The sequence below is a fragment of the Strix uralensis genome, chromosome 1, assembly GCF_047716275.1.
Source record: "Strix uralensis isolate ZFMK-TIS-50842 chromosome 1, bStrUra1, whole genome shotgun sequence".
Classification (NCBI taxonomy): Eukaryota; Metazoa; Chordata; class Aves; order Strigiformes; family Strigidae; genus Strix; species Strix uralensis.
In genome coordinates this window covers 13,931,190-14,040,017 of record NC_133972.1, presented here as the reverse complement: position 1 = coordinate 14,040,017, position 108,828 = coordinate 13,931,190, and the positions used below count along the sequence as shown (strand labels likewise).

General features: G+C 44.5%; 2 protein-coding genes across 2 annotated transcripts; one reads left to right on the top strand and one right to left on the bottom strand.

Moving 5' to 3' along the window:
- The first annotated feature begins 1,975 nt into the window (after positions 1–1,975).
- Positions 1,976–31,853, top strand: LANCL2 (LanC like glutathione S-transferase 2). Its single transcript, XM_074891675.1, has 9 exons — positions 1,976–2,307; positions 13,635–13,752; positions 16,468–16,675; positions 18,879–19,026; positions 19,652–19,798; positions 23,239–23,421; positions 25,525–25,701; positions 28,976–29,048; positions 31,395–31,853. The coding sequence occupies exons 1-9, from the start codon at positions 2,107–2,109 to the stop codon at positions 31,508–31,510; spliced, it is 1,371 nt and encodes a 456-aa protein (XP_074747776.1). The 5' UTR covers positions 1,976–2,106; the 3' UTR covers positions 31,511–31,853.
- A 7,074-nt stretch (positions 31,854–38,927) lies between these two features.
- Positions 38,928–108,626, bottom strand: VOPP1 (VOPP1 WW domain binding protein). The gene is made up of 5 exons (XM_074891541.1): positions 108,227–108,626; positions 63,545–63,603; positions 48,090–48,167; positions 45,890–46,026; positions 38,928–42,010 (listed from the first exon to the last, which is right to left on the bottom strand). Exons 1-5 carry the CDS (start codon positions 108,275–108,277, stop codon positions 41,829–41,831), a joined length of 507 nt encoding a protein of 168 aa, XP_074747642.1. The 5' UTR covers positions 108,278–108,626; the 3' UTR covers positions 38,928–41,828.
- Between the last annotated feature and the right edge of the window lie 202 nt (positions 108,627–108,828).

Sequence of the window (108,828 nt, the reverse complement as noted above, 5' to 3'; positions counted from 1 at the left end):
TATTTTGATAGCAATAAAATTACTCAGCACAGACAAATGAAGATCAATAAGACTGCATGGTGTCCAGAACTTGAATTAATAGTTTACAGTCTGGCCGACTTACAATTACTAACAAAAAGCGATGGCATAGTCGGGAGTAAATATTTAATGGGATAATGAGGTCTCGCGTGTCCGTATTTTTACACAATACCGTGCGCTGTGTTTGGCTGGATTGCAAGCTTTTTGCGGCCTGTTTCTACACAGGGGTGTTTCAGTACGCAGCATGAATCACAGAATCATCCAGGTTGGAAGGGACCTTGAAGATCATCTAGTCCAACCATTAACCTAGCACTGACCGTTCTCAACTCCACCAGATCCCTCAGCGCTGGGTCAACCCGACTCTTAAACCCCTCCAGGGATGGGGACTCCACCCCTGCTCTGGGCAGCCCATTCCAACACCCAACAACCCCTTCTGGAAAGAAATACTTCCTAATATCTAGTCTAACCCTTCCCTGACGCAACTTGAGGCCATCCCCTCTTGTCCTATCGCTTGTTACTTGGTTCAAGAGACTCATCCCCAGCTCTCTGCACCCTCCTTTCAGGTAGTTGTAGAGGGTGATGAGGTCTCCCCTCAGCCTCCTCTTCTCCAGACTAAACAACCCCAAACTCCTGACAGCTCCAATATCGACAGCATCTACCGTTTATTTGTGAACAGGAAGGATTTATCCTTGATTCTTGTACAGTGCCCCTTCACCTGGAGCTCTTCACCGAGCTTTAGATGGAGGCGTCCATAAAATAAAGGGCTAAAGGTCTGTCGGCACGGCGTTCAGCCCCGCCCCAGGCGCGGATCCCAAACAGAAACGCTGGATCCGTGCGGGATGGAGCCCCCGCTCCCCTCGGGCCGGGTTGGGCTGCGATTCCCCCTCACACCCAGCCGCCACCACCGGGCCCTTCCCCACCGCCCGGCCCCGCGCAGGAGCGGGGGCTCAGGCAGGGGACGACGAGCTGCCGCCGCCCGCCCCCGCCAGTGGTTTGTTTTTTTTTTTTTTAACATGTTTCGGCTTTTGGGAGGGGGCTCACCGCCGGCAGAGCGGCGCGGCCACGCTGCAGGCGACACTGTAACCCGAGGGGAGGGATGCAGGCCACCACCGCCTTCCCGGGGAACTGCCTCCCCTCGCCGGCTGAGGGGCGGCCGCCGCCGCCTCCCCCCTCCCCGCCGGGCGGCAGCCGAGGGCCGCCTCCCTCCCCTCAGGGCGGGCGCTGGGGCCGCGGCCGCCGCCTCTCTCCTTCCCTCCCTCCCTCCCTCCCGCCGGGGCTGGCCGAGGGTGGGCGCGCAGGGCCCGGGGGCTGCCGGCGGATGAGCGCGGCCCGGCGGCGGCGGATGACCCGGGCGAAGGAGCTGGTGGCGTTCTGCCTGCTCCTGGGGCTGTCCGTCCCGCTCCTGCTGCTGCTGCCGCTGCTCTGAGATGCGCCGGGCCACGGCTCGTCTCCGCCGCGGGGGGACGGGCGGGAGGAGCCGGCGGCAGCCCCGCTCCGCCGCCCGGCGTGCGGCCGCCGGCAGCCCGCGGGAGTGAGGCCCCGGCGGCGGGGGACGATGAGGAGCTGCTCGGGCGGGCTCTGCAGCGGTGCCGCCCAGCCTGCGCGGGCGGGCGGGCTGCCTCTCCCCGCGGGGGGGCCCGGCCGCGGCCCCGGCCGCCCTCTGCCCCTGCGGGTGTGATGCCACCGCCGCGCTCGCCGCCTCCCCGCCCCGGCTGACGGGGACGCCTGGCAGAGCCGCCAGCGTCGCCGCTCCCCTTCCGCCTCCTTCCCCAGCCGGGCTTCGGCGGCTCGGGGCCGGCGGCGCCTCCGCCCTGAGGCGGCCCCGATGGGCCAGCGGCCGCGGGCGCTGCCACCGCAGCCCCCTCCGCGCGGGGCCGGCGAGCCGCGCCTCGCCGCCGTCCCAGCCCCTGCCCCGGCGCCGCGGGGCCGCCGCGGGGCCCCCGCCTCCGCGCCCGCCGGGCGGCGGCTGTAGCCGCCGTCAGCTGCCGGGCCGCGGCGCTCGCGGGGCCGCCGCTGTGCGGGGCGGAGTGTGCTGTGTGTGTCCCCGGCGGGCTGCCGTGCGGGGAGGCGGGCCGGGGGCCGGCTGAGATGGGAGAGAGCATGTCCAAGAGGCTGAAGCTGCAGCTGGGCGGCGAGGCGGAGATGGAGGAGCGGGCTTTCGCCAATCCCTACCCCGACTACCAGCCCCACGCCGCCGGGGCCGCGGCCGCCCCCAGCGCGGCGGATGCCCAGCGGGACAAGGCGCCGCTCCCGGCGGAGGAGTCCCTCCCCTTCGGCGCCGACGGGAAGGTGAGTGCCGGGCGGGCGCCGCGCCCCGGCCCCCCGGGCCCTGCCTCAGCCGCCGGGCGCTGCCTCCTTCCCCGCGGCCGTGGGCTCTGCCCCGGGGCGGGCTCTGCCGCGGGGCGGCCCCCGGCGGGGCCCCGCAGCCCGGCCGCGGCCTCCGGTGGGGCGGCCCGCGGCCTGTCCGCGCCGCTGCGGCGGAGGCGGGGCGGAGGCAGCGGCCCCCGGGGCTGCTGAGAGGAGAGGCGGGCGGGGGAAGCCGAGGGAAGGCGCGGCGTGGAGTCGGGACCGCGGCTGCCCTGGGGTGTTTTATTTCCCCCCCCGAATGCGAATGAACGCGGCGCCGGATCTGGGGGTAGCGCTGCCCGCGGTGCGGTGACTGTGGTGGTTCTTCACAGCGCTTGGAAGTTGCCCGAGTTTCGAGGGGAAAGGATGAGGGCGCATCTAGAAAAGACGAGTTTCTCCTCAGGTGACGGCAACACTCAGGCTTTAGGTGATGCCGGACTGTGCTCTCCAAGGCATGTCCTTGCTGTCGTACGCACATTCATGGGCTCGGTGCACCACGGCGAGCCCCGGGCAGACACTTCGGGCCAGCGGAAGATCTGTCCGGTGGCGCTGGTCGCATGAGGTTTGCAATATTCCTGCTCCACTTACCTCCTCGACACCACACGCTGCTGGTTGGGGAGCTGTGTGCGTTTGAGGCTTTAAAGCACAGAAGTTGCTCTGGCCTGTTACCACACAAGCTGGCTTAAGCTGCAGAAGGAATACCAGAATTAGAAGGAATGCCATATTAAAATGACCTTCTGTCATTTTAGCCCCTGAGCAGCCTCATCTTTCAATACTGTGCTGCTTCGTCATCTTTTGGATGAAAAACACTGCCTGGTGACGATGCTAGAAGCCCCGATGCGCTGGGTGGGAAGCTAACTTTCCTAACTCACTCGCCTGCCTGCTGGGGTAAATAAAGGAGAGCCTTTAATCTCAGCCCTGTGTTTTTCTGCTTGTGGCAATAAGGAATTGCTTTGACTTACTGATAGGGTGGGACGAGGATGGTGATGCTCAGTGGTGAGAGAAGCGTTCTTCCTGCGCATCCTGAGAATGAGCGGGACAGCATCAGCTTGCCGTCAGTCCGAGGCGATGAAAGGTTTCACTGAGTTGTTGCAGCTGAGCTTTATGAAGTTGGTGTGTGGCTCAGCAGCGTGCACAAAATACTTTGGGGCATTGGTGTCTTACTGCTAATTGCAGCTGTCAGAAGCAGAACTTGGCACTTGAAAAGGGTTAAAAAGCAGGGGTAGGTTTGGAAGTGAAATCTGCTTTGCTTTTACAAAAATCCCTGATAGTATACTCAGTGCTAGTGAAGTGATTTTTTTTTTCTTTGTGAGAGGAACTGATTCCTTTGTATCTCGTTCAGTATATAAAAAACATCCAAGTATGATGAGTTGAAGTATGGAGGCAGAGAGGAGATGGCAGAACAGCTATAGCTTAAATTGGTAAAAAACATACCAAGAAATTTCTTCTAAGGCCTTCTGTAGGCCAGTCATCCTTACGAACCTGCTTTAGATCCCACACTTCATGGCCATCTTCTTAAAGAGAAAATAAGCCTTCATTTACTGCTGATCTAGGTTGAATACTAAAATATTTTTTTAGAGAATACTAGCTGTATTGCAGAATAGTTCAACACTAATTGACTTCAGATTTAATTCTTGAAGGAATCCAGAGACATTGTTCTGTGGCTGAGCTGAAATGAGTTAGTCAAGAATTTCTAGTCCTGTATTCACATTAGGAATGTCTGTTCTGCTCTGCTGTAGATGATTATGCTGTTTTACAGTGTTTTTTCCCAGCATCAGTGGTGGATGACATTCCTTGTTACAGTGTGGCAGTTGGCAGCTATCTCTGCAGCTTTGTTCAGAAAATATCTTTGAGACCTGAGTAGCTGGGTATTTGATAAAATGTGGTGTCTGGGTCTTGTTATGTTGGAAAGTATGAAGCCCCACAGGAAAACAATCACCTTCTGTACCGCATTAAAGTGAGGTAACTACAGCAACTTTCAGTGGTCTTTGAATTTTTTTCAACTCTGTGCATTTTATAGGAGAAGGCAGCTGTGAGTGTACATTTTCTTTTGTTTCTGCATCTGCAAAATCTGAGGAATTGTCCTACATATTTTTGAGCTAGAACATAGCTATGAGTATATTTATGTATTTACATGCATGATTTGCATATTGTCAATCCTAGTACTATCCTGACTTTTCTGAGACTTCATGAGGACTATTCTGGGGTGCTTTTGTTGTTGATGTTTGTGGTGGGGGGGGGGGGGGGGGGTGTTTGCATTTTACATGCCTCAGTCCAGTCAGAGAAATGTCTTTGCCTGCGTAAAGCCCTGGTGACGACAAAAGGACTTTACATAGGTTAGGAAGTCTGTTGTGTAAACCACTGTACGCAGTAGCACAAGTTTCCTAAAAATGAGAGCAGCTTTCAGAAGCCCTCAGTGCACTGCATAATTTCTTCCTTCCATCTGCTGCTGCACGGAGCAGTGAACAGAGTGACTCACATAATGACAGCTAGAGGTGTGCGGGGCTCTGCCGTTGTCATGGAAGGCAATGCATTATTAATCCCTCTATTTGATTTCATAAGCTGCCAGGATTGCCATCTAAGATTCATCCGGCTGATGAAAGGACAAGAAGCTCTTCAAGTCATTGTCCGAAATGTGAGACAGTTGGGGCAAAGTGCTGCATATGGAAGCGCGTGTTTGTATGTGTAAGGTACAGTTCAGGATGCTAGAAGGTATGGGAGCAGGAGAAAAGAAAAACAAAAGTTTGGGGCTGCTGATTTGCCTTCTCAAAAATAGTCACAGTAAATGCTGCAGTTGTCTAGGTGGGCTCTGCTCATGTAGTTGAAATTCACCTTTTCTTAACTAGATTTCTTCACTGTGAAAGTGTCGTGGACTTGAATTGCTTCTGTAACTTGTCTGAGAAAGCTGAAGGTAATAATTCATCAGACGGCATTAATTCTAGATTAATAAGAAACATCATTTTAAATGTCTTTGTTTAAAAAATGACAAATCTTTCAATTAAATATACATCCTGTAGCCTTTTGATGTGGATCCCATAGTGATACCTTAGCCTAAAGAAGTACCTACAGATGTTATCTCAAAGTGTTCCAGAAGTTTTCAAAATGGAAATGTAAATGGTCAGGGAGGAAGAGAAATTAATAGGCAGCAGTAGACTTAAGAACATACTCCCTGGTTCATGGGAAAATGAGTTTTTCTGTTAAGTTTCATTTAATTTTTAATTCACTGTAATTGTTTATTGGGGAAGGTGTTAATATTTGAAAAGAAGATGTGATAGTTTCCCCTGAATTGTAGGCAATTCTAGTTATAAACTCATCTATTATTAAATGTGGCGGTATCAGGCTATGGGCCTGTGCAGGTTGGGAACCAACGACTAACTTGTCTGAGCAGTACCGTGCTTTGCTTTCCCACCTGAACTGCAGCAGAGGCAACCTATAATTAATTTCCAGTTAATGTCCAGACCTGTTGGCGTTGCGTTGCCAGTTAGCTGTGGGACCGAGAATGGGCAGGTCTGCAGAGGCTTGCATAAAGTGGGGGCAGCCAGTTGTCCTGGCTCAGAAAGTGTTTTTCAAACATTCGTGTGGTAGAGAGCTACGAAGGTGTAATGGATTTCCTGGGAAAGGGAAGGGGGAGGAGAGCTTACTGGGAAGGAGTGACGATGGCTTGTTCAAGCACCCGGCTCTGTGGGTGACCCACCAATACCAACCCAGATTGCCACCGTCCTCAGAGCCACCGCTGTGGCTGCATCGGTAGCAAAGCTGGGTGTGATTTGGGAGCCACCTTCACACCATCTACGGGCCAGTGACTTGCGAACTAAAGGCAGGCTGATACTACCTGCCTGTCCAGGGGAAGGTGGAAGCAACACCGTGCCTAGGCAACCTGATGTGGATTTTGTGTGTGTGCAAGAAAAGCATCCTTGGCATCAAGACATTAACACAACTCAGCCCTCAATTTAAGATTGTCCGGATCTGTCCTGGAATCCCAGGGTAGTCTTTTGACCGCACCAAAATTGGATTCAAACTTTATGGATAGGTCACTAGGATGCCCAAACAGTAACTTCTTTTTCAAGCCAATTCTTTCTTGATAAGTTTTTTTCTGACTTGGCGTAATGTTTTAAGAATATTAGTAAAAGGCAGTGTGTTCTGACAAGTATTCAGTGTACTTAATTAGGCTTTGTAGGGGGCTTCTTACAGGGAACCTGTTTTAAAGCAAATTATGCTTATTGGCAAAGATTATCACTTAATGGGCATACAGAATAATTACTTAGATTATCTTTTGGGTGATGCAGCTGTGTTTAGTTATCTGGTGCTTTCTAAATCTCCTGATAATTCCTTTATGTGGCCTTTCATTCTTTCTCCTCCTTCAAAATAAATTTAAAAAAACATATATAACATTTTTTTGTCATTGCCTCACTCTTCATTCCCCTCCCTGTGGTATTTTTTATATTTGTCAGGTTGTCTCACTGATCATTTTAATTGTCTCACTGAGAGCAACAAGTTCTCTCTGTTCTGGGACTGATTCTGCAACCACTTAGACCAGTGGGAATCATACCACTCATTGCACTGGAGGCAAAATTGAACCCCCAGAGCCAGTACATATTTTTCCCCCCTTTTTTTTTTTCTGGAGGTGTGGGATGGTAGCTGCGTTTCTTGAGATTGGCACTTTTTTGGCCATTTCGTGGCACCCTCTATCTCAGGTGTGTGTTATTTTAATAGAGGATTCTGAGTACTGCAAATCATGTTTCTGTTGAAGGAAAGGTTGGTTTGCTTTTTATGAGTCTTGGTCAAAATTGGGTCTGAGAATCCGTTTCTTGTACTTCATTGTCCATTACTAACTCATGGCAGTTGGTGTACCCAGCCTGAGAGGAAGAACTGCTGCTTGTTTCCTACAGCGCAGATCAGCATCAAATGCCACTTAGCGCTTTTCTGATGCTTTTGTATTGAAAGCCTCTCCTTTTATTCAGGACAACACTTTAACCACATGGTTAAGCCTATTTGGTTTTAGTCAAACCAGTTCTGAATGAAGATTTTTTTTTTTTTTAACTCAAAACCCAAATTCTGATTAAATTGTCTCACATCCACGCACTCTTCACTGGTTTCTAGTTTCATCTTGCAGACCTGTGTGTTAGCGAGTTGTCACTCTGACTAGTTGTGTGGGCAAGTGCAATAACAGGTACTCATTTTCTGGTGAAAGTAAATTATATAGGGGTCTAACTGTGCAACACTGATATGCTGTCAAGTTCAATATGTGGAATATAGCCGCTGTGCATCAAAATAATTTAGACAGTATTGGTAGAGGTTTTAGCTTTTTTTACAACTTCTGGACCGCCTCAAAATGCCCCAGCTGGGGCAAAGACCTCTGTGTAGTGAGTGACTTTAAATCATGCTCACAACAGACCTCTATTTTCTTAGTTTTCAAGAAGTGGCATGCTGGTGTTAGGTTACCAGGAGGACCAGTGATTTTCAGCATTGCTCTTTTGCCTTATCGGCCTTCCTTTCCCAAAATACAGGATGATGTTCCTCGGTGTCTGTTAATCATGTTTATTTTTGTTACCAATAATTTGAAGCTTTTTGATGACTCTTTATGATGATCTAAATCTTTAGGCTTTGTTTTTTTGCAGCCTAATCACCAGTGAGACAAATAGCTTCGTTTACACACAAATGCATTAGAGGCAGTCTTATTATTTCTTACATGCTTCAAACAATTCTTTCTGTAGCTTGAATGGATTGCCTTTTAATTCTGTTTTTCACACCGTCATCTCCTTTGACTTAGGGTGATGCCTGCATTTAAAGCCTATTCTGAAGTTGGCATCTGTAGCAGTGTAGTAGTTTGCCTACAGCTATTGATTTTTCTCTCTCTTTCCCTCCAGTCTCCTTTTTTTCCTTTTTCTTTTTTTCTTTTTTTTCCCCACTATCACATGTACGGCATTAGGTGCCAGATCACTGAAAACCAGTGCAATGTGTTCTACAGACAGCAGTGTTTCAAATCATGTATTGAGTATGTGGTTTTGCAGAAGTGGTATTTGTATCTGGAAGGACCTAACTGAGTAGTAGTAGAGCACTGTGTTTAACTGTTCCAGAGGCTGGGTGATGAGGTTTCTTAGTATCTGCTATTTTCAAAGAAGAAAAAAAAGTTGCTCTTGGAGCTGTAACAGACTTTTGATTTAGGTAAAAACAAAGTAAAACTTGTTTTTCTGTAGAAAATGGCACATTCCTTCCCAGCTGACCTTGCTAGATTCTGCATGTGGGATCCTACTGCCTTTCCTTCTGGTCTGCTCTTGCAGGAGCTCTGTGGAGGTGAGCGTGAGACCTCATCCTGCTTCAGTAAACCTGTGCTCCAATGCACGGGTGTGAAACCTGGCTCCTTTACAGTCAGTGGCAAAGTTCCCAATGATTTCAGTACGGCCAGGATTTCTCGTTTCAGTAGAGCTGTGAGTTGGCCCCCACCCCGTTCTCCCTTACCAGCGTCTGTCATGTCCCTCGTGCAGTCTTCTATGCAAGTTTGGTTTTTAAATGAGTCCTTGCTGCAGTGCCAACTTGAGCTGTATTTTCTTCTCTGCAAAACACACTTTGGCTGAAAGAAAACCCAGCACCATGTTAGGTCTCCCATTCTACACATCACCAACAATAAAGTTACCTTTCTCTGAAATATCTCTTCTTAACCGGATTCAAACTGAGATGAGGTGAAATAAAAGTGTAGTTTGTTCAGTAGTTAGCACTGTGCGTTTAGGCCATCTCCATGCTGCTTCTGCAGAATCAATCGCTTCCTTCTTCAGTCTAGTTTTGCACCCTAGCAAAACTAGCATCAGTTCCCCAGAAGCTGATGAAGTAAAATAGGATCAATAGCAAAATAGGGTTAATAGCAAGACAGTTGTTCTGAGGGCTGGTGGTAGGAAGAAAGACTGGTAGGTTGGAAACTTGTGAAGAAGCTGAGCTCAGGTCTCCATTGCCCTGCCAAGTTACTTGGCATAGGTGTGTCATGATGCAAATAAATACTGAGAGGTGGTTTTGAAAAACACCTCGGTATCTAAATGTCTTTGACAAATGCAAATAAGATAACTCACCATGTGTCTGTCAAACCAGAGTATTACTTCTAACCACAAAAGGAGTACCATGAGGCCTCATGGATGCATTGTCAGACTTATGTAAGCACTATGATACCTGGTCCAAATATGCATGCAAGAGTTTTAAGTTACAGGCTTCTCTTACCTACCAGAAATCATGATATAAAACATACATAGCATCTGCTTGTTGCCTCATCTGCCCTTGGTGCACGGCTGTAAAGCTGAATATGGCTGTAATGCAGAGGTAGGTCAGTAAGAATCGGTACGTTGCTGTAATATCAACTGCAAGTGAAATCTGTGTTTCTTTTAGGAGAGTTTTATTTGCATCATGGTGTATTTTTTGTAATGTGTGTGTAGTTTTAGGGCTGGGTTTACAAAAGAAGATGATTTAAAGTCTTTTTAGGAACCCCAGAAATGAAAGAAGGCAGATAGGGGAAGCAGGTGTTGCTGACAAGGACAGCATAATTCGGACACCATGTCGTTAGTGCCAGAGGGGAGTGATAATTATATATACACTTACACTCTACATTTTTGTTAGCTTTAAAAGGCTTTGGATTGGGATGTAGCTTTGCATACCGCCTCACTGCAATGGAAAAAGTGATATGATTCAAATAAATCACAAAACAATTAATTTGCAAAACCAACATATTTGTATTTTTCTGCTCTACTTTTGTTTCATGCTGATAATGAGCCTTTCTTGTTACCATAATATGGTGCGGGGTTCTGTTGGGTGTAACGGGGAATGAGCTCTCATATTTTGTGTTTTGCTGATGTAAAACTTGAGCGGCGTTTGGGATGATAGTGGTTGTTCTTCCTGCAGCAGCAGAGGAGTAATGCAGCAGTTGAATTCCTGGAGAGAGCCTTTTCTAGTTAAAGGTACTCTTCAGCTCCTGTTATCAGCCAGACTGTTGTGAACCAGGAGTAAATGCGATACTGGATATCAGAGGTCAGGCCTCCCGTTTTTTGTTTGTCCCTACAGGAGTAACAAGAGTCACCTGCAGAAAAGGCTGAATGCCAGCTAGAATCATCCTCATGAAATGAATATGCTTCTCATGTGAAAATCAATCTGCACTCAACACGAATTGAGCTGTAATGCTGCCATAAGATTCATTGAAGGAGGTTTATAAATCTTCTAAAGCCACCTTTCAACATTCATTTCTTTATGTAATTAATTTATTCTAGTGCATGTAAGCATCTTTTATAAGCTTATAGTAGAATCTTACCAAATGAACAGTGACAGTGCTCAGTTGTTAAAGCTTCAGAGCAACCAAAAAAAAAAAGTAGTGGTGGAAGAGTAGGTAGCTGGGGAAAATTGTTGCCACTCACACTGGTATAAATTTGGGAGAAGCTTTGTTTGGGCTGATAAATAATGATAATAATAATAATTTTTAAATCCTTTCATCTGTGCTTTTCCAAACACTGAATCAAGAGAGGTAAGATACAATTCCCATTTTAGAGAGAGAGATGCCAACCTGAGCTAAATTATTTGTATGGGACCAAGGTTTCAAAGCAGAACCCAGGTGTCCTGATGTGTCCTAGTACTCCCCTCCTGCCTGTAAGTAATTTGATCTGGTGTTTGATAAAAAAATATCCTGATTTGGTAACAGCAGGTGTATTGTCAGAACAAAGAGATAACCATCCTGCTTGTGATGTGCAGTAGGTAAATAAACCGGGAGCCTGAAACCTTAGTTCACTCTTGTCAGATAAGCCGAGCTCTATGCCTGAATCATCCGCGTGAATATCCTCATGCTGTTTGACCATATGCCTTAGCACTGGCATTGCTGTCTTTTGAAGGGGAAGTCCTGCCCTTGGGAAAGGTTTTGCTTTGTGTTGAGACTTCACTGAACTAGTCAAAATGGTGGGGGGGATGTTGTATGTGCATGGTACAGTTTCCGAACAGAAAGATGCTTAATGTCATGTTAAGGCCAAAGAGTAATAGACATCAGATGCTTACTGTGTGTGGTTGCTATTTCTAGAGTTTACTGGAGAAGGTTAAGGGGGCTGTAGCTCCTTCCCAGAGTGGTATGTGTGCAATGTGAGATACAAAAGCACAATTTTCTTCTCCTTTCCTACCTCACCATCATAAAATGGATTTGAACCGTTGACCCTGGGGACTTTTGGTATGTCAGAGGACTCATGTAATTCCTATTATTTTTCTGATTTCTGAATCTGTTGAATGGATGTTTGAATTCACTGATCTTTATGTGAAGTTCTGTTATGAACAAGAGTACAAAGTGTGCTGTATTTTGAGTAATTAGTTGCATGGTGGCATCCAGGACCCATCATTGATCTGAACCCTTCCCTTTTGGGATATGTCATAATCAGACAAGAACTTAACTTCCTAATGAGCTAATTTCTCCTTCTCCAGTAAAAAAAAAAGATCATAAATACAGATATGTTTAATATCAAACTAAGCCTTCACTGATCTGATTCATTCCAGCTGCTATCTGGGAGCAGGCTGGGGAATCAAGAGGTGGAAGGAGATCAAGTACTGTTCAGAAAACAGTAGCTTACTGTCAGCGTAAGCTGACAAGTTCCCAGATTGTGTAGTGCCATTTTTCTGATGACCACTGCATTGTGGCTCTTGGTTTGGGAGGTGGGGAAACTCTTCTGGCTTCCATGTTTCTAGAGGGTTTCTCTTCTGGCTATTCCTGGATAACTAAGATAGGGGTGGCAAGTGATGTATGCCTGGGGCTTCCTGTAGATGATGGAAAACATATTCAGGAAATACTTTTGGGTGGATCAAAGTTTGTGTACATCACTATTTTGTCAGAATGATGTGATTATCTGATAATAATAAAGCTTTTCCTATAAGCCAGGAAGGGAAGAGTTTTTATGTTTCTTCTTCTCTAGTTCTGTAGTAGACCTGGCCCTGAAGTTCTATTTAAATGCATAAAATAGTTTTTAATAAATGTGTTAATAGGAAAAGCTGATTAATAACTGATACTCTTTAATTAAAAAATTAAAAAAAACCACATTTTTGATTGTTGTTCCTGATGTTCCCACTCAAATGTGGAATAGTCCTGTGAAGGGACTTCATGAATACTCTTTCTCATGGAAGTTAATGGGGCAATATTCTAGTTAATTGACTATTTCTGCTTTACATAGGCTTAAGCGAGTAATCAGTAATGTATCTTCCCATACAGTGTGCTTAATGAGAGAGAAATGTTGGCAAGAGTGAAGTATCCGCTTATATTTCATATATAGCGTCTATGTAAACTTTTCTTGGTCAAAAGTAAAAGCAAGCAACATGTAAAATCAAAGATTTGTTTCTTCACCTTCATGCATGAGCTGAAGCTACTGAGCTACTTTTACTCATCTTTGTGTCTGGCTCTTTCTTTTAGGTAGTTGTTCTTTTAATACATTACTGCGTTTAACAACTTCCTCTCATGATAAAGCATGTCAGTCCAAATAGTGTTTTGGGGAGAGGAGAGAGCAAGGAGCAGGAGGAAGGGCATTTAGGTGACCTCCATGTGGTGATCACAAACTGAGACATCAAAAAAAGTCTTGGATTTAAGAAGAAAATGTGAATGCATCATTGATGATGTGATTGAGCACATCATTAAAGATGGCTTGTCTTTGACTTGATTGTCTCAAATATTAGCATTTATTTTCCTTTAGCTATTTCCTGCTCCACAGTCCCAGGAAGGGTGTGCAGGGACCTTGTGATGAGAGCAAGCAGCTATAACATGGGGCTTGTAGGTTCACTCTGCTGTGTTCATCCATAACGTGGTCTTGGTACCAGGACCCTTGAGTGGAGTGAGTGGAGTACTTGCCCGTGGAGTGGCAGTGGGTGGTTGTCTTCCATTTGCTTCTGTTCACCTTCTACTCAGCTCAGAGAAGCTTTGCTTACTGTATTAAGAGCCTGAGATAAGAGGCAGCATATAATTACATACTGTCACAGTGTCCATAGCTACTCCTCATGTGACTTGAAAGCCTCCCCAGATAATTTTTGTCTAATGTAGATACTAGTAACTTACTCTAATATGTAATCAGAATGCGTTACATGGGACACACTTAAGGTGAACCAGCGTGACACTGATTGCTGCATGTAGTATTTATTCCCTGGTTATTTTTTGTTTGGTGTTTTTGTTGTTGTTGCTCTTTTGGTTTTTTTTTTTCCCAAACGAGAAAGTGGAGCAGACAGTTTGCGTTCTTGGATTTTTTCTTTTTCTGACTCACTCCCTTTCTCCTGTCTCCTGTTTTCAGGTCAGTGCTCGGTTCTCAAAACGGATCCAGGCAAAAATCAAGGACCTTCTGCAACAAATGGAGGAAGGGCTGAAGACAGCAGATCCACATGATTGCTCTGCTTATACTGGTTGGACTGGTGAGAAAGCTAGAATTTGAGTGGTTTTTGTCAAATAATGTAATTGAGTTTACTCACAGGAGGAGGTTCTGATATTCTCATAGGAGCAGCAGAAATACTCTGATACAGGCATTTGTGTGAGGTGGTTTCTTTTAACTCTGGACCCTTGGTCACTACTGTCTGGAATGACTTCCCTTGACTTCAGAGAGATAATTGGCTTTTGTATATGGAGATGTCTGTCTTGCAGAAGGAGTGAATTTTCTACATCTGCTTTTTCAGCTTACCTCTTGTTTCTTTAAGGTTTTCTTAAAACGAGTTGTTTTCACCTTCTTCTGTTCGACTGACTATTAGTTAGCAGTTGTCTAATGGTAACAACATCTTCTCATCCTTGGGGGGAGGTAGGCTGGGGAGAGGTGTTCTGTGCCCAGGAGCTTGGAGCCTTAAAATCTGGAATATGGATAGTTTGACTGTTCTTGTTCTGTCTGTACAAAAATGGTAAAATGAGCGTCTGAGGAGGGAGGAGTATGGAGGTGGGGTTGCAAGGCTGTGAAGTTCATGAAGATAAACAGGCATGTGCAAGCACTGGTTATTGCTAGGCACAGTCGTTCATTTAGCATCGCATCACTGATGCTGTCCAGATGTGAATGAGCCTTTCTCATCCTTTAGGCAGAGCCTGCAGTTGTCAAGTCTGATGCGGCCACTGCTCTTCAGGCTGCCAAAATGCTTTTCCGTCTAGACCTCTTAAGTGCCAGTTTGCTATTACAATGGCGCATTCTATTCCTGCTCTGTCTAGCTCACGCTTACGCTTCTAGCACAGCATGTTTGAAATGTGCCCTGAGGAGATTGGCTCTTTTATCTTTGTGTGGTGAGGGGGAGCAGCTTGGAAAAACTCTCCAGGTTTTGCCCATGTTCAGGCTTAATTATGGCAGTGAAAGGGTAAAATTTCTTTGCTTTCTTCTTGATGTTTCAGTACAGATGGTGCTGTGGGTGGATGGGTGGGGAAGTTTTAGACAACTCAGACTTAAATGGTAGATGTGTTTCAAGGTCTGAAGTGAGTGGCTGCTAAGTGAGTGCAGAAGATCTCCAGAGGTGGGGGGAGAGCTGCATTCTGACACTATGACTGACAACTGAAGTTACGGCTGATAAACCAGAGCTTGCTTAAAATGAGTCATAAGCTAAAAGTAACACAGCCATCATTAGCTGAAATGAGAAGATATATGAACAAGTAACTCAGTCTAATGAGAGTGGGGTTTTTCCGTTCTGTAGAAGGATTGCCAGCAGTGTCTATTCCAAGTTGTAAACTTCTTTCAAGGCTCCTATGGAAATGACCTTGGATAAAAATATTTAAATGATCTGGCTTTTAAAATAGTGCAGATACTTGCTCCTTGCAGCATTTTGCTAGTGTGCAAATCAGAAGGTAAAAGCAATGCTGAAAACAACTGCCCTGCTTGTTTTGTATCAAGTCTAGACAAATCCTACTGGCAGTACAGTCCTGAGCATTGGCTTGTACTTTGTGAAACATCTTAAAAATCTTGGAGCACGTACTGGTGGCACGTAACAGTCGCAGGACTCATGTTAGAGTCCATCTTGCTTATACAAGTACTCTTTGTATGTGCCAGACATCTTGAAGGAGCCATTTCAAGGGTATTGCACAAGGAAGGACTGGATGAACTGGACCTCATGGCTACTTTTCTGATCATCCTTTGATCAAGCCCAGATATCTGCACATTTGTTGCAACATAAAAAAGGTTACAGAAATCCCAGTAAATAGCCCAAGCTCTGCAGCTCTCCTCGTGGACTCATCTAGAAAGGCCTGTTCAAAGCCAGTCCGGAGAACATCTGAGGATGTACCAGCGCTCTTGTGGTGCTGTTGTTGTACTCCTCAGGTGGCCTCTCTGTGGAGCCAAGTGGGCCTTGTGTGCACTTGGCTTTAGCTGTGACTCGGGAGACTGCCCTCCCTGTTCAGAAATGAGTTTGATTTCCAGTACCATCTGGAGGTGAATGTTTTGCTTCTGCACAGGTATGCTTGCAATTGGCCAATAAACATCCACTTACATGGATTTGTTTCACTTTCTTCAGTCTACACTGTTGCTATTTTTAAGGTTTGGTTTGGTTTTGTTTTAATGTACAACTACCTGATGAGTTTAATGGAGTGAAGCTTTATATTGCCTTCCAGCATTCTCTGAGGACATGTTTGCTTTCTGGCTTTTACAAACCAGATTAATTTGTCAAAGCTCATAATCTTGTGAAATACATTTAAGGGTTATAAAGAACTTGGCAAGCTGAATCCAAAAAATCACAAAAAGATCCTTTTACAAATCAAATGAAAAATAAGTCACTTCTTGCATATAATAGGTGAGTACTGTACAGTCGATGTACTTGATCATATACATGCTTGTTAGCCCAAGCTTTTGAATCTTCAGTGATTTCTTCACCAAGCTGTGGTGCCGATGTCATGAATTTTCTTTGTTCTCTGCAAATTGTGAGTCTACCATTGGGCTTCAGTCTGATTTTTTTTTATTTATTTATTTTTGTCACAATCCAAATTGAAATGTAATCAAAATAGATGGCCTGATGCCTTGCCATTGCATAGGCTAGGGCCTTTGGCTGACGTGTTATAATTGCCCAAATACCCGTTCGCATTTGAGTTACTGGTTCAGAGTCTCTAAAGAGGGTAGTATGCTATACTTCAAGGGAAAAATAAGTGAAACTATCTCTATCATGTGGTTGTTCCAGGTATTGCCCTTTTATATCTGCAACTGTACCGTGTCACAAAAAACCAGAGCCATTTGCAGCGATCTCTTGATTATGTGAAGAGAATCCTTCGCAATCTGAATGGCAGAAGAGTTACTTTCCTCTGTGGTGATGCTGGGCCACTGGCAGTGGGTGCAGTGGTTTATCACAAGCTGAAAAACGACAGTGAATCTAAAGAATGTGTTGCCAAGTAAGTGGTTGATGGTGGAAAAAGTCATGCCTTTCATTTGTAGAGAGCACTGGTTCAGTAACATTATCAAGTGGAGTTTTGGAGGACAGGATTAAAAAAATGGAGACACTTTCTCCCCTGATACATTTTCAGTAGAAGAATACAAAATAGGCTTTATCTTTATTAGAGCTGGCTTATGCTTGATTTGTATTTAGTGGGTTATCTTGAGTCCTCTATCGCTGTAAAGACAGGATGTCCTGGGCATATCTGTAGTGCATGCACGTTTTGATTTTGTCACATTGAAGTGACATTTAACAAAAGCTGCACGCTTGTCATCAGCAATATGTAGTGCTTGTGCAGTATGTGATGCTTCCTGTAAAGAGTGGGTCTTAATTGTAGTTTCATTACAAAACACGTACACTGCAGGGATCTGGAAATATCCAGACAGAAACATGGTACATCGGATTGATCTGTAACAAAGAATTAATAAAAGAAAGAGGAGGTCTTTGCTGAACTGTCAAAGACAAGGGCTTTAATTAGGTCAGAGCATATGAAGGGTAGCCTGAAAAAATTCAAGCCCCTTTTCAAAGTAATCTAAAGGTAACAAATGTCTTGAGAAATCCCATCTGGATGTAGAGTTTCCTTGGAGAACTGACTGTCCCTTTGCTGGTATGGAGCTGATTGCTGTCCCAGTGAGGGCTGGAAGCACTGGAGCCCTGTGGGATTCACATTCAGCACCAGCAATCCACCCGCTAGTGGTCCAGCAGCATACCTTAGCCTGCCAGAATTTGAGGACTAGCCTTATTCCTTTCTGCTTTAAATTTGGGAATATAATTGGTCTCTTTCTAATCTAGAATCCTGGTGTGATTAAACTTTGCTGCTGTTGCTGAATGAATATTTCAGTTTTGAAATGTGTGGTAGGTTTGGGGTTTTTTTGCCTTTACCCATGACTTGGGCATGTCATTTTGGATGCAGCTAGGACAGTGGTGGTGCTTGGAAGGCATGAAGCATGAGTATAGCAAAATGAGATTAGCAATAAATCTTTTAGTCTCGCCTCTCCTTGCAAAGTAATTTCTAGGAGGCGGACTGAAGAGGAGGTTAGTTTGACTATTTGTTTCTTTCCTTCCTATTTTGTTTACAAATATATTCATGATACCAGCTGAATGGTATGTTATAGATATCCAAATGCAGTCTATGATTGCACTTTTAACTTTTTACCTTGAGCTGTCCAGCTGTAGGATTTGAATAAGAAAACTTAATAGTGGACAGTTTAAAAGAAAATAATTTAATTCTAAATCCAAACCATAGTTCCAAGAAAGGAACGATAATATAAAACTTGCTTTTGTGAGTGGCTTTTCCCTGGTATTAATAAGCAGTGACAGCATAAACAAGCGATTGGGGTCAGTGTTTTTGCTCCATCGTGATGTTAATGCTAACATTTCTGTCAAGTAATTGTGGCTGGGGGGATCTGGGAATTGAATTTAGTCTTAATCCAGATGGTCTTGCCCCCTCCCCCAGTTTAAAATGTCATCATCTCCACGATTTCATCTAATGGCCAATTTAATCACAAAAGATAGGAAGAGACAGGGAGGGAGTGGGCAGGAAAGCAGATCTTTGCTCCACCTCGGTGCTGATGCAGACTGGTGTAGTAATAGCAGGGAGTCTCTTTGGAGCAAATGAGAGTTGCGATGGCCAACCCATGGTGGTTTTTTAATTGCTAAAGGCAATATGTGCACGTAATAGCAGTCTGCTTTTCAAAATCGAGCTGCTAAACATTTGAGACAACATGTTATCCAGGGAGGGGGAGTGCTGTATGGTGGTATTGGGTCTTGGTTTTTCCCTCTTACACATCTACAATTAAGGGTCCTCACTTAGGTGAAATTCCCAGAGGCTCCAGGATGTTTCCCTATTTGTTGGAGTAGCTCTCCAGCCTCCTCCAGCCCCCGCCCTGCATCCATACAACATTTCTGTCTGCACGAAAACCTGATAGTTGCACTAATGCTCGCCTGGCTCCGGCTCAGAGTTGCCTGTCTGTGAGGGGTGGCAGGGACAGAGCTCCTGTGAGTAAACCTGGCAGTCAGCTGAACTGGGGATGGCTGAAGGGAAGCGGTGGGGCTTCGGCGCTCCTTCTGCTTCTGGTTTGATTGATGGCTTGTACAATACGTAGCCCAGTATGGTCTCTAGAGAAGATGCTCTCTCTCCCCACCTTCCTTGTCTGATGCAGGCTGTTACAGCTCCAAAGGACAGTTATAAGTGCAGATGCTGAACTTCCAGATGAGCTGCTTTATGGCAGAGCAGGTTACCTGTACGCCTTGCTGTACCTGAATACTGAAATTGGTCCTGACACTGTCCCACAGTCAGTTATCAAAGAGGTAAGATACTTTTCTCCCTCTAGTGCCACAGCATCAGTGAGGTTGAACTGGAATCACTCCTTTGTATAATTCAAGGGATTAAGAGAGAGATGCTGGAGAGGAGAAGGGACCTAGAACTGGAAACTCAGTCTTATCCATCCCTCCAATCTCTTCCCCCTTTCCCTGCTGCCCAGCTGGGACTGAGACAGGCCAGTGCGGGTGGGTCCAGGGCCTGCCATGGAAATCTATCTAATATGTAACTAGTTCTGGAGCATTTAAGGATGAGAAATTGTTATAAAAAACCTTAAGACAGAAGTGTGGAAGTGTTTAAGTGAAAAGAAGGAGAATTCAGTGTGGGGAAGATAGACGACTATTCTGTAGATACCAGAAGCAGAGAAGGCAGGCCTGGAGAAAGTGATTAGAAATATTTATATATTAAATTTCTGCTCCTAGAAATATAAGTGATTTCATCATGTAGGAAAAATTCCATTTCTACCTCAACTCTGAAATCCAAATGAATTCAATATTACTGCCCCCTCACTGTTTACTGTGGCTTATTCTTTACTGTGGTTTTAGTCATGACAAAACAAAACCCTCTGAATCAAAGCAAGCGAGACAGACGGAAGGGGTGTGTTCTCTTTCTTAGGTAATAGATGCTATTATTGAATCGGGGAAAAATTTTTCGAAGGAGGAGCGGAAAACAGAGCGTTGCCCTCTCTTGTACCAGTGGCACAGGAAGCAATATGTTGGAGCAGCCCACGGTGTGGCTGGGATCTATTACATGCTTATGCAGGTAAGAGTGTCTTCTGTGGGCTGGGTTGAAACACCAGTGATTTCTTGTTTTGCATCAGAAGATCTTACCTTCAGCTTTCATGAATGTGCAGTGCTGTGCTGGGGCAGGGTCTCAAAAATTGGAGTTAGACTCTGCGGCACAGAACTGTGCAGAGATGCCCTGGTAGCAGACTTGGGTATCCTCCCATTAGAGTGAATTAACCCTTGAGTTGTGGTTCAGAGCACTGGCGTTCCAGGAGCTGAAGTTTTCTATCATCAGTAGAGGCAGTGAGGTGCTTTCCCTCATCCTCATACTTGCTTCTTCTGGTGCCTACAGTTAGACCAGCTAATTATTCACTTACCATCCTTCACTCTTCAATTTTTTGCTATTTTTAAATGAGTGCACTGCTGGTGCCTCCTGTACTGCCCTTTATGCCCTTCCTCTCTTCTCCAGTGACTTTTTTTTCCACTCTCTTAAAGCTTTTGGAAGACTATCCTTAAAAGACACGTTAGTTTTCAGTATGCATTTATTCTTTAGATGTTCCTTCTCTTCATTATGCCTTCTATCTCTCCCCCAAACATCTGATGTTCCTTAGTGCATTATGACCCCTGCTCTCTTCTTTCTGTTGTCCTGAGTGAGATTCCTCTCTTTTGTATACCTCCTCTTTCCCACCCTTAAATCCATTCCCCCCTGCCCTGAGATTCTCCAAAAGGATTATGATGTTTTTCAAAACAGACCTGTATGTCTTATTTCTGTTGTAGAATCTGGAAAAAGAGCCTTAAGATTCATTACAGAAGATGGCCATAGAGCTGCAAAATTTGTATTTTATCTTTTTCTGGTTTTTAAGGGCTCTGCCAGTCTGTGCATCTTTGTAAATGTTAATTTTCTTACCAGCTCATGCAGAATGGCTTTCCTTCAGGCAAGTGGAAGGATTGTACATCCTCTAAGCCCTGAAACTGCGTACAAATGTTCACTGCAAAAGTGACTGAGCTGGTATTTGGTGTTGCCACTGCTCAGCTGTTCCTCATTTGCAAAAGATGCTGTGACTTCTCCCCATCTGTTTCAGATTAGCTCACACCACTTCCACCAGTAGCTCGGGCTAAAGCTGCTGACTTTGCTGTGGAAGTGGCTACTGCTCTGCTACCCTGGGGGCATGTCTTAACCTCACTACAACCATTTTCTACAGTGACCATCTCACTGGGGCCTCAGGCAGCTCTGATTTACTGTGCCCTTGTCTTCACTTCCTGCTTTCTTCAGCAAAGTTGTCCACCCCATTCTGGCTCCCTCATCTTTCTGGCTTCCATTTTTCTTTCCCTGCTAGATTTTCGGAGAAACATCCGGTCCTGTAAAGAAGCCTCTTTAAAGGCTCCATCCTTCATTTACTCTTCAAGGCTGATAGCAGAAATAATTGCACAGCGCTTTTTGGTTTAAGCAGAAGCTATTCTGTCTACATGTTAAAATCGTAACTATCTTTTTCTTTATGTATAATTACTGCTTTTAAGAATTGCCACAAAGTCATTGTTTATGCAGCATTAGATTACTGTCTTTTCACTGTACGTTAAATATTGTGAGTCATGCAGGGTTGAGTCATCCCCTGCAGAAGAAGATGGCATATCGAAGTCCATCCTTTCCCCATCCCTCCCACGCCAAATGAGGAGAATTTTTCTGTATTTTCAGCAAAGAATTCAGAAGATGGTTTGTTGAGTGGTTGGTTGCCCAACATAGCACCTAAGATGTGAAGGTCACTGATCTTCATTTCAGTACAACACCGTTATGAGGAAACATGTACCGCTGGATGTATTTACAGAAGGCTACTGGAAGAGTAAGAGCTCAGCGGTGTTAAATAACTCATCCAGGAGGTAGAGGGGGAATTCTGAAGTGCTAGCAAGGGATTGCTGTTGGAAGTTGGTGCTGGGAACCTCAGCAGCTTGAGCAAAGAGCTCACTTGTACTCGGATCTCAGAGGCACAAGGTGAGGAGGTTTGTAAAGAGCTCTGCTCTTCTTTGATTTATCTCCCAAGGACAGATGGGCTGGGCTTGCCTTGTGCAGCTCAAGACTGAAGGCATTTATTGCTGGTGCCCTTCCGCTTTGTCTTCTGCTGCAGGGGTGCAGCATGAAATCAGAGCCCCGAAAAAAAGCTTTCCCCAGAGCCTCCCTACCCCATAGGTCAGCATCTGAGTGAGGGATGATCAGCTCCAGGGTGTTCTTCGTGATAAGCTATATTCAGGTAAATCTGTATTCAGGTGTACTTCGTATTAGCAGCCTGAAGATTTCTGTTCCACTCAGAAAAGTGCAGAGGTGGAGTTTGCTTGAGGGACCTGGTAGGTAGAAGTCTGACAAAGCTTTCCTGGCTGAGGTGAAATAGAGGCTTTTGGGTTTTTTAGGTTACTGAAAATACAGCTATTGAAAGTCGTCTTTCATTTGGCTGTAAGACTGTCAGTTGTAGCAGTGTGCTCACCTATTGAATGCAGATGTGCTGGAGCTGCTGGGAAATGGTGAAATTGTATGACATCGAGTCAGCAACAAAGACAAGTTATTTAAAAAAATAAGCTCAGTTATTAGGCTCCTGTAGCCTCCATTTTTTGCAGTTATTCCCACAGCTTGCAAGAATTCCAGAAATCGGGTAGGCTGTGTAAAAATAGAGAGCTCTGTTATGCAAATACTGTAAAACGGGCTGGTAGAGGAGGGAATGCCAACAAAGGACAACTGCAGACCCTACAGATACTCAGCTTCTAAACCTTCACTTACAAAGAGCATTCAGGTTGATGGATATATTCTCCTTCTGACAAGGATGTAAACTAAATAGAAGAAATGAGAATGAAAATTCAGAAGAGCAGTCTAAAGATGGGTCTGTAGTACAAAGATGTTTAGCTACCTGGAGGAGTAGCTGTTGCTTCTGAAATTGGAAATGCAGATTTATAGCCCATAGCTCCAGGGAGTTTTATGATGGAGAACTTTAACCTTCATAAACCTGTGCCAGGTATGCCACTACATACACTCTTCTTCATTTATTAGGAAATAGGACAGGTTTGTCTACGTTAGTTATTTTTAAAACAAAATGCATAACCCTTTGTGTTTTGTTTACTGTGAGCAACGTAGCTATAAAACCATCTTTCTCCTGTAAGTGTTCTCTCCATTTTAAGGTATAAAGAGAGGCCTGGGAGCCTTGAAATCCATATTCTGTTCTGAATTCTTCCATAGTCTTTCTGTGTCACCTCCAGTAAGACAGGTAACAACTTGGTGCCCCAGTTTCTTTGTCTCTACAGTAGCTGTAAAAATGCTCTTCACGAGGGTATTGTAAGCAGACATTAATTAAATCTGTATGAAGTGATTCAGAGTATTTGGATCAAGGACACATATGTAGGATACTTCAAAATAGTCGTAGAATTAAGCGTTGATACCCAATTTGTTACTACCTCTGTCTATGGTTTTGGTGGTGGTTTTTTTAATGTTTTCTTTAGCCAATTGCAAATGTGGACCAGGAGACCCTGACAGAGCTGGTGAAGCCAAGCATTGACTATGTGCGTCATAAAAAATTCAGATCTGGGAATTACCCATCGTCGCTGAGCAATGAGACTGACAGACTGGTTCACTGGTGCCATGGTGCCCCTGGAGTCATCCACATGCTCATGCAAGCTTATAAGGTGAGTCGTTCTATGTTCATATAGAGCTCTGTTTTTACAGAGACACCTGTATGCAGGCCTGCATGTTGGACTGTAAGGCATTTTACGTCTTTCTAGATCCAGGTTTTCAAACCAGAACGCTAGGCTAGGCACCTAAAAATCTCAAAATACTCACATAGATATGTTTGTAAAGAGGAAGTAAGTGGGTAAAGTTACTTCTCAGGGTGCTAGTAGTTACTAGACTTCAGGCTTTCTTGGAAAAGGGCCATGTATTTAAACAATTTGATATCAGAGCCCTGGGTGTGAGAACATTGACCTAAATTCTTTGAATCTTCATCCCAAGAGTTTTAAGAATTATGTTGCTTTTCAAAAGCGTGGGTTCATGTGTCTTGCCGAAGAAAGTCTTCCATAAATTACTCCATTATTAAGATACAGCGCTTGAGGACCCAGTGTCAGAGCAAAGATCCCAGGCCCCTTCTAGGGCATAAGTACAACCGCTGAGCTACAACAAGCCTACTGTTTGCTCTTCTCCATCCTTAACTAGGTTTGCTATCTCTCTTGTGTTGTGTGCTTCTGATTTGCATGACATTTGAAAGTATGCCATTTAATTAAACTTATGCAAATTGATTCTTGCTTTTGACAGCCCTCCTTGGCAGATTCCCTGGTCGGTCTCTGGGTGGGCTGATGAAAAGCAGGCTTGGTTTATGGAATAATTACTCATGCTGCTACCTGAAATGCAAACTGTAAATCTCTTACAGCATTGCTGAATGTAGCAGCAATCGCAGTTGCTTTTTCTTTGCACTGTGGTAGGAGGTTGACTTAACACTGCAGAGACGACTTTTTTTTTTTTTTTTTATTCCCCCTCCCGCCCCTTCTTTGTCCATGCCATGCTTTCCCCAGCACAAAACGTTTTGCAGGAGATAAGAGGGATAGGACCATGTTCTGTTTAGCAGTCTCCTTTCTGACCTCTTTTTATGTTTAAGGTGATGTGGCATTTGATGCTTTTCTTTCATTCTTTATAGTCTGCTTTTAGAAGAAGCAATAAGAAAATCTGGAGTATGTTTTGGTGGCTGTGCTTTCATACCAAGCACAGGGACTTGTGATAAGACGGCAGTGCTTGTCCTGGAAGTCAAATGCTGTCGCCAGGCCTCAATTTGAAATGTTGCAGCTAAGTAGCTGACAAACCCTGTTCAGAGAGGGACTTCCTTTATCAAGTTTGTGGATTTAAGAATCTTGCATGTTAATTGCTTCTATTATATCATTAAATAGCCTGGCATCTCTAGAAGACTAAGTCTACAGTAGTGCATCAGTTACTGGGGTTTTTTGTTGTTGTTTTGTTGATCTGTAGAGTGACTTAGGCAAAAGGGAGCAAAAAAGTAGCCTTATAAAGGTGGAAGTCTGGTGGTCTTCAGCTAAATAACTCGCTTTTGTTTTCTGCTCTCTTGACGGGCTCTTCGGGACCAAAATGCACTTCAGTTGCAATAAACTTTGCAAAACTGATCCTTTGCCCAAACTGGTTAGTGCTTCTGAGTATTTCCAATACAAATACTAATCAAGGTGATTCGTACTTGTACTTGTGACAGAGAAAAGAGCCCTGTGCTATGCAAAGAGATATTCTTGTGCATTTTTGACATGGAATTGAAGGCAGATGATGAGTAGCCAGGAAGAATTACTCAGGATGACCAGGCCCTAGCCCTTCAGGAACAGATTTGATGGCCAGTATTCTGTGTTACATTTCTTGGAGGCAAGAATTACGTTTCTGTATTTCAAACCAAATGATGTTGTGGTTTTGGAATGGAGGGGAGAAGCAAAAAAGGACCATGTACCCTTTCAAATAGATTATGGGTTGTAGAACCAAGGGCCTTGAACTTGAGCTTTTCCTTTGGGGTCCTGATTTCAGAAACAAAATTTTGAGAAGTTCTTTGTTTTTCCATGCAGGGAAAGGAGAAACAACTTAGTAAGAAAAGAAAGGCAAGTTGATGATGAATGGATTATTAAAATTCAAAATAAATGGTACATGGAAGAACCCCACACCAACAGCAAAATGTCTCCCAGGTTCAGCTGCCTTTTGTTTTCATTAGTATTTCAATTTATGTGTGTTTATTCTCTGTTTTTATTTCACAGACTTTTAAAGAGGATAAATACTTGAAAGATGCTATGGATTGTAGCGATGTCATCTGGCAGAGAGGTTTACTGAGAAAAGGATACGGGATCTGCCATGGTACTGCTGGCAATGGCTACTCCTTCTTGTCTCTCTATAACCTAACTCAGGACAAAAAGTACCTCTACCGAGCTTGCAAGGTGAGCTCTGCAGCATCCCAACAAAATTACTATTCCATTTCACGTCGTAACACCCGTGCAAGAGTAAACTGTGATCGCAGTAGGCTGTTGTGTGCTAGAGCTGGAGCTGGCTGGGACAACGGGGTCCTGCCAGTTGTTCCCCTTTACTCACACTTCGACTGGGTGGCTTCAGCTGTGTACGTGGGGCACGCACCGTCTTAATACACAGAGTGAAACACCCAAATGTTCTGTAAGGGGGGAGGAACTAAACACATATTCAGAAGAAAATAGAGTTTGAAAATCAGCCTGCCTGAAAAATTACGGTCTAATGTTATGTGGTGCTAATTATTCCATTGAGACATCCGCTGTTGTCCTCAGCTCCTCAAGCAATACTGTTTTGTAGTCTTTTGTAATTATTTGTTTTCAGACTAGTGTCTGTTTGGGGCTTTTAGAGCTCTGAATTGCAGTTATTAAATCACTTAGATTTTTTTTTTTTTTTCATTAATACAAATTGCAGAGAAAGACACACTCAGAATTTTTCCACTGGAGTTGTCCAGGTTCTGCTATCAGCTCTGACTATCCTAGCAGTTACTGAAGGAGAAGGCTTTCTCTGCCTCTGTTTCCTCATCTCATAAGACCTTTGTTTTGTACGTGTTTGGTTTGTTTTGTTTTGTTGTTTTTCCCAGCTTAATTCACTGATACTAGGTCTCATATTGCATACATAGCTTTTCAAAAGTATTGCAATGGGAAACTTGATGAGTTGCTTCTTAGGTGCTTTCAGATGAGCGCTAGCCATATGTAAAGCTATTGTATTCATCTCCACTGTCAGCAGAGCTTTAAAAAGTTGCTGCTTGTCTCACAGTGACCAAAGCTTCACTCCATGAGGACATCTGTGGGCACACCTGCATCCTAGAGAACATAATTAACCTGCTAGCACTCCCACAGCAAATGTGTGACTTCATTTCTTGTGGGCTGACCCACTGCTGGCGCATGAGCCATGGCACCGAGCAGGCATTGTTGTTGGCACAGCTGTCGGGCTGTCGCTGCCATCCTCAGTGCTAGTACATCTTCCATGGCTCTGTGCAGCGTGGGCAACTCCTGTTGGTGCTGCATTTCTGGCCCAAGAGAGCCCCGACGTTCTTCCATACCAAGCTAGGGACAAGCATGCGTATCCGTTTCAAAGCCAAAGAAGGCAGAGGCTCGGTTATGTCCCTGAAACCCCTCTGAGAAGGAAGATGTGGCACAGTGGCCAAAGACCATTTGCTGGAGGTGCACAGTATAGTCAGGTATGGCAGCAGATTTGCAGCCATTCTGCCTTTTAAGCGTCTCCAGCATTCAGTCAGGCCCTTCGGGCTCTCACAGGGGAAATCTTGAAACAGGGAGAGGAATCAGCTTGTCTGACATTCTTGAAATCTTTCCTTTTTGAGCCAGAGCGTGCAGAGAAGCAAGTGTGCAAAGGCCTGAGCAGAACTAGATGGTTCCCCTCCCAGGGGTGTTTGTTCACACCAAAAACATGAGGCCCAGGGGAAGGAATGTGGCCAGGAATCCCTGGTTACCTCTTGGGAGCCATGGAACTATTTCACAAATAAGCTTGAAAGGCCATGGCTCACAGAGACCCTTGGTTTGTGCTTCTCACTTTGGGCTTTGCAGCTTTTCTCCAGCGTTATCAGATGGAGTCCCAGGAGGCTGAGCCGTTCCTTGCTGGCCTGCCTGTGAGAGGAGAGGGGCTGCGGCATCCTGGGCTCCAGGCAACAGAGAGCATCCGAGCCCTGTGCTGCTCAGCGTGGTGATTAAGCCACTGCTGATGGCAAGTGTGCCCAGTCTACGTGACAAATAATGGCAGATGTCTTCCTGCTTAGAAGGGATTTCTGGTTTTTTTCCCCTTGGTTTAACAAAGATATTAGTGTGGCTTACTGGGTCTGTGAGTTGTGCTGAAGCTATGAACTTGTAAATGATGGTTGTGCTTCAGTAGCCTGGGGTGCATTTTTTTAATTTCTGTTGCAGTTCCCAGGCTGGCAGTAATAATAAAGGCTAGTATGCATAAGATGTGGATGTTGCAAGAATTTATTGTAGTTTAGAAACATGCCATAAACATGTTCAATCCTCACATAGAAGAGATTACACACAGAATTAAACCTTGGTTTGAAGATTTATACCCACGGAGGGGGGCAGGGGGCAAAAATATTTCATCAGTTCTCAAAAACAGCATGGACCACAATGTTTGTGTTTGTGGGTTTTTTGCTGGGTTTCCTCAAGACATTCACACACATGTGCACATCCCTACCAGGAAAAGAAAAATCCATCCCCCAGTAAACATTTAAACAGAAGAGCGTGGGGGGAAGAAGGGAGGAGATACCACCCTTCATCCTCCTGTTGAACAGATTGATGGCTCTGGGGGCATACTCAAACCAACTATATATATATATGTATATATCTATATCTATATCTCCAACTCTAGAGCCAGGGCACCCTCTAGTTAGGAGGATGATCTGTGTGCTAGCACGTTGCCCAAATTGCAGGGGGAGCAGGGAGAGACCTCTCACTTCTTTGCTTTGCAGGAATCTTTGCACTGGGTTTTGAATAAGCAGTTGTTTGCTTCCAAGTACAGAAATGCCAGGGGAATTTGTGGCCCCCTCTATGCTCTGAGGAGTCATAAAGGAGAAATAGATGGTTGTTATTAAATTGATCCACATGCGGTTCATAAGTCATATATGTCTAATGGTAGCTACTGCAGCAGTGATGATCAAGCCCAAGAAAGGCACTGTTAACTCTTTTTAATGGTATTTCATCTTCTGCAACAAAATATTGATGACCATAATTGCCTAACTGTATTTATAATGATTTCTCATCAGGCTTGGAGAGAGCAAATAAATAAAACTAAATAATAGCATCTGGAGATTTAATGCTCTAAATTAGTACACAGAAGTGAAAGAAAACCAAAATGCAATTAACAACCTTAAATCATGGGCATGTGGATAAATTAAGCACCAAAGCAGCTAAGAAACTGATGTAGTATTAGAAAAATTTTGCCCTTGAAAATGGGTGTATCTGTTTTCACAGCATTTCTCAGTGATGTGTAGCAGGGTTGATTTGCAGAGAACGGAGTTAAGTACAGCCCACCTAATTACATTGTTATGAAACTCATGCTCTTGAGATACATATCCTAACGCCTCATGGCAGCCTTGTCATGGTTGGAGTGGGACAGATTGATCTTGGACAGCCATGTCTGAGTTGTGTCTCTGCTTACGCTATCTTAAATAAAAAATAATCTTTTTTTTTTTTAAATGTTTTCCAGTTTGCTGAATGGTGTTTGGAGTATGGTGCACATGGATGTCGTATTCCTGACCGACCTTATTCTCTCTTTGAAGGTACAGTGATGGTGTTGCAAATGGTACTGCATTATAGAGGAAAGAAGGGCAACCTTCCAGTTTTGGTGCATGCTTAGGAGTTGGGAAATCTATGGTGGGCTCCTCTGCCATTAAAAATAGACCCACCCACTACCAGCACATCTGCCTAAAAGAAGGCCAGGGCTGGGAGGAGAAAAACACAAAAGAAAATCATTCACTTTTGGTTGCACTTCAGCAGTTCCCAGTGTAAAGCCAGTGCCACTGTTATTCTTGAATAAAATTCTGCTGAGCTGATGCCTCTTGGCTTAAAGCAAAAGAGAAGTTGGGGCAACGTTTTTGTCTTAGGTGGTGTTGCAGAGGGACTGGGCAGAGCAGCAGCTGGCGTAGGGGGTCTCAGAGTAGTTGCTGGCATTTCAGAACTAGACCTTCTCTGCTGCAATGCTAAAGCAAGGAAAAGCTAGTTTTAATATGAACCCAAATCACTTGAACAGAAAAGAAACGCAGAGTTCTTAGGGACTTTTCTGTAAATTCAAAGATGTTCCTAAATTCTTCCCTAGAGCTTTGTATTTCTTTGTATTCGTCATTTATTTTCTATTCCCTATCGTTTTAGAAACACAGAAGCCAAGGAATCATAGACCCAAGTAGGATTTTAAGTAGCACTGCTGCTTCATGAACAATGAGCCTAGTGTGCCACCTATCACAAATATGTGAAATTACAGCAAACCTAATAAGATTATTTTACAAATAAGCCAATCCAAGGTGTGAACACAAGAGAGCAGTAGTTATATGCATCCCTTCTTAATACAGAATTATTGTCTTAATGTTTAAGGGAGAAAAGTATAAGTATTCTTATTCCTAGAGCTCCCTTGCATGCACTTGTAGAGGGGTGAAAAAGCAGGTATGCCATCTGTTGTATAAGAGCTTTGAAATTTGTTGAGAAGGTGAAGTAGTGCCAAGAATAGAATGATTTGTGCTTTAATGCTCACATAGAGGTTTTATTTTAGTTTTTCAATGTCAGTGATTTTTTTAGAAAAATCTAGAAGTCCCAAATTTGAGACAAAAAAGTCTTAATTTTGGGGGGATTTTTGTAGCCAAAATTGTGTGTGAAGTTGTCCAATTCTGCATGTATGAGCACACTTTCACTGGAAGTTGCATGTGCGTCTTAAGGGACTGTCTTAATTGTTTCATTTGCATCAGATGCTCTATTTAGGAAGGTTCCTTTGTTTTTATGTGCTTAGCTGTGGATAAAATAGGATTTTAGCTTGATCATAGAACTGTGCTTGCATTTGTATGCTCTCCTGCTGTTGGGTGTCTCTGTTGTCTGTCACCCTAAGAGTTTTATTAGGTGATGCTGGTGTTGGTGCTTCAAGCTCTGGGTGACCTCTTTATGAACAGAGAACAAATGAATCAGCACTAGCGTGGCCAGCAGGGACAGGGAAGGGATCTTACCCCTGTACTCGGCACTGGTGAGGCCACACCTCTATGACTGTGTTCAGTTTTGGGCCCCTCACTACAAAAAGGACATTGAATGACTCGAGCGTGTCCAGAGAAGGGCAACGAAGCTGGTGCAGGGTCTGGAGCACAGGTCTGATGGGGAGCGGCTGAGGGAACTGGGGGGGTTTAGTCTGGAGAAGAGGAGGCTGAGGGGAGACCTCATCGCCCTCTACAACTCCCTGAAAGGAGGGTGCAGAGAGGGGGGATGAGTCTCTTGAACCAAGTAACAAGCGATAGGACAAGAGGGAATGGCCTCAAATTGTGCCAGGGAAGGTTTAGACTGGATATTAGGAAGTATTTCTTTCCAGAAGGGGTTGTTGGATGTTGAAATGGGCTGCCCAGGGCAGGGGTGGAGTCCCCATCCCTGGAGGGGTTTCAGAGTCGGGTTGACCCAGCGCTGAGGGATCTGGTGGAGTTGAGAACGGTCAGTGTGAGGTTAATGGTTGGACTGGATGATCTCCAAGGTCTTTTCCAGCCAAGATCATTCTGTGATTCTGTGAATCTGTGCACCACAAGTATAATAAAGTTTTGCCTTTGTTTTTTAACCAGTGAAATGACAAGCAAGAGTTGCTCAATTTCTGAAGGACAGTCCAAACTGGGATTTACTTTTTCTTGATTGAAGTAGCATTGAGGTTGTGCAGCTGAAAAGATGGTAGCAGAGAGATTGTGGTTCTTGCCTTTGATCTCATGAAGTGCAACTCAGTTTCCTGGGCAAAGTACAGATGAACTTGCCTTTCTATAGGCCCTAAGTTCACCTCTTCAAAAAAAAAAATCTAGTGGGGAGGTTTTCAAGCATGTGCTTTTGCCTTTGCTGTCAACTATGCTATTTTAATGTCAAAGATGCACAAAGATCTCTTTCTCATTATGTTTTAGGCATGGCTGGAGCTATTCACTTCCTCTCAGATATTTCAGTACCGGAGACTTCCCAGTTTCCAGCGTTTGAACTCGGACCTCAAAGGAGGGAAAACAAAGTGGAACAGGACAGCTAAAAGATCATTTTGAAAGGAAACTGATGCCAAAAGAGATGAGACTGTCTAGTGCCTCTGATACTGAACCAACTCAACCCTGAACCGACGGACGGATGGATAAACCCCTTTTCTCACCTGCCCTGGCCCAAAGGACCATGAAGTTATTAGAGCATGAATGGGAGAAGCCACATTAAATTTGTTCAAGTGACACGTTCAGATGTAGGACAAGAGAAGTCAAGTCTTGAACTTTCTCTCTTCTGTTGTATTTGTCTTCTTCAAGTCTTTGACATGCTCTGCATGTTTATTGGTGTTGTGTGTTGATCCGAGTCTTTCGTTGTTAGCAAAAAGCTGGTCTCTGTGTGAATCTCCGTCCTGTACCTTCGTGCATGACTCACAACAGCAGTGTTGCTTTCTGCAGCGCGGTTACCCAGAGAGGTCCACCTGATGGCAGAGAGTTCGCTGCAGGATGGTGCCCAGCTCCACTGGTGAGCTGGCAACTTTAAAAAGAGATGAAAAACATTTTTATGTTCATGTTTTTCTGCATTTTTCTCCACAGTCCCTAGAAGCTAAGGTGGTGGAGATCAGCCTTTTTTGATGAAGAGATACCTCTCTTTTCAGAAGCTTAGCAGGTTGGAAGGGACCTTGACTTACCTTTCGTTGCCATTGTGGGAGGTTTTTTGAAAGCCTGAAAGAGAGGCATCCTTTGATACCTGCACCTGGTTAGTGTGTTAGGCACTTACAGCAGGGTGGAGACGCTCGTCCCCACCTCTGCGAAGCCCCATCCCATGGCATGAGCTTATGCTGCCGCTGGAGTCACCCCTACTAACCTCCTGCTGCCACCAGCAGCAGGGCAGGGACACCCTAACTGTGCTTCTCCTCTCCTCTACGTGGATTTGTAATAAACCTGTCCTGCAGCATCTAGTATCCAAATGAGTAAGGGAGGGCGTCGGGGCCGTTTCTCATGCTGGTAACTCAGGATGACTGTTGCTTCTGAACCAAGGCGGTGATTTGTTCTGGGCCCTTCCCTCCCTCTCCATGCAGTATGACAGGAGCGATAAATACCAGCTGCTTGTGGAGGCTGCAGAAGATTAATGAGCAATATGAAACCATTTCTGGGGGCTGTAACTGAAGTTTATTTCATCTTCAAATCCAAACAGAAAAGGCCCTTTGCCCTTAGTTTTAACTGTGCTGCTAATGCTTTGCTTCTCCTTGTAGCGTGGTGGGGTTGTGAAATACTAAACCTGCCTCCTGGTGCTCCTGAGTAGCAGGCTCTCGGTTTGGGAGGAGAAGTGGGGACACACTCTGAGTACACTTACAGCAGGCTTACGTGTTGGAGATAGTAAGTGTGCTTACTGCTTGGGGAAGGAAAGTTAAGCGCAGCACGCTCGCTCAGGCTCTGTTGTCATCCTGCCCCCAGGTCTCCCTGTGCTCTGTCGTCCAGTGTTTATTTTAATTGATATCTTAAGGCGGGTACGAGCGTGACAGGCAGCAGAGTTTGACCTTTTGGGCACACGCCAGGATATCTGTGACCTGTGGGCCATCTGCCGAGCGCCGCTGTTTGCGGGCAGGCTCGGGGATGCCTTGTGCTCCTGCATAAATCTCTGAGTGGTAGCAGGTGACTTCTGTGAACTTCGTGTCTGCTGCCGCCGAATCCACTGGGATGTTCATAATCCCCACGTTCAGTTCTGCTGGGCAACAGCAGCAGGGAGAGCATAATGGCACTGTGTAGCAGCTCCCCGCTGCTTCGTCAGGTCAGATTAAAACACGGGGGGCAGCGGGAGGGACTTTTCCACCCCTCTGGCAAAGGGCAGGAGGTGAGGTGGGGAGCACCAAACCCAGCTGCATCTCTACAGCCAGGGGTGGGGGGAAGATGCTGAGAGGCAGCGGGAGTGAGGGATGCTGCACAGTGGGGCGAAGCAAACCGGAGCAGAGGGATCGGTGAGGAGGGGGAGAGCTGATGACGGGGGGGGGGGGGGGGGGGGGGGGGGGGGGCAGTGCCCAGAGCACACCGGTAGAGGTCATCTCGAGTGAGCTGTTCTCCATCTAACTCCCTGTTCTCTCTCTTCAGCCTGTGGATCGCTGATCCTGCCCATAGATGAGCCAGGGAGGAAGCTTGCCCAGGGTGAACTCACAGAAATTCTAACACAGGAGCTCGATGGCAGCTCTGATCCTGTTGTATATCACCCCCACCCCTTCTTTTCCTTCCCCTCCGCTGTGACTGCAGAGCACGTGGGGTGGGTTAACAGGGGTGGCTTGCCAGGTTTGCAGGAACTGCCTGCAAACACAGAACAGAAGCCACAGGCCTTCCCGGCAAATTCCAAGCGTGTGTTGTGCTGACCGCTTAATTAGGGGGTCAACAGGCAGGTTTTTCCATTCAGTGGTTATATACATATATCCCTTCTTGGCTGCTGAGCTTTCAGTGGCACCTGTGGGAGGTGATTTTGGCTGGCTGGAGCCCAGGGAGAATTAAAACTTGCTGATTTAATAAAATATATAGGTATATACACACTTAGAACAGCTTAATACTGAGCAGATCTCCCAAGATCCATCGAAATAACAAGTGAGTCAGCTACCAGGTCTTTCTGTTCTGTAGCCAGCCTTCTGCTGTGATGGGGCCTGGATTCTCCACAGAATCCTCTTGGAATTGAGCAGGACTGGAAACGTATTAAGTTGGGAAGCATCTGACAGTGTGTCTGCCTCACCCTCCTGACGTGACTTTCCCCGTGGCTCCTCCTTTCTGTTCGTCACAGCGTTGTGATATTTAGGTGGCCCATTAGGAAAGGATATTGTGTGAAGGTGAAAAAATGCATTTCACCAAGGTGTTGTTTTCAGAAATCACATCAAACTAAAAACGTGGAAAATGTTTTAATATTCCCTGGTTTGCTTTGTCTGTGTGTAATAGTCCCATCTGTTGCAAAAAGCAGTAGTGTTAAAAATGGAGATGCTCTTTGGGCAGAAAAAAAGAGGAAAAAAAATGCTGATGTTTTGTTCTTTAGCTTTAGTAGTAAAGATCAAGCTATGTGGTGGTAATTTGTGTGATTCTTTTTTTGATTTTTCTTGTACTCCTTCCTTCCTTCCCTCCAGCACTGTGGCGAGAGCTGTCCCACTGATCTGACTGCTGAACTGCCTCCCGCTCTCGCAGTCCTGCGGGATGAAACACATGCCAGAGAGGGGGCAAATCGCTTTGATTTAACCTTCACCTTTTACTAGTATCGCAGGCCCCTCTACTGCTGCTTCTCCTGGGTGATTTTCAGCGTACATTGCTTGGTGCAAAGCCTTGCTTTCCTCTTTGGTCACACAGGTCCTGTCAGACAGCTTGCAGCTAAAGCCTGACTCGTGATTAGCTGGCTTTTAAGAACACATGTATAAAATCTCTCTGTCCAGCTGACTAACATCTGTTTTCCAGCTTTGAGAACGCTTGATGATTTTCTCTAGCTAGGCAGAAGGAAACTTCAAGTACGCTGCAAGGAAGGGGCAGCGTTTCTGTTTCACAGAGCCCCACGTGCCACTCATGGCCCCCTTTGTCATGCTTTTTTGAATTAACAGCATTATTTCTGGTCTGTTGGCAGGGACCTGAAGATAATCTGTATAAATTCACTGTAGCTAGATAAGTGTGTTGGGGCTTTTCTAGCACAACAGTTCTCTAGCATCAAACTAGGGTAGGACAGAGCAGTGGGAAGAAGCATGTGTGCTGTGTGTCAGTGTCAGGCAGCAGTCTTTCTCCTGGTGAAATTGTTCACTTTTCCCCCATTTGTTTTCATTGGTTTTGTGTCAATCACAGGCCCAGGAGCACAGTCTGCAGGGCAGAGCAACTGTGATTTGTACGCAGGGAGCAGCAGTGACCTCTCTTGAGCCACCGCTTCTCCTTGACGTCTGCAAGGGGGCTGCTGTAAATCCAGCTGTAGCTATTAGATAAGCTAGGGTTAGGTAGCAGGAGAAAAATATATAGAGAAAAAAACAGATAGGGATACATACACCTGTCCTTGTGACTTGTCTCACTACAGAAAGCCAAAATAATACATACGTGCAGCTAAGGCACTACCTTCATCTGCAGGGGCTGAGGTCAGAGGGCTGCTTGACTTGTCACTGTTCCTTCTGCCTTCTCTGCTGTCCCCTTCACCTTGCAGCACGTGGCAGCTTGGGACAGGGCTGCCAGTTGCTCCTCTCCTCTGGGACAGCATTATTATCTAGCAGTTGCTTTATCAAAACTGCCTCGTAGCTGACCTGCGTGCCAAAAAGTGGCTTCTTGGGTATATGTATATAAAACTAACCCCTCTGAGGGGGTTGGATTTTGTTTGTTTAAGTAGGGAAGAAAGAGCTTCCTTTGCCTGGAAAATGTAGTCCCAGCTGTTTGTTTTCACAGCAGTGTAAGCTGTCACAGGGCTCTAAAGAAAAGGAAAAAAAAAACCCACCCACAAAACAAAAAAGCTTGTCGCTACATTATCTGTTCCCAACACAGCCTGGCAGCCCCAAACAGAAATGGCAGGGTTGGTACCCTCCTTGTCAACCTGGGGCCTATTTGCAGCACAACTGATGAGTCACTCTGCTAATTACCAAGAGGCTCAGCAGGTGATGCTTGCCTGCTCCTATGAGCCATGGGGCACCAGGGAGAAGGTGGAGGGGAGAATTGAGAACAAAAATCCATGAATTAGGTTGTGCTACTTCAAGGGCTGCCTCGCCGGGCGCCCACGCCTTGGCAGGGCTGTTTCAGCTGCCCCGCGCCTGGCAGCGAGGTTTGCTGCAAGGCTGAGGAAAGTGGCAGCAAAACCTGGCAAACTCTTGGACTGCAGTGACCTTAAGTCACCAATTAATAGGGAACCGTACCTCAGCAGAAGGTGAGGCAGCAAGCACGTTGGACTGAAGGTGCTTTATGGGAAAAAAACCCCACACTTTCCTGGGGTGGGGGTGCGGGGGGGGGAGGAAAAAAAAAAAAAGCATCTCCTGAGGGTGGGAGATGCTCTGGCAACAGCCAGCCAGTGGCTGCAGTGTGAGCCTGAGGAGTTAGAGCTGTGTCACCAGTGGCTGAAGGGTGAACTTTAGCCTGAACTTCAGCCCTGCTGAAGGACAAAAAAGCAACCCCATGGCTGCTTTTCTTCTGAGGGGGGATCATCTTGAATGAGATACCACTCCCTCTCCTGCTGCAGGGCTGAAAGGAGGTGTGTGGAGCGTACAAGGTGGGGCGGGAACCAAAAGCTGAAGGCACATAATTCTAGTCTCCTGGGATAATCAGGACATGGAGCATCTGTGAGGCCAGTCCTGTGATCACGGAGTCGCTCTGCACCCCTGCTTACTCCTGCCAGGAGCTGCTTAGAAGGAGACAGCATTACAAGCAGATTCTTCCTCTCCCCACTCAAACCACAGCAACCCACCCACAACCCCAGGCGGATAACCAGTGCCTGCAGAACTCCGCCCCGAGCAGCATGCGGGATGCCAACCAGCCAGGTTTCAGGCTATGCCGCTTCACCCCTTTACTGATGGGATCATTTCTGTCCCTTTGTTGGTGCTGGGTCACACCCACCCATCTGCCACCCACCAGGTCAACCACATCCCACCTCCCCAAACCAGAAAATCTCCCCCGAGCAGCACCTACCCCACACTGCCGGCACTTTCTGCCCCAACCACCCTGCCAGCCCTCCAGTGCTGCAGGAGTCGAGGACAGCTGCCGTTCAGGGGCTGGGATTGATTTTCAGCTGAAACCCACCAAGTTGAGCGTTTATGCACCCCCCAGTCTGCAGGGCATTTGACAGACAGCTCACGACCAGCGCTTGGCGGTGCCTGTACCTACCCCCTGCTGCCAAGGGTTCTGTGGCTGCAGCCCGTGGTAGGGTGGTTGATACCCGTGATGGAGGCAAGGGGAGGCAGGTGGTGCCTGCCCGCCCTCCTCACCCTCAGCTTGCCCCCTAAACTAAGATTTAAGAAGGTCTGTTCCGCCAAAGAGGCGCATTTCTAGGGTGTGGAGGAATCTGGGTATGTCTGTCCCAAGCATTCACCCTTAGCACTCATCAGGCAGCCAATCTATTTAACATAATGCAAAACAAATCTCAAGGTGTTCTGGTATCTGAAGCCAGACTGGTCCAAGTCATGACCTAAAAAACTTGTGAGAAATAAACTATTCCCTCCACCTGGAGAGCAGAGTCTACACCCTGCACCGCCCTGGCCTGGGAACACACGGTGGGATGGAGGTAGGGCAGCGCTAGCTGAGGAGTTCCTCAGGAGCCAGGGTGGATGCTGTGTTGGTCACACATGGCTACCTGGAGGTGAGAACCCCCTGCCAGCTGAAAGGAAGGGAAGCAAGTGGGCCTCTTCAGTCTCACCAGTGATTCTGCAAGAACTAGCAGCTGGAACATGCTCAGAAACTCAGGGTCTGTGGCCCTGAAAACACCAGAGGTTGGGAAGGTTTGTTGCGTGAGGAGATGGCCGACTCCCCACTGAGAGCTACAGAGTCTCAGCAACACCACCTTTAATAGCCCTTCAGAGACAAATTTGATGACAGCGTACCTGGAGGCACAAGCTGCACACGAGGATCACAGTCTATAAAGACCTCTGCTCGTTCCCTCCCAGCATGATCCCCGAGGAGGAAAGAGAGCACAACCAGTCATCTATAACCTTTGCTCTTCTTCACTGAGGTGAGACTGACAGCAAAACCTCTGGCTGAAACCCAACTGCCTAGCCACAGAAAGGGCAGGTTCCCCGCCCCATCCCGCAGCGCAGCCTGGGCTTGTTGCACAGGTCTTGGCCGTACAAAGGACTGGTCACACCAGAGCTACGGGCAAGGGGTACCAAGAGTCCCTGGTAGTGCCTCTTCTCTCTAAGAGGCATAGTGGGAGATTTCACTGGGGCAGAAGAAGGGGACTGACCCCCTTCTCATGCCCATTTCTGCCAGGGTCACAGCAGCAGAGACCTCAAAGATTTCCTTGTCCACCTAGGCATGTTCTTCCTGACCACTGCTTCCTCACAGGTGCATCAGAAATGTTTCGAGGACACACAACTGAATAGAGAACCCTCAAAGGGTATCATTCATGTTCCTGGCTCCCCGCCCTGGGCTCAGTGGCTCGACTTAAGCATCTCCATTCTGCCCAAGCCCTGTTCAAGTCATTAAACCCCCTCTGCAAGAACCAGGAGACCGATCCTCACAACACATTAAATCAACTTCCTGATGCAGATGGTGAGATCTCAAAGGCAGGTGGAGAGTCAGCCCCGTCCCCTGGTCTGGTGCCCCCAGGAAGGGGCAGGGCAGTGCCCCACACATCCCCAGGATGCCCAGCCACCAGCACCAACCTTATTTTACAGTCAAAACAGCACCCTGCCTCGTCAGCATCTCTCAGTGGCATTAGCCCTGCCTTTTCTCCTCTGCACACAAGAGGTCACACTCTTAACTCGGTAATACAAAGAACTTTAAACATACAGCTCACGAAAGAGCAATGAAGAGAGCTAGAGGTACAGCAACATCCAATCTTACTTTAATAAAATGTAGTTCAAAACAAAGCCTGCACAAGTTTTATGAGCAATGGAAGCCCCCGAGACTGTCGAAAGACCTAATTCTTCTCCATCCCTCCTCCAACCCATGAACCCAACCTTGCCAAGCACGCAATGTACACTCCTGATCAACTTCATATTGTTGATACCACTCTACTGAGGGTTACAGGGTTTCTCCCTTCTTTCTCCCCACATCTTTTTTTTAAACTAAGAGGGGAAAAAAGGGAAAAAAAATGAAAGAAAACCTAAAAAACTTCCGAAAGCGAGGCAATGAGAGGAAATGCACGTAAACAGTTTGCAAGTAATTCGTACGGATGCCCACACAGGTGCTGTTTTCAAGAGACGACCAAACAAGTTTGCTAGCAGAGGAGTGCATGTGTTGTAAGAGGTAGCGTCATCCGTCAACACTAGCAAATAAACCAGCCAGAGTTCAGGAAAACTTCACCAGAAGTTCAGTTTCAATGTACAGAGTGAGAATTCACTATAAAAGGCTTCTATTCAATGTGTCCAGGAAAATGCCAGCTGTCACAGATACATTTTGCAATAGAAAAGGACTTAACATCCACCTACTAACATGAGGTCTGTTGTCATTTCTATTGACAGAAAAACAAAGGTTGAATTCGCTTTTAAAAAATTGTGTCGTGTATACACAACCATATACAGTGACATACGCAGCTTTACACTTCACGTGCACACTAATTTAGAAAATATATACACTTGTGGTGTGCAGATGGACCTAGTAATCATATATAAAATGTACTTTTTTGTTACCTTAAGTGTCCGCCAAGTCTATGCTGCACACACCAAAGCACTTTTCTTTGTTGCTTATTGTGGCACACAGCAAAAGAAAGCCTTAATTACAATTTCACCCAAATCTGGTCTGGAGGAATGAGCACCTCAGCAGCTAGCTCTGCTCCAGGTGACTACTAACTCCACCAGCGGCTCTTAGAAACAGTGACCCTTAGTGGTTTTTCTGTTAGAGACTCACGTTCATAATAAAAGGGGTGCTCTTTTCATAGAATCACAGAATCATTCAGGTTGGAAAAGACCCTTGGGATTATCGAGTCCAACCATCAGCCCTACTCTACAAAGTTCTCCCCTACACCATATCCCCCAACATCTCATCCAAACGACCCTTAAACACATCCAGGGATGGTGACTCCACCACCTCCCTGGGCAGCCTGTTTGACCACTCTTTCTGCCATTTCTGCAAATCCAGCTTGCCACCTAGGAACAAGTTCTCACAAGCCACTGGCATGCATTAACAGCACAATAAAGCTTCAGCTCTCTGGGCAACCCAGGTCTTCAGATGACTCCAAACCCCCTCGGTGACCTCTGTGCCCTGGCTGGAGTGACACAGGAGCAGTTGGTGTATTGGCAGTGAGTAAGCATTCACCCAGCATCCAAAGGACCACAGGGGACTCCTAACCCTCAGCTATGCTGTTTCTGCAGGTCTTACAGCAGTAGAAGGTGATGGCATCTTCTTTTTGTCACCCATTAGTGTCATGGCTCCGAACATGCACAAAGGGAGAAGGTCCCACTAGCATGTAGTCATGCCTCAGAGTAGCTGCACATTTTTGCTAGACACAGATGGGTGAGAGATGAGGCCCCTCACAGATAATGGGCTCTGTATTGATCTGAAGGTGTTGCCTTGGGGTCACTCGGAGTCAGCCACAAGCACCAGACGGTGAATTGGGAATCCTGGGGCAGCTCACAGCAAAACGCATGAGGAGTTAAGAGTCACTGAAAGCCAAACCATCTGCACATCAGGCCAAGGAAGAGCTCTTAAGCACCGCTCCCAAAAAGTTGTTTACTTGCCTGACCTGGAGAGGAGAGCAGTTTTACACATCTGTCACCTGGAGATGACAGCTCTACCTGGTACTCTTTGTGGCAGCAGTAAGACCATAATGAAACCTGCTATTTCTCAGGGACAAAACTCCCAACAATGTCAAAGGGAGCAAACCTGGAAGTTTTCCTTCTTACTGTAATTATTTTCCAGTTTAGGGAAGAAAACTCATGTATTTCAGTGTTCCTAACCGTTCTGTCGAGAGGCACAGGCACAAGTAGCTCTGAGGTTGTAACTCCTCCCTCTCACTACCAATATTTAGGCTGTTTCATACAATCTCACTGCTGCAAAGGGGAGCCAGGATGCCGATCACACAAGCAGAGTCCAGGTGCTGGCCAAGAAACATTCAAGTCCCAGTCCTTCACTTTTTAGAAGCATCATTTAAAGTAGTGACTCCCTCTTTTCTAGTGCACTTGGCAAAGTCCCTGCCATGACTCGGCCAACGCTGGTGCTCCAGTCACAGCGACTTCTATCACAGTGTCTTTCTGTTGTGCATCAGCACCAAATTGTACAAGAAAATTGTAAGTGAAAAAGATGGTGGTTACCATTTCTGGGAAAAGCATTGCCCTGCCTCTTCTACCCTCTTTCTCTGTCATTTCCCTTAGATGAGGGCGTTTCTGCTGTGGGGTCTCAGGGGAGTGCACATCACTCTGGGGTTGCATAAAGAACTGCTATCAGTAGCCTGCCACAACGCAATTAAACTCATGATTGAAATGAACAATAAATAAAGAGAAAGACATACAGGTTTTAAATATAGGTTTCCATTAAAAGCATTACAAAGACAACTTCTCTCATTTTGAAGACAAAGAAAAAATCCACTTCTACTAAAAAAAAAAAAAGAAAAAAATTTAAAAATTACCCCTTTGCAAGTAACTTTAATGAGGAAAGGTGCAGGGGAGGGAGGGAGAGAAGACTTGGAGAACTAGCAAGTGTTCAAAAGGGCAGATGCCCTCCATCTCGGTCATTTTGCGGTGGCACCTTCTTCTCACACAGTCAGGTCAGAGAGCCAGAGAGTCCTCACGTGGAGGATTTCACCACCTGCTCGTAAGGGGGAGGTGGTGTGTTGCAGTAGGAAGGTGGGGGTGGGTAAACCGGGTTTCCTTGTGGGGAGTTGGGCTGGACGTGGAAAGCCATAGCCATGGGATTCATCACAGGTCCACCTGGATCTGTGTAATACGGCACTCCAGGTTGTTGTGACCCTGAAAGAAAGAAAAGGAGAGAAAAGGTATCAACAACAGCAGCAGCATCAGGTTGTGCTCTTCCAGGGCCTCTGCTCTGCACACTTGGACAAGATTTCTCAAAGTGTTCATCAGAGCAAAGACAAGGAGTCGCCTTTCTCCCATTCCAGAGAAAACCCAGGCTTGCAGGACTATGTTCACTTCTTGAGATTTCGCCAAAAAGTTTCAATTTTGCATGGAATAGAAATCATTTAGTGAAACAAAGGGCACCACTGCCCCAAGCAACTACCAATTGAAAGGGAAAACAGCAAGCCCTGCTCAGTTCCCCGGACAGAAAAGCTGCAGTGCCTGTGGAGAGGAGAGGCATGGGATCCCAGATGGACTCAGGTGTCAAGTCTTATGAAAGGATTTCAGTGACTATTTTGTGGCATACTGGATCTGCCTGTAAACCAGAGTGTATCTCAAATAGATAATTTCCCTTCTAGGCGCAATGCAGGTAAGGAGTAAACATGTATGAAGCAAAAACCCAAGTTGAAGCCAATTACGGCTGGCTAGCACAATTGCTTTGCAGAGATTAAATTTAGGAAATTATGTTGGAGCCCACAGGGACAAGGAAAGGAAACATATGATCAAATGCAAAATTCCTTAGCTGTGACACACGAGGAGTAACAGAGACTGCTGCCATGAGGGAGAACCAAGGTGGCTGTAACCCTCCTCAGATATCACAGCGGGTGGTGGAAGACAATGCAATTCCAGTAATTAAAGTCACAGACTGTTTCTGTCTCAAGATGTAAATTAGTTTTCTTCTCTTTCTGTCTATTTAAATAAAGCTAGACTGAAAAATAAAAATCATGGCTGAGCCACAGGTTTTCTTCTTTTGGTGCTAGTCTGTTTTTCCTATGATGACAGCCTCACATGGATTTTCCCCTCAATCATTCCTTTCCATGACTTAGTGACACTAAGACTCAGTATTGCCACAGAAGGAATACAGGCTTCTTGAAGCTTTAAGCATCCTTTAGTACTTCAAGCATTCAGGAAGGAGCTACATACCCAACCCCAAAACGTGCCCTTTACAATATTACATCAGATGGGTCGAGCCGTAAGGCACAGAGATGCCAACTGTCCCAGAGCCTGGGTATCTGCTTAGGGAGCTTTGTTTGGACACTCAGGAGCAAAGAGGATGGAAAGCAGATCGGGAATGCAGCTATTTCCTTCTTAACACAATTAATTTTTAACACATCGCCACAATAATTTTTCCTTTTGCCTGTCTGCTCTGCAGCCTCTCTTCCTTCACCACAGTGACGAGAAGCCTTGTTCTGCTTCCGTGTACACCATCAGCACACGGCTGTGGGAGAGTCAGGCTGGGAACAGGAGCTGAGTCCTGCCTCCCCAAAGTCTGGGCTAATACCCTCTTCTGTAGCCTTTTCCTTAAACAATTTGTTTTAAAGTTAAATCCTGCCCAGCTCTGCATTTCTGCAGTTTCCATCCGCATGCGGGAACAGGAGAGGTTGCAGTGGCTCACTGCAGCTTGCTCTTCAGGAAAATAACTGCTTTCATTAAAACTTCCATGTATTATTACTGAATTGGGGAGGGGGGGCAAGCATGGATGCCAATCTTTTGAGTATTTTTTCAGTTCATTAAACCCAGCAGAAAACAACACCTGAATATTAACTTCCTCGTGGGATCAGCTCAGTAAGTATTTGTTAAGTGTCTACAAAGGGACGTAACCTTTCCTAGCACCTGAACTGCCAGTCTGGGGCTATGTAGGCCAGGGCTGAAGTGAAAGATACCACCAGGTCTGCGAACTGCTGCTTGTAGGTGAGGTGTTCAATCCATTTTCCCAGTCAGGCCCACAGAAAAAGCACTCCTGCTTCCAGGCTGCTGCTGGGATGGCAGAATATGCTGCCATTATCTCTGCAGGGAAGGAGGGAGATGGGCAAGGAGCCACGTTTCAGGGGCTCCACCTCAACAGTGAACTGGCTACTGCTACCAAATCTGGAAGAGGAGCTAGTGGAAAATGAGAACTTGGTTGACTACTAATTCCCATTGCTTCTGCTGTTGAATATTCCTAAAATAGTAGAAAAAGTAAAAAAAAAAAAAAATTTGGTGGGGTTAGCTCAAAGTCTAAAGCTTTTAAGTAACAGTAATAAGAGTCTGGAAGCAGGTGGCATAAGCAGGTCACCCAAGGGCTTGTGCTTATTTTATATTTACCCACAATTTGTGTTCCACGAAGTGTCATGAAAAAATAAAACTGCGCTCTAAAATTAAATCTGGTATTTGCCAATCCAGCCAAAGATGCTCCCTGTTCACATAATCTTGAGGTTATTTTTTAGGATTAAAAATATTAGTTTAGTTAGTTTGGCTCCCCCCCAACCCTCCACTGTTGAAAAATAAGCACTCTCTGTGGAAATGGCTGTTCAGTCAAGCAGAAAAACAGACGCAGAATGGAAGTCCTAAAAAATCCTCGTAGGATTTAAACCAAAAGAGGGTGAATAAAGTGTCAGTTTTGTCTGTAACATCCTTTCATCCATTTAGACCTGTGAGAGAGGGAGGGAAAAATGCATGTCTGTGCTTAAGGATGCAAGTAGGAGCATTTCCAAAGCCTACAAAAGGCACGTGGCTGTGCAATAGCTGACATGACGGCAGGGAGAGTCCAAATGCTGCATTCTCTGCACAACACTATCACAGCTAGCTAGAAGGGGTTTAGGACACTTTTCTAAGGAGGCTGTCTTGATGCAGCCACAATATTGCACAAAGATGTAATGTTCAGAAGATGATTTTTGATAGCGAGGCTTGAGGCACCAAATTTTCAGAGAGATCCTCCTTCTCATTACAAAATATGCAGTTGGATTTCCACTTCCAAGCCAGTATGAAATGAAAACAAATTGCCAATTCCAAAAGAAGTTGTCAGAAAAGATAATTATCTGCCGCCTTCAGCCCTCTCTAATATAACATGCAATAAAATGACAGTCCGGGAGGAAAAGTGTCAGTGTACCAAGCGTGCCTGCATATGTGCATGTGTACTTTTGCTGGCAAAAATTAGCACTGGCTTATGCAATCTGGAGAGTGGTTAAAAATGTCCCAGTTTGGCCTTGCTGAAGCAGGGAGAAAGCAAGCACCAGAGTGTGCACTCAGATAAAAATCTCAGCAAGAGTAGAAGGTCTTCCAACTAGAGACAGCTGGATTCAGAATGCTCCCGTAAGGCACAAACATCTTCTGCTTACAGGTGAGTCTTACTTTGCAGGATTCTCCAAACTGGGACTAACAGCCAGAGGGGAAGAAATAACAAACTTAGAAAGCAGTATTGCCAGAGGAGCCATCACTAGGTAGATCCTCCTGATGCTCACAGCTATTACTGACCAGAGAGACAGCAATCAGACTAACAAGGGGAGAAGGACCACACAGAAAAACTGTAGCACAGAGCATGGAAGGCAAATAAAAAAAGAGAAGATTTGCAAGATAGCCAGATCATGGAAGAAAAATGTTAGGCTTTCCTTCACCTCTGCCAGATGTTATGAACTGTATTTAAAACTCATGTCACTGTTTATTTTGCATACCTATCATTTTGTCTCTGCTGCAAAGTGAGAACTTGCTAGCCTCCCTCCATGCATGGACACACAGCTGTAAAGGTATTAGGAACCACAAGAGAAGGGAACGGAAAGTCCTGTCATCCTGGGTTTCAAAAGCACTTCTGTACACTGCAGCTGAATTATGCTGTTTGAAAGGCAGAAAACTTCACTCATCACAGGAGGTGGCTGCATGGTTTAGTGCAGTGCAATCCCTTGTCCAAATCCCCCCGTTTCCAAAAACCAAGCAAACAAAATCCCCAAACCCACTCTTTTAAAATGCCTTGGCAAATGGAAGAAATTAGTGAAACTTGTTTAATAAGCAGTCTCTGACCTGATGCAGTGTTGACTGGTTGTCTGGTGTAAGACACGTTAAAAGTAGGTTCTTCTACTAGTGGAGGAGGGTACATCCGCCTTCGGATAAAGAAACCAGCTCCGCAACAAAACAAAACTCCCATCATCAAAAGGAACCTAGGCAAAAAGAGAAGAGGGAAGTCAACACCCACCCACACTCAGGCAGCTCTCAAACCCGGACTGTTCATTGAGAGAAACAAGAGTATCATCCAGCAATCATCAGCCTACAGCTTTTATCAGGGATTCTTAAATAGGTTGTCTCTTGAGAGCAGGTCCATGTCATTTGTGATAGCACTCATGGGGCACTTATGGATATATTATGGACATCTTTAGCCATCAGTACTATTGCCTGATGTTTTCTGGCATGTAAAACACAAATCTGAAACTAAAACACCCTTGAACTTTTGGAAAGTTCATGTTCATACCTGACCTTTGCCACTGGGATGCTGAACTGAAATTCCAGGTCGGTACAGTTTCAAACTGCATATCTTGGACATAAGCCTCGCACTTACAGCAGCGAGGCTCCCCAGGAGGTTTGTGGGGGACAAAGAGGAACACTATTCTGCAGTTTCCCTTAAAAGAAGATTCTTAGATGTTCTTAAATTACTCAACACTCTAATTTTGTCTTCCATGGGAAATCTGGTAGCTGGCATTTAAACTCAAGCCAGAAGACCAAAGCATTCAGCACTGAAGATGACAAGCTTTGCTTTGTGCTTCCCAAACGGGATATACATTCTCAAGGAAAAGGACATAATTTTGCTTCAGTTCTTCTCTCAGCTCCTTTTCTGACCTGACTGAACTGTCCTCATCACTCCCTTGCCCTGGTGCTGTGGAAACAGGCACATGCAGGAAGGGCAAGTCAGAAGATTCTGTTCTTCAGACAGTGGCTTTCACTGTGTTTCCTTGATTAGGTATCAGACATGCTAATGACTGATGCAAGCTCACTTAAACCCAAATGGTTCTTCTGCCTGTAATTGCCACCTCATTTCAGGGCCCTTTACTGGAAGACAATGACAACTGTGCTCTTTTGGAAGAGAGGGAAGTTGGCCAGAGGCAAGCCTACACACCATGCTTATCTCCTCTGGGGCATTCCCAGGTGCCCAAGAGGAAGAGTGGGATGCTGCACAGCAACAAGAGGTATTTCATGCAAAGGGTCAAATTCTGTTCTTGTTTCTATGGTGGAAACGAGAGCAGGAGGAGGTCCTGTTTCCCCGAGTCAATATTAATACATTCCCTTTTGGCAGTGTTCCTGCAAAGGATTTGTTCTGAACAGAAAAGCAGAGATTTACGACGTCACTCCAGGGATTGAGATGCAGAGCTCTTCAGTTATATCAGTAAGGATTGTACACTGAAATCCCAGTCAGCTTCAGGAAATCTCTGTATTATAGCATATATCAGGCTTCTGGTTTTCAGTGTTTATTCATTTCAATTTTGAAGGCTTTTTTTTTTTTTTTTAAGCAGTCTTCAAATTCTACATAAAAACAGTGAAATCAGGTTTTCTAGGAGAGCTTTTGCTTTCTCTCTACTGTAATGAGAAGGTTTTATTCAGGTGCTTTCTTAAATTCCTCTCCAAAATGAATTTACCTTATTTTTTCATTATGCATATAACAGTGATTAGTTTAAGCTTTATCCAGATTACGGAGCTGCTGGTTTCACAAGCTCAAATCTTTCTGCCTTCTTTTCCCTTGCTGTCTTCTCCAGTGAAATCCTCATAGTCATAAATGTACTTCTCTTCCTTTTTAATTGAAGCCTCAATTCAGCTGGCAAGAATATCTTAAACCCTGACTAAATGCACCATCCTCCTTATACAATCCTCTTTTAAAACTGAGTGCCCAACAAAAACGGACAAATGCTGCTGCCTGGTAGTAGCTGAGACAGGCATAAGGAATTCAGCAATTTTGGATAAAAGTGGGACCACTGCCCGTACAGACCAGCAGGAGGCAGAAGCAGGAAAGGTGAACCTGACACGAGTAACCTCCTTTTTCAGTGTTTTCTCACTACATCAGGAGAGTTTTATAAGCAAAAAATCAAAGTCCTTGCATTTATATGTACACATATACATTACTGCATACTTGTACCTACTTTACTTTAAAATACTAGGGCTGGCAATACCCTGATTTAAGTCCTACAAACAAGACAAGAACATGACAAACAAAGAACTCCCAAATGCCCTGACCTACCAAAAATACCATAGTCGCTGGATAGAGAGAGCTCTTACACAGCATCTTGAACCACAGCAATCCTCATAGGAACGACATCTGCAGAGAAATAAAGAGAAAAAGGTGTTAGGGGAGTGGTTATCACTCAGATTAAAACAGCATCCCCAACTCTGACACTGTTCGCACCCCTGCCCAAGCCATGATTTACGAAGGCGCCATGAGGCAAAGCCTCCCAGAAGTGTTCAAGGTCAAGTTGAATAGGTCTTGGAGCATCCTGGTCTAGTGGAAGATGTCCCTGCCCATGGCAGGGGGGTTGGACAGGGTGATCTTTGAAGGACCTTCCCAACCCAGACCATTCTATAGGTCTGTGAATAAGAACAGACTACCCTTGGCCAGATAATGTTGTCAATCACATGTACACATCCGTGGCACAGCTCGATCACTATTCAGGAACTTTTTGCATGTTATTGAAACTACCTTCCTATATACTTCTTTTAAAGCCACCTCAAAAAGACTGAATGTAGTGTTTAATTTATAAAAAAGGACACATTATAAAGAAAAGACTATTACTGTGTTTTCTTTCACAGTAAATGAACACTGCAGACTTCAAACATGAGCCATTTGGGGTTTTATTCACTGCAACAGACAGTAATTGCAAGGTCAAAACTGCCAGATCACTCATTCTTTGCAAATCAGCAGCTTCCAAACAGAGAAACAACCGAGTGCAGAGAAAACTTGAAGCGTTCCGTTATTTACAAATTTAATGGCAGTTTTTGCTTCTCGGAAGTTGCATTGGACTGCAACTGCCAACAACTCCATTATTTAAGTAAGCTTTCCTCAAAAAAACCCCCACATTTCAAATTAATACTTCATATGGAATAGAAATGTATTATAGCACCAACCACTGTAAGCACTTCACTAAAAAGCCAGCACTTCACTAAAAGCCAGCACATACGTTAACAGAAACCTCTGAACAATTTCTATAGTAACTGCCATTTCCCACACAAATGAAACATATTTAGTAGGAAAAAGGACAAAGGTAACACAGAAACTATGGTATGTGACAGACTTGGATGAAAACATTCAGATTAGAATATCCGCATACCAAACGAAAAGAGGAGGTTAAAACTGGATTGATCTTTTTAAGGATGTTCGCATCTGTATGCTCAATGCACATATTTTAATTAAGCATCTGGTTTTGAAAAATTTACCCAACTGCATGACTGTGCTGCCATATTTGTATGCAAAGCTAAAAAAACCTCAATTGGATAATTGTACAGACAATTACACATTTACACACTCAGTTAACAAGCCTTCACTCACAAAATGCATCAAGTCACACAGGCTTCAGCCTCTAATCGGGGCCAGAGGAGGATGCTCAATGGATACACGATCAGTTTGTGTTGCAAGTGAGAACAGTTACACACTGTGTAACAAGACAAGGGCAGGATTTATTTAAGCAAGGCACAGGATCTGACATGATCAGCAAGGTCCGTTAACATACTCAGGCACCCCGTTTGAGACTCAAGGAGAGTAAACTGCTCATGCCAAAAGAGAAAACACCCACTTTGCCATCCCTGAAGCTGAAAGCGACCCACCTCAAACCTCTCTTCTTTAAAGCTTGCCAGGACCCTAACAACCACTCATACTCAATGCTATCACACCTCATAAAGCTACTAACAAGACTTAGAAAGTCAGCATTAACTTCAGTCCCACCGAGACCAAGAAATTAAGCATTCTTCCATGCTCCCCAAGTCAATCAACCCAACAGGAGCTTTCAAGACGTATGTTAAATGCATAGACAGGATGAGGCCCCTTACAAAATGGGGCAGCAGCACTGCCTTCTGCTAAATCAGTGGCCATGGTACCCCTTTTGCTCCTCAACACACTTTGGATTGGAGCACCTCATCTACGCTGATGGGCACTTGCCCCTTTTGCTGATGCTGCACAGCAAGGACTTTGTTGGGCCAGAAAAGCAGAGAGGAAACAGCCCATAAATCTAGAAGCCCTTCTTGAGGCAATTAAGGCCAAAAAAAGAAGGATTTTAGGGATGAGAGCAGTCTTTGTCTCTGCCTCCACACATTGGCTCTGTCAGCCCAGACACCTACACCTGACCACAAGCAGGATGGGGAGCGGATGCACCAGGCCGGCCTCTGGCCCCAAAGCCATTTCCCAGATCAAGCCCCAAGAGCTTAACTTGTATTAAAAGTCAAACTAAACCACAGGGCACAGGGAGGCTGCACATACGCCACCCCCATGCCCATCCTTACCTCGCTTATTTTGCATCTGTTTGCTCTAGAGCCAGAAGAGATGGGAAAAGGCTATTTTAAATTATATAATTATGGTCATTCAAACCACCAAAATTAAAACAGCATCTGTACAAGCAGCATAGTACCTGAATTCACTTTTTATTTTTAATCTCTAAATTGTCTAGGCTACAAGTCAGCACCATTTTTAAAGTCTCAGTGGCTTAGCTCTTCTTTCTGCAAAAAAGGGCTGAACTACCAGCTGGAGGACAGAAAGGCTCAACTGCTGAACGTTTATGAAGCTCCTGAGACCACTGAATGCCAAACAAACAGGCCATCAAAGAGAAGTTTCATGTCCTACACAGATGACTGCACTTTCAAATGGCTGAAAATGATGATGCAAAGGATGGAGGAGTCTCTCATTATGGCTGTGTTTAGAGAAGCTCTGTTTTCTAATAGCCAGTAAGCTTTCTGAGGCAACTCATCCAAGGCTAAGCACTGCATTCGCTGGGTGGATCTCTGAAGCTAAACCAGTATCACAACTTGGAGAAAAGTACCCTTTGAGATCCAACTCTAGTACCCCTTTCACTTTTTACCCATGAAAACAAAGGGGCACTTTATTTTGCATGCCTGTGAGTTTGGACACATGTACCCATATGTAGGAGCCTGGAATCAAGGATAATGCCATTATAATAACCTGCTGTTTGTGTTCCCCACCACTTCACAGCAGTTCCAAAAAAGACTGAAAGAACAAACGGCTCATTTGCTGATACTGCCGTCAGGGTACTACAGAAGCTCTGCTCATCTCTTGTGCTTGATTCAATGCGCTATGAAAAAACAACACAACTTCTGAAAACATGGATCCCAATTACAAGAAAATTAACTTACTTACAAAAGCCATATTTATCAGCAGACAAAAGATGACAATAAAATTAACGTATTAATGTAACATACAAGCTTAAGTATAATCAGTCTTTGACGTACTAACTCTTACTGCCTGAGAGCAAATCCCAGTAGAATTAAGACCCTGGTTCATAAAAAAACCCAATTAAGCACACATACATATATTTACTGAATTGGTATGCATGTTCTTTAGATTACACTGGTGCTTTGGCTCTGCTTTGTGGAGAAGGACCAGTTGTGCCCAATGCCAGTTGAAGGAGAATGAGCCTTACTATTGATCTGAACTGGACCGAGCCCATCTCCTACAGAAGACTTTTCTAAAGCCGATTTCCCTCTTTCACACATCAAGGATCACCTCTAGAACTGCATTTCTCTAAGGCAATGCTTGTTTCATTGATCAAAATTTAACCCGTTACTTAGGATAAGACATGATCCATTAGTTGCTTTGATAATCTGCAACTTGGCCAAGCATACGGTCTCTCTTTCGAAAACTGTCTGTAATACGATTTATGATTTAGAAAGTGCATCTTTTCATTCATAATTCAGTAGAGTGAAATGAATGCATCTGCGTGTCCAATGACCTGTAGTGCTAGCACCCCAAGGAACTGCTGTGTCAGAGATCAAAGTTACGCTGCGCGTCAGATCACAGTGATAAGCTTTTTGTACGGGTTTGCACTTAAATCATGAGGCTGAACTTCTTTCCTTAATGGACAAGCAAAGCATAAAGTTTCACATAAGGGTATATGGTATGACCCAAACCCCACAAACAAACCCTGTACTTGTCTGTGTTCTGCAGACAGTAACTGCTCAATGAAATGGTCCAGAAGCTCTTCTCCATTTATACCTGCATCTACACAGCTGAACGAGTCCCTTCTTAGCAGAGCTACCACAGCAAAGAACTGCATCTAAAAATAATTCCCTGATTGGCACTTGCTAAGAAGTGGAGAAATTAAAGAGGTAAAGCAAGGATTACAGCCTTCAGCAGACTGTATGGCCACAGTAGTCTGACAACGCTCCCTGTCCTCACTCAACATGGGTATTCCCCATCAACACCATCCCTCTGAAATGCAGGCTGCAGTGTTCTTAGGTTTCCTCTCTAGACTGTTTGAATCATATGTGCCAAAACCCGATTTAACATTTAAGATGTTTGATTAGCAATGTCTTTTGGAAGAGTAAAACAAAACATAAATTGTTAATCCACATGTAGTGGCAGAAACTCTACTGTAGACAGACACAGAGGATGGGAGGATGAAGGAGAACCACAAAACTGCCACAACAACCAGACACAGTAAACTGCATGATTTTTAACCAGTGTCCTGAAGACAAGCTTGGCTTTAATTCCAAAAAAGGTTTCATGCCAGTCGTAGGTTAAATGATTGCTGCATGGATGTGTAAGATCTATGAAGCAAACTGGGATTCACTGTAATACAAGAACCACTGGCAGTTTTTGAAGTGAGGGGAGGGAAAAACCAAAGGGAGCCAGGAAGTTAAGGAGGATATAGCAATAGACCAAAACTAAGCACAGAAAAGAAAGATTTTGGGGGGAATGGCTAGTAGCATTTGATGAAGCTAAGGAAGTCCCAGCTGTGGTCCTAATACTGGCATGGGCAAAAGACCAGAAGGAGAACCACAAGTGCTCACAAGAACTGGAAGGGATGGGCTGCTGAGACGGTCACCTCCAGGCAGACTCAGTGCTGGGCCCTCAAAGCCAGGTCTGCTGCCATTGAATGGATGAAGGCAGGCAGCTGAAGTGTGCATTTTAATCTGCTTGGAACTCAGCTGCCAGGATACAGTGATGCTGAACAGAGAAAAATCAAACGAGCCATGAAACAAAATGAAGAATAAAGCGGGCAACCACCACAAAGTGACTAGCAGAAACAATTCTGATGAAGTTCAGAGTCTTGCCTGGGCTATCAATGAGGAGCAATGCCACCGAGCTCAACAGGACTACACTGCCACAAGATTCAGAATTAGACCCGAAGGATGAGGAATGAGGAAGAGGATCAATACAAGGTGTACCATGTAACTGAAAGAGAGGGAGCTATTTTTCTACCAAGCTTATTTCACCAATGATTAATTCATTTCAGACCATTCTGTATGTGCATTTCCATCTTTCAATAAAAAGCAGTTTTCAAAGCAAAGCCATTGCCTGTACTGCTATGCAAGGAAACACCCAGATTATTGACTGCTTACACATGGAGGACCTTAACGCTACAAGCACAGCGGAGAGGTTATCCCAAGGAATTCATTTTGCCACAGCAGCCCACTGAACATGGAAATCGAAACACAGAGTCCAACTCAGGAGTCCCACCTAAGTAACTATTTCTGAGTCTCAAAATGGTTTAATCTCTCTCCAGAAAGGCGCTGCAACAAAGGCACACTGGCACACTGTGTCTCCTTAGCACATCTCTGCAACATGGCCTAACCTTCAGCAGGGACACAACTCCACTGCAGTTACCTGCAGTCACAGGTTCTCGGCACCCAAAAGCATTTATCTTCTTTTCTTATACATAGCAAAGGTGATCTCTCAGCACATACAAGAACAGTGCCTTGTAAAATGTAGGTCTGATACTGGCAAATACAAAAGTATATATGTAACATATATAACTGCTTCATAAATGAATGCAGCTGTGACCTCACTGGGACACCTGTACTTGAGAGTAAAACACTGCCACTGGTACCCAGGAAAGCACTAGAGACTTAGTTACCCAGGTACCTGATAAATCACCCAGCCCTTAGCTACATAAGAAAACATAAGGCAAAAAGGAGGAAAGGGGCTGTCAGGTAATCTTTTCTACAGAGTAGAAACAACAGAGACAGAAACAATATTTGCTCAGATTAGGTTTCTGTCTGCTTTGACACAACTAAAACCTCATACGAGACAAGATACTTGGCTCCTGTCCTTCACAGAGGCATGAAAAACAAGAGCAGGCAACAGCTGAAAAAGGGATCTCAATTATTCTTTACGTGAAGGGTCTATAAACACCATCTCTGTGCAAGAACTCAGCCGAATATGGTAATTCCTCCCCCACTTCTGATGGGATGAGAAGTATTTGCTCAGCTGCTCCTATCAAACCAGCCCTTCCACAAGCCTACCCAACGGCTTGCCATAACCCCAGCCCTCTCTTCTCAGACCCCAAGAGGAATGCCACCCTAACAGAGGCACTCTCCTTGTTGTCTTTAAAGGCAGCAAGTCTCACCACATGGCTTTCTGGCCAACACACATCCCTCTAGAAATTTTCTCTGATCCTCCTGTTGCAGAACCTAGCAAGAATTGCAGTGGTTTGGGCTCTGTCCAGTGGCAGTATACAGTACCTTCCATAGCCGCTTTTCAACATGGGCTGCAGGCCTTTCTTCCACAGAACAAAGCAGAGAAACAGCATAGCTTAACGCTCTGGCAGAAGTAAACCACAGATAATCTGTATGACAAGTTTTAATTTTCTGGAGGTGGAAGTGTAAATTTCTCATACAAACAGGAACTAGGACTTCTAGTTAATCATCAGGCCCCTTATTAAACAGGCAATTAGTTCTTCGTATCTCAAGCTGCTCCCAGTGGGCGAGCAGTCCTACTGCATCTAATCGCTGCTTTGGGAGATTATAAGCAGTCTGCTGCCAGGGGGCGATGGGTCTCCATGAATTTGCTACGTCCCTGAATTTAACATACTAATGATTAGTAAAACTTTTTCCTTCACCAAGCCACCACATGGTCAAACGAAGAGAAGGACACAGGTACTAATGGCCAACAGCTTGGTGTCACTAAGTCTGTCAAAATTTCAGTTCAAGGTCTCACTACCCAGAAAGGGTTAGAAGCTTCGATATGACTTTGGGGTCAAATGCTCCTCGATGCTGTTTACTGCAGCTCAAACCATGTACAAGCCTTCCTGTCCTACTGACAGGAAGCCAGAAGAAATTGATTCTCAGCCTCACATTAGGGTTCTTGCTTGCGAAATGGAAGAGTTAATGCTCTGCTGAGTATTTCAAGTCAAACAGCCTCAACAGGAAAAACTGAGGCTCACTCATGATAGCCACAAGTGTGGTTATTGCATGCTCTGGAAATGAAAGGGGGGTGGGACAGGGTTCCCTGCTCCACCTCAGCCAGAGATTTCAGAGGACTACTCCACTAGAAGACAGAGACTGCTTTCTGTGCTGGTTTTGGCTAGGACAGGATTAATTTTCTTCATCGTAGCTAGTATGGGCTATGTTTTGGATTTGTGCTGGAAACAGTGTTGGTAACTCAAGGAGGTTATAGTTACTGCTGAGCAGTGCCTACACAGAGACAAGGCCTTTTCTGCTTCTCACCCCACCAGTGAGCAGGCTGGGGGTGCACAAGAAGTTGGGAGGGGACACAGCCGGGACAGCTGACCCCAACTGACCCAAGGGATATCCCACACCATAGGACGTCATGCTCAGCATATAAAGATGGGGAAGAAGGAGGAAGCGGGGCACCTTCAGAGTGATGGTGTTATGTCTTCCCAAGTCACCATCACGTGTGATGAAGCCCAGCTTTCCTGGAGATGGCTGAACACCTGCCTGCCCATGGCAAGTGGTGAATGAATTCCTTGTTTTGCTTTGCTTGTGTGCGCGGCTTCTGCTTTACTTAAACTATCTCTATTTCAACCGACGAGTTTTCTCACCTTCTCCTTTCTGATTCTCTCCTTTCTGATTCTCTCCCCCATTCCACCCGGAGGAAGTGAATGAGCAGCTGGATGGTGCTTAGTTGCCAGCTGGGGTTAAACCACAACACCTTCTTTTCCTCTTACCTCACCTTTCTCAGAAGAAGCTGCCTACACCTAGTCAGCCTCCAACTCTGAAATCGTTCAGAGCTTCAACTCTCAAATTAGGTCAGGCACCTGCTTGACTGCCTATGAAGGCTGAGATATTAAATCCCTCTCCTCTCCTCAGGACTCACTCCTAGCAAGTTGAGGGGGTTGTTATGTTGGTAGCCTAGTTCTCCCCATCAGACAACCGATTCATCGAAGCAACTTCAAGTGCATGGTAAGGCAGCTAGTTGCTAGGCAATTACAGCAGTCGGGACTACAACCTTAACAGATCCATCAACATTAAGAGAATCTAGTTCCTTATTTGAAGCAAGGAATACACCACCTTAAGGACACAGACTATTGAAGCTAGTTGTACCCTTATTGTTTAAGGCCACCCAGGACTGAGCAACAGTGGTGGGTTTTTGTTGCCTGTATATACAGATGGTCTGATAATTACTGCTGTCTTCCTTCACAATACAAACTGTGCACTTACGTTCCGAGTTGAACTACATATGCAAACAGGCCCTTCCTGTGGCTGCTCGCTGCTAAATTGGTGGCCCTGGCCCAAATCCAGGTCTCCATTTCTGTACGGTGCCAGCCATACAAGATGCCCGAAAGCGTGCAAAACTATTAATCTGCCTCCCTTCTCCCTCCTCCATGCTGGCTTCAAATCAAATGGAAGAATAAATCAACAGCTAGATTACTGCCCTAAGCACACACCTGCTGACACTTCATGCAGCTGTAATTGCAGTGGGAAAGCTAAGTGTATCATCAGGAAAGCCAACTTAATTAAAAGCAGTAAACATAACAGGATGTGAAACACAGAAAGTAGCTCCCATCATGCAACATGCCCTGTGTCTAGACTGGGGGTTTTTCCCAACCTCTTGTACACAGGTTGATGGAAGAAGTGCTCTCTAAGCTGTCTGAATAACAGAGAAAAATCACTCTATTTTGTTTTCCTTGAACATTTTGCAGGCTCTTGATAATGGACAAAAGTATTATTATTATAGACTGACCACCAAGAACATAACGGCTTACACTGAAAACCCAGATGAATATCACTGTGTGATAAATACAACAAAATTTAGTCTGCAAAGGAAGAGAAGTGTGTGGAAATGTCCTGGAAATTAATTTCAAAAACCATGAAAAACCACAAAGAATACAACCAGCATTCTTCTCCACAATAAGAAAAACAATTGACTGTTCCCATGTAGGGCAGGAACATGTTTTAAACATGAAGAATATTAGCAAACATTCCTCTTTCAGGTTTACATTAATGTTCTTATACTAATTCTAAAAACAGATTTAATCAACATAAATCTGTACACGTGCAGCTGTCTGCTGTATGCCGTAAATTATTTTCTATGGCAGAAATATATTAGCCTAAAAATACAGCACTTCCACCGGCATATGCTGTTAACATTTATTTAGGTCCTGCTTCAGATAAGAATTAGAAGAAGTTCCAAGATGGCACTCCCCTATGTTTATTCTGTTCTTCACATATCTACCAGCAGCAATGGTTAACATTTTCTTCTAGAGAAAGTTTCTATGTTTCCTTCTGGATGTCTTTCACCTAGTAGCACACCAGTGAACAGTCAAAACACACTTAGACAAGGAACCCATGGCTGAGCTCCAATGCAAAAAGTCAGTATTCAGGAGGTGGAAGCAGGTACAGGCTACCAAGGCGGAGTTTAGAAATCATCACATACACAAGTAGGTGTGATGTTAGGAAAGCCAAACCACACCTACAACTGATAGTTGCAAGGGAAACCAAGTTACAGTCTGGACAGGCAGACAGCTAGATGGACAAAAAAACCCCTGGTTGGATAGTGGGGCTCAAAGGGCAGTGTAACAGGTCACACTCTCCCTAAAGAGTATGAAGTAATCACTGGTAACCACAGTAACTATGGTGGTGTGGACCTGTCCTGTTAACAAGTGTGTTGCTGGAATTGGTGAGAAACTACTCTCACCAAGTTTGGAGATGGCACCAAACTGGGGATCGGTCAGTGAGCTCAATGGCAGAGATGCCACTCAAAGATCTAGACTGGCAGGAGGAATGGCCTGACAGGAACCTCAGGAAATTGAACAAACCCAAACGCAAACTCTTGCCTGTGGGAAGGATGAACATCTTGCTGGCCATGGAGCATGATCATGAGCCAGCAGTGTGCCACGACAGCAATAAAGGCCAACAGCATCCTGGACTCTGTCAACAGAGGGCTAACCAGTGGATCAAGGGAAGCAACTATCACCTTTCACTGAGCACTTGTTGGACCACATCTAAAATACCGCATTTAGTTTTGGCATCCCTACTAAAAAGAATGGACTTGATAAACTGGAGCAAGCTCAGCAAAGGGCCACCAAGATAGTCAGGGGCTGAGGCATTTGCCCTGTGAAAGAAGGTTGAGGGACTTCGGCTTGTTCAGCCTAGGGAAGAAATGGCTTCAGAGGGACCCAAAAGCAGCCTTCCAGTACCCAGGAGGAGGTTACTAAGAAGATGCAGCCAGGATCTTCCCAGTGGTGCAGGGCGGGAGAATGGATGTAAACTGAAACAAAAAGAGGTTTTGACTTGGTACGTGGAAAAACTTATCCACCATGAGGACAGCCAGGCAGCAGAGCACGTTGCCCAGAGAGGTTGTGCCGTCTTCTTCGTTGGAGTTTTCCCAAGACCTAACTGGTTAAAGCCCTGAGCAACCTGGTCTGACCTCATGGCTCCGAGCAGGAGGTTGGACTGGGGGTCTCCTGAGAACCCTTCCCACCCGAGTTATTCTCTGATTCTCTAATCAGAGTTACTCTCTTTTCCTCACTAGTTCTCTCTTAGAATATCACATTATTAAAAAATTCAATACACAATAATCCAACAGGATGAACTGAAATAACATTAATTAATACTGGACAGCATCAAAACTCTTCTCCCTCTAAGTCAGCCAAGCCCTGCCCTGTGGGTGACTACTTCACTGTCCCAGTGACATCAGCCATGGTATTCTATTGCTGTGGCCACGTGCTTACCACTCATACCCAAAAACATTTGTGCTCCTTTATACACATGCCATGGAGCCTGGAAAGGAGAGGACTAGAAACATGCAGGTTCTAGCATCTGGAATTTATCACCTCATTAAAAGCTCCAGTGTGATGGTAGCTAACAACAGGAAGAAAAACAAACAGCAAAGACCTATGGGGTTGGTCAATCATACCGGGGAACATACTTCACCCTGCAATGAGGGGGACATTCACAACCATTCTAATCAAACTACTCCTAATCAGCAAAATGTGAGGCAGACTTCCCTCTACTATTCATTCCCAATTCAGAAGTAGAAAAACAACTGGAGTATCTTCAGTGCTGCTGGCATCTGCACAGAGAGGAGGCGGTTTCACAATCTAATACATTCACTATGTCATCATTCACATTACTACCAAGTAAGAGAATATCTTGACCATCTCTTCTGCCAACCATTAGCACTTGAGGTACATCTAGAATAAAACTGAGCTGTCTTATTTGAGTGAGAGTAGGATGAGGATCCTTGTGGAGATGAGAGTAAAGTCTGTTGAGACAGCTTTAATTCTAAATTGCTTTCTGTGCACCCACACAAGGAGATGTATGATCTAACTCTTTAAGCAAAGTCAGGGATAACTTGGCTCCCTGCTTTTCCAAAGGATAAGAATTAGACTCCAATGACTAATTCCTTTCTCTGCTTTATATTTGTTTACTTATTTTTCCAGGCCACATAAATAAATGATTTGCTGAAGCAGAAGAAAAGTATCTGACAATATCTTGTGAGTCAGGCAACTAGGACATGGAGAAATGGTTGGTTTGGTTAGTGAACTAAGTTAAGTTCAGTCTTGGAACTTCTCTTTATCAACAGTAGAAGATCAATGTATGTCTCAAATTCCTGGCAAGCTTCCCATGATGGCTTTCTGGTCTGAAATAAGCTATAACTTATTCACACAACAGAGGTAGAAAAGTTTGGAAAATGATCCTCAGTCTAGCCTTAAGAAATGGAATTATATTTGGAAGAAACACGTTTGAATTAAACTAAAGCTTACTGCTGATCTATGAAGGCTAGAACAATTATGTCCACTGGAAAAATAATTTTTAAAAGGTACTAATATCATTAATTAATTAATTTGAGAGAGAGATGTATCATTAGTTCTATAGCAGAGACCTCCAACCTTTGTCCTAGCCGTTAATACAGAAAGCATAACCGACAAGTTTTAAGAAAGCTTTGAGCAACATCTGCAACAGCTTTTTTCTTTTTTAAACGGTTACACTGGAAGACAGATTGAATCAAAAACTAAAAAAGACTTAAGCTTGAAAAGAAGAACAGTCATAGCACTGCAAGTTTTACCCCCAATCTAGCTGAATTTCCAGTACACTTATTTTGGCACACTGATTTCTTATCCCATGTTCCTCTTGCTTAGCAGACACAGTCTTATCTCTGTCTTTGGATGGCTGAAGTAGAGCCTTTACAGGAAAGATTAACTCAGCTATCTTGCCTTTAAACTTCCGATAAAAGCAAACAACCATTTTATGTGGCAGTCCACCTTGGATTTCTATTAGTCTGGGCAATTTAAAGAGAAGCAGACACCTTCTAGGAGGACGTGCCTACCCAGCAGGGATAAAGCATATGGACATGTCAGTCCAAGGATGCCATGGTCCGAGCATGCCACACTAGACGCGTGAACAGACACAGGACTTGGTATTTCTGAGCTGACAAGCCAACCTTTTCATTATAACACAAAGTGTCTCCAAGAGAGACGTGACATACTGCCAGCATGGGACTGAAATCACAGGGAAATCACTAAAAGGGATTGCAGTGCTGGGTTTTATAAGTCTCCAAAGATAGTCTCAAGACCAAAGGACAGACTACATATGTTAACTGAGTAGAAAAAACTTCCATCAGAAAACCAGTGATAGAAAGGAATGAAATCTATGGCGAACTCATTTGGCTAAATATATCTGCTTCTTATGGACTGTTGCTCCAGAAATTGTAAGATAAAATAAAACCCGTTTCACTACAGCACATCCCAGATCTAGGTTTGCACAGAGGAGACGCTCTCAGGATAACATTGCATATTATGCCCTTAGATGATTTAGCATCTGACCATATGCTAATGGAGAAGATCCTATTCATACCTCCTCCCCCACAATACGCAGAATACTCCCTTTCTCCCACTTCTCCAGCGTTCGCCAAAAACTGTACCAAGATGATTCAACACTGACTCAAATGTGCTAAAATGAACAACTTTCTGTGGAATTAGCAAGTTGAATTAACTCAGGGAAGGGTCAAACAAGTGCCAAAGCAATGGGACTTCACCCTAGATACTGAGATTGGTGTTGTGCCTCTCCTCCACCATACGGGTGTGAAAAGACAGCGCAGGTAGGAAGCTGCTGGGGATCCTAGACAACAGAAATTGAAATTGCATAAGTAGCAAAGTAGGAAAGCCCAGGTGCTACAGACATCACTGGCATTCTATCATTTTGATGCATGCCACCTTTAAACCTACTGGGCTCCTATGCACTCAAATACCCTCTCTCCCCTCCCTTGAAATTTCTTCACTTGTCACACATCATCTATCGTCTGAACTTTACCATCCCCAAATCCTTATTGTCTTTCCTTAGTGTTTCTTCTTTCCCACTTAAACTCGTAACTGCAGTAACAACAATAGCATTAACGTGACACTCATCACCATCACAACAATCCCTGAGCACACACATCCCACCCTTTTCCCCTTCCTTTTTCCATTTACTTACACTATCCAGGAGACTGCAACATGTTTATGCAATGACTCAGATAACAGGGTGTTGCAGTAACCACCACAAACACACACAACTACTAGTAACAGTCTTCTGATTGACCTGATGTAGTCGATATACAACAGTTTTCCCTCCACATTAGAAGATCTCCCAAACCAACCACCAACCCACCAACACTGTAGCCCCTCTCACAACTTTATTCCTTCCAATATTCAAAGCTGTGTGCAATTCCAAATAACCTCTTTGACAGACTAGAAAATAAACACACTGCTTTTCTACAAAATACTCCATTTAAGCACACAAGAAAACAGTAAACTAGTTACCAATTAGAAAGCAACCTTGTGTGCATCAGATCTGTTGCAGATAGCGAGCCTCCCCTTTGTACCCCTTGCTTTTGCAGGACTCAGTATGTATTACCTGTGGCCTGAAGAGTCTGAGCTAGTACCCAATATCCAAGTAGCTCAAGTCTCCCTTTGTGTTACCAAGCAAGACAAACACTGGCTGCGAAAGCACGTGGGAGAAACGTAAGCAGAACACCAAGGTGATGATGAAAAACACCCCTGAATGTCAAGGTACAGTGGGATTTTCATTATTTCATAATTATGAAACGCTTCTTTCCCCCATTGCAGCAAAACAAAATAAAATGTAGGTGGAACCAAAGTCCTGTTGTTATTTGCATGCAAAGAAAATGAACTTATTTAAATTCACCCATCTGTTCTGGCCAACCATTTATGAGTAAATCTTAACATTTCAGTCTCCTGAAAAAAAGACAGCGAGTTCTAGGCACAAACACTTCCTAAGCAGTTAATATTCAGGATCGCAGATGATTAAACCATACAGTGTTTCATTCTTTCAGTGAGCTTTGTTTCTTGCCTGGCTTCCTGGCTGCTTTTTGTCTCTAGCATTTCTCTCCCATTTCTGGCAGATGAAGTGGAGGTAGAGAAGAAAAGGGAGGAAAGTTCCTGGGAAGCGTAAGGATTACAGTAATTTGCAATCCTTCAGCAAGGAAGAGCTTGCTTAGGAACCACATGACCTAATGCTGCAACCTACTCCCCCCACCCCACTTTATTTTTATTTTTTTTTAAACTTAGATTTACAGGTGTTTGCAATTATAAAGTTATACAACCCCAGGCCAAAGTTTAGTACATTTATCTCCTTTCTGCCCCTAAATCCACAGGGAAGATACCTCCCACCCACACATTTCCTCCACCTTTTTGTTGTTGCTGTGGGCAATTTAAAACAGAAAACTGCAACTCAGAGAGATCCTCAATCATGCACCTACAGGTCACTGACATTTGGTTCACCCGAAGCCTAATATGAATGTAGATGCCACCCATCAAAAAGGACAGTTATGCCATGGATAACAAATCATGCCAACGCCCTAATTTAAACAACAATATTAGCACAGGGACAAACTTACTTTCAAAGCATTCTTGATATTCTGCCTGATTACCTGCCCTTGTTCAAAACAAAGGGAGAACTGTCCTCACATGGCTCTACTTATGTTTCCTTTCAGCATTCTGAAATAAGAGCTGTTTAAGATCTTGCATTTTGTTTTCAATTGGAAAGGTCACCTGGATTGGGTGGCAAAATGAGACTGTGCACTTTTTTTAATAAGGAGAAAGAGAAAGAGATGGGACATGGGGAAGGAGGGAAAGGAAAGTTTATTGCACCTTCATTTTTAAATTAAAAAAAAGTCTCAGAGAAGTTATGGGAAAAGTATAATTAGTGAAAGAACAACACTCTAAGAGCCTACAGAATCTAATTCTCTCTTGAGCATTAGAAAATACAAAAAGGAAAGTGATGACTACTTACATATAGTATGTAGGATATAATCCTTCAAAGTACCAGCAGTGCTTTTTGGCCTCTGTACACTACAAAGAAAGAAAAATATGGTATTAATATTTACATAGGACAGTGTACAAATGTGAATGCAAGCATAGAGTATTTATAAATATTGTGACTTTGAGCAATTAGGGAAGGTTTATATTCCCAGAGATTTCCCAATCTCAACACACACATCAACTGGGAAGCCAGTTCATGCAAATGGCAGTGTGCCCTGCCAGGGTTCAGATCCCTCATGCAGGGCTTTGTCTGTGGGGCCCCATAGCTTCCCACAATTCACGAACAAAGTCAGTACATTTGGTGCAGGCACAGGATCCAGCCGCATGTGTTCCCTGGCAGAACTGCTGTCTTAAACCACAGAGAACTTAAAAGCCCGATTCGTGGTTATAGTCACTTAAGAGGCCTCCAAGACATAGCCAGTTTGATGACACTATGCATATGACTACACAGTAAATTCAATAAATTCAATAATTGCAGGGAATTATTCATCATTCTGGAAGTCTCTGGCATGTGGAGCCAGGCTTGGAAAGAAGCAGAACGGAGAACCCATCCATCCCATCTCCTCTTCCTACAGCTTGGAAATATCTCAAGTATTCATTAAAGTACCAGGGAAAGGAAACTACTCTCTGCAGCCCAGGGGTATTGTTCTCTTTTGCAGATTGCCAGCGTATCCTTGTTAAAGGACGGCGACAAGCATTTTCTCAGCATGTGTGTGCAGGCAACGTGGGAAGCACACATCGTTACGGGAACTGGCAGAGTACAGACGGCAGCTCAGAACAATAGCGGCGCTTAAAAAAGAAAACCAGACGTCAAGCCCAAACTCTACAACGCACAAAATATTCCTGCATATCCCGCTGACATCGCTAGCATAAAATGCCGACTTCGTTGCAGATGTAGCTCCAGGAGCTTCACCGCAAGCTGCATTATCCGATCACGCACGGCCAGGGTCCTGGGGGACACCCTCCACAGAGAAGCGAGGAATATGTTGTTGGGGTTTTAGCAACAATTCCCTCTGCTGCTCCAACCTGACACTCCATGTGGGAGAGCGCTCGGCACACCGGCAGTGCTTGGATCATCCTTCACGTTCACTTGGCAGCTCACCTTTAAATAATAGCTCATATAAGTTTATTAGCCTCCCTGAATCCCAGAATACTAAATGAATCCAGTTAAGACAAAGACAAAGTGTTTTTAGATCCCTGACTCTCACCCCTCATGAATAAGAAAGGCTGCAAGCTCTTTAACGAGCATCTGATGAGCTAAATCACAGACAGATCAATTACAGCCCATGAAGACAAACTGCTATGGATTAAATTGTTAAGAGCGGTACAGGAAATGGGGGGAGGAGGAGGAGGAGAAGACACTTTTGATGCATGCTGTCAGGCCTTTCCACTAATACAACAGGCTCACACCAGTCTTCAAGATGCACAAGCTTTAGCCTCTGTTGAAAAGACTGGAGCTTTTTCCTTTGGGTAAACACAGCAGAAGCCACATTTCCCTCTCAAATCGATGCTGCGGTCCAGACAGTATAAGCAGGAGGGCTCCGTAGCTGCTGCTGGAGCAACTGGTGTTCAAAGATCCATCTCCACATTTGTTCTATTCCCCTTTTTCCTCCCTTCTTCAAAGTGTCCAACTTCTTAACCCTTCTTTCTGAATATTTTCATCAGCTGGCTGTCTCCTCTTACTCTAAAATCAGAAATATGCCAAGTTTCTCTCCGTAACACCCTGCAAACATAGATGCATTGTAAACCCAGTGGGTCTGCTGCCCAGTTGGTAAAAAATACTTTGGCTCTTCACCTTTGAAGGCTGCAGATCAGGAGGCCTGGCTAAAAATCCCAGTGCCTGCAGGTCAACCCCTTGGGAAGCCTTATTTCAGAGTCCAGGTTGGGGTGTACGCCATGAAACGTTTTTCCTTCCTGCTTCTCAACCAGTATGAGTCACTGTTTACCTCAACAGCCTTTGTCAGTCTCAAGCGTTGTAATTGATGTTTTCCCAGCAATGTTTCTGAGCACGTGGAGCCTACCGTACCCTTTACAAGTGTAAAGGAGACATTTATATCCAGCACTCATTTTGCTCGCCCTCCTCCCCGTATTTTAATCAATTTTACAAGTTCTAAAATGAGTTGGGAAGATTCCTCCTTCCCACATCTCCCAAGTTGTAAGATTTCCGTTTCTGCTTCTTAACAGTTCTCTGTTTCAGACAGACAATATGCTGATACTTGAAAGGCTCCAGCCTGGGAAAGTTTTGCAAGGAACAGTTCCTTCTAGCATACAGAGCTTAGATACCTGCACTAAAAATCCTTCGGTGCCCAGACTTGGCTTTTATATGGGACCTGGAACAGAGGGTACTGATCCCGATTCTGCCTTTTTAATATCACAGTGCTATGAATACTGCATGGCAGTTGTTCAGCTCTCCTACGTGGGAATCAGGCAAACAAGCAAGCGGACCTCAAATGTGAGCAGCCCAGCCGAATCCGATATACGTGACTGTCAGGGCAAGTCGCTGTGGCCCCTGCTCGGATAAAACTCCTACCAATCTCCATGGTAACTTTATGCTAGTAAACCCCAACATAAAGCAGGTGGCTACTAACCACCATCTCTACTGCTGGTTAGCAGGCCTTACAGGAATTCACTTCTAAAAATAAGGTGGCAACGTCATTGCCTCTAAGGATTTGAGCCTCTTTAGCACTCGGGTACCAGAGTACCAGTTAACAGGGTAGTCAGGGCACGGATTAGGTTTGCCCATCCCACACACATCCTCTGAAGCAGGCTATGATCATCCATCTCTTGCCAAGATCCAAATTTTCCTTCTGAGTGGTACTGGCCTCTTAGTTAAGCTGGTGGAGAGTCAGACAAGTGCGAGAGGGGACTACACCATCAGCGTCAGGCTCTCATCCTCACAGAGCCTTTGGACGATGATGTCCTTGTAGTTGTTTAAGACTGTTAAACCTTTGAGAAACTGCAGCTGGAAGCAACTCACTGCAGTCCACAAAACAGACACAAAGGGATGATTACCCACATTACTGCAATACAAAAGGACTTCAGACATCAGGGCTGGTACCCACTCTGCTAGCTCCTATATGAAGACAGGCTGTATCAGAGTTTCTAACAAGCATTTGTTCATGTCTTTAAAAAGCCATTTACCCATTCACTAACAGCAAAAAAGTGTGCTTTTGGTTTTTAAACTAAGCTTAGGTATGGCCCTGCTGATGCTTTCAACTTTTCTAGAAGAAGGACTCTGCACATTTTGCTTATAGAATTCCTCTTTCTATGTCCTTTAACAATTTGACACAGCTATAAAATATAAATACAAGATTACATTCATTTTTTAAATAAATGATGTTGGTCTAATTGGGTGCGCATATGTAATCTTTAGAGAATTAATGGTACGTGAATTAGCCAGATGCTTGAACACATTCCTCGAGATTATGATTTGGAAAGAGAAAAAACACAAGACTTGGTATTTTGTTTGTTTGTTTTTAAATAAATCAGCATCTGTCTTGTAGTCAGTTTTCTCTGGCAGACTGAAGCAAAGCGAACTGCCAGCCGTCCTTTTCTGTGGCCTCTAAATTCATTCAGATTTCCTTTAAGAAAGGAAATGTGCTTCCTGACAGAGATTCAAATTGCAAATGTTACTGCTGCTAGTAAGAACAATGAGAGAGAGAAGTTACTAAAGCATTAACCAAAGTCTGGTTTTGATCACGGCATAAAATACAGAACGTGAGTACATGCGTTATGCACATGGTGTGGGGGAAGACAGAGCAGGCAGCCTGCTCACTGAATGTCGGATGGTACTCTACAGATCATTAGTTATGCTTTGCAGGATTTGCAGAAATACTGTCTCTAGCAGGAATATCCTCCACATTGCACATCGTTATCTTTCGGTCCACAGGACAATAAAAAGAAAACAGATCTGATCAATTAATTACTCTTTGCAGTCAAGGGAGAGGTAGACTCACGTCCAGTGTTTTTATTGGAGGTTTGGAAATTAATAATAAAAAAGTAAAACCAATTACAGCCCCACCTACAGATAGCACTTTCCAGTACGAGTGCAGTCTGTTTTTTACAGGTACCAATGAAAAAAGCAGCCTGCTGTGGACAGACGTGTTTGTGGAGGGCAGGGGGAGGGCAATTGCCATCTGTATGCGGAAGGGACATTCAGAGCGAGTTTGTGACATCTGCTCAAAGCCAGATTCAGCAGGAAGCACAGGTCTGCTATCGATCACAAAGTCAAAGAAACACTATCAGTTATCAGCAACTGATAACATCACAATGTTTTATGGGATCTGACCTTTAAAATTATATCAGTTTTCAGAACACTATCCCTTTCAGTGTCTAGACCAGAGCTGAAAGCATTATAAGATACAAGCTGCTCATTAGATACGGCGTGCTGAAATCAGGACGACTTCTGCATGCTCAAAGTTTGAAAGACTGGATTTGCAAACACAAGAATTTGAGCATATTGCTCTTCCATAGCCAAGAAAAGGGCAAAATAACATCCATTAGAGTAAGAGACAGCATATACTGAAACTGAAAAGTGCAGCCCAAGGGTGAAAACAATCTACTAGAGAAAATACATTTTGTTTTAGCCTTGCCTGAATCCATCAGAATTTATCCTTACTGGTGATGCTAACAGCTGAGAGTAAAAGTAGCCCATCTCCAAACTATTCTAAGAAACTGAGCTCACAAGCCATGTTACCAGTGATTCCAACAAATACTCTTGTCACAAAAGACAGAAGCAACTCTTCCTAAAATCCAGAATTACATACAATACATTAAGGTATTTTTATTTACTAAGGTAGTAAGGAAACAGCAGGAAACTCTTGTATAAAAGGACAGTGATCCTTTACCAAGCTTTCCCTCCCATGTAACAGTAAACTGAACAAATACTATTCCAGATATACAGCTGTTTAATCAAGACCAAGATTACAAAGTCATATAACTCACAGTATAAAGAATGACTGTCACACATTTCAGAAGGAGCTGTTTCTGGCCAGTCTTTCCAGCTGTTCTCTAAGAACGAAGGGAATATTGCCCATTCAGGATTCTTAAAAGACGCAACTTATTCACCCTGAATTAATCAGTCTGTGTTCAGCAACAGTAAAAACTTTCAGCACAAGCAGCTAAATCCTATTAGTTCTTCTGCTGCTCAGAGCACGTGCATTAATCATCATATTTTTATTTAGAATTAACGTGGGTTTAGCATTAGATAGCCTCCCATCACAAAGCATTACTTTACATTTAGATGTATTAACCTTTCCCACAAAAGAAATACAAATATCCCTTGCATGTAATTTCATTTCAGGAGCCTGATTCTATGTTTTGGGTTTGGTTTTTTTTTTTTTTTGCCATTATGCAGCAAATTGCACATGCACTCCAGTCCTAGAACGATACAGTTTCAGTTGAATATAATCCTTTCATCAGTATCCTGGAGGGGAAGAAAGGGGAGGAAAAAATGAAAAGCACGAGATCCTCGTTCTCCAGAGCCAGCGCCCTCAGCACCGCGGACAGCAGCCCCGCCCCGCGGCTGCCCGCAGTCACGCGTGGCCGTGGAGTGGCCATGGAGCGGTGGGGTGGCACAAGCCGCCTGTAGAAGACCTGGCCCACCTACACCACCTCACCCGGCTCCTCCGCGCCAGCAGCAGTCACACATGCTGAACTGCTCGCGGCATACGCCCGCGCTAATTACCACAGAATACCTCAAGTGGGAAGGGACCCGTAAGGATCATCGAGTCCAACTCCCTGCTCCTCGCAGGACTACCCAACGCTACACCATCTGACTACGAGCATCATCCAGATGCTCCTGGAACTCTGACAGGCTCGGTGCCGTGGCCACTTCCCTGGGGAGCCTGTTCCAGGGACTGACCACCCTCTTGCTGAAGAACCTTCTCCTAATGTGCCCAACCTGAACCTCCCCGGAAGCAGCTCAGGCCATTTCCTCGTGTCCCATCGCTGATATGTTGGGTTTGTGTGTGAGTGGTGGGGTTTTGGTAGTGGGGGAGGGGGCTACAGAGGTGGCCCCTGTGAGGAGCTTCTGGAAGCTCTACCAGCTCCAAGTCAGACCCACCTCTGGCCAAGGCCCAGCCAATTAGCAATGGTGGCTGCACCTCTGTGACAACATATTTAAGAAGGGGAACCTGAGAGGAGGAGGAGTTGAAGGAAATACCTCCGCAGACACCCAGGTCAGCTGAAGAAAGCAGCAGGGCGTGAGGTGCGCTGGAGCAGAGACACACACCCCCTCCCCGCCCCCCCAGCCCATGGTGAGAGGTCAGGCTGTGCCCCTGCACCCGTGGAGGTCACCAGTGGAGCAGAAGCCCTCCTGCAGTGCATGGAGGACCCCACGCCGGAGCAGGCAGCTGCACCCAAAGAAGGCTGGGACTCTGTGGGAAGCCCATGCTGGGGCAGTTTGTTGCTGGGAAGAACTATAGCACATGGGAAGGGCCTACATCAGAATAAGTTCATGTAGAACTGTCTCCCACGAGAGGGACCCCACGACAGAGCAGAGGAAGAGTGTGAGGAGTCCTCCCCCTGAGGAGGAAAGAGCAGCAGAAACAACGGGTGATGAACTGACTGCTGTCCCTGTCCCCCGGCTGCTGGAGGGGGGCAGGTAGAGAAATTGGGAGAAAAGCTGAGCCTGGGAAGAAGGGAGAGGTGGGGGGAAGGTGTTTTTAAGATGTGGTTGTATCTCTCACTGTCCTGCTCTGCTTGATTGGTAAATTGGTGGTGGTGGTGTTCAAATTAAATTGATGTTCTTTTTCTTCCCCTAACGAGTCTGTCTGTTGCCTGTGACCATACTGGATGAGTCATCCCTCCCTGTCCTTGCCTCGACCCCTGAGGAGGAAGGAATGAGTGAGCAGCTACGTGGTGCTCTGGGCTTAAACAACAACAGCTGGTCACCAGAGAGAGGAGATCAGCATCTCCCTTCACTGCCCCCTTCAGCAAGTTGTAGACTGTGATGAGGCCACCCCTCAGCCCTCTCTTCTCTAAGCTGAACAAGCCAAGTGACCTCAGCACTCCTCATAAAAGTCTTGCCCTTGAGACCTTTCACCACCTTCATTGCTCTTCTCTGGACACACTTATATTGAGGCACCCAAAACTGTACATAGCACTCGTGTGGGGCCATACCAGTGCAGTGTGGAGTGGGACAACCACCTCCCTTGACCAGCTAGCTATGCTCTGCTTGATGCACCCCAGGACATGGTTGGCCCTTTTGGCTGCCAGGGCACACTGTTGACTCATGTCCAACTTGCCATCAACCCAAACCCCCATTTACTGCCTTGGATGGAACAACTGTACTGAATCTTCTACAAATTGTTTGGGAAACCATAGTTATGATAGTTATTGTAGTTACGTGAAATATCCGGCTTGGATCTACATCAGAATGTCAAGCCAGATGCTTATGAAAGTGCCAAGAGATCCTCAGTCCCAGGGAAGGTTAGGACTTGCCTTCTTACTTCTACACCCACAGACTCAGCAACATTTGTACAAACATAAAAGCTTGGTGGGGGTTTACACCTTTTTGGTGGTACTGACCTTACACTGAAAGTTCTAATGTCAGATCTGCAAGAAAGCATGAGGCATGCCACATGTTGAAAGCATTTTCACCCAAGAAAAGCAAAAAAGAGTCATCATTCCACTGGAGTCTCTGCAGCTTCAAGTGGGTAGAGGTAGGCTTTTTTGTTCCAACTGGAAGGGAACAGATGCAATATTTTCCCAACTCCACTAGAAGCAGTTGATCTATTCCAAATGGTACTGGGCAGGTTCCACAGCTCCAAAACTGATTTTAGCTCCTGCAATTACTCTGTTCCCTTTCATATGTGCATGAGAAATAAAAACAAGGTTATTATTTGCATTCTTTAACTACAGAATAAGTCATAAGTCACCTTATAAAACAACCCATTAAGTACAGTGTGTGTGGGGAAGGGATCATTTGTCAGGAATGGAAGGGAAGACCATGCCAAGAGTGAGGATATTCACTATTTCCACCTTCAGTCTCTAAAAACAAAACAAATACTAATTTTTACAGATAAAAGGATTTGGTGATACAATGATTTTACTTTTAAGCCTCTAATGAATCTAAGTAACACTTTCGGTGTCACCATCAAGACATAGATATCAAACTTGCTTTCCTTTGACTAAGAACTGGAAGCTTGATTCATCTCCAACCCTAACGTTAGGTAGGCACTTACTCCTCACAGGAACTGATACTGTCTAGAGTACTACTCAGAGCAAAGTCTAGATGTGGGGTTCCCCCATTTTTATCTAAAACCACGCCAGCATTCATTCCTTTCAGTTCACACTGAACTGGCAAATTTGCCCATATCCTCTGTACATTTCATTCTGCTTTACCATCCAAAGAATGAAAACAGCCTTTAAATTACCTAGTACTTAAATCCTCAGGGGCTGTCTTTCATCTCCCATAATAATAAAACCAAAGCAAAGAAAGACTGAGCAGAGAAAGATGGGTTCAGAACTCAATTTTCTCAGTCATTTGCAGAGCAGACAAGAGCAAGGCAGTAACAGCATTGTGCTAGAGATGCTGGTTAGTTAAGCTATGACAGCCCATCAAAGGCTGCAGGAAAATAGATTTCTTTGATGGTCACCAGGACTCAGGGCAGTTGCGTTGGGAGTTCCTGGGCTTTGTTCTGTTGATGTTATGCATCCCCCCACGTGCTCATTTGTTCCTCAGAGAGAGACTGTGAGCTGACAGGACATTGTGCAGCTGCATAATCACAGCAACTCTTGCTCCCCTCCCTACTACCCTTATTTTTCATTCCTGACATTTAATTCAGTGATGCACACCTTCCTCAGATCCTTCTTATGAAGGGTCATTGGAAAAAAAAATATTTTTCTGTTCAACTAAGACTTTTCCCTTTTCAGTTTTCTTAGATATTTATTTCAAAACTACAAATACTGGAACAAAATCCTTTGTGCTTTGAAGTCCTGAAAACATCTGTAACACTGAAGGCGACGACTCCTCAGTCTCAAGAAACAAGATGGCCAATCACACACCCAGTGCAGGGAACAAAAGAAGTTGATAATAATGAAATATCGTCTGAGTGCTGTTCTCCTGGAAGGTATGCAAGGCCAAGGCAAGTTCTCACCTTCAAAAGCGTATTCTAGAAAGCCATCGTATTTTGTGTTAGATCGTTGTTAGGAGCATCTGTTTGTTTTAAATCAGATTACACACATCACGTGTGTATTAAATAAGTGAGCATCTGAATACACTGGAGATTAAAGAGGTTACCTTGGAAACATTCCGATATTTGAACACCAGTTTCTAAAAAAACCTGGCAATTCAGAATCCAGGTACTACTTTGAGCAGAAATATCTACAACATTCTGCTGGGGGAAGCTTTGTTTTTGGTGAACTCGCACCTGCTTAATAGTGAATTGTCAGATGCTTACCTATAGATACTTCCTTTAACAGCCATCATTACTGTGTCTTCACATCCTCACAAGGCATCTCAATCTCTCAAAGGAAAACCACAGATGTATAAGTTATGGTACAAGTCCAGTCTGGTTTAGTGACCAAACTGGGACTGGAGAAACAGTTCTAAAAGAAACTTCACTTAAATTTGGTCCAGCTACATTAGACTAACTACCTTGAAGTAAACACTGCAACTCACATAGTAACAACAGCAAAGGTGAACACGGTCTGGTCTGCAAGTCTAGCTCATCCAACAGGGCTGAGTTACTCTGAATATTAGAATGCCAAAATACTATAATCTCCATGTTGCAATCCAGAAAACCATTTGCTTTGAGACTCAGTTCCTGGAACGCTGGGAGGAGTTTATCCGTTTGGGTTCATCCAGGCTAATAATGGTTTTTCTGTTCTTGCATGCAGCCTATTAAAGTTCCTATTGACTGGCAGCAAACACATCTCTTTCTCAGGCCAGAACTCTCCTCAAAGAAAGAAACAGCAGAAGAGTTTGACCGAGTCTAATCTGTATTTGTTTAACAAGTCAATTCAAGCTTTCAGGGAGATGCTCTATTGTGGCTTTTGGGCAGACACTCACCAGGTAGACTGAAACATCAATACCTTTTAAATTAAACTAAGAACCTAAACTGACTCCTACTCAGACAGTCCAATACACCGCAATAGTGATAGCATATGATTATTAAATTCCAGTGAGACAAATCCAAGAGCTGTAACTCACAACTACTTATTTGAGCAGGAAGAAATACTAAGCATTTGTCCTTGGAGTATTTCCCATGAAAGGACTAGAATAGCAAACAGTCAAACCTTTCTGGCAAGTAACGATGCCTACTAATGGCAAAGCATTTTTCCAAAAGAAGTAACTTCCTACATAAGACCATAACATTTGCTTTTCTTCTATTAGGAGCCCAAATGTGCCTAAATAATAATCTCCAATGTCCCAGTTTGTCAAATTTCAACATACTCCACTAAGAGTGTTGACAAATCTCTTCACTGAAATCACAAGCATACCAGCATTTGGCATTTTTCTAAAAGGGTCATTTCCTTGGTTTGAGTGATCACCCGAGTTTTTCCACATTCAAAATAGCTTCCTGAAAGAAAAAAAAAAAAAGAAGACAAAAGGATCTACCACAGGTTTCAAAGATGACTGTCTACACAGAGATATGGATACACATAACGAGACAAATTCAAATAATCTCTTGTACTGCTTTTCACCCCTCAAACCACCTGCTTCACAACTTGATAAAGGGCACGCCAGATGTGGGTAGATTTTACATGTGTCCCCTCTTATTCAATCAGCGGATGAGCTCCTTGCTCAAATATCTGTCCATATATGTGGATTTTCTTATGATCCCATCAAGCTTTCAACTTCCTCTAATAACAGTTATAATGCAAGTTTCCTAGTTACCACTGTTGGACCTCTAGTTACCACTCGTGGTCCGTGGTTCATCTGATGTTACATTCTCTGTATTCCTGTTTGCAGATGCTAGATTGTATTCACATGTGGGGAAGTTACTCAACAAGACAAAAAAAAAAAGGATGCTGCAATGAACTCCGCTCTTCTCTTTGACACAGACTACACAGATATCAAAAATCTCTTTACTAAGGTTATTTCCTCACAACGAATATCTGAGGTTACCTCAGGGACATTCTGCAACTGAGACCTGCAAGAGTGAGACGAGGTATAAATGAAACATTCGCTCTCCATTAACACGTGGTCTACACTCCAAAAAAGCTCAAGATCCCTGCCTGGAGGTATTGCTATGGATGGATAATAGCATGAGATATGACCATAAATGTTTAATTTATAAACCTAGCAGCTAGAAAATTATTCAACTAGACTGAAAGTGCTGAGGATTTTAATAGTGCCTGCCCACATTAACAGATGGAAATAGCACCAATAGCTCAGAAACTAGCACAGACGCACTCGCATATTTGGTCAGCGTTGACAATGTTGCATAAATTGAACTTTCAGAGAAAATTCAATCTCCGTGCAAGCAGTGGGCAACTCCAGAGGTATCAAGGGCATTGCTCTTGCTTCCACAGGATGCAGCTTGGCTTGCTGCCCCTCTCTTCACAGGCCTGCCAGCTGCTCTTCTAAGCACTACAGAGTTCATCCCAGAGGGGAAACAGCACTGCAGAATGAAAACACTGAAGCAGCACCACGGTTCCTACATTTTTCTAGGGCAGTTCTGTGCAGGCAAAGGACCCTTTAGACTGTGACCACAAACTCACTCATGGATGGGAGAAAGAAATGTAATAGAAGCAGCAGGACAGAGAAGCTAGCAAGAGAATGACTCATCCAAGACAACTGGCAAGATGAGAAGCAGAATAAAATCTGGAGACAATTCTTCTTTCACCAGGGTACGTGCCAGCTGGGGTTAGCAGGTAAGAATTAAGAACCAAACCAGAATCATGCTGAGTTATCTCCTGTGACCCCACAGGTATAGTATTCAGGATGTGGATTATCCAGAAGGACATCACACCTCAGTCAGGTCACCTCCTCTCCTCCCTCCTGCTCCTCAGAAACAAAACAATCAGGCAGCAGAAGAGGCTAATCGGAATAAATGGCACTGACTCTGAGCCACGGTCAAGGCTTCTTCCAGCACTTTTCCAAACAGGTTTAAGAGGTCAGCAACCAACAGGGTGGCAGCCAAAGAAAGCACAGAAGTAAACTCTGAATGACATATAGGAATGACAGCATCTTGCGAAGGGTATTGGTGAGGGGAGAACTTCACTGGCTTTGTCATTTTTATACTGCAGACAGATGGCTGCTGCACCTCTCCTGTATGCAAGGCAGCAGTTCCCATTTGTCATCTACAACTAAGTTTCAAACCAGGAACCTTTTCTGACACAGAAGCGTGACAGTGTAAATTAGCTACAGCTCCTCATGCCAGCCCAAGGCAGAAACCTTGTTATCTTCCCACAGTCCAAGGCAAAAAGAACCCTAAAAAACCCAAACACCTTGTTTCGTGGTGTGCTTAGCCTCTAATTTGGGAAACGAAAAGCCTGGCACCTCACCATTAAGAGGTTGCTCACCCTTGGCTCACTCCTGCCGTAACATTGTTCTTTTTCAATGAAATGATGAAAACTTCTAATAGTTTAAATGGAGGCATACCAACTCATGTCAATAAATCTATGTTTCACTAAGGAAGCAGCAGAACTCTTTACCCCAGTTCACAGACTCCCAAATCAGACATCAGATACCAGATAAAGTCTCAGTCCTTCAAATATGTGAATAGGACTCCTTATACTAAGAGGACCCTGTGTTGCTATTCACATTAGTAAAGTTAAGCATGTGCACAAGTGTTAGGGGGATGAGGTTTGACTTTGCCCTTAAAGTTTTAGGTTACTGAGTAAGAACAGCAAAACACCTCCCTTATTTCTTTCCACTCAAATCCAGAAATATACCAACACATTTTCAACATTTTTAAGGGAGTGGCTCTGAATTCCCACAGTGGTATGCACTTTTCTAAAGTTACGTCCAACCTAAGGAATGGATGTCTTGCCATGAGTTGGGTTACATAAAAAGACAAAAGAATTGGACCACCTCTCTCTAATTAAAGGAAAAAAATGTTCTTGCTAAATTGTTTTTCAAATAAACAAACAATGCACCTATATCTGGTTCCTACAGTTGCTCAATGACAAAGCTTCTAAGGAGCATCTTCTTGTACTTTCAGAAAGGGTAATGCTACAGGATGGGCTGAAGCATTCATGGGCTCCTGCATTCACCAAGCATTTAGTCAGAATATTAAAAAGGCCACAGATTAAGCAAAACCATCATTTTTCCCCTCAGTGACACTTCCAGCTGCTGTTTCTCGCTACGTTTCAAACTTCAAGACAACATCCTAACTCCTTGTGAGAGATATTAATTCCAGGTGCTCAAAAAGCACCACTACCAAACACTGTGATATCTCCTCTCTGCACCCACAGAGCTGCCTGGCACTGCAGGGGAAGGAGCAGAGCAGGAGCCTGAACCCCTTTGGTACCAGGACAAGATGCCAATTCATGGATCCACACTGACCTTTCATTTTAAAGCGTGGGCTCTGCCTTGTCATTCCTGACTCATGATCATGCGACTTCTGGGAAGAAATCCGAGTCACTGGACTATTAAAGGCTACTTAAGAAATCCTGTTTTACAACCATCCTCTCAAGCTTTCTTAGCTTGATTTTAAGGCCTCATCCAAAAACCGTTGAATGGAGTGGCTGCCGTGGATTTAGGCTTATGTCTCTGGCTAGGAGCATAAAACATAAATAAAACAGAAAATTGCTTTGCTGCCACCAATCTTTATGAAAGGCTAAGACAGATGCTACTAGAAGTAGGACTTTTTACAAGTAGAGGGCTGACCGTGGAAGGTGCCGGTTACCTCACCATGTGCAGAGGTGCCACTAAAATCCCCAGAAAGTCATACCAGCAACCAGACTAAGGGGCCCACGTAACACTGAATAAACTGCTAGGCTGCCCTTGGTACCATTTGTTTTATGGATGCTTTTGTTCGGCAGGGCCTTTTTTTAATTAAAAACAAAAAGTCAGCCTCTTGGGGGATCTATTTTCCTTTCCTCTTCTGACTTCAGCACAAACACACTAGAAAAATTATAGCCACAGTACAAATAAAAATAGCTGAAGAACTTGCAGCTGTTGTTAATTTCCCAAGTATTCAACATTGCCCATTTAATGGTGGAACAATATGCTCCAGTTTCAGTCCTGGCACAAGGCTATCTGAGCGGGAGGCAGATATTTTCGCTCATACAAATGCCAAAGGCAACTCAATGACTACAACAACCAGAGAAAGGGCAGGAGGACAATATGATGTAGACCACTGAATGTCCACACCAAGCATTTTCTCCTGCTTTTTCTTTCTCTTTTAAAATTATTAGTCGACTCACCAGCTGACTAGATCAGGCTGGCAGACTTACTAACATGGATAGCAGGAAAAAAATGTGCTTAATAAAAATTCATGAAGCAGAAAACATTTTTACAGCTGAAGAGCTGATTTTCCTTTCTATTTTAAGTATCGAGTGTTTCTGGTGTGAAGTGCATTACACAGGGAGGTTTCACTTGCTTATCTCCCTGAATAAAGTCTTTAACCAATTTGCCTGTAGTCTAGATGAGTAGATTTCTCTGGTTTAGTACAGAACAAAGTAATAAAGTGCTTGGTATTCATAGGGAACAGAAATGAAACAAAATATGGCTCTTAAGCTTGGCAAGAAGAATCTAAAAGCTAAAACCACATCTAAATACTAAAAACACTTTTGAAGCAATGAAGTCAGATGCAGCAGAAATGCTTATTTAGTTACATCTCTTGCAGCTATGTCTTCAGTTGCTAAGCATCTTCTCATGCTTACCCGCTTACAACCTAGACTGAGCAGAATTAGTAGAGACATACAACATCCATGAGTAGTGACAAAGTACAAAAGAAAAATGAAGGAGTAAAATTCAAAGGCTGAGTGACAGGGAAATTGCGAAACTGTTGATCATAATTGGAAATATGGAGCTGCTATCTCTGTTGGGCTTCATTTACCTCATTCACATGAATAAAGGCACAGTTAGCGGTCATAAAGCCAGAGCATTCAACAGGTAATATTTCGTGAAAAAAAATTCTGTTCTCCTCTTGTTAAGGGCCCGCTGGCAGAGCAAAATTTAAAACATGGTAAGTGACAGTTTTAAAGAGGGGGGAAAAAAGACATTTTAAAAAAAAGTTAAAGCTTGCAGCAATGCCAAGACCCCTCTATTATGCTCAGAAACAGTTTTAATCTACTCCAGGGAGGAAAAAAAAAAGCCCCAACAACCCAGCCTTTGGCAAGACTTCCCTGCTGCTGGCTGAAGCAAACAGCACTATCCTTCCTTGTGAAAGCAAAGGCTGAATCCAACACTCAATAGATCAGACTCTGGTTCAGATCTCTTTAAAACATGAAATAAACCACCTGGTGCACATGATTGAGGTCAGGAAGAAGAGGGGTTGGTTGGGTTGAAAACCAGCCATAAAGAATAGTTTCACACAGAGCCCCGTGCCTTCCTGCAGGTAAAGAATGGGGGGAGTTTAAACCAAAGGCGACCAACGGCGCAGATGCGGCGAAGCCCATCTCTGCTGAGCACCTAAGGGCAGGCAGAGCAGGCAGGCAGCACCAACAGCACTGTGCTCCTGCCCTCAGCCTTGGGGTGGAGAAAAGCAGCCAGGTGGACCTGGGGGAAGTCTTCTGCAATGGAACAAAGCAATGGTGAGAGCCGTGGAGGAGCCTGCTGGAGACAGCTCAGGCTCCAGCTGTTCCTCAGGCTTTTGAGCTCTCCCTGACCTCAACCTGCTCACAGAAGGTGTCTTGGGTCCCTCCTGCTCCCTTCCTCCTGCTGTTTAACAGAAAAAAGCCTCTAGTGTCTACAGAGACAGCAGTAATACAGCTGAACTCATTATTCATGTTAGATTAACTGTTCTAGCTGTCTGCAGCTTGCTCTCTGCATGCATGTCTGCTCCCATGACAGAAGGTGCTTGTGCATATTAGGTCACATCACAGGACAATAAATACATCAAGGCACACAGGCATCTATCCAGCCAGGTGAAGACCTTTAGGCTATAGTCCCCAGTGCTAAAAGACAGGGCCTTCTTGGTTTGAAGCTGATGTGGCTGCTACTCAGCACTCTCAGACAGGGTCCATTCAGTGCTTATTTCTCTGAGAAGATACCAGCTGGCTGAAAAATTTCATTTTCTCTCTGAAGAAAAACAACTAGACCACAGAAGTGATTTTATTCAGCTTTTAAATTTAGTATTAGAGCTACCAATAATGTAAGCAGCAACCACCTACACCACAGAACAATTGCGGGACTAGGTAAGACGAGACAAACAAGGAAAACAGAAGAAGCATCTCCACAAACAGCGAATCACACACTTGGCATCACAGCAATGCTCCTGCACACACTGCAACATGAAGGGGATGCGTGGAAGGGGTGAAACGAGACCTTGGTCATCGCTGACCTCCAACAACCCACTTAATACAGAGGCTTCAGAAGTAGAACTTAGCTGGTATTACACCGATATGAATGGACGCTACATGCACACAAGCAAGCAGTATCTGCATCTGTCTGGCCTAGCTCATGTGCCATCAGTGGTACTTGTATGACAATTTGGAAACCTTTATACTGGAGGATGTTCTTCACACTTCAAGCCTAGTCCAGCCAGAAGTTTCAGTAAGGCTTCAGGGCTTGCAAGTATACTACCAGGTAATGCAACTAAAGGGCTAACTATGTTTTCCTTTCAGGAGGAAGAGGAGAAGATGGGGAAAAAACCAACCAAACAAAAAAACCCTACACCATAAAGCTGTTTTACCATGGCCCCATGTTCATAAAGTGCTTTACAGGGAAAAAACAAAACCCAACATCCAGAATGACTACATCTGAGAGATGACTCAATGACTTGTTCCAGGCACATCCACGTGGACCGCTCTTGAAACAGTATAATGTTCATTTAAATAAAAAGAAAGGAAAGGAAACATCATTGGGGGAAACTCATCTCTTTGAAACTGAAATTAGTAGGGCTTTGCAGTGGGACACTGCTGGAATTCTTTACATGGTATGTTTTTGTGTTGATTTTTTATAACTGTTCAAAGAGAATGAAATGTCAAACTTTTTTGTTTGTGACCATCAGGCAATAAAGCTCCCTGTTCATTCATGAAAGTAATCATAACCCCTTGACTCCAGCAGCTGATCTTGGTGGGATAGAGGAAGATCATCAATGTGAGACTGATGACTATATGGCCAAGATTACTAAAAAATAACAAATCCACAATGTTCTGGGAGTCTAAGAATGATAATTTGGAAATTCTTGTCCTATTTCAGAACACCTCTACCAAAAAGTACATATTTAAAAGTCTGTCTAATATAGTAAAGGCATTCTTAATACATTAGAAACATCTCTATTAAACCAGAACAGACATCAGGAGACTGGAAACAATAGGACGAGCATTCTTCAAAAGTTCACAACTAGAAAAATTAGTCAAAAGAAGCAATGACACCAGGTTGTGAACTCTCAGATTGTTGCCAAGACACTGCTGAACACAAATGTATCACAGAATAATATAAATTTTTAAAAAATGTATACAAGCAACTACATCCACTTAGATGACTGGCAGATGTTCTGCAGGGATGGTGAAACAAATCATAACAGAGAAACAAGATCTGGACAAGAGGGAAAGGTAATGATGCTGTGCTGTTCACCCAGTTCTGCAAAAGCAAAGAGATGGAAGGGAAGAGTCCACATGAACTTATTAAATGCTCTTCCAGGTTATAGAGACACAGAAAGAAGTCTCGGTTCCTGTATTTGTACTTAATGCACAACTACTAAAACATAACACACAATAGAGGGATATTATTTCTTTTCTCAAGCTCTGTTTTGGGATAATTTCATCCTCTCTCCTATCCTCTCACTTACCCTGAGGTCATCTACACCTCTCTTCCAGAATGTCTTGTTCTAGCTCATACTACATTTTTAAATTGCTCCAGCTGACCAGATGTTTTGAGGAATGTCCATACTCAGTGAATGTCTTAGGACAGTTTGAAATGCTGAAATTTTTTCCTGTAAAAGAGCAATCATGACATCCTTAAATTCAGTAAGTGAAATTAAAAAGGTGAGGTTTTGTTCAACTTGAAAGAAGGAAAATCAAAGAAGAGACAGGAAAGAGGGAACCAAATCTCTCAAACCATGTACTGTCTTTGCAGAGGGTTTAGGCAAAGCCTAACCACAAACCATCCAAAAAAAAAAAAGGCTGCAACCACCCTGACAGGTAACCATGTCTGAAACTGGACCACTGGCTGTCCATGCAGGTACCAAAACTTGAGCAGTGCTTTTGTTTCTTAAACACAGCAAAACACTAGAGGATAATAGATAAGCAGATGGTACTAGTTTATATACAATGAGGGTTAGTAGGTAATTTTACAGTTTCTGTATGCTTGGAAATACACAACACACCGACTCTATAGGCCCCCTTAACAAGCCTTTGGTAAATAAAGGGCTCCAAGGATTTTTTTGTTGTTGCTCAGTACAGAAGGCTCCGTGTGCTGGGTCCCATGAGATGGGCATGCTTCCTCTCCCACCTCCCCACAACCAGCAAGGTAACCAGGGGCCTTGTATCAGGAACATCACCTTGGGGCTCCTTCAGGCCTTATGGGGAGACTCCTGCTTTTCAAAGACAACGCACTGTACCTGGCATGTGGGGTATAATGTTGCAAATACATTAGCTGCTAGTACTGCAGGGGGAGAGCACAAGAGGCGGCCAGTCGAGCCAGTCTCATGCATAAAATGCAAAACCTGTCAGATCTCCATGCACGCAAGTTAACTGGAAAAGCTCCTCGGGCGCTTGGGCAGCTGCCAGCATTGCTGGAAACACTGCAAAGGATATTTACAGAAGACAAAGAAAAAGCCAGAATGTAAAACAAATTATGAGAAAGTGCCGACTTCTCAACCTCAGACAAAGAGCTCACAGCAGCCAGTATGCATAAGAGTGGGTCTCTAGATTCACTGGCACTTGGTTGACTTCTTTTCAGACCAAATTCTTGGATTTGTCACTGCTGTTTTTCTTTATCAAGAGCCAGTAAAGTTGTTTTGCTAATGGCTTATGCAGGAGTACTGGAGCCAGCAGCTTGCACACTGGTTGCTTTTATTGGTCTATTAAAATGAAATGAAGCTGGTGCTAAAGCTTTTATAATCATTTAGGTTATTTCATTACAAGTTCAGGGCAGGAAAGCAAGCAACGGTGTGCTATACAACTGTGCAGGCATAGTGCATCTGCCCCTAGGTCTAAGGAGAAATCCATATGGGCTGAAGGGAAAATGAACAGTGGGAAAGTCAGTTCTCCATGTTTCTGCTGGTAGAAACAGCTGTTTGCTGTGCTTAGCACCACAGAAAGAAATGAAGGGGAAATAAATTCACCAGAAGTAGAGTTTGATAGAAAGTATGTCAGGATGACTGTTATTTCGTATTTATCATTGGTTGCATCTAGAAGACCTAATCAGGACAATCACTACACGAAAAGTGAACAGGGACCATCAAAATATAAAACAAAAGAAGCAACAGAAAGCAAGATGCAAACAGAGGGTAAAAGCAATGAAGCAATATTCCTTGTCATCAAATGGTCTTGATACAGCCACCCAACTGCTGGCACATTTTGCCTTCATGGCATAGTCAGTGGTAGGACCTGCAGAAAGGCAAGGCAGGAAACTGCAGGTGTTTATTGCAAGCCTTCCCTAACGGTTAGGGGGAAAGGCAGCATGAAGGAGGCTTATCAAGAACTTCACAGATTTATTTGAAGATTAGGGTGGATTTAGGAAGAAAGCACTAGGACCAGGACAATAGGACAGGGACACAAAAAGTCTTATTCTGACTACCCTACTTATATTTTCATTCAAGCAGCAGCAAAGCAAGAACATCTGCAGCATCAGGAACATCAAGGAATCTCACACCAGTTTCTTTTCTGATACTACATCCAAACTAAACACTACTGTTCATGTCCCTGTGTTTCTGCAAGTCTTCACTGGAGTGTAGCGTCGACAAATACCAAGCACCCACAGTGAGCACATTAGCCTCACAAGCCTACAAATATTTTTATTTGGGATCTAGTTCTCAACACATCACTACTATTGGCGTTCTTACAGAAAAAGTGATTTTTTAATTTTTTTTTTCCTCCCAATTCCATTTGCATTGACAAGTTTGCTACCTGATTTTCTGACCCCAAGTAAACAGACAGGACTTTATTTGGCATTAGGTTGCAAATTAATAATTTCCTCTTTTTTCTTTTTTTAAGCACTATCAAGTGATATTCATGAATTTGTAGAACAATTCTGAAGAGACCTAGGAACTAAGTAGAAAATTGGTGCTATAGTAGTATTTCCAGTTCATCACAAAGGAAAAAGAGTAAGCGTATCCATGGCCCAAAGTCTCAGAAGAACTTAGAGCTGGGATCAAACCAAGATTTCTATGAATTTCACTTGTCATTCATTCAACTAGCTAGGGGCTAAAGGATGGTAATAAACCACTCTTCATTTACCTGACACAAATACACTTAGATCTCTGCCTTGAGTATCAGATGTGCTTAAAACAGCCCTTCTCAAAAAAACACGCGTAGCCACGCATCAGCAAAATGTAGGTAAACTAAAGTCTACAAAGACCTATGTGAAACAGACTGCATGTATTTGAATTTAAAAGAATGGGCAGATAGGAGAAGCAGCATGTCTCTGAGGAAATGGCACCCAACTTCTGTTTTTCTACAAGGAACATTAAAATCATGGGCATATGATTTATGAAAAAAATCTCTATATTGATGAACAAACTTACAGTTACTACAGGCTCACCTGGAGTTCATCTAAAAAAACCCACCCACCCACCATGAAGATGCCTAGCAGCTGAACCTTGATTTACAATATTTAACGTAAGATACACCCATACAAGCATTAGTTGTTAACAACCCAACTATGTAATCTGTTTGATGTAACACAGATCAAAGCATATAATCCAGTTCTTTCTCCAGCAGTTTGTGTCCAGATAGCCAAATTAAGGCTCAAAATGATCAATTTTCTTTATTTATAGCAATACTGAAATGGGTAAAAGTGACGTGGATGTGAATGCTAGCAGTCTGCAGATGGTTTTCAGTTCCACCTGCATCTTGCCACTGTGACCACAGCAGTACTACTGTGGTGACAAAGTTAGATAAGGAAGGCAAAATGGGCAGCAGAATGTGTTCTGAGGATTTTCCATTCATCTGACTCTCCCATTATACATCCACAAGTGGACAAATTTGCCTGCAGTTTCAAAGGCAGAGCCCAGTTAAGAGACCCCAACAGCTTGGAGGTCCCACTTCATCCCGCAGACTACGTCTTGGCATGGGTGCCTTTGCCATCTCTCAGTTCAACTACAGCACTAACAGATGCTTGCGATATACCATAAAGGCATCAGTGCCTCAGCAAATCCAACAGGCACCAAGCAGCAAAGTGCATTCCCTCAACAACACAGGCTACAAAAAAGCAAAGAAAAAAAGGCCAACACCCCCCCTCAAAAAACCCTAAAAAAACCACCACAAACAAACCACTCTCGACAACAAAGTTTCATACAACACAAAACTGAGCTTAAGAAACTTTCCATAGCCTGAGCCTCTTATCTGAAAAACCCCGCAGCTCACTGGCAGGTGACCCAGCCGGGTGATCTTGCCCAGCTGACTCTGGATCAGTGTCTGCACCCAACTTGGCACAAGGCTCTAGCAGATAATCTTAGCTCATCTTAGAGAAAGCAGGGTGAGACAAGTTTCCTCCCTGATAGTAACCCAAGTCTAAACTTACGATCTCTCAAGTCTTACTGAAAGACAGACAGAAACCTTCACAAACACCAACACCACTTTTTTTCCCAAACGCACAATGCATCTCCCTGACTTTGCCTTTTCAAAAAAGTAGCGCACAATGATATGTACGTTAAAAAACCAGCACACCCAACCAAACGAAGAGCTGCGCTGCAAAGCCTTCTCCCTTGAGAGGCTAACATCTCCTGTGGTGTTTGTGCCAAGTTGCTTGGTATACCACTGGAAGACACCGTGGCAGTACAGCTATAAATGTGGGACAGCTTTATAAAACAAAACTTACTCCTAAATAACAGTGTGAGCTAGAAATCACGATGAAGCTTCCATTTTTGCAGTACAGCTCTTACAAGTCAGTGGTGATGATAAGCAGCCTTCCTTCTGATGCTCTCACCACAGAAGGGAGATGAGAGTTTGCTGCAGAAGCAGTAAGTGTATCCCAATCGTCTTCTGACAGCTGCACTTATCCACAGTCCTTCAGGCTAAAATCTGTCCATCTCTTCCTACAGGCACACTCAAGCAAACCTCTGAGCACCGAGTTTTGAAAACTATTCTAGACTAGCTTCTCTCTTTCTCAGTGTAACAAAAGCAATGAAGCTTCATGAGGCAGAATCAATACATATTTTTCAAAGTAGGTTTCATGGTCTTTAGATCTCTGTGTTGAAAAGTCCTTTACTCCACTGTTCTGGTTTTGACGGGGGTAGCGTTAATTTTCTTCATAGTAGCTAGTATGGGGCTATGTTCTGGGTTTGTGCTGGAAACAGTGTTGATAATACAGAGATGTTTTAATTATTGCTGAGCAGTGCTTACACAGAGTCGAGGCCTTCTCTGCTTCTCACTCCACCCCACCAGCAAGCAGGCTGCGAACACACAAAGAGTTGGGAGGGGACACACCCGGGACAGCTGACCCCAGCTGACCCAAGGGATATCCCACACCATATGTCATGCTCAGCAATACAAGCTGGAGGAAGAAGAAATGGGGGGGGACGTTTGGAGTGATGGTGTTTTGTCTTCCCAAGTAACCGTTACGTGTGATGGAGCCCGGCTGTCCTGGAGATGGCTGAACACCTGCCTGCCCACGGGAAGTGGTGAATGAATTCCTTGTTTTGTTTTGCTTGAGTCTGTGGCTTTTGCTTTACCTGTTAAACTGTCTTTATCTCAGCCCACAAGTTTTCTCACTTTTACTCTTGCAATTCTCTCCCTCATCCCACTGCAGGGGAGTGAGCGAGTGGCTGGGTGGTGCTTAGTTGCCAGCTGGGGTTAAACCACAACATCAACCAATAATCCCATGCAGAGCAAGTTACAACTAGAAGTCAGTAACACTACTGGAATCCAACTCAAACCAATGAGTTATTTTATTCTCCTTAGATCCTTAGAAAGCTTAGAAATTAAAATTAGCTTTATTTTAAAGATCAGTTTGTGCTCTTTTTCCATATAGGAGGAAAAATCTCAAATTTTCAGCAGACACTAGTGACCAATTTCTCCCCTAGGAATTTAAAGTGCACCTCCCAAGTCCTATTCCTGCTTTCCAAGAAATGCTTGTAGCTAGGAGTCAGAAGTACAGAGAAGGGCAACCACAATGAATAATGAGATGGAGCAGCTACCTTTCAAGAAGGGTCTAAAAGGTTTGGGAGCCTTCAACTTGGAAAACAGATGCCTGAGCAATGGGCAAGAGCAAGGTTGAATGCACAGCTGTATGAGGCTGAATACAGAACTGTCATTTGCCAAGCCCTCTAACATTAGTTTCAGTGAATGACCCTTGTCATAGCAGGAAATTAGTAGGACTTCTTTACACAGCAGATAGACAAAATCTGAAACCTGTTGCTGCAAGAGATTGCAGAAGCAGACAGATTCAAAAAGACTAGACAAATCCATGGAAGATGGATCCAAAACAGTAATTAAATAAAAAGGGAGCTACACTCTAATATCTCTGATCCAAGTGGTCCATATGTTGGAGAAGTATGAAGGGACAGACCTCAGACAGCAGGCAGGCTCATGGCCTACCATGGCACAGCATCTGCTACCAACCAAGACTGAGTACAGATAAAGACTTGTCTCACCCAGCTTACTTCTTTCAGTCTTGCAGTCACATATATTTATTAATGTGAAATTAGCAAGAGCTCAATTAATAAACGGTGTGAACAGAGTACAGCTTTGGTCTGTATCTGAAGGTGACAAGGCAAAACACCTGTATAAAGGTGCCAGAAGCATCCTTATAAAGCAAGACAACAAAATCCCTTTAAAAAAGTCCTCAAAGAAGTATTTGCATTCTTCCAGCAGAATAAATTTAGGACACTGAACAGATTTGGAATTGCTTGTCTTGACAAAGTCTTTTGAAATATAACCAGCATGGCAGCATTATGTTTTATTTCCTGTTTCAAACCAAATAAATGAAATATTCATCATCCAGTATAATCACTGTATAATCACCACTTAATTTTGAGTTTTAACCACTACCACATATCTCAGGGGCAAGCATAAAGTATTAATTCCCTAAAACCCACACAACATGTATAAAATATTTCAGACACATGATCTCTGACCCTACAGAGAGGTTGAGAAACAAACCGACCAATTCATCAAAACACCTTCTGCAAGTTCATACATGGAAAAGTTATGCTGTATTCAATATTCCATTAAATATTCAGACTCTCCCTCTATAGCTGTAGTCAAAGAATACAAACCCCTTGATTATGCAGATTTCAAAATCCATAAACAACCACAAAGATGATGTTACATTCAGTTTAACACAACAGCTCTCCGAGTAGGGGGAGCATCTCCTCTCACCCATGCAAAAGTCCCATTGAACTTCACGGCCTGAGAACTGGCTAGATGAGGATTTAGAAAGGCACCCGATTTTGACCGACACCTCCCAGACAGCCACATAACGTATGGATGGGTCTGTGTGGTACCTTATTGAGGGTGCCTTTTGTTAAAGTATCATGATAAAGCCACAAAAAGTATTTTAGGTTTCAAGACGAATCAAAATCTCTGGAAGACCTTTCTCATTTAAAACATTTTCTGATAAACTTGGACAAGCATCTGGAAAACCATGAGGAATCCATAATTTTGAGATAACATTATGACTGAACTTTGCTTGGAGTTAGAATTCATTTGAAGACAAATCCCAAATGAAAGCTGCATGGATGTAAATAGGAAGAGTCTATTTTTTTCTTGCAAAATGATGTATCCAAGTTCCAGAATCAAGATGCAACAGAAACAGGATAGCCCTGCTCTGACAAACAATGGAGAAGAGTTTAAGACTACTCAACAGCAATGCCTGTGGCTCCTTAAGCTACAACCCAAACTGTATCACAAGTCAAGCACTGCCTAAGGCTTTTCAGGCCAAGAGAACATTTGATGTGACCGAGGCCATGAAACAAAGGGAAAAAGAGAACCCCAGCAATTAATCTTTCTCAACAGAGGGAATGAAACTGATATCCAGATTTTTTTACTTTTTTAGAAAGAGTTTCATCAAAGGCAAATCAAATTCATTAGCAAAAAAATGTAAACAATGACAGAGAGAGGAGCTACTGAGAGGACCCCCAGCCCATAGTCACAGTGAGTGTTGCTTGATGTGAGAACCAACAACATGACAAGAGATAATTCTGTGGTCCTTGGTCCTCCTCCTTAGTAGTCAGTAAAAGGCTATCAGAAATACCTCTCCTCACCTCTGTTAATGAGAGAATCCGCTCAATTTTATTTAAAACAGCTTTTAATTAATCCAGGTCAGTCAAACTTATCTCTGTCTTTCCTAAGGCTTTTAATCCACAGCTTCCAAGACTGCATATGAATAGAAGTTACAGAATCACAGAATCATTCAGGTTGGAAAAGACCCTTGGAACCATCGAGTCCAACCATCAGCCCTACTCTACAAAGTTCTCCCCTACACCATATGCCCCAATGCCACATCCAAACGACTCTTAAACACATCCAGGGACGGTGACTCCACCACCTCCCTGGGCAGCCTATTCCACTGTTGATCATTTCTTAAGCACTGAAAGAAGAATATGGGACAAAGATCACAAAGAAACCCACCCAGGTCTGGCAGCAGAGCCAACAGCAGAACCCCACTTGCCTAAGTGACACTGCCCTTAGACACGGGGCCGTACTTTTATATCGCTCCCTATAAAGTATGGTACATCACACAAAAACAGTGGTTGGAAAAGTATCTTCAAATATATGAAGAAATTAATGGGGTAACTGATCATTTCTAACATGAGCTGAGCTCTAAAGAAATAACATGGGTTTTTTTAACTGTCATATCACCATACTGGGCTCTCTGCACCCGACAAAAAAAAATAAGTCATCCCCACCACCAGGATTCATTATCAACTTTGCTGACAGCCTCAGCTGAGGGACAGAGCACTGAGGAGGTGGGAAGCTTGGGCTGTGTATCCACCCACAGATGTATTCCCTCCAGGTCAGGTTTGAGGCGTATTTGCAAGGCATACATGTAGGCAGCTTGCTTCAACACTGCCTGCGCTGCATCTGCCTGACAGAAGAACAGAGGAGTCTTTGGGGACATTGTACAATCTAGCACTATTTATGCGCATAAAATTGTGATCACAGGCTGAAGATTCAGGGTTTCCTCCAAGGCTAAATCCACAGTGTATAACAAGAAACCTGGAGTGCCGATTCTACATGCTGGTGCAAGGAACTTCAGGATTGCTGTTGCTGATGTGCATACTTCTATTTGAAAACTGTTTATTTCTTTTCTTTCCATTTCATTACATAGAGCCCTTGAATGGTCTCTCTTGATAATAGACTTGCCAGTGCTAAATCAATCCTGATTTACTAGCCCTGTCATCAGAAACGTAAGATTAGAAAACTGGACTAGCCCAGAAAAAGTGTAAATCATTGGATTATTTCAAAATAGTAGGAAAAAAAAGCCCAAATAAAACCAATTAGAGCTGCAGATGTAGAAGAAACTTACACAGGAATGTATAAACTCACCACTTTATGTATTAAACATCCAGTTCCAGGGACATTTCATCAGTTTATATAAACAAAATCTTTAAAAAGTATCTAAGATTACTTTAAGATTTTCATTAAAGGAAAAGGGCAGCCCCACAACCAGCCTTAGCATGAATTCCCTACCTCCGTCCCTATCAGACAGGCAGGAGCTGAAGGAAGGCACTGTGAACTGGCACAGCAATGTCAGCAACACCACAGTCCTGCAAAAATCTGGTGCTTAGAAGAGGCACTACCAACGCCCTAAGCCCAAATGTTATACAGATCTGTTTTACAGCACTCTGTAAGGTTGGGAAAGGCACGTGAGGCATTGCCTTCTCCACAGCCTTCACTGTACCATCTTTCCCATCACCCTAGTTACCGCAGAGGAACAGTGATTATTTGAAATAAATCTCTCCAGTATTGCCACACTCTTTGCCTGGATGTTCAACAACATTCATAACACTGCTACAAGAAACTCTCAACACAGAAGGAGGAAGGGAGACAGATTTTTATGAGCTATTTATTAAATATAAATATTTCATATCAGCATATGAATTAATTATGTAGTGGCAGGTAAATTCCAGATGGTGCCAGCTTCATCTGAAACTTTAATAGAAATCTTCTGAGAAACCCACTCATATTAGGGAGCTGGGCACATAACTATTTTTTGGGGTTCTGAAACTAATTGCTTCCTGCATTCCTAAAACAAAAAATATCTTTGTTTTCTTGGCATCTGTTAAGTGTCCCAAAGGACACATCTGCAGAATAGAGAGGTAAGGGAAAGGAGGCAGTAGCAATTGTCACCTTGCAGTTAAGATCCACCCAAACCAGTTAACGTGCTCTGCTGGGACGTGGCAAATCTGTGTTCAAGTCTCCCACCCAGAAGGATTCAAATCTCTCTCATTCTCCTGGAACTGAACAAACATCAAGCTGCAGGTGATCGGAGGAGACATTTAAAATTTTTGTGCTGGCAGTGTTTCTACTTGCATGAAATGCACAAATATAGGAGCAAATGCCCATCTACACCAGCATCCTATCTCTACCAGGAGACAGTAGCAAAGTATTTGGGACATGACGTAAAAACCAGCAAGGACAGAATTGCCTCCTTCTCCAACAGACCCAAGCAGATTCCCCAAATCCCCAACATAAGCACTTCCCAAGTTAAGGCCATGCTATTTAATAGCAACCAAAAGACCTAACGTATCACCTTTTTTGTCTTTAATTTCTGTGTTCTTCTGTCTCTGAAGGGGTATAATTGGAACAAGCACTGCAAATACGTCTCCTTCTTCAAAGAGCACCTAAACCACTGAGCTATGGTGTAGCTTTCCACCTAGCTTAGTGCATACTTCCTTTGTATTTTACACAGTGGAGAAGAGGGATAATGGCAACAATTGACGTAAATCAATTCCGGTATACCCTATCTCCTGCAGGCTAGGAACTCTTCCAGGAGAAGAGTGATACACGCTCAAATCATCCTGAGGACATAAAGGAGATAAAACTGGCCTCCCACACCCTGGGTGAATGCCAAACTTTTCAGAAAAAAGTTCCACTCTCCTCTGGCCACTTATTGTAAACCTATACTTTCAATTGCTTAGCTTTCAGACATATTTAAACAAAACCAGTCTTTGAAAGTGCTGAAACTGTTTCCATGTGCTGTTATTTCTGTTTTGACCAAAACGACTCAGTGGCATTGACCCAATTTCACAAAACTTTAGACTGTCCTAGGACTGCATATTTCAATGAATGATTAATCAAAAGCAAAAAAAACCAAACAAACAAACAAACAAACAAAAAAACCAAAAAACCAAAAAACCTAAAGCACAGGCGGTAGTTCCTGAGATATTTCAGTGTGTGTGAACACAGCACTAAAAAGACAACAATAAGTTAAACAGATTTAGTCAGCTATCCAAAGAGGTGGGATGCAGGTGAAGACTTTTGTTAGTTCATATTCTACCCAAGTAAATATTGGCATTGCTGACAGTCTGAGGGGACTTAGATCAACAGAAAGTCATTAAGTCAAGTATACAATCCCAACACAAGTCTAGATCAGTGATAAATGTCCAAATGCATAAATCAAAAGACTAGGATAACGATGCCTATAGGATAAGAGTCTAGATGTATCTACTGATCTCAGATTCAGTACTAACAGGACGCACTGAACAAATACTATGGTGACAATTTGATAATTCCACAAGGAGAGGAGTCCCAATCCAAGAAATTTTCATCCAGACCACTCATGTGCCTGGATGGATTAATCCCATCTACAAGATGTCTAGCATGGGACATTCAAAAATGCCCATGTTTAGAAGTCTATGAAAAGGAAGTGCTTGTTGCAAAGCATGCACTTACCAAAGCCAAAGCAAGCGTTTACAATGAAGTCAAAGCAGTTTCCTTATACTGCACTGGAGCGGGAATTTAGGAGTCAGAAATATTAAGCTTCTAATTCTGCCATGAACACTGTGCGTGACACTTCCACTACTTTCTGCCCACTCACCCATCTGTACAATGGCTTTGCAGCTGGCCTGGATGTGACTGGAACATGCTACGGCATATTTAATGTTTCTTAAGTACTGTGAAATCCTTCCACGAGAGGTGCCAGACAAGCACACTTTTTGTCATTACAAATAATTGCAAAATTCTGGTTTCCCATAAAAATCTAAGTGCTAACTGTCAGAGACTTCTGAAGCATAACAGCCTGATTTGTTATTTGATTACTTGTGTTTGAATAAAGCATGAAGAAATACCATAAATATACAAATAGGTTTAATCTAATTTGGAAGATGAATATTTGGAGAAGCCGTTACCATGAATACAGCAGACACCAAAGTCTAGGACATCATTAAGAAAGACTTGCTCCTCCAGAACAACATACAGCACTGAAAGAGAAAGGAACAGTGATTTTTTTTTTTTCAGTTGAAGAGCCAGGTAGTAAAGTCAGGTGCATGATTTAGTTGTGCTGCCTTCGGTGCATGTTCTAGGGACAGGCATCTGGGCAGGAGCACCACCTTTGTCCCCGCAGGTCCAGGTAGCCCTTGCAGGCAGCAGCTATACATGGCACAGCGGCAGGATGCCAGCCCCACCAGCTGTAACCGTCATGCGGGCTCTGCAGGCACTTCTGTGCTAAGCTGACACACGTACAACTCCCAGGCACAAAGGTGGCACATCCCTGCCATCGACTGGCTGCAAAAACACCTACCAGGCTGAAGGAGGGCCAAGTCCAGACAAATCTGGCAGGCCTGCATAGACAGGAAGATCAAACACCTTGGAAGAGTCATTTGTTCACGTGGATGGCTTCACAGTCAGGCCCACGTGTTTACAGTCCTTATGAGCGAGGCAGTCACCTTCGAGGAGATGTCCAGGGAGTCATTAGCAGTGCTAGAGAAACACTTGCAAATGCTGACAATAAAATTACAAGTGCCATCCCTACCGCTGTGAATAAGGCTGCCGAGCTTTCTCTAGGCAGTATCAGGAAACCCGCTATTAATTGTCCCTTCATAACCTTGCTTTACATCGTGTTTAAATGTTCTCGCTTGAAGGAAAGACTTTTTACAAAGGGTTCCTGTTTCCAAGTCTCTCTAGATCTTTTTTAAAAGCTTGCTGCAGGAACATTTCAAAAGGAACCTCTTAAGTTATTAATTTGGCTCCATCAGGCACTTCCAGACAGCGGGATATTTGCAGACACTGCTCATTTTTTTTCTCCATCAGACTTGCTTTTGGAAATCTATTTAACTGAACTTGAAACTTCATAAGAAATTTAATATCTTTACAGTCTATCTTCTTGGAAGGGAGCAGATGACCAATTAGGATCTGAGTTAAAACTCAAAAACATGTAACCCATTATCCTCCTCCCCACCAGTGAGAGTGCTGCCACCAAATCCAATACAACTGGTACGTTCCAGCTGAACCCCAGAGTCTCTGCCACGGACTAGCAACCTGCATTGTCAAAGCCTGCATCTGGAGGTCCCAGAACACAGAATAATATACACGCCTACTAAAATTAATCAGATTATATGTGCTACGTGTGACATTGGTAAGGTAGACAAAAATAAAGCAAAATGTTGTACAGTGCCTCTGCTCCAGATCCAAAAATCGCCCTCATACGTCTTTATGCCATTTTTATATACCTTGAGCCCTCTTATCCATCTGAAACTAAGAAATCATTTTTTTCGTTGATCGTAGGCAGGAGTTTACGGACATACTTCTTACTAATACTGATGTAAATGAGTTACCATTTCAATTTCACTGGTTTTAACAAGTTAATATAGCACAGGAATTTGGTATTCCTCCTGTTTTCACTACTTCACACTCGGCCTATCAGTCCCATTAGGATTATTCTTAATGTATCTGCACAGTTGCAAATTAAACAGTTTTCAGTTACAGAAGCTCCCACAACAGCTCTCATGCATCCTTTCATGCTCTTGCACAAAAACTCTCAACTTAACTCACATCTTTTTCCAGATGTGTAGTTTGAGACTGAAAAATTAAGTCCATTAAACACCTGAGAATTTATATGGTGTCATAATAATTTCATATTACCCATGGCCTGTGCCTGCCCATGTTCTCTACAGGTCACAGAAAGCCTACCAGCTGCACATGCAGTCTCCTCTGCCTACTTTTCATCTACATTATGCAACAACCATATGTTTATTAAAACATTCTCCTAATACTCCTTTGCCCTGACAGCAACAGCAGCATATTCCGGGGTTGATACTCTATTAAAAAGAGAGGACATAAATACGAAGGAGAAAGGGTCTACACACAGGGCAGCCCCCTGTGACGAGGGGTCACCCAGAGTGCAAAAGGAATTCTAGGGAGAAGCAGCAAGCCAAACCCTCAAACAAACCTCTAGCCTAACATACAAAAAGGAGAAAAAGCATGCAATGAAACAGATATTCAGACAAAAGGGACAGGATGGAAATCTGTATTTCTTTCAGGTAAAAAGGATTTGTAATTTTTTTTTTAATCTGTGCCCAACACCTAATTACAACACATGAGAAATGGATTTACAGGGCACTTTTAAGCGCAAATGATATGGCCTTTCCCTCTGCAAACAGGGGAAAGTAAAGAAATGACGGGAGAGGCAAAGTCCACATGGGAAGCGGATGTTCCAGGGCTGAATCATAGATGGGACTGAAGAAAGACTAGAAAAGAAAGAGAAGAGGAAAGTACAGAAAAAGTTAAAGCATTTTAAAAACAGAACAGGAACTCAGCAGGCAAGGAAGTGGAAACTACTGCAAATCATGAAAACAGTAACACACAAAAGAGATAAGAAAGCCATCCTAAGCCAAGAAGGGTGGAACAACAGTTCGGAGCAAGGCCAGGAGGAGGAGAAAACCAGGTCAGAGCTGTAGGTGGAGAGAGGATTATGTGGCAGCTTGAAGATAAGGTTAAACAGCTTGAACTTCAGGCAGCAAGAGATGAGGGGCCAAAAAAGCAATTCAAGGCAGAGAAGATGATGTGGCTGGAGCAACAAGAAAAGTTGGCAATTATACCTTCAGGACAGTGTATGGGAGGGGAAATTAAAAACCCACAAAAGCAAGAATAGGGGAAGCCAGGGGAAAAAAAAAAAAAAAAAAAAAACCAAAAAGAAAACCCAACCCACAACCAAGTCGCCACCCAGACTCCAACAGTTGAGCTGAGAACTGCAGGAACATTTTTAGAGCCACGATTGATGTTCCCAGATGAATCACTGGCGCTTAGAGAGCTGCTTTTGCTCGCTTCCTCTCCCCGCTGCAGGCTCTTACCCCCTTCCTGCGTTCTCCGGAGCTATCCTTAGCTCACCCTTGCACAACCTTCTCGGGGCTAAGAGATTGCAAGGAACAGCACCCATCTCCTCCCCAGTTTCTCCCTGAAGACTTCAGTTAGCACTACTGGAGCTCTTGCCAGCTTTGGCTGTATCTGATTTTTTTGAGAGTCACCTCTGCAAATGAAGGATAAACCCATGAGCAGAGACACAAATAGGAGCTCAGTTTAAGCACACGTGGTCTTCTCAGTCATCTCAAAGCAGCCCAGCTTTCCTTGCTCCTCACCAGGATCCTGGAAATTGTCCAGCCCTGGAAATTGTCCAGCACCGCCCAGACACCTCATGGGGGATACTGGCAACTTCAGCATGAAAAAAGAGATACTCTGGGAAGCAAGAGAAAGCAAGAACGGCCCAAATTCATGGAGAAGCAACATGTGTTCCCTCCTCCATCATCTGCTCTGCCTACACATTACATGCTGTCATAAGGATGCCACTAACAGCTAGCGCAGGTTCATCAAGAGCCAAGACAACTTACAGTCAGAGCAGTTTTATACCTTCACCGTAGCCGCATAGTGGGTCACACCACGCTACCGGGCAAGGGGAACAGGAGCTGACGTGTCTCACCAGAGCGGCACAGGGGTGACAGAGCTGGCGAGTCGCAGTGCAAACACACACACACACAGCAGGCACCAAGTATTTCACCCCGCGCCATGGCCCGGTACCCGCACTTTCCAGCGCTTAATCACTGTGGATGGCTATCATGGAAATAAATGCATATTCACAAGCTATTCTTAGCGTTCACCGGAGAGGCGATTACCAAATTACCCAGTTACGTAATCTCTTTTATATAATCACTACAATGCTCTTCTCCTTATGCAACACAGAGGGTGACCGTGGCCGGCTGAAGTAGCTCCTTCCCCAAGGAGCACCGCACGGGGAGCACCGTGGGCAGACGTGTTGGCTACTGCAGGTGCGTGCATGGACAAGCCATGGCAAGAGCTGACACGAGGTGACCAAGCTTTTCAGAAGCAGTGATGTATAAACATGTGCCTTTGGCCCAGGGAAGTCAGGAGCATCCCTGCCCACGCTGCTACAGAAGATGCATGGGGTGGAGATCACTTACACCTCAAGCTGGTTGAGATGCCTAAGTCAAAGGCGCCCAGCACCCTCCAGGCAGCCTGATCCAGCGCTCACTAGAAGCAAGTGGAATGTCTCCATTGACTTTTAATGGGCTTTGGGGCCCAGGATTAGGGCTTTAATAAAAATAGGAGGTCAAGATTACGACAGAATTAAAACAAGCTTAATCCAAATGCCCCTGGCTTTGTGCCACAGCCATGTCCGTGGTTTCCGTGCACAGGGAAAGGCAGGTGAAGCTGCAAGCGAAATGGGTTCCTGCAGGGCACCTCGTGACAGGCACACGCACAGGGAGCTGGCAGCATGGGGCAGCCGCTCCAGGAAATTTCACCTGCGGTAAGGTTTTGTGCATACCCCAAGGCATCTCCTACAGTGTTTTCAGGATCTCGTCCAATGCCTTCTAGGAAGACTGCAGACATCTACACAGAGGATTGCCACATACAGGGTGTAGTGAGACCTAGTTTACTGATGTTCACCCAGGGCTTTAAGTAGTCAGCATCAAGAACATTACCTGCAGTAAGTGAGAAGCACAATTTAAGTCCTGGATGTCAGAAAATACAAGCTCCAAGATCCACAGATCACCTGCAAATCCTGGGACACTTTTCCATTACCACGCTGTGAGTTCAGCATTAAACTCAGCTAGCTGCACACTGCTGGCATTATGGGAAAACCCCAAACTGCGAAGCCCCTCAACAACAAGGCATTAACACTGCTAAAAACCAAAGACCTAGTTCTGTAAATACCAAAGGAACAGAAAACAGAACAGACTAACAACTTCGATTCCAATTAACCTCTTCCAACTGACACTCAAATCCAAAGGCATCTGCCTTAGCTTTTTCTCAAGGTTACGTGACTAGTAGTATTTGGCCATTATTTGGCACTTACTGCTCCTCTGCTCCCTAGTTTCCCTAGAAATACAGGTCATCCCAATCAATATGCAGGCAACCCCCCAGCCTTAGTGTGGCACAATATGCTTTATGCAGGGACACACGTGCATGAGTTTGGGAACAGAGACTGCTATTGTTTCAGCTACAGAAAAAAATAGTGAAGCAGCTTAATGTTATCTTACACCGTCTCGAACTACGGGACGACCCAGTTCTGGAGGTTAAGCCCAATCCCTTATGCTATTATTACTTCTGTATGACAGCTAGGAGGTGCGAGCTGCCTTAGTTGAAAAGCAGATCAGAGCAGAATCGGGGTCCCACATGCAAAAGTCCACTGCACGCTTTAGTGCCCATTGTGAGAGCACTGCTGATAGCTCGGGACCGGCAGGCGTCCTCAGCACTATTGCTGCTCAAACTATTGAAAATCATGATTCTCATTAGGGATATTTGTTTGGGATAGACAAGACAGCACTCAAGACAGAAGCAGCTCATGTCAGCCTTAAAAAGCAAACCATGTAAAAATAGATTTAAAACTTATACACATCTCCTGTCCCCCTTTTTTATTTTGGCTAGACAACTGGCTGACTAACTGAAAGCAGCATATTCAGACAGAAAGGTTTCCTCCTCTGTTTTGGACTGAAACCCTGCCAAACTTAATACCATTTGAACAAATGAAGGTGGACTTTTAAACCCATTACCCTTCCTGTACCAGGTTAAGCACACGGCTCCAAATGTGGTGGGGAATCATAGAATGGTTTGGGTTGGAAGGGACCTTAAAGATCATCCAGTTCCAGCCCCCCTGCCACGGGCAGGGACACCTTCCACTAGCCCAGGTTGCCCAAAGCCCCGTCCAACCTGGCCTTGAACACTGCCAGGGAGGGGGCAGCCACAGCTGCTCTGGGAAACCTGTGCCAGTGTCTCACCACCCTTATGGTGAAGAATTTCTTCCTTACATCTCATCTAAATCCACCCTCTTTCAGTTTAAAACCATTACCCCTCATCCTATCCCTACACCCCCTGACAAAGAGTCCCTCCCCATCTTTCCTGTAGCCCCCTTTAAGTACTGCAAGGCCGCCATAAGGTGTCCCCAGAGCCTTCTCTTCTCCAGGCTGAACACCCCCAACTCTCCCAGCCTGTCCTCACAGGGGAGGTGCTCCAGCCCCGCGATCATCTCTACGGCCTCCTCTGGACCCACTCGAGCAGGTCTGTGTCCTTCTGATGTTGGGGGCGCCAGAGCTGGACACAGCACTGCAGGGGGATCTCAAGAGCGGAGTAGAGGGGGAGAATCCCCTCCCTCGGCCTGCTGGTCACACTTCTCTTGATGCAGCCCAGGACACGGTTGGCTTTCTGGGCTGCAAGCGCACATTGCTGGAGCATGTTGAGCTTCTCATCAACCAATACCCCCACGTCCTTCTCCACAGGGCTGCTCTCAACCCACTCATCGCCCAGCCTGTATTTGTGCTTGGGATTGCCCTGACCCATGTGCAGGACCTTGCACTTGGCCTTGTTGAACTCCATGAGGTTTGCACAGGCCCACCTCTCCAGCCTGTCCAGGTCCCTCTGGATGGCCCCGAGCTGGGAACTTGCACTGTGACTTGCCAGCAGTGAATTCCTGGATCTCACTTACACCAGTATTGAGATAATTATCTGTAGCAATGAGCAATACATTTTTCCCCTTAGGAGCAAAAATTAAAGAAAACACTTTCTTGACTCATCCTTGCCTGGTTCTTGCATCAAGAGCTGAAGCACGCTTACAGTCACCTGCCACGGCGAGAAGTATCTGCACCGACTTTGCATTTACAGAGATATCATGGGGAAAGCAGAAATGAATTTGCTGTTAACAGGTTTTCTATCCACTTCAGTGAAGAGATTTAATAAAATTGGGAGAAATGAAACACTGAGTTACACCTGGACAATTCCCCAGGTAGAGACCCTTACGCTGTCACCATACTGTCATGCCTAAATAGGAGTCACTGTGCAGCACAAGCACTTTAATATCAATCTGTTGTGTTGAAACTAAATGGCCTGTACTAAAACCAGTATAGTATAAACAATTAAACTTCTCTGGTTAGGTAAGGAGCATCTCCTGTCCAGAAACAGAAAAATACAGACTCAGGCCAAGACACACAAGAGAATTTCGTTGGCCTACCTATGTCCATCACGCATACAGAAAGACACAACCGTGCTAGCAAAAAAACCCAAGTTTGCAGCAACTTAAAACAAGCCTGTCTTTGCTGCTACAACCATTGGCTTTTTGTTTGTTTGTTTTGCTATTATACATTCCCTGACGGAGCTCCTAATTTCTTGAAGGCTAAACCTTCTAGAACACAAACACACTACCAGCTCTTAACCCCACGGCAGCACAAGCCTCTCACTGCACCCACAGTGCTGGCAAGACCTAGCTAAGCACAGTAAGTCTACAAAAGCATCACCCTCCCTTGGGTGTCAGTGCCATTGAGCCCCAAAAAGAAGATGAACACGGGCAATAAAATACTCCTCTAGCATCAAGTGTAAGGCTCTTGAAACACATGCTGCCCATGGTCTTTGGCCTGCCGTCAATGAGACCCCTGCCACCCCTCCACATGCTCATGTTCCTGCACATTAATGTCATTTCAGGGTTCTCCAGTTCCTCCTCTGAGGGAGGATCCAAACAGACTGGAACGCACGTAAGAAAGGCATAAAAATACATTAAATGCTCTTGCCTTAACTTAGTGTATTGGAAAGACAGATTTGTATAGGTATGAACTGCATACTTGGGATCCATGATCCTCACCTCTAACTCTACCAGCACAGGACCTGAGAAGGAAGGATCCACCCTCAAAACTAACGCCAGCTATTTAGTTGCATGATGCCCATCAATGTCAGAGGCAGGAGACCAAGTTAACTGGCACACCATCATTCCTACTCCAGCTGGAAAGGACAAGCTGCTTACAGAGGGCTTGAAGGCAGCCAGGGCTGGAGTCAGGGGATGCTCCCATCACCCTGCTTCAGCACCCTACAAAAATGGGCATTTTCCACTGTCACTGAACTTTGAACCTAAGGCCCAGATCACTTCACAGTCACTTCCAATGAAAAGGCCATGTTTTTTTTCATTCAGACCTCCAAACCAGAGACTGAGTGAAGGGTGTGCTGGAGGACTCTTGTGTTCTCAGTTACCCACTGGCTGGACTGGAGGACAATGGTCCCTCCCAGGCTGCAGCTGATGGTGGACCTTCCCAAGAGGTAGAGTCTCCAGACATGATCCCCTCCCACCCCACAGACAGGAAAGGCTGAGGAGGTCATTAGCTCCAGGTTGAGCACTTCTGCTCTGACAGACACTTGGCAAGCAATGTGGGAAAATGACAGGATGCAGTCTGAAAAAGTTAAGTCTTATCTAAGAGTATCTTTCAGGGAAAAACAAAAACCAGACTCTGCTAGTTTTCCCTTATAGCAGTGCATGGAAAAGGTCTGCACGATTGCCTTTTACTCCAGTACAAATGAGGTATTATCTCATTTGTTCTACTGAGTTTAGTGGTGGATTTGGCAGTGTTACATTTATGGTTGGACTCAATGATCTTAAAGATCTTTTCCAACCTAAGTAATTCTATGATTCCCATTAGGTGACACCTAATGTATTGAAACAAGAAGTATGCTACCAAAACGGGCAGTCCTGCTCCAGGCCATACGTTCCCCTTCTTCCCTTGCAGCAAGTTTCATGATGCTACCACTGCATAAACCTCTACTGAACCGATGGGAAACTACTCCCTCTCACTTTTTTCCCCCATCCTCTTTTTGGTGGCTTAGTCATCCATAGCATCAGTGGGTTGATCCAATCCTTCTGTGGCTACATGGTCACTAGACCTGTGGAAGCTGGCAGAACAAGGGGTTACAGATCACCCTTGCCAGCAACAACCCACCTCTGCATTAGATGAGACACAGATTAGAAACCACTTCTTGCTAATTCCTTTCCTTCCAAAAAATCTACCAGACTGAAAGCTGAGTCATTGAGAAAGAGGAAGAGATTTTTAGCTGAGTTATTTAAAACACGGGTTTAGTTAACACCTATTTAGTGCAAAGCTGAAGACACACTTGAGAATAAAGACATTTTTAACTCAGCAGTGAAAACTTTTCCACTTAATATGTGAGAAACCTGTCAAGATATACTTTTCTCAAAAAGAAAAAAAAAGGAAAAAGAAAAAAAGAAGACAGCATTCAACACACCCAGACTCCCCTCTCATGTCCCCCTGAAATACCAGGCACGGTATTCCATCTCACATATTACCTTACTGATGTCAGGAAAGTGATAATATCCACTCTGTAAGACCTTATCTTTCCCTTGTCTCAGAAGTGCTATTTAATGCCCAAGATCCCAGGCTGTGTCCCCAGACCTCAGACAGACCTAAGATTCGTTGTCCAAAAGGCACTGTTCAAGCAAAGAAAAAAAGAGATTGTTTTAGAAAGGCTTTGCCTCTTGCTAGTCAGAAGAGTTTGCATTTGCCATAATAAACCTGAACAGGATTTCAACAAAGCCTTCTGCAAAACACAGAAACTGTGGAAACAGCTGCATTGCTGAGGATACAAAGCATCTTCAAAACTTAGGCTCAAAAATTTAAAAAATGCTAGCTTTCTGTAACTTTTTTTTTTGTTTATATGGATTTTACTTTGTATCACAACAAATTTTAAGTACATCGGCATTTCAGCAAGAAATAAGAAATTTTTATTTCAAATTCTGTAGCACAAGCTCAAGCATTAATCCGTTCCTGCCTGTAAACTCAGCCTACACAGATGAGCAGAGCAAACCTGTATGTGGGCACACTCATTACAGTTTTCCTAAGCCTGTTCCTATTAGAGTAAACCAAAATAAATTTGCATTAAACCAGAGAGAATTTCCATTGAGCCTTTTTTTACTGATTTTAGCTAAATCCATTTTCAAAGAGCAGCTGAAGTCTAAAGGCTTGCTTTGGTCAAGTTTAACACATCCTTCCAGACACCTGCATTAGTTGAGTGGGAAGTACCGAGCTAAAAGAGTCAGAGGACTTCCCTTTTATAAAGAAAGCATAACGGAAGGTGACTGCTGTAAAAAAATATAAACAGGTTTGATAGATGCCTTTTCTGATGAATAAAAACCCCCAAGCCCAAAAAAACCCACCGCATAGCTCTTTGCACCTCCCGTTAGAGGATGCAAATGGCATTCGGCCACCGTTCCCTTCCCGCAGCAAACACGAATCCAACTCCTCCTCAGCAGGAGCAAAGTGAGAAAAGTGTGCAAGCTCAGTCCTCCCGCCTGGAAATCACAGCCCATCTCACTGCTGTCAAGAGGTAGGGAAGACTTGCCAGCACCAGTTGGATCCCCAAACTATAAATTATACGTAAGCTCCTTCCTGCCTTCACAATGCAATAGCCGCTTTCCAACCGGCTACAAGAGGGTAAGAAAAAAACCACCAAAAATTATTTAAGCTGCTAAGCCCCTACACAACTAAAATTAACAAGGAGAGAATTAGTGCACACACCTACACTAACAACTCCTTTGCAGAATTTTTGGGATAGACTTTTTCCCATCACTTTGGTTATTCCTCCCACCACCCACTGACGCAACACTCACAAGAGTGAAAACATCAATAGGACACTATCAGTGGGCTTCCACAGAGAGGGGCATCATAGAAACAACCCTGATGTGCATGCACATTCTTACATTCAAGGGTACATGCATTCCTATAATATGTATATAAAGGAAAATCTGACAGCTAATGGACAGAAAAAAATACCAGAAACTGGGGTGTGAGGGGGTGTGTCGCCCCATAACCCTCACAACTTCTTGAACTCTACCTGTGCTACTATGATCAAAATGTGGCTTGTTTTCTTTAAGATTGGTGGTTTTGCCCATCTCAATGTGCTTGTTCCTACAAGGATTTAAAAAAAGAAAAACAACAAAAAAACACCAAACAACCTCTTCAGGAAGGACAGAGATTTTAGGTTTGTCTTATTTGCTAAAATCTGTCCCGTTGAAGTCCATTTATAAAAATATTACTAAAAAGCTCCAGTTACCCAACTGAGAAGCACTAACCAACTTTGCGTTTATTTAAATAAATCTTGTACGACAGACTGTCAGGAGTGTTTGTATTCTATTTCAAGTTAACACATTTTGCTGTCCATGACATGTCCATTCTTTCATTCTTTTAAAAAGAGGCACTTCACTCTTTTGTAATATCTTTCATCTGACAAATTAACAAGAAGAGGACTATACAGACCACTTGTTTCCAACCATCCAATCAGCAGTATTTCTATCAGCATCCATATTAAAATTCTTAGTAATGAGAAACTGAGTGTGTAAAAATATCAATGCTAGTATTTCCAAAAGAGGTGATCTAAATTTTGTACAGCCATGTGGAAACCTCTGTGGTAGGATTCTCACCCACATCTCTCACTACCTACAGCGACTACCACATGCCTCAGCTTATCTTAATACAGAGCACTAAAAAACTTGACTTAAATATTCAAGCAGTTGCATTAGCTCCTAGGTTCCTCTGGACACACCAGATTGGCCAACCAGAAGTTTAGGCACCTATAATTATTTGACAGTTTTGAACGTTAAGGCTACGCAGCAAGCTACTCAGTAGCAATAACAATAAAATTCCTTATTTATTACCACTGCAGCACAGGGAGGGTCCTCTACTGGGCTTGAACAGCTCAGGTGAGCCTCCCCCTCCTTGAGTTGAGCCTCCCCCTCCTTGAGTTGAGCCTCCCCCTCCTTGAGTTGAGCCTCAGCCACTGAGCACTTCTGCAGCTTGCAGGACAGAAAGCAAGCACTCAGTCTGAGAAGCCACACAGAGATGCTCTGGTGCCTTCATTCAGCCTGAAAATAAGCTCGCTTCATCATCAAGGGGGAAGGGGGGCTGCTTGTTTAGTTCTGTTTTTTTCCGCCATCCAAAGACCTTGCTATGCATTAAAGTCACACTTAAGCCAAAGCCCTTGTGATGTCTGATGAAATAAAAGCAGAAAATCTTGATTTTCTTGAAATCTTGAAACAGGCATCACTTTAAGGACCTTCTCAAATCCCTCCATAAAACTAAGAGCCATCTACTCATACAAAACTGAGACAGAACGCAGTCCTGTCGGTGGAACCATGAGCCGTGCTAGCAAGCAAGACCACTGGCTATTCACAAATGTTGAAATCACATACCCCAGTACTAGGGTCTACCAGACATCCAGGCTCCTGGTGAAAAAGGGCGTTTCAGGCAACTGAGGTTAATAACACACTGCTACCTCCAAGTAGCCAAATTAATTTGAAAAAGACAGATGGATGAAGATTCAGCAGTGTTCATTTCTTCCTGCAAGAACCAAAATTACCTGTCAAGTTATCCGCCTTAAAAGTTCTTCATTTTAGCTTACACGTTAAACTGTTTAGTCGTGACTCAGTTGTGAGCAAAACTCATGGCATCTTTGGCTTTTCTGCCCCAACAACACGGTCTTCTCAGAGCAGAGTTTCCTGGGTCCTGGGGTTGGAGATTTTTCTTCCATCATGGCAAGTCTTTATGGTTATGGCAGAAAACCCTCATCAAACAAGGAAACTCTGAATTAATCCCTGATACCTACCACAACAGTGCTCTGGGCGTTTCTGTAATCATTAGCGTATCTCAAGCTGTTCTAGAGAAAGGACCAGTGTCTTAGCATCAAGAGCCAGCATTTTCTTACGTGTAAATCCTGCTTTGATAGCGATGCCTTCAGTGACCTTTGTGAAATCACCTGTCAGCACACGCAAGTGCCTTCCCCTGCCCCTCAGTCCCTCTTTCGCATCTTCTGCCTTTACATCAGGAACAGCAAACCATCACTTCCCTGCCGGAGCATGGCACAGTCAGTTACTGTCCAGGCTTCAACCTGAAAGCCACAAAAAAACCACTCCCCACATCCAAACTCACACCCACCATGAACTTGATGTATGTGTTCTTGTGAAGGAGTTTATGCCTTTCATCAATATAACCAGAAATAGTGTTTTTAATTGCACACAGAAAGAAAATACATGAACATCTTTGGTAATTTAACCAAGGAGAACTTTAAACATCAGTAAACTACTGCAAATTGCTCTGAAGGTCTAAATGGCTTCTCCCCCCCCCACGTTATTTGGATAACAGTGAAAGCCTTTTGCAAAATGATGAATGAAAAATATATTCCTCAGCTCACGGTCTGTTAAATATTAATTAAGATCATGTCGAAGCTGCAAACAGATTTAAGATAATTGTGACAATGCTATTTCAGATAATAGCCCGTATGGAAGTTAGTGCGTAAGACAGCAAAAGTTTCAAATAGCAAAAACCTTCTAAACAACCAGATGTCTCCGACTCAGTTATTTAAACCCCCTGCATTCTGTTCCTGGGCCTTTTTTTCCTGTAGCGTACAACTTAAACCAATATGTAATACTTCTTATTTACATAGCATCTCATTTAAAAAGGTACGCTAAACACTTCCAAAACAGAAAAAAAAATCCAAAAAAACAGATGGCAAAAGAAACATTCTAGATTAAAAGAAAAAGGAAAAAAACCCCAACCACAATTAAAACCAGTATAAAAGCTTAAATAACAGCAACATTGGCTACATGCAAAGAGGATTTATGCAAATTACTTTTTTTCAGGCATGCAGGATCTTTTTCAGCAGAATACACGTTAAGAGAGCAGAGACATCTAATCAAACAGATCGTGGAGGGGCGAAACCTTTCACACTCTCAGATGAACAAATTCCCTCTGGGAAATGCCGGTGCCTGTTTCATTTAATCGACATTTTGCCACTTGTGCTTTCTGAAGAGCTTCTACTGAGTCAAGGAGCAATCGCGGGCCAGGCTCTGGGCCAGGTTTACAGCCAGGGTAATGAGACGCAGCCCAATTAACTTGAAAAGAAGTTACATTCATTTACATTAAATGGTGATTTTGATCTGAGTGTTTTAATGGGATGATGCTGGATAACATAGTGGGCAACATACCAGAAATCATTCATCTACGTAGGTGGCATAAACATGTAGTAAACATCATTTTCATGAATTATATCCATTATCGAAAACAATAATTACACAGCCAGCACTCTGGTTTCCATGTATGGGTTTGGTGGTATGTTGTTTTTTAAAAAATTAATTCATTTTCTGCCTAAACTGTTCCATCACAGAGGCAGCACAGCTCTCACCCCTCCAACACCTTCAGCTAGACTGCCTCTGGGCTTTATAAACGTAAAGATGTGTCCAAGAGAAGCCCACGGGCGTTCCCAAGATCACCCCAGCACGCCGCCGCACGTGTCCCGGAGCTGGCAAACGTGCACATGGCAGCGTGCCCTCGACAAACCTGGCCCAGGGCGGCTGCCGATGCCCCCCCGCCTGCCCCTGACCCCAAGGTTAAACCAAAGGCCAAGAGACAGCTCCCCACCACAAATCATCTATGGATCTGCCTGCGCAGAACGGAGCTGGTTTCCCAGCCCGGTGACAAAACTGCGTGGCACAAATCCCCCCTCTGATTAAGGCAGGCTACTAATTTTTGTCGTTGTTTGCTTGTTTGTTGTAACGACTCAAGCTGCACTACCGAGGCTTTCCGAGAAGTTTAACCACGCTGCTCAGTGCCACCACGGCTCCTCCTGAGCTGATGCCGCCACACCTCTACCTCGCAACGTACATTTTGTCCACGAAAGGATATTTAAATAAAAGATGCACCTTCCATTTAACCCTTGCTGAAAGGCGCAGGTTTCGCGTCCCCTGGAGAGCCAGCCAGGGTTTTGGGACGGCACAGCTTCCAGCAGCCGGTGCCCCTGCCTACAGGTCCCGTGTTACTCCGCTCCAGCACACCACAGACGATCTTTTCCTGCTCCCGCAATAAAACGTTAAAAAGCAGACAAGCCGGGTGGCTGCTAACAGCCGTGACTACTGCACCCCGCAGCCCCCGAAGGCAGCCGAACCGGGTTTGGCCCGGCCCCGCCGCTCCCACGCGCTCCTGCCCGGCGGCTTGTGGGGTCAAGGCCGTTCCAGCAACGCCATTAACCCCAAAATAAATCCTGTAGCACCCCCAACTTCCCCCCACGGCTGGGTACGGGTTGTCAGCCTCCCCTCCGCCGGCCGCGCAGCTTCAGGTCGCGACCGAGGGCAGATCCCTCGCGGACTGAACCAACCGCCCCGGGGCTGCCGGAGCGGAGCAGCGCGCCCCCCCTCGCCCCCGGCCCACCTCACCTCCCACAGCAGCGACAGCAGCAGCGCGACCCCGGGCTGGAAGCGGTTCATCTCTCCTCCTCCTCCTCGCCCCGCCGGCTCAGACGCGCACGGGCGCTGTCAGCGGCGCCATCCCCGGCGGCGGGGGAAGCTCCGGGGCACGGCGGGGGGGAACCAGACGGACACGGAGGGGCAGTGAGCGGAGCGGGCGCCTGCCAGGCAGCCCGGGGGAAGGGACGGCTAGCAGCCCGCGCCGGGGCAGAGGGACGGGGCGGGGACGGAGGCGGGGAAGCCCCGCAGCAGGGCGAGGGCAGGCTGACCCGCCGATCCCCTCAGCGCCAGCGGCCGGAGCCCGGCGGGCAGCGCCGCGACGAGGCGAAGGGCAGCGCGGAGCTCGGGCGGGCGGCACAAAGAGGCCGGACGCCGCCGCGGCTGAGGGCGGGGAGAGGAGTCGGCCCGCCCCGGCACCGCCCTGCGCCGCTGCCCGGCCCGGAGGAGGGGGTGTGGGGAGCGGGCTAACCGCCCCCCCGAGCCCTGAGGGGCGGGCAACGGGCGTCGTGTGGGCCCCGCCCGCCCCGCCCCTGACGGCGACCGACCGACCGACCTCCCGCCGGCCGGCTGAG

Coding starts and splice junctions, on each gene's coding strand:
- LANCL2 (XM_074891675.1), top strand. CDS start 2,107: ATGGGAGAGAGCATGTCCAAGAGGCTGAAGCTGCAGCTGGGCGGCGAG. Junction 13,753..16,467: donor TGCTTATACTGGTTGGACTG/GTGAGAAAGCTA, acceptor TGGTTGTTCCAG/GTATTGCCCTTTTATATCTG. Junction 19,799..23,238: donor TCTATTACATGCTTATGCAG/GTAAGAGTGTCT, acceptor TGTTTTCTTTAG/CCAATTGCAAATGTGGACCA.
- VOPP1 (XM_074891541.1), bottom strand. CDS start 108,277: ATGAACCGCTTCCAGCCCGGGGTCGCGCTGCTGCTGTCGCTGCTGTGG. Junction 63,604..108,226: donor TGCTGTCGCTGCTGTGGGAG/GTGAGGTGGGCC, acceptor CTTTCTTTGTAG/TGTACAGAGGCCAAAAAGCA. Junction 42,011..45,889: donor ACCAGTCAACACTGCATCAG/GTCAGAGACTGC, acceptor TCTTTCTTTCAG/GGTCACAACAACCTGGAGTG.